Below are 142,450 nucleotides of genomic sequence, written 5' to 3'. Positions count from 1 at the left end.
GTCACTGCCACACAACCCAGAGTCAAGCAGGAGCACACCGGAAGCAGCCTGAGTGCTGGGACACCTGGGATGGAGGATGCGTCCTGGGGCAGAACCCTTGAGGGCCTGAACTCTAAGGAACTGCCTAGGTGATCTCCTGGCAGGTGGGGCTCCAACTCTCAGGAGCCATGAACAGTGTGGCATAGAAGACATGGGCCAGCAGGACCTGACCAGGACTGCATTGATTTCTGGCTGCCATGGCTAATGGTTCTCAAACCCCTAGAAGACAGGTTGGCACTAACCTCAGCGTACAGTTCCTTATAAGGAAGCCGAGGATGCTCCTTCATGTCACTTTGTAGGGCAGGTTCAGTTTGACAGAGGGAGCATGATAATATGGGGGGGCGGGGATCAGAGTTTAGAGACACTCAGATGTGAATTTGGGTCCTGGATCTGCCACTTTCAGAGACCTGGAGCAAGTTACTTAATCCCTCTGGGCCTTAGTTTTCTCACTGTGAAATGGAAATAACAATTCCCCGTGAAGTTGCTGTGGGATTAAAAGACATCACAGATGTAGTGTGAGTTGAATGAAGCAAAGGTATGTAAATTTGCTGGGGAAAATGTTAGGCACTCCCCAAACACTCTCCTTTCCTCTTACTTGCTGTGGTCTAAGATGAGCCCTTGAGTAACAGAACCACTTTGGGTGTTGGTAGGGCAAGTTACCATCACTTCTCAGTATTTAGCTGGAGCTAGTGAAGCAAGTAGCTCCCCACACCTTGCCACCAGCACTCCAGACAGAATTCTTCTTCTTGGGAAAGCTAGACTTGATGAAAGGGCATAAGACTTGGCACCTTGAATAAAGTAAAGCGGGCTTGCTGAGTTTGGGCTGTTAAATGTCTATTATTCCTCGCATGGGCAGATTGCACTGGTGAATCTTGGCGGTGGATAGAGCATACACTTCTTGCCCACCGTGCCCTGTTTCCTTCCTGCTCCAATTCCTCTCATATACTTCTGCCACAGGCATGCCACATCCTGCTCTGCAACCTTCAATGGCTCCCCCTTCACCGGGTATTAAGGAAAGTTTCTTTGCCATGGCCTTTCATGCTACTCACCATCTGATCCCAGCCCCCTTTCCAGCCTTCTCTCCTACTATTCTGCTTCTTGCTCCTAATTCTTTAGTCAAAGTGAACTATTCTTTTCCAAGCACACTCTGTGCTTTCCCACCTCTGTGCCTTTGCTCAGGCTGTGCCCACTGCCAGGTTTGCTCTTCTACCCTCTGCTGTCTGTGGAAATCCTATTCCTCCTTCACAGCACAGGGGGAATCCCATCTCCTTCATAAAGTCCTGCTTTATTACTTAACCACATGTGATTCTTTGCCCTGATTCTCATCTCAGGAACTTCTCGAAGCCAGGCCTCAATTACAGCTCCATCCCCCAAGAATTCATCTCTCCCACTCCAGGCCTGCAAATGCTGCTCTCAGTATGTGCCCAGGACAAGCTGTTTAAGTGTCCATGTTCTCTACCAGGGCACAAGGACGGGGACACCTGGCCCTTACCTATATGTCTGTGCATAGGGCACTCTGACATGCTCAGTCCGCACTTTCCAGAATGATGGCTGATGGCCCCAGAACACTGCTATTCCTCTTCTCTACATTTATCTGGCGTGCCTGAGGTTAGAGTCATGGGAGTAGCCACAAGAATAGGACCAAGTCCACCTCTCTGCCCCAGGCATCCAGGGCACTTCCTGTCTGTCTCCCCTCCTTGCTGTCAAAACTCCTCTGCCACCAAGCAGTTAACCTTGGGTAAATTCTCTCCCCACTTTGAAACTTGATTTCCTCAGGAGCCAGATGGGGAAGTTGGCCAAAGTCATCTCTATCTTCTCTGTCATCCTAAAAATTCCTCCAGCAGGCTCTCATGGACACGAACCAATAAAAGTGGTGAATATGTAGTTAATAATATTGTATTATGTACTTGAAAGTTGCTAAGAGAATAGATCTTAAATGTTCTCACCACACACAGAAATGATAATTATGTGACATAGTGTTAGCTAACCTTATGGCAGTAGTCATTTTGCAATATATAAGTGTATCAACACATGTACACCTTAAACTTGCACAATGTTATGTGTCAATTTTATCTCAAGACAGCTAGGAAAAAATATAGAATGGTGGAGAAACAATTGAATGGCGTATTCTAAGCACCCTGACAGCCAGTTGAAGCAAACAAGAGTAACCAGGTTGAAGAGGGTGTTGACAATGTTGTTAAGATTTATCACACTCATTTATTAGGTCTTGCTGTGTGCTAGGTGCTTGGTATGCACTTTGTTGAATTCTTCCAATAAACCTTTGAGGGACTATTAAAACCCATTTTATAGATGAGGAAACTGAGATTCAGAAAGGTGACATGACTTTCTCATTATCCTAGCAGCAAGTGGCCCAGGAAGAACTTGGAGCCAGGCCCACTGGGCTTCCTCCCATGCTCCTCTGGCACATTCCAGGCAGGCCCAAGTGGCCAGAGCAGGCCCCGCCCGGCTCCCCTCCTGCCTCCCCTCCTGCCCTCTGCGGCTGTTTCGCATCCTGCTGGATTCCTGAGGTGTCAGGCCTCATTAGAGCCCGCGCCCCAGCGAGCGCCGAGAGGCAGTTGACAGGTACACAATCTGACCGCGGCTCCCTTCAAATCATCAAGCTGTCTTCAGGCAGGAACGTGCCGGGAAGCCGGGCAGAGGCCCCTGGCTTGGCTGCATAATCTGATGCACATTAAAAACATCTTTCGGACGCTTTGGCCTGGCTGCACGCTCATTCTCACTCTCCTGGTTTCTCTGTTTCTCCTCCAACAAAAGCTGACTAAGTTAGCCAGCTATGTGGGCTCTCCAGCCCAGACAGGGTCCCGCTGACTGGTGGGCCACCCAGGAACGGCTGACATTCTCATTTGGCTGGTGTCTGGGTTGAGAGCGCCTGTGACATCAGGCCACGTCCAGGCACGTTTCAAAGGAACCGAGCTCTACCTCCCCCTCCGACTCTGCGGAATGGGTACAATTTCACCACGTCCACCGGTAGGAAGCCTGGACCAATAATAATCATGACTGGCATTGAGAGAGTGCTCGATTTGATTGCTGAATCCCTTTCTGTGTTCGGAGAGTTCCCCATCCCATGAGTCAGGAAGGGAAGGAGTGTGCCTTCCACCAAGGAGCTGAGAAAGCCAGATCCCAGTTTTCCCCAGGGCCCTTGCAACCAGGAAGCGCTCATGTGACCGGAACCAGCCAATCAGGTGCTCCAATCCAGCCTGATTCAGCCCAGGGGCAAGGGATTGTCTGGCCCCATCATTGCCAGATCCGGGGGTGGTGGAGCCTCAAATGGCAACAGCAGGCGTTGGGTGCACAGGGCTGGGGGTGGTACGCGGACAGCCTCATTGGGCAGGTTTCAGAACATGGCTCAGGCTTTGGGTCTGGCTGCCAATTCTGCCTTGTTCTGGCATTTTCTGACCCTGCATTTCCAGCCTCCTGATGATTTTATGAGCTGCTACTTCTCTGCTTAAAGCAGCACGAAGGCGGCTTCTGTTGTTTATAACTAAGGCTCTCTGGCTAGAGCGCATATGTAACCTTCTTTAATTCTCGTAAAAACCCTCGAGATAGCTTTATACTAGTCCCGTACTATGGATGAGGAAACTGAGGCATAGAGTGATTCACTAACACGAGGTCGCACAGTGAGAAATGGCAGGGCATGGATTCAAATCCAAGTCTGTGGACCTCGGCGCCTGGGTCTCCAACCATTTCAAAAAGGAGCATGTGGTAGACTGAATGATGCCCCCACCCCCACCCCCAATAATATCCATGGCCTAACCCCCAGAACCTATGAATATGTGACCTTATATGACAAAAGGGAATTTGCAGGTATAACTAAGTGAAGGATCTGAAGATGGGGAGGTTATTCTGCATTGTCCAGAGGGGCCTTATTATAATTACAAGAATCATTCTAAGAGAGAAAGATGTACAGACAGAAGCAGGGGTCAGAGAGGAGGAAAGAGGCTGGCTTTGAGGCTGGAGGAAGGAGGCAACCTCTGGAAGCCAGTGAACAAGGAAACAGATTCTCCCCAGAAGGAACAGCCTCCGCAACACCTAGACGTTAGCCCAGTGAAGCTGACTTTGGACTTCTTCTTCCCCCAACTGCAAGATGATACATAGATTTATGTAGTTTTAAGACACTAAGTTTGTGGTAATTTATTATGGCAGTAGTAGGAAACTCTATGGAGCCAGAAAAAGGTTTCCAGTAGCCCCTCCTTATCCAAGGGGGGTGACTTTCAAGACCCCAGTGGATGCCCGAAACTGAAGATAATAGTGAACCCTTTATATACTGTTTTTTCCTGTACATACATAATATCATGATCTTTAATTTATACATTGCACCGGAGGAGATTAACAACAACTAATAATATAAAATAGGACAATTATAACAGTATACTGTAATAAAAGTTAGGTGAATGTGGTCTCTCTCTCCCAAAATATCTTACTGTCCTGTCCTCATCTTTTCACTTCAAGGAAGCACTCTACAGCCTCTCTGGCCTGTCTGAATTGCCAGCACCACTACTCTTGCACTTTGGGGCCATCATTAAGAAAGATAAAGGTGACTTGAACAAAAAGCAGTTCTGGGGCAGTCGCTCTGATAACCGAGATGGCCACTGAGTGACTAATACGTGGTCACGGATTACAGAGTGAATGTGCTGGACAAAGGGATGATTCACATCCTCGGGGTAGGGGGTAGAGATGGAACGGGACAGTATGAGGTTTCATCACGCTACTCAGAACAATGGGCAATTTAGAACTTATGCATTTTTAATTTCTGGACTTCTCCATTTAGTATTTTTGGACCGCAGATGACTGTGGGTAACTGAAACCATGGAAAGAAAAACCTTGGATAAGGGGTGACTACTGTGTGTCCCTTGTAGTTATTGCTGAAGGTGGGCTATTTAGAGAATGGAGCTCCAGGAGAAGCCCACCACAGCACCACAGGGACTACCACAGGGCAGCTGTTCAGTATACCTGGTCTGCCAGCCAGGGAAGATGAGGCCAGCAATACACAGCTGTAACTGTAGCTTTGGCCCCAAAACCAAGATCAAGGCCCTAGAAGTCTGAGTGGCTCTCATACATGGAGACTGGGGCAGACACAGGCCCAAAACTGACAAAGCTACCTCCATTACCGTTTCCCCCCAAAACCATGGCCTCTGTGGCTTACCATCCCATGGTGAGGAATGGCCAGGATAGAATAAGTGGATCACATATGTGGAAATTGGGGATGGTGATTAGAGGAAGTGTACCTGGGAACATCTAATGTGATGGACATCTTTTGTGATCCCATTTCCTTTGTCTTATATCTGGCAAGTGTTAAAAAGTCCTGGTGGCATTCCATCTGCTCTGCCATATCCAGAAGCACCAATGTCTAGCAAACTCCTATTCATCCTTCAAAACTAAGCTGGCTAAATACAACATGCTATCCAGAATTGCACGCTGGATTGAGAAAACAGCTGAAATCCAAGCAAAGACAATAGTTTAGTTCATAGGGTTATACCAATGTTAATTTCTTGGTTTTGACAAATGTCTTATTGTATGTAAGAGGTTAACAGGGAAAGCTGTTGGAGGAGTATATAGGAACTCTCTGTACTACCTTTGCAATTTTCCTATACATGTAAAATTATTCCAAAATAAAACATTTATTTAAAATAAGACAACTAAGCTGGCTGAGGCATTGCCATGAGTGGAGTCCCCGCAGCAGGTGGGTGTCCCTGCCATGTACCTCCGTGGGCCATGTTCTTTTCCCTTCAGTGGCCTAGATCGTCCCAAGAGGCGATGATCTTTCCCATCAGACCAGAAGCTCATAAGGGAAGGGCTTGCGTCTTATTGCATTTCTGTGCCTGTCATAGAGCATTTATGATGTGTCCGTCACTATGCTAAGCTTTGTATTTTTGCCATATATTAACTCCTTTCATCTCCACAGCAACCCTTAGAGATAGGTCCTATTTTTTCCCCCATGTCACAGATGAGCAAACTGATGCACAGAGAAGTCAAAAGTCACAGAGGTAGAAGAGAGCAAGCTGGGACTAGGATTTGAAGAGCTCTGGCAGTCCGGCTCTAGAATTTATGTCTGAAACCCTTTGTCATGGGGGTCATATGGCCTGGGAGTTCGGCATACCTGTGGCATCCGGTTAGCATCCCAGCTCTGGGCACATGCCAGCTGTGTGACCCTGGGCAGGTAACTCGACCTCTCTGAGCTCACATCCTTCATCTGTGAAACAAGAAGAATAGAAACTACTTCACAAGAATGAGACACATAAAGTACATAGCAACCACCATGATGATGGTCAGTGGTAACCATGGGGATGATAATAAAAGCGGTAACTATGTGATAATACAATGAGGATGATGTTGATGATGGCGATGATGATGATGGCGATGACGATGGTGTGCTTGCTGACTGAGTGAATCATGGCTCCACAAAAGGGAACTGTTACCAGTTTCTGGAAGAATCCAACCATGATAACCTGGGTGTTGGAGGAAGAGTCAATGGCAGTATCAGGTGAGGGGCAGAGGTCAGAGAGGAAAGAGGGAGGGAGGAGCTCAGATGCAGGGGAGCACACCCAGTGGAGAGCAGGGGTAGAGAACATGACCCCACCTGCAGGCCAGACCAGACTCTTCTGCTTCTGCAGGAAGGTGGGCATTTCCACCGCGGCCTCACGCACTGCACCAAGCCTGGGAAAAACCAAGCAGATCAGGCCCTGGACAGCCCTGCCTCTCCCCTGCTAGAAAGGGCTTGGTCTGTTGTTTGTTCCACAATTAGAAATGGGCTCCTGTCCCTTCCTGAGCAGGAAGCTTTTGTTTGGGAGGAGGAGGAAGAGCCAGGCAACTCCAGAGAGGAGCCCCCCCAATGCCACATGCTCTGCATTTCTCCTACAGTGCCTGCCAGAGCCCAGGTGGGCGTGGGGGACTTGGAAGCCCTCGCCACCCAGCGAGCAAGGCTCCAGAGGCCTGGCACCACCGGCAGAGGTGGCGGCTGTCAGCAGGAGGAGAGCATTCCGAGGCACAAGAATAGCCTGACCACAAGACAGGGAGGCCCTGTCTCTGAAGCATGGCCCTCCTCCCCAGAGCAGAACAGACCACATGTTGGGAGGTCTCCTGGAACTGCGAAGAGCAGAGGCCGTACCCCAGGTAGACTGACTTCCCTTGAAGAGTCCCAAAGCCCTATACATGGGTGGGCACCTTCATGAAGGGAGCCCATGTCTATGCTTGCTCCTGTTCTACTAGAGACACCCTCCCCTGCAGCTGATGTAGGTGACAAGAAAGTGCCATTCATGCCACCACCCATCAGAAAATAGTCCACGCTTGTATTGTTTATGTGAGACCCTGGGCTATAAGAAAGGGTTGGATCCCAGTGTGAACCCCACAAGACAAGGAGACTCCAGCTCTGCCCTTGGTCACACATCCTTGTGCATTTAACAGTTCCTCATTAAACAACAAGTGAGTGCCTGTGTGTGTCAGGAGAGAGTGGAATGACAATCAGGACAGGCCCTTGCTCTCCCAGAGTTTACATCTAGGAGGGAGAAAAGAGGCAATGAACCAGGAAATAAAGAAAGACAGGAGATGCTTTCAGGGAGTGGTAAGTGGCACAGAGACCATAAACATGGTTATGGGATGAGGATAGCCAGGCCTGGGGGCATGGGGCAGCTGCTTCAGTCTGATGATCTGGGAGGCTTCTCAGAGGAGGTGACATTGGAGTGCATGCCTCAGAGGTGAGAAGCAGCCAGCCATGCAAATGCAAAGACCCTAAGGAAGCAGCAAGCAGGGAAGGGCAGGGTGGCTGGACAGAGTGTGAGCAGGGGAAAGGCACCAGATAGCTTGGCGGGAGAACTGTGGCTGGATTATGTCGATACGGAGCATGGTAAGTCAGGGAGGGAACGTGGACTAGATTGTAAATGGACTGGGAAGCCGCTAGAAAGCTGTCAAGAGGCATGAGCGATCTGGCTTTTGTTCTCAGAAGCCCACTCCAGCAGTGGGAGGAGAGCGGGTTGTAGATGGACAGTGGGAAGAAGCAGGGAGACCTGGCAGTCTATTTCAGTTCCCGCTGGAGGAGATGAAGGCTTGGACAAGGCAGGGAGAGCAGGGGGCAGATTTAGGCTGTATTCTGGAAGGCTGAGCTGCAGGGAGCAGCTGATAGACAGGATGTAAGATGTGAAGGGAAGTAGAGGATTAAGAGTTGAGGCTTGAGCAGCTGGTTGAATGATAATGTCCCTTTGCTGTAGTGGGGTTGTAGGTCAGAGAGTATCACCTTCAACTGGAAGCTGGATGTCAGGGGGAGGGGGGTGTTGGGCCAGACTCACATTCTCACAGAATGTTCAGGAAGGTGTTTCAGGTTCATGGAGCTGCTGCAGGGTGTGGGGAGATTGTGGGAGGAATCAAATCTCAATTCAAACACAACAACTCCTCCTATACCTATTTTGTAGATAAAATGTTTTTCACTGAATCAGAAAAAAGCAAAACAATAATTTAGCCTAGTGGTTAAGACTGTAGCTGCTGACACCATGTTAATAGCAACGTGATTCACAGTAGCCAAAGGTGGAAACAACCCACGTGTCCGCCCACAGACGAATGGATAAATGAAAGGTAGTTATCTCCATTCAACGAAATATTATTCACCCATAAAGAGGAATGAAATTCTGATATATGCTACAACATAGATGGACCACGGAAACAGTAGGCTAAATGAAATAAGCCAAATATTTGCCCCCAGAAGGAGAAATATGATTCCACTTATATGAGGTACCTAAAACAGGCAAACTCATAAGGACACAAAGGAGAATAGATGTTACCAGGGGCTGTGAGAAGTGAGAAGGGGAGTTATTCAATGGGTCTAGAGATTTTGTTTGGGATGATTTTTTAAAAGTTTGAATATGGATAGTGTAGTGGTGATGGTTACACCTGGTCCTCTAGGTAGTTGGCCCCAGGTCCAGGCATAGCTGCATCCTTAAGAGTGTCCCCAGGTGGAATTCCACCCAACTTCACCTGGAAGTGTCTTGTCTGAGTCAGCTCAAGCTGCCATAATAGAATACCATAGACTGGGTGACTTAAACACTAGGCATTTATTTCTCTTACAGTTCTGAAGGTTGGAAGTCCAAATCACGGTGCTGAGCAGTTCAGTTCCTGGCGAGAACTCTCTTCTTGGCTTGCAGACCTCACTGTGTCGCCCCATAGCAGAGAGAGAGGGCTTGTGGACTCCTTGGTTTCTCCTCTTACAAAGACACTAATCCTATGGAATCAGGGCTCCACCCTTATGACCTTATTTAACCTTAATTACTTCCTTACTCCAACATTGGGGGTTGGGACTTTAACATATGAATTGCGGGGCTGAGAGACACAGTTCAGTCCATAGGAGGTGGCAACCTCAGTATGGTCTAATCCAATGTGTCCTCTTGACCCCAAATCAGCATCTCCTTACTTCTCTGTTCCACTGGTGGCTGCTCTGTGCTCCCAGTCATCAGTGGTGCATCCTCCTTGTGCCTCATCCCCATGGTCCACCTGTCACCTGCAGTCAGAGAGGCCTTCCTAAAACACCAATCAGACCATACCATTTCTTTTCTATCCCAATCAGCCATGCTCCTTGGCTCCCCATTGCCAACCAAGTGACATTTAAACCTTTCACCTGGTATTCAAGGCCATCCCACGGAATAGCCCAAACCTCTTTTTCTGTCATTCTCCTGTCCTCTAGTCAATTGCTGAACTACTTTTTCCAACCCCTATCTTTGCTCAAGCCATCCCTTCTGCATGCACTGCTCTACCACCTCCTATCTAGAGGATTTACATTCTCCCAAGTCAAGTTCAAGTTTAATAGCCTCTGTAATACCTTCTCTGACTCTTCTAGCTGGAAAAGACCTCCCCTTCCTTGACCTTTCCAGTTTCTTGCATTAGTTAATGACACCTTTGGTAACGCATGGCAGAAGTTTGACTGATATTAGTGTAAGCGCCAAAGGGAAGTTGATTAACCCATGTGTCTGTAAAGTCCAGGCCTGGAGCAGGTCCCCACAATGAAGGCATCAGGACTCTCTTGTCCTTCATCAGTTGACCTTTCACTTCCCAGGGGCCTGCTTCACTCATTCCTACGACAGATGGAGTACCCCCATGCTGTGGGGGCATGAAGAGAACATGGCTCTGGTCAGCTGCAGGCTCCCGCCATCCCAATTTAATGGCTTCCCACAAGAGAGTGTCTGCCTAGAATTCTAGGAAATAATTCTGATCAGCCACGTATGGATCGCATGCCATCCCAGATCAGCCACTGAGACCAGGAGAATAGGGCACTGTGATTTCCAGGCAGGAGTCATATAACCACCTGGTGGGCCAGAAAAATGGAATACTGTTCATTGGCACCTTGCCGGCAATGCTGTCAGGGAGCGACAGGTTCCCAAAGAAAGGGGTATGCGGCAAATGAGAAACAAGTGTCCGTTATACCACTTGTCCTTCTAAGTTTTGTATTTGTGATTCCCTTTGCACGTGTCTATGCACATCTCATGCCAGACTTGAACCCCTTGGGGACGAGGGATGTGCCTTATTTTTCTCTATAGTCCCACACTCAGCTTAGGGTCTGACCCATAGTACCCCATAAATGCTACTAGCTGTACATAGAATTGCCTTCTTGCCGGTACATTGACCTTTCAAATAATCCTTGGTGGAGAGGGGAGACAGAGCAGGGGACCGTGTTCTTCATTTGGTACCACATGGTTCCCTTGGGGTTCTGAGATACCTCCCCAGGGGTCCCACTGGGAAAGACAATGAATCATTAGGCTTCTGTACTGTCCCATCTCTACTTTGGCCTGTTTCACATACACTGAGATTTCCTATAGAAAATAGTTTTAAGAAAGTGTCTGTGGCTTTTTAAACATTTGAAAACCACTCTGCTGGGGAAGGGAGTTTCACAGACCATTGGTTCTCTGAATTGTCCTTCATTAAAGGATTCCATAGTCAAATGAACTTGGGGAAACTTTGTGCACCATAGCCCACTCTTGGAGATAAATAATGTACATTAATGTAGCAAATGTTCTGAGAAGTCCTACATCTTGGATTTGTTTAACTCCCTGGTTCCCAGGATAATTTCCTCATAAAATCCTTTTGTCTAATAGTACCAATTAATACCCTGAAGAACAGTGTCCTGTAGAACCCAAATTAGAAACTCTGGGCTGGGATCTTTACAGCTGTTTCTGGCCCTGTCATTCTTGGATCCATATGCGGAGTCACTGAAGGACCTGGGGACATGGAGCCTATAAAATGAGACCCATTGTCATGGTCTCCAAATCCCTGAAAAGGTGTCATTGGCAGAGGGGGCTGTTTTATATGATGCCCCTCGCCCCCAACAACTGAGCTCTTCTAACTTAGCAGTGAAAGTATGAACTGGCTCAGCTTTTTTCTTTCCATCATTTCAGCCAAAGGGCTGACAATCTTAAAAAGGTGTGCATCCTTTGCTCCAGCAAATCCATTTCTGAAACTTTATCTGAAGGAAATAATGGCACAAACACACAAAGAGGGAATGAACAAAGACATTCATCAGCTAATGCTTATTATTTTGAAACTGAAAACCATTGCTAGGATTAAGGACTGGTGAAAAAATTGCCACACATCCATGCCATGGAAGGGAGCAGCCACTAACAGCCACTAAACACATGATATGGTAAGGGAGACACATATGAAGACGGGTAGGGAGAAGGCTATAGAATACAAGATATGAACCCACCTTTATATTAGTGCTTCTCCAACTAGCTATGCTGCAGGACCACTTGTGATTTCTAGTCTGTTACAAGTTGAGATTTTTGTAACAATAAATCAAAATGTAGGGGCCATGTCATATTGCTGTAGAAGTTTCGACATGCTTACTCTCGCTTCCCATACTTACTTCTTCATGCCCTAGGAATACACAGTTCCCAGACCACACTTTGAATTATGCTGTTTTGTATCTTATATAAAAGCCTAGGAAGAAATGCAATACAATTTCAAGAGTGTTTTCCTCTAAATACTGAGTTAGGGCTGATAATTCATTTTTGTCTTATTTGTATCTCAGCATGGCTACCATGACTGTATTTTTGAGTAATAAGATGGAGCTGCAAGTGTTTGAGGTGGGACGGATGAGCACTTAATAAGGAGGTTGTACAGGCTGTTCCGATGCAGGGTGGCAGGCTGGGAGCAGATGGCCGTGCCTGTGTAGGAGGAGACACCAGCAGGTCAGCAGTGTTCCGCAGGCAGAGCCGGCAGAGACAGAAGGATTTAGTTGTCTTCTGAATCTAGACCATGGTTCCTGCCCACTCCACCACCCCATCTCTGCTCTCCCCACCACTCCATCTCCATCCCTCAGCACTGAACTCTCTGGCCATTCTTGCCCTGGCCGCTGGGCCAGCCTCGCCCATGGAAACACGGAGCAGCGCGTGCATGCATCACCTGCAGAGCTCAGCCCGGCCACACCAGGGCCAATCCGCCAGACGTCGCGTCAGTGCATCCCCTCCAGAGGCTAAGCCGCGGAGGAGGCATCCTGAATCCAGGCCCCTGCCAAGGCCCCGGGCACCGTCTGCTGGCTCCTCAGTGCTGGCTCCTCAGCTCCGGCTCCGCGTAGTTTTCCCAGGGACCTCCACCCTGCTGGCCGCCAGCCCAAGGAGGAGGGAGGAAAGGCAGGGGCAGTACAGTTGTGGTTAGCGTGGGGGGAGGGGCGGGGAAAGCTCTCCCCCCATCATTCCTGCAGGGTGGAGGCAGCGCTGTCCCCTAGGACAAGAGTCTGGCTTTGTTGTTGTTGTTTCCTAAAGAGAAGAAAGGGCAGAGATTGGTTTCCAGACGCCAAAAATTGAGAAGAATGTAAACCCCTGCTGGGATGACAAGGCCTTCCTTCCCCTTAGTGGTACCCAAGCCCCAAGGATGCCTGAGGGCAGAGGACTTTGGCAAATAAGGCAGCTGCCCAGAGCACCACTCATTCTGGCCCCAAAAGAGAGGGCAGGGTGACCTTGGGTGACTGTTTGTCTCTTTGTTCCTCCCCACTGTTGGGCACATCATGACAGACAGGCACAGATCTGAGGATTCAGTCTGTTTTCAGAGTTTTTCCCCAACCCAATGGGACAGGTGTCAGTGTTATCTGTTTTGCAAGTGAGGAAACTGAGGCTGGACCCATTGCTTCAGCCCACACTGTCCCGGTCTGCTGCAGACCCCTCACTGTGCCACAACTCGGACCAGAGGCACGTGCCGTCCCAGGCTCTGCAGGGCTTGCCTCAGGCCTGGGTCCCTCTCTGCTAACACTCAGCTCTGTGACGCCAACCCAGTCCTCCTTCAGTGCTGCTCCCGGATGCTGTCAGGGACAAGGGTCAGATATGGGACGAGGAGCCAGGCAAGGGTGAGAGCCTGAGGCTGGGCCATCCCATCTGCTCTAAACTTGGGAAAATAAGTGGCAGCCTGGAATTCGGACTGGGTTACTGGAGTAACCTGGAATTTAGGTCAAATTATTGGGAAGACATCAACATGTCAAGCAAAGAAAAGCATTTTATAAAATAGGATTTATAGAACAAGCCCATAGTAATATATACATGCATTTCAATGTATATGTGTGAACCTATATAACCATACGGACCCAGAGTGGGCCAAACTTTGCAGTTAAGGGCATGGTCCTTCATACCACTGCTCTAACTTCAGACATCAGCCCTAAGTTTGGGGGTCTCAGGGCTACCCTCCCTTCAGACCAGCTGGCTACAAATTTCGGGTCCCCATGGATTCCCTCAGGTCTGATCATTCACTAGAAAGACTCACAGAACTTAGGAAAGTGTTGTAATCTTACTTACTGTTGTATTATGGCAAAAAATATACAAATTAGGAAAGACACATGGGGCTAAGTCTGGGGGAGTTCCAGACACAAAGTGTCTGGACATTGTCACTTTCCTGGCAGTGACATATGACAAAGAGTGCTGCCAACGAGGAACTCCACCAGAGCTTTGGTGTCCAAAGTCTTGAATGAGGCATCATTACACAGATATGATTGATTGGACTCAGTCTTCATGATCCTCTTCTTCCCAGAGGTGGGGCTGATATCTGGTGGCTCAAAGCCCCAACTCTCTAATAACAGGGCTGGTCTTTCAGGTGCCATCTTCTTAGCATAACCTATCAGGTGTGATCCCAGGGGACACCAGGAATATTAAGGGCATTCTTTTACTTAGAAAATTCCAAGGACTTAGAGGTTGCCTCCCAGGAACTGGTGACTTAGGCCACCCAAAGCTGTTATTGCACGGAATGTATATGCCATAGAAAATGAAATGGAAAGAGATCCCTCAGACTTCCGGCCAAGATGGAGACCTGGACAGACACGCTGCATCTCCCTCCACAACTAAGAAGGAACACAACTATCTCAAAACTAGAAACAGCCAGAAGTTCCAGAAAATTGAGCTGCATGGAAGTCCAACAAACAAAGATATAAAGAAATACTCATCCAGACAGGTAGGGGGGGCAGAGCCGGACAGAGAAGGACGCCATGTGGTGGTGGCAGGAGTGGCAGCAGCAGCAGGCTGGTGGAAAGCACAGTCACAGGTTTTAAAAAGTCAGAAGGGACACCCTGGGAGCATTCCCAGCTCCTGACCAGACCCCACAGATCACAGTCCCAGCACCAGGGAAAATAGAGCCCATTGCTTCTGACTGTGCAAACCAGTGGGGGTTGGGGCAGAAGAAGAAACTGCCAGCCACTCAGCAGAGTCCGCTTGTCAAAAGGGCCCCCACGGTCCTAGAATGTCCTCGGACCCACCCACTCTGGGAACGACAGGCAGGGCAACAGCTATAGAGGCGCCAGTCTCATTCGAAAGTGGGAGAAGTGCTTGGAAAAGGGGCAAGTGCTGAGCAAGCAGCATTGTTCCCTCTCTGACCCCTCCCCCGCATACAGCCCCACAACATGGTGAAACGTGTTGACCTGTACCAAGGGATCCCGAAGGCTCCGTCCCCTAAACGTAAGCGGTGCCACAGCTCTTGCCCAAATCACAGAGGCAAACACAGAGAGATGAGGAGACAGAGAAGTAGGACCCAGAATCGGGGGCAGCTCAAGGTCCCAGTGGCACAACTAAACAATGAGCAGATAGCATGCCTAATGGATGAGGAGATAGACAACTTAACAGAAGCACAGTTTAAGGCGTTGGTGATTAGGATGCTCACAACTCTAACAACAAAGATTACAAAGGACAGGGAAATAATGAAGGCTACCCTGGCTGAAATGAAGGAAAATCCATATGAAACAAGTGGTGAAGGAAAAGAGCCCAGGGTTCAAGTCAACAAATTGGAACATAATGAAGAAACAGTCACCCAGTATGGAAGGAGGAAATGAGAATTTTTTTAAAAATGAGGAGAGGCTTAGAAACCTCTGGGACAGCTATTGACTTGCCCACATCTGAATCATAGGGTTGCCAGAAGGTGAAGAGGGAGAGCAAGAAATTGAAAAATCATGTGAAAAAATAATGAAGGAAAACTTCCCTCATTTGGGGAAGGAAATGGACATACAGGTTCAGGAAGCACAGAGAGTCCCAAACAAACTAGACTCAGGGAGGATCCCACCAAGACACATCATAATCCAAATGCCAAAGGTTAAGGATAAAGAGAGAATCTCAAAAGCAGCAAGAGAGAAGAGGGAAATGACTTGCAAAGGGGTACCTATAAGACTGTCAGCTGATTTCTCAAAAGAAACTTGGCAGGCAAGAAGGGACTGGCAGGAAGTATTCAAAGCGATGAAAAGCAAGGCCCTACCACCAAGATTACTCTATCCAGCAAGGCTATCATTCAGAATGGAAGGGCAGAGAAAGTGCTTCCCAGACAAAGTAAAGCTGAAGGAGTTCATTGTCACCAAGCCATTGTTATATGAAATGTTCCAGGGACTTCTTTAAGAAAAAGGATATCAAAACTTTCAACATTAAAATGAAAACAGTGTCACAACTATCAACAACAGAAGCTAGGGAACGGAACAAAGGGAAACTGAACAGACAACTAGAGAGGGAACAGAACCATCGGTATGGGGAGCATGTGGGGGGAGGGCTGCCGGGAGGGGGAAGGGGGAGAGGGAGGGAAATGGTGCAGGACTTAAGAAGCAAGGTAGGAGGGTGGGGAATAGATAGAGGAATGAGAAGAGCTTTATGCACAAGCCATGGACATGGACTAAGGGTGGGCAACTGCTGGAGGGAGGGGGGTTGCTGGGTGGGGGGGAGCAAAGGGAAAAGAAATTGGGACAGCTGTAATAGCATAATCAATAAAACATACAAAAATAAATAAATAAGTAGATTAATCAATAGATAGATAAATAAATAAAAGTCAAAAGTGAAATGAATAAATACATAAATAAATAAAATCCTTTATTTTAAAGAAAATGTTCTATTTTGTTGGTATTATTTCTTAAGTAACTATTAACACCAGTTTTATAAATGGATATAATTAACTCACAGACTAGCAGTTTTCTTTGAAATGTTCTCCTTTCTCTCCTTTCTGAGCTTATCCTAATCTCTGACTGTAACTTGTAAACATCTGTCTATAATTGATGAAATGACCGTCCGTTGGGTCCCAGTCAGCTCCGCAACAGAGATTGTCATGCTTAGGAGCCAAGTAGCACTGATATTAGGTAAAAAGTCACAGACTGAGCTGCTGGAGAGGAAGAAGCTCACAGGCAAATGCCTCTGAAGAGTCCCTTGACCACAAAGCTGAGACTTTCGCAGAGAAGTGTTCAGGGAAAATAATTCCTAGAATAACTTATACATGTGATTAAAACACTTCGTATACTGAACGTAGGGAGGTTTCTTCAGGATCAGTCTGAATATAATGTGCCAGAGGCTCCCCCCTAAGTGTCCCCAAGCCTGCCTGCTCCCTCTGCGCCACCGTAAGAGGGTAGAATTGGAGCCAGCGCGCCGGCTCCCGCTCTGTACCCCTGCGGAAGTCCTCCCGTGCAGAGGTCTCCGAGTGTGCTTACAAACATCAATGAACCAGCCTCGTCGTCACGTCTCTCCACAGAGATGGTTCCTTTCAGTAACGCAGAATTTTACCTCAATGGCCGACTCAGGGTCACCTGAGACGTCCTTTGTATCATCTGGAAACGGATGTTCAAAGCGTAAAGATACAGTGCAGCCTCGCTGCAGATCCAAACTCATCGCACCCTTAGCAAGGCCACTGGAGGGAGGAAGGATCATCTCTTTGAATCTTTAGAGCAAGGCTCCTTCCAGGTGGCCTTTCCTTGGGCTCCCCAAGCACCCACGTGCCCGAAACCCAGACTTCAGCTCTCCTCTTTCCTATCTTATCTGTCCAAAAGCTGAGCGAAGACAGAACGTGACTTTTTAAAAAGATTGCTTTTAATGAATCACTTTGATTCAATAAGTACTTGGCCATATAATCTTCTGTTACCCCAAACTCTTCTATTTATTGAACACATTGTTGCCACTCCCGGTGCCAGACACAGGGAAGACCGCGGGCACTCTCCCGCCGTCGCGGCGAGGGCGGACCGTGAACAAGAACCAGCGGCCTGCGGTCAGTGCTGTGAGGATGACAGACGTGGTGGGCCGGGGAGGCAGGTAGGAATGGGTAGGTCAGGCAGGTCTTTCTCTCAGCAGTTGATGTTTGAACTGTGACCTGGAGCATGAGACTAAGACTTATCATTGTCTTTCCTTTTGGCAACTTACAGATGTTTATTTCTAATGAAGTAAATATCAATCTTAAATATCCCACATAAACAAGAAGCTCATTGGGCGGGAGGGGGTCCCTTTTTGAAATTCCACAGCCACAAGGCTGTGAGACCAAAAAGTGAGAAAAACCACTGCAGTTTGTTCCCAGCCCCGCCTGGGCCCCGCCCTGCTCTGACGTCACAGGCGCCAACCATTGTGACGTAACCGCAAGCCCACCCTACATATACGGGCCCCCGCGGGGCTGAGATTTTGTCCGTTAGAGCCCAGGAAGCTGATTGTGGTGACCTGTTGGACTTGGACTCACGAGCTTTGTTCTTGCCATTCCTTTGCGAGTGTTTGCTTTTTCCTACTGTATTTGTTTGTCATTTTTTTGCCTTTTGTTTCTTTTCCTTTATTATTTTCCCTTCTTTTTAAATTTCTCTTATTTGTTTTTCTTTTCGTTTTAGTTTTTATTTACTTATTTCATCTTTTTTTAATTGTTTTTCTTTTTAGTTTTTGTTTTGTTTTCGTTCTCATTTTGAAGTTACCATGGCTAGTGGCCTTGCAGCCACCGCTGGCCTTCGGGAGCGCTTGATTGGCGACTACAGGCTCCTGCACACCATTGGCAAGGGCTCCTGTGCCACGGTGTGGTTGGCCCTGCACTTGCCAACGGGCACAGAGGTGGCTGTCAAAGCCATTAGCAAGAGCAAGGTAACTGACTATTTTCAAGAAGTTGATTGCCATAAGTGTCTAAATCACCCAAACATCGCACAGATATTTGAGGTGATTGGCACTGCGCAGAAATGGTACCTCTTCATGGAGCATGTCAGCGGAGGGAGCTTACAAGACTACCTAGAGAACTGCGGCCCCAGGAGCGAGGCAGCAGCCCGACTCATGTTCCGGCAGCTCGTGTCGGCGGTTCACTACTGCCACCAGAAGAGAATCGTCCACCGGGACCTCAAGCCAGCAAACATCCTGCTAGACGGTGAGAGAAACCTCAAAATAACAGACTTTGGCCTTGCCAGGGACTTTACAAACTATAACTTGACAACCGTTTGTGGCACCCCATACTATATGGCCCCAGAGATCGTGCGGGGTCACGCCTATGACGGCCCGAAGGTCGACGTCTGGAGCCTGGGGGTAGTTTTGTATAGGATTTTGGTGGGGAGTTTGCCATTTGAGGGGCTCATGCTCGGAGAGCTGAAGAAAAAGGTCCGGAGTGGGAAGTTCTGGGTACCACCGTCCCTATCCAGAGAAGGTCAAAATCTTTTACAAAAGTTACTGACTGTCAGCCCCAGGGAAAGGCCAACGCTGCAAGACATACTACAAGACCCATGGGTGACCATGGGTCAGCAGGAGGAACTGACGCCATACAGCGAGCCGCCCTGGGGCGACCTTGACCGCCAGGTGGTAGACACCATGAATAACATGGGGTTTACCGAGCACCAGATTCGGGAGTCGTTGACCCAGAAGAAATACGACAGGGTCATGGGAACGTACCTTATTCTCAAAACAACCACGAAGATGAGGTATCGCACCATCCAGGTGAGACCCTGCCCCAACCCTGTCTCCAACATCGGGGAGAGTCCAGAAGAGCCTGCCCTTCCCTCCAGCAGTCAGGGGTCGTGGACGACCGCTCCGCCGCCACTGGAATCCATCCTGGAGTCCTGGACCAGCGCTTCCCAGTGTGACCCCGGTGGCTCCCCCACCACCCCCAGCCGCGGCAGCACCAGCGAAGCCGGAAGAGCCCCAGAAGGACCCAGCGTTGACAACGGCATCCAGGCTGCACAGCCTGAAGGTGGGACCCCAGGCTCTCCCTCTGGCCCCGGCCAGGGCTGGCGGGGTGTGGCTCGCCGCACCCTCAGGAGGTTCTTAACATGCATGTGCCGTGGGCTGTCCACTTGCAAGTGGCGTCGTAAAAGGACCAGAGTCGCGCCAACGTGACTTTTAAAGTTGTGGACGGCCTACGGCACCAGAGGTGGTCACAGACAGCTGCGGTGCCGGCGGTGCCACAAGTACACGCCGTGCGTGCAGGTGACAGGACCCGGTCCGGTGGACGACGGAATGTGTGCGAGCTGCTGCAGCGTTCTCCGCACGGGATTCATGCCAGGAGGGGATCCCGCATCTCCGTGGACTGTTTTCTCCTGGGGCCCTTCTCCCTCCCCTGCTCTCCTTTGCTCCCACATTTGTGGGGTTCTTAATAAAGTACTTGGTTTTTTCCAAACTTTGTAATAAACTTGATGATTTGATGCAGAAAAGTGTTTTGGATACTTTGTTTCTCATCCTCTCTGCACAGCATTGGGGCTGGGCATACCGTGCTTGAGAAGCGTGTCCTGACGTAGTACCTACTTGGGCTTTACTACGGGAACTCCCAAAGGTTGGGCATGTGGTTTTACAGGGAAAAGGGCCGTGGGTCAACATGGGCCAAGGGGAGGAACTGGGCATGCCGGACAGGTGCAGACACCAGGGCACAGCAAGGGGTGAAGCAGGCGGAGGTCTCGGCTGTCAGGCAGCTGAGAGCCAGGGTGCTCTGTGACACCAGCAGGGACCACCTCTCCTGACCTGTTGGCTTTATTTGACCCCCTCTGGGCGGGTGTCATTATCAGGGGGTCTCTCCCTTTATACAGTCAGATATGTAAAGCGCTGGAGGAAGAGCGCTCCAGCCCAAGGAAACAGCCCAGCTCAGGGCGGCCAAAGCTCAGTGAGCTGGACTGAGGGCAGCAGTACGTGTGGCTGCCTAGGAAGGGCAGAGCTCGTGAGCCACGGGAAGGGCGTGGGGTTTACTCTGAGAACAGTCAAACCCATGACCCAATTTACGTTTTAAAGCTAGTCAATTGTGGCATACGTTTTTTATCTATTTCTACACATTACAAGATTGTCTACATATAATATGAGTCGCCGGGCAGGGCAGCTTTTCTTAAACCGCTGAGGAAATATGAGTCGGAGACTGTGTCTATCTCACTTTGATCCTTATCACCCCACTTCCATGCACACATAGGGAGGCAAATTAATTGAATGTTTTAAGAGGAAAAGCCCTACCTACCTCATACCACCCCAGTTCCATGAGTACATAGGAACACAAAGTAATTGAATGTTTTACAAGGGAGAGCCCTGACTTCCAGCCAAGATGGAGGCATAGACAGACATGCTGCATCTCCTTCCACAACTGAGAAGGAACACAACTACCTCAAACCTAGAGACAACCAGAAGTTACAGAAAATCGAGCTGCATGGAAGTCCAACAAACAAAGATATAAAGGAGAAATACTCATCCAGACAGGTAGGAGGGGCAGAGCTGGGGAGGGGAGGACGCCATGTGGTGGCGGCAGGAGCAGCAGCGGCAGCAGCGGGCTGGCGGAAAGCACAGTCACAGGTTTTAAAAAGTCAGGAGGGACACCCTGGGAGCATTCCCAGCTCCTGACCAGACCCCACAGATCACGATCCCAACGCCAGGGAAAATCAAGCCTCATTGCTTCTGACTGTACAAACCAGTGGGGGTTGGGGCAGAAGAAGAAACTGCCAGCCTCTCAGCAGAGTCTACTTGTCCAAAGGGCCCACAGAGTCCTAGAACATCTGTGGACCAACCCAATCTGGGAACGACAGGCAGGGCAACGGCTATAGAGGCACCAGTTCCATTGGAAAGTGGGAGAAGTGCTTGGAAAAGGGCAAGTGCTGAGCAAGCGGCATTGTTCCCTCTCTGACCCCACCTCAACATCCAGCGCCACACTGTGGTGAAACGGGTTGCCCTGTACTGATAAATGCCTAAGGCTCTGCCCCTTTCAATGTAACAGGTGCAATAGCTCTACCTAAGTCACAGAGAAAAAGAAACACAAAAGCCTGTCAAGATGAGGAGACAGAGAAGTATGGCCCAAAAAAGGGAATGGATCATGGTTCCAGTGGGAGAACTAAGCGACGAGGAGATAGCTAACCTAACAGATGCCAAGTTCAAAACACTGGTGATGAAGTTGCTCACAGGATTTACATATATGCTTAAGTACAGCAAATGCATAAGGGAAGAAGTGAAGGATATGCTAAATGAAATGAAGGAAAATCCACACAAAACCAATGAGAAGGGAAGGAAACCGGGGTTCAAATCAATGATTTTGAACATAAAGAAGAAAAGAACAGTCAACCAGTACAAAATGAGGAAATGAGAGTTGAAAAAAATGAGGAGAGGCTTAGGAATCTCTGGGACTTTAAACCTTCCAACATCCAAACCATAGGGGTGCCTGAAGGAGAAGAGGAAGGGCAAGAAATTGAAAACTTATGTGAGAAAATAATAAAGGAAAACTTTTATAAGGAAAACTTCCCTAATTTGTATAAGGAAATAGACATACAAGTCCAGGAAGCACAGAGAGTCCAAACAAGCTAGACCCAAAGACAACCACACCAAGACACATCATAATTAAAATGCCAAAGGTTAAAGATAAAGAGAGAATCTTAAAAGCAGCAAGAGAAAAGCAGAGCGTTTCCTACAAAGGGGTGCCTATAAGACTCTCAGCTGATTTCTCAAAAGAAACTTTGCAGGCAGGAAGGGACTGGCAAAAAGTATTCAATGTGATGAAAAGCAAGGACCTACAACCAAGATTACTCTATCCAGCAAAGCTATCCTTTAGAATGGAAGGGCAGATAAAGTGCTTCCCCGACAAGGTAAAGCTAAAGGAGTTCATCATCACCAAGCTATTATTATATGAAATGTTAAAGGGACTTACTTAAAAAAAAAGATCAAAATTATGAACATTAAAATGACAACAAACTCACAACTATCAACAACTGAATCTAAACAATAAAAACAAAATCCAACTAAGCAAACCAGAATAGGAACAGAATCATAGGTATGGGGATCATTTGGAGGGTTGTCAGCTGGGAGGGGGAAGGGGGAGAAATGGGGAAATTATGCAGGGATTAAGAAGAATAATTGGTTGGTACAAAATAAGACAGGGGGAAGGGTGAAGCCAAAGAACTTATATGCATGACCCATGGACATGAACATAAGAGGAGTGGGATTGATGGAGGGAAGGGGAATACTTTAAAAATTAAAAAAAAAAAAAAAAAAAAAGGAAGAGATCCCTCAGAATGTAAAGAGTGGTTCTCACAGAACGCTGAGGTTCAGGTGTGGCAGACACCATGTGATAGGTTCACCAGAACCCATCCCTCTTTATTTTTTTTTAAAGTATATTTTATTTATTATATTGTTACAATAGTTCCAATTTTTTCCCCTTTGCTCTCCTCTGCCCAGGTTACCCCCTCACCCAGCAATCCCCTCCAACTGCAGCCCATGCCCATGGGTCATGCATACAAGTTCTCTGGCTTCACGCTTTCCTATATTATTCATTTATTCATTCATTTATTTATTTATCCATCCCTCTTTTCTTGATACAAAGTTAAACTACACTTGCCAGCTTCCCTTGTAGTCAGATGTGGCCATGTGACAGAATTCTGGCCAATAAAATGCAAGCGGAAATAATGCTTGCCATTTCCAAGTCTGACCCATAAAACCTGCTTCACAGTCTTTACTCTCTCTTTCGCACCCACTGGTTAGAGACAATGCACCCAGAGCACTAGCGGATGATGGAGCCACAAGATACGAGACTCCTGAGTCCCTGAATCATCAAGAGAAAGGCTACATGGCAAACATTGTCACTGGACCTTTGCATGAGCAAAAATAACCTATCACGTTAAGCAGCTGAAATTTGGAAGTTGTTTATTAACAGCAGGTTGTCTATCCTAATGAGTGCATCGGCCATTTTCTTTTTTCCCCCTTATGCTAATTTTCTTAACATTCTATAATAAGTGGTTATTATTTTTGTAAGAAGAGAAAGCAAACATCAAAGTAATTTTTTAATAACAACATACAAAAAATTAAATTAGATGGTTAGAGAGGAGGGCACCTGAATAATTTTAAAATGTTCTTGAAGAAAAATTTAACAGGAACATTAGATAGCACAGGAAAAAACGTCACTCTTCTGGATCTGTGGACCCTGAGGGGCTCCTCCTCTCTCTCCATGACCCACCCAGCAAGCAAGCCTTGAAGTAGCTCTTCTCATTGAGCCCCACCAGGGCTGGGCGCAGGCTGTCTCAGTGGACTTAGTCCCAGACTGCTGCTTGGGTTGCAGCCCCTACAGCTGTGTCTGCTCCTACCCAGTTTCATCCGCTTGGGACATTGTCCTGCCCAGCACCCCTGAGCATCCACGCTGGCAGGTACCTTAGATATTATAAAGGCGTAGTCTTCATGACACATTATGTATGTGTAGACCGAGGTCCAGGGATACAGAAGAGAACTCAAGCCAGGAACCCAGGCTTCTCTCCTTCCACAGTATTTCTCCCAAAGTGGGTCCGTGGGTGTAGAGAACAGTTTAGGCTCCCTCCGGCTTTCTCATCAACTTCATTACCTTGACATTTTCACCAAGAAAGTACTTTCTTGCCTTCTGCTGAATCTGCTGTGATTTCACAGAGTAGACAGACTCAGGTCTGGGACCATTCCCCAACCTCCACCTCTAACGCCATACAGGACTTCTCCAGGGTCTGGGGCCCTGGGGTCCATTCACTGAGGATACACTTTCAGTTCAGTTCTAAAGACACCATGCCAAGGACGCCCTATATCCCATTTTTCATCCATAAGGTGGCTCATCCTGGACATATTTTTTATTATCAATAAACATAGGATCTGTATTAGTTAGGGTTCTCCAGAGAAACAGAACCAATAGGGTGTGTGTGTGTGTGTGTGTGTGTGTGTGTGAGAGAGAGAGAGAGAGAGAGAGAGAGAGAGAGAGAGAGAGAGATTTTAAGAAAGGGACTCCTGAGATTATGGGGGTTGACAAGTTCAAAACCTGCAGGGTTGGTCAGGAAGCTAGATACCTAGAGACTAGCCATGGTTGCAATTCAGTCTGAAGGCCGCCTGCTAGTAGAATTTCCTCTTGTTTGGAGGAGGTCAGCCTTTTGTGTTATTCAAGCCTTCAACTGATTGGATAAGGCCCACCCACATTGTAGAGGGCAATCTGTTTTACTCAAAGTCCACTGATTTAAGTGTTAATCTCATCTAAAAACACCTGTCCAGAAACATCAGGAATAATATTTGACCAAATATCTATCTGGGCACCATGGCCAATCAAATTGACATATACAATTAACTATCACAGAATCCTTGAAAGCCCAGCCTTTTTAGGTCAGTTTTTCTTGACAAGTTAGACCTCATATCCCAGGAGAATCTCAGGCCATTCTAATTACATGTAACAGCAACCTGCTGAGTACTACAATTTACTCTTCACAGCATCAGCATCATCATTCCCACTTTACTGAGCAGGTGCCCAAAGTTTAGCAAAGCTTAGTGACTCATCCAAGACAGCGAGCTAGGACTGAACTCAGACAGGGGACCCAAACCCATGCATGTTCCATTATGCATCCTGTCTCTCCAAGCAAACACAAGAAACATTTCCAACAAGGCATGGCACTGCTCTGGGCATTGATAGGTATTAGCTCATTAAATTCCCCCAAGAGCCCGAGGACAGCAGTACCTCTTAATACCCCTGCATAACAAAGGAGAAAGAGAAAGCACAGTGAGATGGGGTGACTGGCACCACAGCAGAGCTGAGATTTGATCCAGGCAGTTGGACCTCAGAGCTAACAGCTAATCCCTGCGTTATCCTGCCTCTCTATACTGTGCCTCTGTCCTCTCTATCTCACACACTTTTATTTCTTAAAAAATTTTATAGAAAAGAAGAATCTAAAAATGATTAAGCTCTAGTTCTTTGCATCCCTCTAAACTCTGAGCTTGAGCCTCTGACACATGTGCTTGTTTTGTAACCGTGGCCACCAACTGCTGGGGTTCTGCCTTCTGTATTTTCACCTGCTGATTTCCTGTATCCACGGAGTCTGCGTGCTGCGCCTCCGTGGAATGGTGTCTCCCATTCTACCGATTTCTCCCAGCTCTTTGCCAGCCTCCCAGATTATTAGGGGTTGCTAAGAGTGAGCACTTCTGAGTGTCAATACTGGGCCTGGCGTGAGGATAGTTTATGCATGTGGACTTCTTGAGCCCCCAGCAATGCTGCAAGGCCAGCACTTTATCATTCCCATCACATGGATGAAGCTACTGAGACACAGAACCATGAGGTGACATGGCCAAGCCTGAGCATCTACTAAGTGTGATTTGGGTCTGACTGACCTGACAGCTGGAGCAGGTCCATGAGCCAGCCACTCTGAACTTGGCCTCAGCATGCGCTGGGAACCCACGTCTGAGCGAGATGCTGTACCTGCCCTCCTCTGGCTCACTCTCTGGCCAAGCAGTATAAAACTACCTTATCTAAGAAGCAACCAGCCTACCGGGACCCCACGGTGCAATTCCTGGGCGGCCTTCACCTAACCAGTCTGTGTCTGGCCTCCCAGCCTCGAGGCCGCTGCCCAGTGCAAAGGCCTGGCCTCCCCCAGAGGGTCTTGGTATCTGGTTCTGCTTTGCTTGGGAAAACAGCTCTGTTTACAAATATTTGGACTATGGAGATTTCCTCCACACTCTACCTCACTTGGGCCTCAAAATGAAGCCTTCCTGTAAGGGACCTGGCTGGGGCTACGGGCCACGCGAAGGGGAGGCCTCTACATCATCATTCTCCCTAATGGAAACTGCACTCCCAGCCCTGCAGCTGAACAGAGCTGCTAGGGGGCTGGCAACCCGAGGCAGGCAGTGCTTCCAGATAACAGGGCTAAGCTGGGAGGGGGCTCACTGACTGCATGACATGCTGAGACCTCTGACCCCTCCCACGACACCTCAACAAAAGCCTTCCATTCCTCTTTCCCATAGTTCCCTCCCGGGTTCTCCCTCCCCTCACCCCTGCCAGTTCTGGCAGCCATTTTGGCCCTTTCTGGGGCACTGTGGGCTGGAAAGCAAGTGATTTGGGGACTAGGTCTGGCTGTTTGGAAACCAGGATGGTTCTTCCAGAAGGAAGTGCCAGGTATTGCAAGGGCAGAAGTCTCAGTCAGGAGTCTCCTCTGAGGACCCACAGGCAAGAGGCAGAGCAGTTTGAGGTTGCCAAGAGACATGATTCATTCACTCACCAATTACTGAGTTCCTACTCAGTGCCCGCTCAGAGCTAAGACCTGGGGTACCTCAGTTCCTCCTTCCCAGCCCTTTTCTTTCTAGTGGGGAGGTAGAGAGAAATCACAATGACAGGTGGGAATTAAAAACTAAGGGAAGTGCTGAGGAGAAGAAGAGCTTGATTCTGTGAGGCCCAAAACAAAAAAACCTGATGGGAGTTCTGGGAAGACTTCCTGGAGAAGGTGATTCTTGCCTGTGTTCTGTCATATGAGTAGGAGTTTACCAAGGGAAGGGAGCAGAAGAGTGAGGATCATAGGTTTGGATGAGCATGGAGTTTGGGAGGAAAGGAACAAAGTCCCAATCAGCGGAAGGACAGAGATGAGGGAGGAGGTCATAGGGAATAGATTGGAGGAGGGATGGGGGAGGCAGACCAGGCAGGGCCTGAAAGGTATGTTAAGGATCTGGGTCCCAACCACTGAGAGGCAATCCATGCCTTCACCTGAGTCCATGTGCCTATTGGGCAACTTGCCTAATGACCAGAGGGCCTAAGGTCCATCACTCACTGGAGAATTTTGACATCCATATAGACTTCTTATTTATTTTATCTCTTCCTTAGTTTTTTGGTATTTTAAAGAAATGTTAAATAAGTTATCAAGTTACAAAAGTTGCAGAAACATAGTAAAATGTTTTCATAACAGTTTTTAAAATCCTATTATTTATAAAAGATTAATTATAGAGCTACTATTGGGTCTAAAAGTTATGAGCTAGCAGACTTGGGTTCGAATCCCAGGTCTGCTCCTCATAAACTGTCACTTCTCCTCTCCAAAAACTCTTTTCTCATCTGGAAAATGGGATAGTATCTATTTCACAGTATTATTGATAAGTTAATGAGGCTAAGAATATAAGCAAATGGTGAGCACATTGTGTTCCATTACCTATAGTAATAATTGTCACTATTATTCATGAACTTTTCATTTCCTACCACCAAAAACCTGCTCCATCCTCTGTATTTCTCATCTTGAACAATAGCCTCACTGTTTATCAAGTATTGTTCGAGCCCCAAATCCAGGAGTCATCTTTGAGACCTCATTTTTTATACCCCCCAAGGGCTGACCCATGCACAGATGCTACCACTTCCTAAATCTGTCCCTTAAGGCCTGCATGTTTGCGTTCCCCTCACCTCCCCTCCTTCCAGTTCCCCATCATCACCCCCTTGGATCACTGCACTAATTCTTACGTGTCTCCCCCCACCGCAGTGCATTCTCCACACAGAGGCCCGAGTGATCCTCACACCTTCCCAGCTCGGGCTCTTTCTTAACCTTTAGGTACAAGGTCATCTCAGCTCCTCAGGGAAGACTCCTGACTGCCTGTCTTAAGTCACTGCTCCCCACTCCTCACTTTCTCTCCCTTTATCTTCTATAGCACTTCTAGCTATTTGAAATTACTTCAGTCATTTACTTGTTTACTTGTTAGTGTCTAGAAGTAAGTATTTTGAGGGCAAGGACCCCTCTATCTGAGTTATCACTATGTCCCCAGCATATATTATAGTAAGGGCTTTGTAAATAGTTGTTCGGTGAAGGAATTAATATCAATACTGGTCAAATAAAAGTAATTTGAAAATGCCTCAAATGTTACCTCCTCTCTGAAGCCATCTCTGATTTCCCAGGGCATTTTGTGCCTATAGACATATAGAACCACGTAGCTGACCTGTGGTTTTAGGTGATTAAGTGAGTTGGTCCAGAGCTGCTTAGAGGAGCTTAGGGTGTTTCTTCTTTTTCTTCTTTCTTCTTTTTCTTCGAGAATAGCTCAGTCCTGGTGCCTAAGAGGCCTGGAAATCTGCCCAGGAACAGGCTGGTTGATGGATGAGAGAGCAAGAGGTCAGGATCAAAAAGTAGAAACAACTTTCAAAAGAGGGAGAACACTGCGATCATCAACCGCAATGTGATGAAATGAGAGAGCCACCCAGAGAAAATCTGCATTTAAAAAACTGCGATCTTCGAGAGCCTGGTCATAACATGTCAGTGTCTGGTTGCTTCCCTGTGACTCATCTCCTCATCCTGTACTTGGAACCTGCCCAAATGGCTCTGATCAGCTGGTCCAATATCCTCAGGCTGCCTAGAAAGCTGGGAGTGCATGACCTCCCGAGTGGTGGCCGGGTCAAAGGAAATGCAAAAAGATAAGGCAAACTCTGTGGTTAATCTGAACTTGTGATTCAGAGGTTATTCTGGAGCTTGGAATAAAAAGCAGATTTGTGCTGTGTTAACCCATATTGCTGTCGTCTCTATGGACAATGGACTCTGGAGCCATTGGATTCAAATTCGGATTCTACAGTGGGCAAGGCACTCAACCTTTCTGGGCCTCAGTTTCTTCATCTGTAAAATGGGGCCAATAATGGTACCTGCCTCAAAGGGATGCCTTGAAGATTAAATGAGAGAATATACAATATATAAAGTGTTCAGGACAGTGTCTAGCACATAGCACATAGCTACTGCTCAGTCAGTGTCCACTTTTATTATTATCCTTTATCCACACAGATTGACTTCCCATAATACAACATCAGAGTGCATTTTGATCAAGTTACATCTCAAGGAATTAACGGTTCATTTTTACCTCATTGCCAATTCAAAAGTCAGTCCTGCTGGGTTCTTATCAACTAACCTAAAAGTAGATTATGAGAAAGAAAACATACTTGATATCATAGGACAGCCAAGGCTAAGGTGCCACTTTGTGCCTCCAACCTGTCTCAGCCTAATCTTTTCTAGAGAATAAACTTTCTGAAGCATAAATCTGGGAGGCTAGAAGATTATGTTTATTTATTTGGAAAAAGCAAGATAATTAGAGGAAAAACGATTATAAACAGTAAGACAGCTTGGTATAGTGTCTAATTACAAAATAAATATACAAAAAAGCTTTCTTATATAGCAACAATAACCAGTATAATGGAAAAAAGAATCTATTCACAAAGGCAACAATAATAACAATGATAACAAATAAAATATTAGTAATAAATTTGATAAGAAATGTGCAGGTTCATATGAAAATATATCTATGATCCTCAAAAGCATAGAGACAAGGACTTGAATAAATAGATATGCATATTGTTCTTATTGAGAAGGACTCAAAATTATTCAATTCTCCTAAAAATGTATTGAAAAATTTAACCCTATCCCAACCAAAATTCCAGTGTGATTATTTTTGGACCTTGTCAGCATTGTTCTAAATTTTATCTGGATGAGTTATAGGACAGAATAAAAATATGGGGCAAAAAATGAGAAAATAGGGAGAAGTTATACCAGCAGATATTGAAACATAAAGATAGAATAATATAGATGCTTTGATATAGGATCAAAAATAAGCAGGTCAATATAATAGAATAGAAAGTGCAACTTAGTGTGGGAACTTAGTGCACTAAAAGAGGTACTCCCAGAGGAGAGGAATATATTATTTAAAAGATGACATGGGAAACTGACTGGCCATTTGGGGGGAAAAAACGTGGATTTATACTTCTCTCACCCAAATAAATTCCAGATGGAATAAAATTTAAATGTAAAAATCCAAACCATAAAAATATTAGGAAAAACTATGAAAAATATTTTATAAGGATAAAGCCTTTCTAAGTGGCAAATGAGACCCAGAAGTCATAATGGAAAAGATAGGCAGTTTGAGGTTTTACAGATTTTATGGTGAAATGCATTGCCAATGAAGTTGAAAGACAAAGTTTACTTGGGAAAAAGTATGACAGAGACAAGTTCACTATCCACAAGATAGAAATAGAAATAGAGGGAAAAAAGCAAGAAACATGAACAACATTAAAAATAATGACCAACCTCTCTAATAATGAAAGAACTGAAAATTAAAACAATTAAATGCATTTTCTCCCCATCTCACTGACAGTTTTCAAAGATCAACTACTCAAAGTTGGCTAAGAGGTTGGGAAATAGGCATTTTCACACATTGCTGATAGAAGTATAAACAATTCAAGCTTTTTGGAGAGAAATTTGGCAATATCAATCAACATTTTAAATGGGCAACATGTGTAGAATGCATTTCTATTTGGGAGAGGGGCTTTTACAAATCTTTTCATGTGAGCAAAACTGTGGTGTGGTAGATGTCGTGGTGTGTTACCCAGATCCCCCTTCAGCGACTAAGAGGGCTGACAGCTCAGAGCTCAGAGCTGGGTACCACACCTATGTCAAGAATTGTACCCCAGGGATTGCTCTTGGCTGAAAAGAAACATCTTTCCCAAGAGGCAGCCTGAATCCAGTGAATGGTTCATGGAGGTTTATCAAGACCTCCCCCTGTTGTCCCAGTTGGGGTAACCACAGGTTCCAGAACTCTCTGTGGGATTGACTGAGGCTCTTGTGTCTGCAGTGAAGCCCAACTCCTTTCTGTGCTCAGACATGCTTCTTGCTCTCCCTTGCAGAGGTTGATGCTGAGAGCATCTCCAATAAAGCATCTCCCACACACAAATGTCTGTCTCAGAATCTATGAGACAGCCAGGGACTCTAACCTGGGATATTTGGTGCCATGAGTGATCCAAGAAAGCAGACTTCAAAATGGGGTTTGGGAGCTGGATTATCTGCTGCCAGGCTGGCAATGTGAGCCCCATCACTGCTGGTATGCAGAGCACTGAAAATCACTAGAGCAGTGTAGCAATGACGTTTATTAGCCTTTGACTAGTGGCGAACTGGGATGGTTTGTGAGCACCAGGGAATAGATGGTCTGGACAATGTAACAAGAGTGACAAGTGTGGGGGAAGTAATTCTAAGGACAATGGAATTGAATGACTATTGCTAGGGGCAATAGATGCTTTGGAAATAGGCTAGGAAAAGCTAAAGGTGATCCATCAGCAATCCAAGGCTAATTGTGAAAGCCAGAAGATCTCATTGGCAGTTTGAAAAGAGACTAATCTCTTGAGGCCAGAAGATAAGAACTGAAGATCAGGTCCCTCGGAATGGATGAAGAAACTACTCAGACACTCACCATCTGAGGAAGGAAGGGAGGGTTTTTTTTCTGAGGAAAATTGCCCTCGGTTCTTTATTAGCCAGGGTTTTTATCCACTTTCCACATGCGGAAGTACTTAAGGAAAATATGCAGCACTTCCCCAAATGGTAGGGAGTGAAAGGGAAGTGCAGATCAGTATAGGGTTGAAACATTCAGGTATTTTACACATGTTCTAAAACATTTCCTCTGACTTAATCATTCTGTTTTTCACATTCTACTGACAAGGATTTGAGGCTATTCAGAGAAAAACAGAGCAGGTTCCCCTTTCCTTAAAAGTCACTTTGTATTTCTATTCTATCCTTAAAATCCCCCAGAGGGTGGGATTCATAGTGAGCATGAGAGACAAGAAACCTGCTGGTTAAGACCCAAGTTCCCGTTTTGGGGCGGGGCTCCACACAGCAGTTGTCAAAGTCTTTTGAACCATGCCTGCCTGTTTCCCACACAGGTCCAGGACTTTGACTCTTTAAGAAGTAGAAAAATTCCAAGAAAGGAGTTTCTATGAAAGGTCTGAGCTTTGTAAAGGAGTAGGACCCTGAGATATGAAATGGGGCTATCTGGAATGATACACTTGAAAATATTCTGTCTCCAGGTGACCTTGAATCTTCTGGCATTGCTTGAAGGCAATGGAGAGACCTCTGAGTTACAAGGCAATATATACCTCCCTTAGGATGTGCCCCTACCTTCTCTCCTGACCATCAGACCAATAACTGGGATTAATTCACAGCATAACTCAGGCAAGAATGTGCAGGATAAGTAAGGGAGAAAAAGGACTCTACTCTGAAGAAGTATAACCAACCAGAGTTGGTTAAGAGAAAATGGCATCTCTAAGTTTGGGTGGCAACCAACAAGGCTATTTCTTAAATTCAGGAATGAATAATCAGGAGTCTGAGAGAGCCACCCTTATAAAAAGCCATAATTCTTTGACCACTTTCTGATCCTGAATCTGTTTTCAGACCTAGAACCCATGGGCTAGAGAAGAGACTGGGTCTCCAGAAGAAAGAGCCTGTGACACCATGGCAGGTATGCTTGATAAGGATTTTTTTGGCCCTGTTTACTTGGGTAACTGGACACTGGGAAGAGGGATATTCCTAAACATTTTGAGGACTATTAGACACAGGGCACAAGCTGGCATTGATACTCAAAGCATCACCACAGGCCTTCTGTTAGAATGGGGGCATATGGGAGCCAGGCCAGCCTAGTGGGTCCATTTGGACTATTGTCTTAATCAGCTCACTTGCCCAAAATCCCAAATGTATCACTGGAATGCCTTTACTTAGAAGTTAGCAAAACACATTGTTTCCTTAGCAATTCAAGTGTAAATTTTTGAAAATGCTTCCCTCACCCCCATTAAGATAGTAGCTAAAAAACAATATTGCATCCCAGAGTTAGGGTGAGGGGTGGAGAATGGCAGCAATTAGTGCCACTCTTAAAGTTCTAAAGGATGCATGGACAGTGGTCTCCATCATATTTCCATTCAATTCATTAGTCTGGCTCCTATAAAAGCCACACAGACTCTGGAAGAGGACAAACTTAAGCAAGTAGTAGCCTCTCTTGTAGCTACTGTGCCAGATGTGGTTTCTTTGTTAAGACAGACTAATATGGCCTCCAGGAAATTGTATATAACCAGCCCTTTCAGCAGAGGGACCTACACTACAGCCATTTACTTGGGCAACTAAATACTGGTCAATCTCTGTGTGTGTTTTTCCCCATCTATGGGACAGGAGGGTCAAAAACAGTTTGCAGACTTCCAGCCAAGATGGAGGTGTAGACAGACATGCTGATCTCCCTCCACAACTGGGAAGGAATACAACTACCTCAAAACTAGAGACAACCAGAAGTTCCAGAAAATCAAACTGCATGGAAGTCTAACAAACAAAGATATAAGAAGAAATACTCATCCAGACAGGTAGGAGGGGCGGAGCCAGGACGGAGAGGACGCAGTGTGGTGGTGGCAGCGGTGGCAGCCGCAGGCCGGTAGAAAGCACAGTTACATGTTTTAAAAAGTCAGGAGGGACACGTGGGGAGCATTCCCAGCTCCTCACCAGACCGCTAAGCTCACCGTCTCAGTGGGAAAATCAAGCCTCATTGCTTCTGACTTTGCAAACCAGTGGGGGTTGTGGCGGAGGCAGAAACTACCAGTCTCTCAGCAGAGTCCGCTTGTTTAAAGGGCCCCCATGGTCCTAGAACGTCCGCAGACCCACCCACTCTGGGAACGATGGCCAGGGCAGCAGCTAGAGAGGCACCAGTACCATATGGAAGTGGGAGAAGTGCCTGGAAAAGAAGCAAGTGCTGGGCAATCGGCATTGTTCCCTCTCCCTCCCACACATACAGCGCCACAACGTGGTGAAATGGGTCGCCCTGTACTGACAAATCCCTAAGGCTCCGCCCCTTACAACGTAACAGGAGCAACAGCTCTACCTAAGACACAGAGGCAAACACACACAGCAGACTTCCAGCCAAGATAGAGGCCGAGACTAACACGCTCCATCTCCCTCCACAACTAAGGAGTGCATCTACCGCAAAACCAGCAATAACCAGAAGTTTCAGAAAATAAATGGAAGTCCAACATACGAAGTTATAAAGAAGTGGTGCTCGTCTGGACAGGTAGGAGGGGTGAAGCCGGGGTGGAGAGGTCAAGCTGTGCTGGCAGTGACAGCAGCAGCGACGGCGGCGGGACGGCGGTAAGCACAGACACCCATATTTAAGGGGAGGAGAGAAGCACCTGGGGAGCACCCCCGGTGGCAGACCAGACTCGTCAGCTTGTGATTCCAATGCTGAGGAAGGCAGACCCTCATTGCCTTGGACTGTGAGGCCCGGTGGGGGTGGGGATGGAGGAGGAGGCTCTCGGTCTCTCAGTGGAGAGTGAATGGCAGGAATCCATCTTGGACCCCTACCCCCACACAGAATGCCACAGTGTGGTGACAAGGGTCACCCGGTAGTGACTAGTGCAAGGGATTCCACCTCCTATAGTGTAGGAGGTGTGACAGCCCCGCCTAGGAAGCAAAGGTAAACACAAAACTGTCAGGATGGCACAGATCATGATAGAGATCCTGGTGACACAGCTGACCAGACAGCAAATATCTAATCTAATGAAGCAGCAGATAGGAAATCTTTCTGAGGCACAGTTCAGAGCTTTGGTTATACGAATGCTTACAGACCTAACAGCAGATCTTAGGCAAGATGGGGAAAGAATGAAGGCTAGTCCTGCTGAAATGAATGAAAACACATATGAAACTAGTGGTGAAGGAAAGAAAACCAGGGATCAAATCAATAAATCGGAACATAGGGAAGGAACAAACAGTCAACCAGTGCAGAAAGGGGAAATAGAAAGTGAGGAAAATGAGGAGAGGTTTAGAAACCTATGGGACAGCTATAAACAGGCCAACATTCGAATCATAGCATTGCCAGAAGGTGAAGAAGAACTAGAAATTGAAAAAATATGTGAAAATAATAATGAAGCAGAACTTCCCTAACTTGGGGAAGGAAATAGATTTACAGGTCCAGGAAGCAAGGAGAGTTCCAGAAAAACTGGACCCCGGGAGAACCACACCAAGACATTATAATCAAAATGTCAAAAATTAAGGATAAAGAGAGAATCTTAAAAGAAGCAAAAGAGAAGAAGAGAATTATGTACAAAGGGGTCCCAAAAAGACTATCAGCTGATTTTTCAAAAGGAACTCTGCGGGCAAGAAGGGACTGGCAAGAAATATTCAAAGTAATGAAAAGCAAAAACCTACAGCCACGATTACTCTATCCAGTGGATCTCTCATTCAGAATAGAAGGGCAGAGAAAGTGCTTCCAGGACAATGTAAAACTGAAGGAGTTCATCAGATCCAAACCACTGTTATATGAAATGTTAAAGGGACATGTTTAGGAGAAAGAGAATCAAAATTATGAACATTAAAGTGAAAACTGTATCACAACAACCAACAACAGAAGATAGGGAATTGAAACAAAGGCAAACTAAGTAGGCAGCGAGAGTGGAAAAAGAACTATAGGTATGGGGAACATATTGGGGGGAGGTCAGCAGTGAGGGGGAAGGGGGGAAAGGGAGGGAGATGGTACAGCAATTAAGAAGCATAGTAGGAGGGAGTGGAGTAGACAGGAAGATGATGAGAAGAACTACATGCACAACCAATGGGCATGGACTAAGGAAGGGGAACAACTGGAGGGAGGGGGGTCCCTGGGTGGGGGAAACAGAGGGAAAAGAAATCGGGACAACTGTAACAGTATAATCAATAAAGCATATTTTAAAAAAATACAGTTTGCCTTCATTTGGAAGGAACAGAAGTATCATTTACTATCTTGCCCCAGCTATGTTCACTCTTCCACCCTCTGTCATAATATAATCTGAAGGTAGGGGGGCCACCTAGACATTCTGCAGAACATTGCATTAGTCTACTCTGTTGATGACATCATGTTAATTAGACTAGATGAAGAAATAGCAAGTACTTTGGAAACCTTGGTGCAGCATGTGCTCCGGGGCCAGGGGTGGGGGTAGTTGTAGAAGATTCAGGAGCCACATTAGTGACTCCCTTGGATTTCTTCTGCGCAGGAAGGAGCAGATTTATCTTGACTGAAATTGACACATGCTCAAGGTACGAGTTTGTCTTTTCTGCCCACAGGGCTAGCCAATGCCTATTAGTATTCAAGTTCTAGCCTGTGTTCACCCGCCCACACAGGATCCTGTGCAGCATTGCACGGGACCAAGGAACACACTTTAGAGCAAAGGAGCTGCAGCCCCCTTCCTCCATCTTCAAAGTACATCATTCCAATCTCTGCTTCCATCATCACATCTCTCTGGCTCTGATCCTCCTGTCTTCCTCTCATAAGGACCCTTGAAAAAATCCAAGATCGTCTTCCCATCTTAAAGTCCTGATGTTAACCAGATCTTCAAATTCACCTTTGCCAAGCAAGATAACATATTCACAGGTTCCGGGGGATTAAGATGCAGGCAACTTTGGGGGGAAAACATCATTCTCTTTTCCACAGGTGGTAACCCTGGCAGCCACAGTGGTCAAGAGAGCTGAGCATGAACTGTAGGGTCCTATAGTTCTTTAACACACTACTTGAAATTTGGCAAGCTGGTCTGCCTGATCTTGACTAAGACAGAAGCCATGTTAATTTAGAGCCATAGAAAGGCTAATAGTTTGAGGAGAGCTGAGGGCTGGCCATGGCGGTGATGCTGGGCAGGGAGATGAGCCCTGGTCACACTGCACAGGTAGGTGCTGGATTGTATGCAAGGAAGAAACTGACAGGACAGTATTGTTATGTTGGTAAGACAGCACCAATGCTCAGCTGTCAAGCCAGAGTCCATAGTGGACCCCAGCCACCTTGCCAGCACAGTGAGAACGCAGGAGAAACTGCTGCTTCTGAGAGCCGGCACTGCAGCCAGGCGGCATCTCTCAGGGCTTCACTCCTAGACTGGAAGATGAGGTGATAATAAGGATCCTCCCTCATGGAGCTGCCATGCGCATCCATGAATGATGGGCATAAAGGACATCACATGGTGCAGGCACATAGTAGGTGCTCAGGGAGTGCTAGCCACTGAGGAAGTGAGAGCAATCTGTCCACAAGATTCATACTCTGCTTCCAGAATGCAGCCATTTCTGGCAAACAGCAGTCCACCCAGGAACTACATTTCCCAGAACTTCTTGCATCTCTGTGTGGTCATGTGACTGGTTCCAGTCAGTGGAATGTAGGCAGAAGTGATGAATGAGTTCCTTCAAGGCTGGGTCCATGGAATCCCTCCTGATGGGCCTCCACACCCTTTGTCCCTTGTCCACTGGCTGAATGTTGATGCCCAGGGTGACCTTTGATCATAGAGGATGAAGCCAGCAAAGTCTCCATCAACCTGGGTCCCTGAGCACATACAGCAAGCATCTCCCTGGTATCCTGCTGCCATGTAGACTTTACATGACTGAGAAATAAACTCTCTATGTTAAACCACTAAGATCTTGGGATTTATTCTATCTGTAACATCAACTAGCTTGACCTTAACTGATCCAGTTATCAATAGTTACTTAACCATCTGGTTGTGCTGAAAATGCACCCCAAGGAGTCATGAGAGGAGGATCAACAGATCTGAAAATAGAAGGATGGGGTGGTTCATCTATTATAAGCACCCAGTGCCAGGAATGACCCTGTTGGGACAGTTTGGGGGCATACAGGCTCAGTGTTGTACTTGGGGTAAATGGACCTATTTATCACGACAGCTCCAAATCATTAAGCACTTCCTACATGTGGACACCTTCCTTGCTTTATATCACTTATCCCTAAGAGGCAGGTACCAAGTTTATGTCCATCTTTACAGAGGAGCCTCTGTAAAAAACCTCACAGAGATGATCTATGATTTGCTTGAGGATACACAGCTGGAGAGCAGCGGGGGCTGGAAGGCAAGTCCAGGGCACCTGACGCCAAGCCATGCTCTTAACCCCTGCACTAGCCTCCCTCCACAATAGGCTGGTGGGAGCTAAGTGGATTGCCAGGCTCATGGGGAGATTCTTTTAGTTTCAACAATGAACAATTGTCCGTGGCATGGCTAAAGCCATCATATTAAGATGCTTATAATTAGATTTGTATAATCAGCAAAGAAGGTCCTAAGGAGAGGGCTCTAATTTATGATTCCGGGGCCAAGAAGTCTACAAAATGTGGGTGAGAAGACAGAAAGAGAGAGTGACCTGGACTGTTTTCCACTCTCACTTCTGTCTGGCCAACAACATAATGTTTCTGGCACTTTTATTCTTGGCTCTTTACCTCAAACAAAACAATGAGGCTTATTTACTGTATTTCAGATTTAGAGATTTATGGGTTCACTGTTAAATGACCTTATGGAGAATAGGACAAGGGTGAACTCTCATTACAAATGTCAATATCTTTGGGTCCCAGAGGCCCTAAGACCCATCTAAAAGAGTCTGTGTTTCATAAGCAAGCATCAATAATATGGCATATTAATATCTATATCCATTATCTATTGCCACAGTAATGCTGAGTTACAGCCACAAAGACTTGGATACATATAATAATAAATATGTATTTGGCTCAAGGGTCTGCAGGGTTCTGCTGACCTGGGCTGGGCTTGGCGTCATGGGCTGGACTCACTCCTACATTTACAGCCAGCCATGGGGTGTCTGGGCAGCTCTGCCTTGGCTGGCTCTATACACATGTCTGGAGCTGGCTGGCTCTCTGCTGATCCAGGATGGCTTCGTCTGCTCTGCGGCACAAATCACGTCATCCCACAGGATATCCTGGACGTAGAGTTCTGGCAGGTCAGAGGAGCAGGAGAGAAGGGGAAATATCTAAGTGCTTTTGGAAGTATGTGCTGCTGTCACATCTGCTAACATGCCATTGGTCCAAGCAAGCCATAGTCAGAGAGGAAGGAGCCTAAATAGGTAGAAGGTGAGCATGCAGGGAGGGGTAAGGAATTTGGCAGAGTGGGGAGGGAGAGGAAGCATTCATGCCATCAATCTCCCACGATCCTTATTATTTCTTGTGTACTTACCATGAGCCGCGTCTTGAGCCAGGTTCTTTACGTACGTGATCTTCAATACTGGAGTATTATCACCCTGTCCCTGATTCAGGGCCTCAGAGAGGCACAGTGACTTGCCCAGAGTCCCATAGCCAGTAAACAGCAGAGGTGAGATTAGAGTTCCAGGCCTGCTGACTACAGTAAGTGATTTTTCCACACCCACAGATGGTTTGAATATAAATATTTTAATGCTGATTTTGAGGATGTATCATACTGTAGCTGCTTAAATTTCTAACTTAAGCAGAAGATCAGTGTAAAAGTTGGAGACTTTGTTGGTGTGTTAGTGTGAACATTTTGTACAAAACATTTTAACATGACATGATTACCCTCAAATACAAAAGCAATAGTAATAGTAATAAATAACTTTACAAGAACTTATAGGACAAGAACTTTCTGTATGTGCCACCTCATTGTGGCCTAAAAATACTCTATAATATAGGTATTATTTCTCCCTACTTTTTACAGATGAGCTAGGAGAGGCAGAGCTGGGCTCTAACACAGGTGGGTTAGAGCTTATGCTTCTAACCATCTTGCTAAGTGGCTCTCTTCCTTTGTTATTAAGTGGAATTGAGCATGTTTGGGGCCCACTTTGGGGACAGTCAGCCTCGTTCCCATGAGCCTCTCCCTCTTTCTGCAGCACCCCTCTTCCTCTCAGGTGGTTGATCCCCCTGGGCAAGGATGAGGGCCTGGGTGGGGGGAAGTTTCCAAAGCTGCAACCCTGAAAGTGTGCTGGGAATGGGGGGTGGGGTTCTTCACACAGAGTGAACAGACGCTGGCCACAGGGACCTGGCTTCCTGGCAGTATAGCCTCCAAGATGGATGGTCATGGCCTTCAGGGCTGGACAACCTCTCCTCAGGCCTTTGATGCTGAAAGCAGAACAAATGCGAGCCGGCCGCCCGGCCACAGCTGCCTCTCATTAGGGCCTGCTTCCTCCAGCCCAGGACAAGGTGGACCCGCGAGGTAAGCCGGGGCAAACGCCAGATGTGTCTGCCACAGCTGGCTGCAAAACCTTGCTCTTGACTTCTCGCCCCCAGACCTACTTCCCAGCCCCCCACCCAACCTCCCCTTGGCTCTTCAAGCCAGAATCAGGAACCTAAACGGGTCTCCTATCCCTGCTACAACCACTTTCCATCACATGTCAAATCCATCAGCAAAGCCTATCAGCTCTGCTTTTAAGGTATGTTTCCTGTCAAACCGCTCCCTCCATCTCCACGGACATCTCCAGGCCACATGCTGTCTCTCCTGGACAATGCAGTAGCCTCCTGTTATGGGTTGAAATTTTCAAAAATTTTGAAATCACATGTTGAAGTCTGGAATGGGACTGAATTTGGAATGAGGGTCATTGCAGATGCAATTAGTTACAATGAAGTCAGACTGGAGTAGGAAGGGCTCCAATCCAGTAGAACCTGATGTCCTTATGGAAAAGGAAAATTTGGACACAGACATGCAGTCAAGGAGAAGGCCATGTGAAGGTCAGGGTGAAGCTCCCACAAGCCAAGGAATGCCCAAGATCACCAGCAAAGCAGCAGAAGTTATGGGAGAGGCGTGGGACTGATTCTCCCTTGCGCCTCTCCTAAGGAACCAACCCTGTTGATACCTTGTTCTTAGTTTCCCAACCTCCAAGATTGCGAGACAATACATTTCTGGGGCCTAAGCCGCCCAGCCTGTGGTTTTTTTGTTGCCGCAGTCCTGGCAAACAAATACATCCCTGAACCAGACTCTCTGTTTTCTCGCTTGCCTCTCTCCCCTCCCCACTTGCACACTCTGCGCCACAGCAAATGGATATCTTAGAAGCCCAGTCTGGCTTGTGTAACTATGCTTTGAATTACACAGTAGCCTGCCATGGCCTGTACAGCTCTGGAAGACCTGGCTCTGCTGGTTGTCCGACTTTCTCTCCCCCGCGGCCCCCCGCAGCCCGCTGTGTGTCACTCACACCAGTCCCAGTTGTCCGTCTTGGACATGCCAAGTCCTTGCAGCCAAGGGACTTTGCACATGCTACGCCCCTCACTCTTCTTCCAAATCTTTGCATGGTCACCTTGTCCAAAGAGCCAGGGAGATACGGACACCGGTAACATCACTAGGATGGGGAGGGGGACACAGTGGAGAAGGGGGAGGAGCAAGGAAGGAAGCAGATGGAAGGCTGAGGGGCCTGTGCCCAGCTCTGAGAGCGGATGTTGGTTCTCCAGGGATTTAGTTGGTTCTCCAGGGATTTCCAAGTTTTGATGTGAAGACCCAGACTCTTAGCCCAGTTCTTCTCTAGGGACGTGTGTAGCCTTGGATGAATCTCTGGTAGCATGATGTGGGCCTCAGTTTACCAGTCTGTGAAATGGATCTGTACATGAGCTCATTTAATTCTCCTGACAACAGTGTGAGGGAAGTGTTATCTCCACATGAGGTGTTATTAGTGTGCTCATTTGTTAGAGGGGGAAACTGAGGCTGAGGTTGATGAAGTAACTTGCCTAAGATCGCCCGGCATGAGGAATGGCAGAGCTGGGATTTAAACCTGGGTATCCCTAGCTCCAGAATTCATGTCTTTGGCCTTGGTGCTACAGTGCCTCCAAGAAGCTGGGCCCGTGACCATCACATCTGTAAAATGGGCAGGTGTTGGTAGAGGCAGGATTGTGAGGTGTCAGATGCATCCATCCAGTGTAATTCCGTGAGCCTTTCCTAAAGGTGAAATCCATCTGCATTTAATGCAAGGTGGCAAAGCGGCCCACAAGCACACACGCAATGGATAATGTGCACATCGAGCAAGCGGTGTGTCCTCTGCTCTGTGGCTTAAGCAGGACAGAAATCCCAAAGCCACACAAGCCACATCCTGTGGACTCTCCCCAAAGCCAGTGGTCGCTGCTTTGGGGAAGAGGGAAAAACAGCTGGGATAACCTGTTCCCACGTGGACTCCATGTTTTCCGTTTTATAGCAGGTCTGGGTTTTAGAAAAGGAATCTAAGCAAGATCACAAAGTCCATGTGCATGGAGCAAAGTTTTAATCTACTATAAATTAACGGCTTGTAAACATTGCATATTATTCATGGGCAGTCCCCCAAGACAGCTGACCTACAGCCTGAGAATGGCAGCTGTGACCAGTGGCCAGCCTGCGTGGCCACCACACTCACACCTGTGCTCCTGTTTAACCCTCAGACAGCCTTCTGAGGTAGACACGGCGCTACTGCACCCATTCTACAGGAAAGAAAATGGAGCTCCTGCAAAGGGACCAGGAGCCCACACTGTCCGTCATGCCAGGATCATGGCAGGCTGATAAGTGACATCTTCATAGGATTTTCTATAACTTTCTCAACCCTTTGACACCGCCCCACCTCTCACCTCTGAGTGCTGTGCCATTGGCTTTAAATAGTCTTTAGCTTTTGTCCCTAGGGATGTGGCACCATCAACTGCAAAAGGACAAAAATTCTGAAAGTTTATCATTCACTGTGATTTCGGTGTATTGGTTGAGCAATTTGGGAAGAGGTTTTGTTTCAGGAAAGGCAGCGTTTGGGGAGGTAGCAGGGGCCTTTGTCTCAGAACAGGGGCTCTGCCAGCTCTGGGATGGTACCTGGATGTGGGAATAACAGTCCCCTTTAGGTTGGATGATGGGTGAGCAGGAGGAAGCAGAGCCTTACCTGCCCAGGGAGAGGCCAGGCAGGTCTGCAGCTCAGCCTTTTGTCCCAGGGTACAACAATGGTCTCACAAGCACCAGCACCAGCATCCCCTGAGCAAAGGGTGTGGGGTCTCCTGGGTCCCAGAATGTGGCAGAAAGCCTCCAGATGGGTGTCTAGGGACACCTCCTAACTGCCTCTGTGGGACTCAAGTTGGCTAAATGACAGAACACAGAAAGAGACCTGCCCCAGATAGGCCTGGCTGGGAGGTGCTGCAAACCCCAAGTTATGAAGAGCTGGCAAGGAGAGGCCCTCGGATGCCAAGCTGCCTCCCCAGGCTGAGGTCTGAGAGCTACATCAAAAGGGTGGAAGGATGGGGCAGTGGCCCCAGGCTGTGTCTTCCCTGCCTCCCGCTCTGGCCAAGCAAAAGCCTGAGAAACTCATTGCTGTCAGTGTCTGCCTGGATGGGAGGAAGTTCTATTGCATCAGCCAGAATGAGGGCTCTGGATAGAAATCAAGGTTCATCACAGATAAAGAGATTACATTTCTCTACAGCCTGTCAGACTGATACCTGCTTTATTGTCCCCTCACACTATGAGTTAGTTCCTGCTAGAATGCCCAGTTCTCTGCATGTAAACACACACACATACACATGCGCTCTCTCTTTCTCTGACCCTGTGTGACAGGCAGAAAATGGCTCCCCACATGTGTCCGTGCCCTAATGTCCAGAACCTGTGATATGTTGCAAGGTGGGAGAATTAAGGTTTCTCTGCCAATGGGCAACTCCTGAATTCCAGTCCCCATGGGGCAGGGCCAGGGCAAGATGTCACTTTCTGGGCCTCCCTGGTCTTCTCCGAGGCAGGACCAGTTGCCCGACCCCCAGCCCCGAGAAGGAGTGCTCCTGTCCCTAATGGCTCAAATGCAGGCTGGAAGCAGGAAAGAGGGGCGGGAAGGGGCCCACCGAAGGTAGCAGAGTGTGTCACACCTCGTAAAACCATGCTAACTGGAGCAGGAGAGGGACTGCCCTCGGCACTTTCATCTCCTGTCAATAAAGTGTTATCAGCACTGAGCTAGCCTTTCAGCTCTTAATTCCAGATGTGGCCCACGGCCCATCCCCAGCAGGGCCCCCTTTCCCTTGCCTTCTTCCCACGCAGCAGACGGCGATGTTGGGCCGGATGGAGGACAAGGACAAAAGGCCTTCAGGACTGTGTCCTGGGGTCGCAGGAGTCAGGGCAGCACAGTCAGGCTGGCGGAAAGTCCTGGATACAGATTCCTGCCCCATGAGGCAGAGGAGGAGCTGTTGGTGCCTCCAGGAGTCTGTCTGTCCCTGATGAGATGTGGGCGGGGCACACCCCAGACTGGGTGCTGGACCCCAGGGCTGTCCTTGATCTGGACAGTGACCTTGGAGAAGTCAATTTCCTCTTCTGGCCACAGTAGTCTTGGGGAAATGAAACTTGCTTTAGTTTCTTTTGTTACTTAGTCAGTACCCATGTGGTAAGCCCATATGCCCGCTGATTTCTGTTTTGTCCGGGAGATGCAGGGTGGACAAAGAGCAGTGTTCTCCAGTCTTGTAAAGTACCCATTCTAGTGGGAAGAAGCAGTACATCCCAAGGAAACACATAAAGGAGCAAAATACCGAGATTGTGAGAAATGCTGTGCAAGACAGGAAAAGTGACATGACAGAGGATACTTTAGGGGAAGGATCTTGGTCAGAAAGGTGGTCAGGATACCCTCTTTGAAGAGGGGATGTTTAAGACATAGAGGAAGAGCATTCCAGGCAAAGGAACCAGTAGTTGCAACATCTCCAAGTGGGAACAAGCTTGGAGCATTGAGAGAACAGAAGGACCACTCTTGCGGCATCGAGTGAGTGGGGGAAGAGATGATAACAGTCCGATAATCAGGGGTCATATTTCCTGATATTAATTAGGGCCTGGTAAGGTACATGGCAAAGAAATCTAGAAGTATGTATTTAGGGGGTGGTGTGGCAGTGCACAGCATCACCTCCCCGGCTCTTCCATGTTGCTAATCTACGCTCTCAGCATGTGACTTACTCCTCATGGTCCCAAATGGCTGCTTGAGCTCCAGACATCAAGTCCACCTTCCAGTTATGCAGAAAGAGGAAGGAAAACAACAGAGGGCAGTCCTTCTCCTGTTCTGGGCACTGCCCAGTAGTCGAACACAGCATTTCTGCTTACATCTTGTTAGCAGGAATGCTGGGAAATGCACTCTTTATTTCAGGTGGTTACATGCCCCACTAAGTACTGGGGGTTATATTATTTAGGAGGAAGAGAAGAACAGGTATTGAGGTGGACAAGTGACTACTCTGCCGTCTGCCTACAAGGGAGGGAGTTCCCTTCCATCTCGTCCCATGTCTACTGCTGTAGCCTCCAAACTGGCCTTCCTGCTTCCCCACCATCAATTTTCCATAGAGCATCCATCATCCTTTGTCTAAAAGTCACTGGTTCTGCCTAAAGTCCTTCTGGGGCTTTCAGGACAAAAATAATAAAGTCCTGAATCGCCGACTGACCAGGCTCTCTCACCTCTCTCCCTCTCTCTCTTTCTCCCCCCACCCCCCTTCTCCCCTCCTGCCACATTGGACTTCTTTCAAAGTCATCAAACCCTCCACGTTCCTTCCTGTCGCAGGGCCTTTGCACATGCAGTTCCCTCTGCCAGGAGTGCTTCCCCTGCCTCCTTTCTCACAAGATGAAATCATATTTAAGAGGAAGTGCCTTCCTGCCACCCTACCCTAGATGACATTATTTGCTCCCATGCACCTGTATATCTCACACATAACATTTATCACAATTAATCAATTGTTTACCCTGGCTGGTTTGGCTCAGTGGATTGAGCGTCAGCCTGCGAGCTAAGTGTCGCTGGTTCGATCTTCCAGTTAGGGCACATCAGAGAAGGAAAACTCTGATTCGAAAGAACCTCCGCTGCCTTGCGGCATACCTCTTCAGGGAAAGGCTAAGGGAGTAAACCCCAACAGAAAATCCGGAGCCGGAGTCCCTAAGGCGGTTTGACATTGTAGTCAACACCGGCAACTCCTGCGGCGCACCTGAAGCCAAGCTGTATTGACTCCGTCTTTCCCTTGGACCCTTCAGCTGCGAAGAGAGGGGGGGTCTACTGCATGGGCAACAGCAGACCCTCCATATCACCCTGCCCAGGCTCTGTAGCTTCAGCTTCACTGGAGAGGACACTCCAGCGTCATCGCAAGATGTTGATTCAACACGGGAGGAGACAGATACCGTGTCACTCCCGAGTCGGACTGCACAGCCATTTTCGGCGGTGCAGATAGACTCTTAAGAAGCTACACCATCGTCTCTCAAGACGGACGGCTGCCGACGAATCAATTGTTTTATGTCTGCTCTCCCACCAGAACATCTGCTCCTGGGGGCAGGGAATGTGCTACATTTACAGTGAGAGAGGGGAGTTCAATAAATGTTGGTTTGATGAGTACGTTAAACTTCTTTGTCAATCCCTGTCCCCAGCCCTACACTGATGCCGCTCAGTCTTGAAAAGGGACACGCAAAGACCTGGGAGATGGGAAACTGTGTGTTAATGGTGGGGCTCCATTTGTATGGGCTACTCACTGCGTGATTAACCTCATGTCTCCTTGAAGGGGCCTTAATGGTTTCATGAAGTGCTGGGTTCTCCGCCACACACACACACACGGGGCAGAACCCAGATTGGAGCATTGGCAACAGGATTAAACCTCACTTGAGACTTCCAACAGACAGAATTTCAGAAGACAGGGGGTGGGGAAGTCAGGGGTTCTCAGCAGAGCTCCCCAAGGCAGGCAGCATCTGGGAGACCAGAAGCCCGACCCACAAACAAGATGCCTTTTTTAGACCTCTTTTAAGGAGTAAGTCTATTGATCTCTTAGAGTATTTTTCACTGAAACTCATATTTGATCAGTGGTCAAGACGGGCTTCAGATCAGAAGACCCAGCAGTGGACTCACCCGTGCACCACAAATTGTAACACTGGTCATGTTGCTTCTGCTCTCTGGGCTTTTGCCTCAGTTCCTCCACCTGTGAAAAAGCAGGTGGCTGAGTGAGAATCCTTGCAATTAGCTCTCATGTTGATAAAACTGTGAGCTCTTGACTCGCTCTGAAAAAATGCACGAGATGTATTTAGGTGTGAATCTGTTCATCAGGCTAGGCCAGGCTGTGCTGTGATCACTGATAGACCCTGATGTCTCAGCAGCTTTGCGCGATAACAATGTGTTCCTTGCTCACATAAAATCTGCTGTGTGTTAGCCAAATCATCTGTAACACATGGCCAGACAGATCTCAGGCCAGGGGAGAGAAGGACGAGGAAGGGGTGCTGACTCTAACTGCCTCTGCCTGGAAGTAACGCCCAAAGCTTCCATTCACAGTCCCCTGGCTGAAGAAGTCCCCTGGCCTCACCCCAGATGCAAGGGCCTCTGAGAGATGGAAGGAACACTTGGAATATTTGGTGGGTCCAACTGCCCCTGACACATTCCATGACATGATGTTGGGGTGGTGAGCCTCTGTTGCAATGCACAAGCATTAAGCACCTTCCTGGGTGTGCCCGGAAGTGGGGCTCCATCCCATGTGCTCTCCTTTGCTCATATTTACGTGTCAGCTGACATTCAGGGGCCGCGACCTCTTCTCCATACCTACCAGTGCTCAGCTGGGCATCCAGCTCCTCAGAAACACCTGGAATTTCTCTTTCCCAGTGGGAGACCTGGAGCTGGCCTCAGATGGTGTCTTGTCAGTTCTGGGGCATCCTTGTATGACTAAGGGAGCATCTGCTCTCCCTTTGTCTGGAACATAGTCAAAGGGAATGAAAAATGAGAGTAGTAGTTCAGCTGAAGGGAAACATGAGAAATATTTAACTTGCTATGTCTCCCATTCATTCTTCCATCACATGGTCCATCCATTCAGTTATTCAAGAATCATTTCATACCAGACACTGGCAGACACTTTGGAGTATAATGCCTCTCAAATATGCCAACTATTGTTGAGGGGGCTTTTCCTTGGGAATAAGGCCAACTGGCTTACGGAGACTAATATTAAGAAAGTAACCATAATGATGACGAAGCTGTGAAGCCAACAGTGACAACTGCCATTTCCTGAGAGGTTGTGTGCCAGGACTGGGGTACCATACTAAGTGCCTTACAGATATGATTACCTTGGAGCCTCAACACAATCCCAGCAAAGTAAGAACTACCATCCTCACTTCCTTGGTTGCTCGGTGTCCAATGCCAGCCACAGCGTCTGAGTCTGTGCAAAATCTGAGTCTGTGCAAAATCTGCTCAGGGATGGTGGCGGAGTCTCCATGGACCCGTTCTTTTGCATGATTGAGACATTGTTCTTTGTGGCATATCTTCCACGCCAGGTCCCAGCCTTTGTCTGCTTAAATTAGCCACATTAGGTTTCTGCTGCTTGTCACCAGGAGCTGTGTGGTTGGAGTCAACCAGCAGGGAAATGCCACAGCAAATATGGGGAGAGATTCAACAGTCTTCACAGGGTCCATCTTTTCCTTCCCCCTGCCTCGGCCTGAGTCCAAAGCCACATCACCTCTCCTGGGATTATTAAGACACAGCCACCAGAAGAAGGTGCTTTCTAACGTGGAAACTGACCCACCCTCACCTTCAAAGTGGGGTAACCTGTGGGACAAAGGATCCTTCCTCCACCAGGCCACCCAGGCCCCTCAGATCTGCCTATAGGCTCAGCCCCAGTTCCGCCTTCTCTTGGTCACTTCTGGACTGTAGCATTGACCCCCAGCCTCAGGGCATTTATTTATTCACACTGTCCTTCCCAGAGAATAGTTGCTGAATGTCGAGCCCTTTGTCGGTCTTGAGAGCATCCACAGTGTCTAGCACAGTGCCTGGTATATACTGAGCTCCCAATGGTTGTTGAATTAACTGAATTAAAATTAGATGGGCCCTGGTAGCCATCTCATTCAGAGGTCTCAAATGCGTGGCTCATAGGCTGGATTCTGTCAGCGTAATTTAAAATCCTATTTGAACTAGCGGTCAGCATTTTTAAAAGGCGGGGATTCCATATAGACATGAACCCCACTTTCTGAGTTCTCTTCAACCAGCAGAGGAGCAGCCCCGCCCCCTTCCCCAGCCCAACTCTGATGGTCATCCTGTTGGTTGGAGCTGAGTGGCGGCCACTCCTTACAAACAGCGAACATTCTCTATTTTTCTTTTTTTACAGATGCTACCCAGTCCCCTTCTCTCATTTATGCAAAATCGGTCCTGGGCTCCTGTAAGCATCCACGTTTTCAGCCCCTGATTGTTTGAAATCTTATTTTACTAGTGGACGTAGATGCCCTGTTAGGGGCTTGTGCAAGGCTGCATTCAGTGGCAGAGCGGGGGCAGGAACCAGGGTCACTGGGTGCTCACGCGGCTCCGGCTCCGCCATCTGCCTCACGCTCTCCTCGCCTCCTTCCCTGTATATGGAATCAGCCCTGCACACACCCGACACGTGCTTGGAATCTCCGTTTTGGATTTACCTTAAGCTCCTTTTGCTACAAGGCTGGGATGTTTTAGAGCCTCCTAAGGCTACACAGGCTCCTCCCATTATCACCCCCAACAAGGTCCCCGGTGCCCCGAGCTAGGTGTCTAGGGCCACATCCATCATGGACACTGGGCTGTCAGCACGGCCACGCACCCCCTCAAAGGCCTGAATCCAGAATGGATTTATCCCAGGGGGACCTTGTTATGCTTTTATGTCTTCAATTCATTAGATTTTCTGTCAGCAGCATAAATCAGGACTGGACCCTCTTCTTGCACACTTGAGAACCGGGAAGACACACGGGGAACAGACAGAAAATGCACAGAGGGCTAGACATGGCAGATGGTGATTTTGCCGCCCCCATATTAATCCCCTTTGTTTTTTAACCAGAAAGAGATCTCAGAGGGATCCTTTGTGGGGGTAGGGGGGGTGGTTGGAGAAAGGGGGAAGGATGGATGGGGAAACTGAGGCTGAAGTTATTGCTTCCCCTAGAATCCTACCAGATAGAGTGCACCTAATTTCCCCCAATTCCGTAGTCAAAAATTCTCCCCCTGTGTTCTGCCCTAGCACACCTAAGGAGAGTTATCTTTAAAATTTAACAACAAAAAAATCAGGTTAAACCATCAATAGCTAGCATCGCAATTATTATGAAATACAAAGTCCCCTGACAAAGTCCTGCAGGCATCCCGGGGTCTGGTCCGTTCTTTCTCTCTCATCTTGCCTTAGACAACTTCCCCCTTTGCTGTATAAATTGCAAAAATATTTTTCATTCATTTACTTATTAATTCATGCATTAGTCAAATGTTTATAAACTCTTGGAGTGCAGTAGAAAACAGACGAATTTCCTGCCCTTACAGAGGTTACATTTTAGTGCAAGAGAGGAAATATTATAAATAAACACCCATGTTCTATGTCAGATTGTAATAAATGCTATTAAAAAGAAATCAGAGTAAGGGATAGAGAGGGAAAGGGGGAGCTATTTCAGATGGGGGGGGCGTGCCTCAAGGAGACCTCTTTGCTGCCGTGTCATTTGGGCAAAGACCAGAGCGAAGTGAGGAAGTGAGTCCCTGGGATCAAAGGAGGGAGAGTGCTGCAGGGAGAGGTAAGAGTGAGTGCAAAGGCCCTGTGGTGGGAGTGTGTAAGGTGGGTTCAAGCACGGGCAAGACAGTGCGTGTGTCAGAGAAATGGTGGAATAGGAGTGAAGTTGGAAGAGGTGGTCATCCGCAACTCATGCAGGGCCTGTGGGCCATGGGAGGAGCTATGGATGTATTCTGCGTGTGGGAGAAGCTCTGAGGGTTTAAGGCGGGAGGTGACATGCTCATCTTTATGTTTTAAAAGGATTGTTCTGTGCGCTATCTTCTCATGGGAGGGCCTGGGTGGGTGCTGGGGGCTATCCGGGTGGGGCCTGGGCTGCGGCAGCAGACAGGAGAGGGAGGATTGGGTGGGAGGTTCTTGGCATTAGGAGACTCAAGACTCCAGCTTTATGCCTTAGGTGTTTGTCTGGGGCGTGCACTGTAACATTATACCCCTGCTACATTTTTATATTATTATCACCTCCATCGAGCCATTCCATTGTCTAGAAACCCCACGGCTTGGACCCTCACCTCACACTCTGACTCCACCTCCCACGTTGTTTTGTGCATCTGAAAGCGTATTCGGTTCACGCCAGCATGAAGCTGGACTAGAAGGAAGAAGTGCTTTTCCAGGGAGGGAAGTGAAAAGGGAGGAATATTGTTCCTCATAAACCCCAAACTCATTCCCATGTCAGGGCTTTTGAAGCAGCCACTGCTTCTAGAATGTCAGCCCCCCTCCCTCTAGGGCCTTCACCCAGAACCTCAGCTCCACCATCCTTTAAAGCAGGGGTGTGTCCTCCCATAGTCATATACTGAAGTCCTAGCCCCAGTGTAATTGTAAATGGAGAAACGGCTTCTAGGAAGTCATGAAGGTTAAATGAGGTCATAAGGATGGGCTCCTAACCTGAAAGGACTGTGAGGACACCGGGAGAAGGCAGCTTCCCTGTGATCCAGGCAGAGAGCTCTCACCAGGAACCACATGGCCAACACCTTGATCTGGGGCTTCCAAGCCTCTAGAACTATGAGAAATAAATATCAACTGTTTAAACCACCCAGTCTGGTATTTTGTTATGGCAACCTCAGCTAAGACCAGCGGTCTTCCAGCTCTTGATCAAGCACCTCTCCACAGCACACACACTGCATGTACAGCTATTTATAAATTTCCTACGTGTACCACACATCTACCATCAGTTTGTACATAAAACATCAGAGAAAATATTACTTTCTTACCTTTAAGACTGACAAATAAACATAAATAGAAGTTCTGCTATTTTATGTTCTGCCCTGGGTCCTCTTGCCCACTCTACATTGGAGCCATTGTTTTAGAATTCAGTCTCTGTGCTTCCAGAAAGCCTCCTCTGACCATTCATTCATTTATTTGCTCACTGAACAAATGTTTTCTAAAGGTCCTACCAGGGACTGAGTATAACTAGGCACGGTTCTGCTCTTAAAGGCAACAGCCCCGTCTTGGCAGGTCTTCCTGTAAGGCACTTTCCCCTGCAATTAGCTGTAATTGATTTAGTGTTTAATTACCTGTTTACAAAACATCTGTCCTTCCTACCGGAAGACAGGGAAGGACAGAGGCTGTGAAGACAGAGGCCATGACTGTCCTCATTTACTGTTGCACCTCCAGTGCTTGGTGTATAGTAAACACTCAGTAAATAGTGGATGGATGAATGATGAATGGTGAATGAATCAATGAATCAATGAATCAATGAACAAATGAACCAACAGTGAATGACTGAGTTTCTTCCCCATTTTCTCCCTTTTCCTCAGGTCAGTCCTGCCGTGGAGAAATGTTGAGGTAGTTCAGGGGCAGACGGACTGGCCACAGAGTGGGAGTGAGTGGGAGAGATTTGCGAGCAGGGCCAGGTTAGCAGTGGTTTTATTACATCCCATTAAGCATATGGTCATGATTATAATAAGCACATGAGTTATGGCGAGTGACATATGTTTCTTAAAAAAAAAGAGAGAGAGAAGGAGGAGGAGAAAAAGAAACACAGCAAGCCCCCCGAAACTGCCTGGCTGGCTGGGCAGGAAAGTGGGCCTGCTCTGCCCCCTGCTTTTTAACCCCTTCCCATCCTGGGTGGGTCAGGCAGGAAGAGAGGGACTCCTGGAGGCCAGTCTGGGCCTGGGTGTCCCCAAGAGGATCTTGTTTACTTGTCTAAGAGTCACCCCAAAACAGGTATGTGGTCAGCTCAGCTTGGTGGCCCCATGTGACGGGGGATGTATAAAGGAAAAGAGGACTGAGAGGGAACAGGAAGAAAGAGAAAAGAAAGAAAAAAATAAAGCAAGGAACGAAGAAAGGGGTAAGGAAGGGAAGAAGGAGAGCAAAGTTTTCAATGTCCATTCATTCATTCATTCATTCATCCAACAAGCGGGCTCTCCCCGGCACACAGCATGGTGTAGCAGGTTAGCCCCACACTGGGGTCAGGACACCTGGGTTGCTCCCTGGTCTTCACCATGCACATCCTGTGTGGCCTTGGGTGAGTCACTTGCCTTCTCTGTCTCTCATCTGCAAAAGGAGGTGGTCGCTCAAGTCTCCCCTGGATTAGAATTTATGGAGGCTGCAACTCTCAAGGTGATACATGGTGCAGGGACGCCTGCCTCCTGCCCCAGGCTCAGGAAGGTCTGCACCCAGCCCTCAGCTGGGCAGCTCCTTCCTTCTCGTCCATTGTACAGGTGTGGGGATGGGGGCCTGGGTGTCTGTGCTGCCCGGCAGTGAACTCGCCAGGTCTCCTTCACTGCCTTTCCTTCCTCCTCCTTGCCCCAAGGTCAAAGGGGATTATAGCCAGAGAATCCAAGACACGAGTATATTTATTCATTTATTATCCTTAAAAAGAGTTTACTTATTTACTTTTAGAGTGAAGGGAAGGAAGAGGGAAAGAGAGGGAGAGAAACATCAATGTGTGAGAGAAACATCGACCGGCTGCCTCTCGTGCGCCCCCGACCAGGGACCTGGTTCGCAACCCAGGCCTGTGCCCTAACGGGGAATCGAACCATTGACCTTTTGGTTTGCAGGATGACCTTTAACCCCCTGAGCCATGTCGGTCAGGGCAACACAAGTATATTTAGCCCATCTTCTGTGACAGATAAAATCTCCACATCTGGTCAGCAGCAGAAGACAAGAGCCCCTGTCCTGGGAAGCTGCATGGCTCTTGACTCCAGGGGCTGGCACTGTGGCCGCTGGTGGAGGATGTGGGCACTGGGCTGCCAGGGCCTCAGGTCTCAGAAACTGTCAGGCCCCAGCTGTGAAAATGTGCCCAAGAGCCAGATCACCTGGAGACTTGCTTCTTAACTCACCGAAGTGGTTTCTCACTCTTCCGAGGTGTGGTTTGCTCAAAATCTAGCAGCAGCTGGCAGAGCCAGGCTGAGATCCAGGTCTGCCTGACCCCTCTACCTCGGCAGATGAGGCCTGGCCCTGCCTCTGCCAGGGTGACCGTGGGCAAGTCACGTTACCTCCCTAACTCTCTACTTCCTCACCTGTAGATGAGACCACACTCAGAGGGCCAGCAGAAGGGTGATCGAAGCAGCCTCAGACCCGGAGCTGGGCCGGTGCATGGAGCTTGGGACTATACCAAATTAGAGCTTCCTAGCCTTGTCCCCAAGGAAGGTGACTTTTATCAGCCTGTGCTTTGAAAGATCTTATCTCTTGAACAAACTTTGTTTTAAACGAATAATTTATTTTCCTCTTCTCATGCCTCAAGGATGCCTGTGCCGTTCTCTGAGATGACAGTGGTGTGCACACTAAGCTGCGGGAAGTCCAATCACCTTCAAGACAGAGTGTTCTCTGTGCAGCCAGGAGTCCCCGAGAGGAGCCATAAGGGCCTCGGAACTACCCGAACTAAGGAATGATGCCCACCACTGTCACCCCTTTCTAGACCCCAGGTGGAGAGTCCCCAGGAGGGTGACTATGAGAATAAACACTGTCACTGGCCTTCAGCGCCCCATATGGTCCCAAGAAGTTTCCATGGGTCACTTCACAGGCTCTATTGCTTGTCCTTGTTCTGCAAGGAGGCACCGAGACAGAGACACAACAGTTCCCCAAGGTCATGAGCTGGGATGTGGGGGGACAGGGCTCAAGCCCCGTGTGATTCCAGAATGACCCCTCTGAGCCCGGCACTAAGTCCCCTTCCCATGCCTGAGTCTGGCATCCTGAGATGGCCCTGGGGTCCTGAGGCAGGCTGAGCCCCACCAGGAGGCCTCCTCAGACGAGCTGAAGACATGGACATGAACTCATCTGCCCAGGACCTGCAGGCCAGCCACACAAAGCCTCCACAAGGCCGCATGTGATTGGCCACGGGTTGGCCATGAGTACCCGCAGCAGAGTCGGGCCACCAGGGAGCCCCTCTGTGCTACAGACACTACTGCTTCAAAGGGCTGTTGTAAGGCTGCCAGGGGAGAGCAGAAGTGCCAACGCCTGGCCAGTGTGACCTGTGACTAAGACGCATGGCCCTCAGCAGCAGGCCTTCTCTCTGTGCTGCCAGGTGGGGACGGGAAAGGAAGCCAGAGGAGGATCGCATTCTGGAGGCCTGTCCTGAGAACCAGGCCGCCCCGCAGAGTGATGGCCACAGGGGGACAAACCTGAAGATAAATAAGAACAGTCCGCGTGAGCCGGGGCTCATCTTAATACTAAGCAGAGAGGCCTGGGGCTGGACTTGAAAGCCTCCGACCGAGATGGATGGGCTGCTGCCGAGGCGGGGGCAGCTGGGCGTGGGGGATGAGTGATGGGGTGCCGGGGCGCTCAGTCACCGCCCGCCAGAGGCCGGCCTCTGTCCAGCCGCCAGGACACATGCGGGGGCCTGCCCCTCCCACCACCCTGGCCGAGGATTTATGACTTCGTTAAGGCCGGGAGAGGGGCTGAGGCCAGGCCTGCGGTGGGAGAGTTTGATGTCAGCCTGGCTGCCCCTGCTGGATTTCCGCTCTGCACAGTGGAGGGGAAGCCAGGCCAGGCCCCACGGGGCTGTGGGAACTCGGGGTCACGCACAGAGGGGCGTGAGGCCTGGCCTCCTTCCTTACATTGTCTGGCCCCTGAGGACTTCTGGGTAGAGGGCCTCCAGGAGACTCTCTCTCTTGCCCGTCCTCAGCCCACACGTGCCTCAGGCTGCTCCAGCCCCCTTGTCTTTGCCAGTGCAGGTTCATTTGCCTGGAATGCTGGGCAGATGGGGGGAGGGGCAGGGGACCCTGTAAAAGTGCCACCCATCCTCACAGCCTGGCACCTGTACCATCTTCTGTGGGAGGCTTCCTTTGCCACCCCTGCTCCATCCAGGCAGTGCGGGCTTTCTCCTCCGGGTCCCACCCTGCTCATCGTCCTCACCAACACCTTTGCACAATCCTTTGGTGTTTGTCTCCAAGTAATCATGAGCCTGAGGGCAGGGAGACCATTTTTCTTCATCTTGACACCCCCAGAATTTACTTGGTGGCAGATGAGCGAAGTGTTTTAATATTTGACTATTATCGATGGCTTTCACCTATTCTATAGACATGGAAACTGAGGCTCGGAGGATCATTAGCCAGGACTCAAACTGAGTCTGTCTGATTCCAAAACACAAGAGTTTGGCTATTGAGCTAAGCACCCACCCAGGGAAGAAAATCAGCCATCATGGAACAAGTTTTCTCTTTTTCCTCTGAGTCCACCACCGTTCAGTGCCCACCCTTTGTATTCAAACAATAATGTGGCTTCTCACATGTTCTCCTGTGAGGTCAGTGCTATTGTGATCACCTCATTTTACATATTGAAGAAAGTGCAGTCCAGAGAGGGGACATGCCCTGTCAGGGCCACAGCCAGTGGGTGGCTGAGCCAAGGCTGTCAGATGTCCCACCCTCTGCCCACGGCCCCTCAGCTGTTCCCACCCCTCTTCCCTCTCAGCCAATCTCAGCTCAAGAGGGCCAATCTGGGGGAGACCAGGACTCTTGGCCTTTCCATTGGGCTAACACCCCCAATTCTGGGAGGAATCTTTCCCTTTGGTAGAATAAAGCTCCTGGCAGCCAGCCAGCTCAATCTCTCCGGAGCCCAGGACGTTCCCAAGTGGCCCTGACCTCCTGCCCACCTACAGCCGTCTGTGCTGGGGTTGGAGGTGCCTGCCCCATCCCCCTTCCTCTCCAGGCCTGCAGCTCCAGAGCGGGCACAGCTGTTAGGAAGCCGCCTTCTCCCACCACCTCGGTCTCCCTGGTGGGGGCTCTGCTCCAACCACGGCAAACAGGGGTGTGGATAATGGCCCATCGGGGCTGTCTGGGAGAAGCTGGAGCCCTGCAGCCTCATGCCATGCCCAGCTTCCCCGCAGCCCTCCCTTCTCCTCAGTCTTCCTACGTGCTGGCTCTCTTAGCTGTCTCTTTGGGGTCCAGACATTTAATGCATTGGGATTCTCAACACCTGTCCCAAAGGATCAGTCAAGCTCCCCCTTCACTCACTGTTTGGGAGGGAAGGGAGGCTTTGAGGAGGGAATTGTCATATCTGCAACATCTTTGGGCCTGGAGTGAGGTTAGAACTTGAGCTGGCAAAGGTTTTCTGCCTCTGTCATTCATTCATTTACTGATTGTGCACCCATTAATTCCATCATTCATTCATTTATTTACTCACCCATTCACCTACTGCATGCAAGATACTGTTTATTGAGCACATACTATGTGCAAAGCACTGTTTTAAGCATTGAGATGCCATCCATCATGAACAAAACAGGCAAGTGTTTTGTTTTCATGGAGCAAGAGTCCAGTGGGAAAGACAGACATTAAACAGATCATGAGAGAATAATTAATTCATGCAGGGATAAATCATTTCCTTCACAGCTCTGCTCTAATGTCACCTTCCCAGAGAGACTTTCCTTGACCTCCAAGTCTAAGATACCACCCTTCTCATCTCCATGCCCTGCCTTGATGTTTAGTAGCAGATGAGTATTTGGTATTGTGTTATGCCTTTCTTTATTTTCTGTCTTTCCCACGAGAATGTAAGCATCATGCAAGGGGAGGTGGTGACTACCTTGTGCTTAATCTTTAGCACCTGGCACATAGTAAATGCTCAATAAATAATGAGAAATGAATGAAGGAAGGCAGAACCCAGGATGCCAACTAGCACTGATAAGGCCCTTGGGGCAGCCTCAAGGTCATGTGAGGGGGACTGTTTTCCAGGAAGCCTTTGGTGGCACCACAGGGGGCTCTCGATCTCTGGATGAAGTCCTGGATCTGCCACCTCCTACCTGAATGACCTTGGGCATATACTCAACCTTGCTTACCCTCAGCTTCTTCATCTGTACAATGGAAATAAGTATAGCATCTACTGCATGGGGTTCCTGTAAGGACACATGGAACAACCACTGTGAGTTTTTTTAGATGGCAAGAGTTTTCAAAATGCTGACTATTATAGCCTAGGGCTGCCTCTTGACTCCCACGTAATATTAGGCTAAAGCGTTTAGGATTTTAAAGAAGTGGTTCCTGGTTAGCTTTGATCTAGGAATGATGGGGTAGGAAGTTGAAAGAAATAGTTAGTTCATTCTCAGACTCCGCCCAAACAAATCATCCGCCTCTCAGCCTCAGTGTCCCCATCTGCTCCAGGAGGCATCGGCCAGCTTCTCTCAGCAGCTGAGGGTCCCTCCCCCAGTCCTTTCCTAGCCAAGTTCTCTGTCCCCTGAGGCCTTCACTTCCCCTCAGAGACCTCAGGGCCATGCACAGCCAGGCCTTCACCTCCTGCACAAATATTTTGCACCTTCCCCCAGCCCAGATGTCCTGGAGTCTTGCCTCTCCAGCTCTCTCTGGACCTGCTATTTGTCCCCACCGGCTCTTAGCCAGAAAGCAATGACCCCATTTCATGTCCCTAGCACCTGCTGTAGGGGTTGCTGTGCTTCAAAAAGCCCCCAGGATCCCCATCACCCACAGTACCAACTCCCCCCGATCCATGCCCTCTGAGGTAGGAGATCACACCCATACTTTCAATGATTAATTTTAGGGGGATTGACTCCCAGTGCAGGTTGGTGGCTTCTCTAATCTTAGAAAGGACCCTGTTTGCCCCCCACCTCCTACTGCAGGTGGGAGACATGTCCCAGGTAAGCACACACATACACACACACACACACAGCCTCAGAAGGGCTGCAAAGCTTTCCCCTGAGACAGAGAATGAGTTTCAGAAACCTGGACAGTGGGAAGGGGGTCGCGGAGGGGACAGGCTTTGGCAGGGGGCCCAGACTGTGGTTGCAGATGCTGCCTCAGCCTTGGGGTTGGCGGGGAGAAGGGAAGGAGAGGAAATGCTGAGTCTGCAGCTGGGCAGTGACGGAACATTTCACGGGGCAGAGGCGGTCCTGGGACCCACACCAGGACGAGGTGACCTGGCTTCTACTACGGCGACTCTGGGGAAGTCGCTATCCTGCTCTGGGCCTGTTCCCTCCTCCGTGAAATGTTGGCTCCAGGCAGTAGGTGGAAGGGAGCCGTGCACAGGGCAGGCTGAGCTGGGCCCTTCGGGACTGCATGGTTTATGGATGGTAGAAGTCGACCTCTTGCTGGGCCTTCCTCTTCCCATCCACAAAATGGGGACAGTAACCTTACCTTGCAGAATTGCCACATGGTTGAGAAGCAGTATATGGAGAGCAAATAATGCAGAGCCTGGGGAATGCATCCTTCTGGGGAAGTCGGACCCCTTGGGAGGACCTTTTCTCACAGATTCTGTCCCTCACAACACTGAACTGTCTGCAAGTACAATGCACATGCATTTATGTGAGGGCTGGGTGAACACCCTTCTCCCCCACTAGATTATAAGGCTCTTGAAGGCCAGGACCTGGCACATAGTAGGGGCTTCTATTAAATCCAGTTGGGAAACCAGAACTCATGCAGGTATCTCAGCAGAGGGAATTCAATATGGGGAACTCATTCCGGTGAGGTGGAAACTGCGGCACAGCCTGAGTAAAATGGTGAGGTGACTTAGGGACAAGTAGCAGCAGGAAGCTTCAATGTCACTGGGACTAGAGGGACCAAGGAGGAAATGAGGACACCAGGGTCCAGGAGCCAAGATCGCTGGGGGACACTGGAACCAGAGTCAGGCAGGGGATTTGGATGGAGAGCCTGGAACCAAGGAGGTAGCCCAGTCAATGGCCCAGATGGCACCAAAAGAGGGGATTGGGTACAGGATCCTGGTTCCTGTCTTCTAATCTTCAACCAGCTCCTTCCATTGGCAAAGGCTGACAGGCGACTGGTTGACAAGGGAGCCTGGGAAATGCAGTTGGGCAGGGTCAGCCCTATGACAGAGTGGGACCGAGGAAGAGCAGGGGACAGGTCTGAGCCGAACAGATAAATGGCAGGCCCAAGCCTCAGCTTATTACTCACTCGCCAGTGCGTGCATGGCTAGTACTCACTTGGCACTGGGCAGTGTTCTAAGAGTTTTACAGAGATGAACTCATTGAATAAGCGTTCGTTTAAAGAATAAACAGCAGGCGCTCAATAAATGCTGCCCATCCTTAGTGATGGTGCTGCTGTTGCCTGCCTTGCTCTGAAGGACTCTGTCCTGTTGGGATTCTGGAATTTTCCTGCAGAGACTCCAGGACCCCCACCCATCTGGGCCTCCCAGGCCCCAGGGCCCCAGGCTCTCCTGGGCAGGGAGGAAGGGCAGGAGGTGCTGGCCCTGGAGCCCAAGCCCCAGCGGAGCCCCTCCACCCCGGCCCCCCACTCCATGGGGAGCCACAATCCCTTTCCCCGCCTGTCAGTCAAAGCCAGCGCTTGGAAGTTCAAGCGTGGCCAAAAGGAAGCAGATTTCAAAACACACCTCGGGCCTGCCCCTGCTTTCCTCCCACCCCTCATGGCCTCTGCTCCATGCTCCCCGGGGGAGGGGCGGGGGCGCTGCACTGCCCCTGGCCTGTCCCAGGCTGAGCTGAAATCATAAGGGTCTGGGGGCAGAGATAAGGGTGGAGGGGTGGAGGTTGGCTGTGGGGCAGGAGTGAGAGGTCCCAGCAAACGTTTCCAGGGTGAGCCTCGGTCTCCTGCCTCTCTGGGGACTGTTCCTGGTGGGCGGAGAAGAAATCTGTCAGATCAGGGCCATAGCTGCCCCTTCTCTAGGGAGGAGGGGAGGGGGCGGGGCTGGGGGTGGCAGGGGAAAGGGGCCTGACCCCTGAAAATGAAAGAAGTTTGGGGGTCTTACTGTTTTTATTACCCTATCCCTCCACTAGCACAAGCCTCAGCTTCTAGAAGATTCTCCACAGTGTCTGTTGAATAAATGAAAAGTGAATTCCCACTAAGGAGAAGTCAGCTGAACTTGGGCACTGGAGGTGAAGGGCGTATAGGGCTGAGAGGCCCCTGACTGCTCGACAAGGACCAGAGCCCTGGGCCCCTCTTCCCTCTGTCGGTTTTCTTCCACTTGGTCTCAGCGAGGGGGTTGGGTCACATTGCTTGGGACAGCAGCCTGATTCTGTCACTGTCTCACTGAGTGGCATGGGACAGGCCGGTGGCCTCCGCCAGCCTCAGCTCTCCACACCTGCGATACCGGGAGACCAGCCCCGCAGACTGTGCTTTGAGGTCTTGATTGAAGGTCTGGGAATAATTCCTAACACGGCCTCCGCTTGCCTTCGAGGGCTTCGCACATACCAGTGACCTTGGGAAGTAAGGGAACGAGCCAGAACATCTTCCTGGGCCGTTGTCAACAGAGTTAAAAGTATGGCCAAGGGCTCTAACAAATAGCTGTTGCTTCTTGTAATTCCTTTGCAAAAGCAGATGGAAATGAGGCAACGCTGAGGTCCGTTCTGGAAGGAACGCCTTGACGGCGGGAGTTTGTCCTTCCTGGTTAGTCGGTTTGCTTTTTACTGTTTTTTTCCTCCCTTAGAGCTCCCTGCCATCCCCACTGCCCCCAGAGCCCAACCGTAAAAGCGGTGACAGCCAGGACCACACTGTTCACTTTATTGTTGCATTGTTTTTCATTTGGAAAAGCTCTCTCCAGAATGTGCTTGAAATTTTGAAGAAGTGAGTTAATATATCGATGATGTCTTTATTGTCAGGACACTTCCTGAATTAGAAATAAAAGGATCTGCTGAATTCAATAAAGTGCTGTGGGGCGGGGCTGTGTGGAATGTTCCTTTCCCAGGATGAAAGCCCTCCTTTGGTGGCTCACTTACTGGGGGGAGGGGGGCAAACTTTGGGAAACGCGGAGATTTTTCTGAAAACTCAGGAGCCCAGTTTCCTGAAGGCAAAAGAGAACCCTGCCCTCCTGGGAGCAAAATGCTGGGCCCATGGAGGGCCAAGGTGTGGGCCCATCTCTGGCCCTTGCCCATCCTGTTCTGTGAACTGGAAAGAGACAAACTCAGCCCTTGGTTCCCCGTCTCTGCAGAGCGCCACTTCCCTTCTCTAGGCCGCACCAGCCTGAACCCTCATCCCTACCACCCCCATCTTGTTGATCTTCTTGAGTCTGAAATCTGTCTAAGATTCATTAGAAGAGACAGGTGGCAGGGTGTACTGGAAAGACAAAGCCTTGGACTTGTGCAGATCTGGACTTGAGTCTCCATCATCTCTTAGTTGCTGTGTGACCTTGTGAAAGTGACTTGACCTCTCTGTGCTTCAGTTTCCTCAGCAGTGATGGAAACACCCAGCACAGGTCCTGGTAGCTACTGTGGCTATTTAGTCACTTCCCTAAAGTGTTGTTACCACTGGGGATGATGCAAGCTGAGGGGAGAAGGAGCCTGTGGGATATTGGCAATGGATGCTGGGACAGCAGAAGTTTCCTCTCAAGAGGAAACAAATGAAGGGGATAGCACCTACGTGTATGGCATACAGCTACACTTATTCTGCAGCCTCAGAGAGGTCCAGTTACTTGCCCAAGGTCACACCTCTAACAAAAGAGACTCAGATTCATACCTGGGCCCCTCAGGATCCCAGTCATGCCTAGTTTACTCCACTCTTGAGAATGCCTCCCCCAAAGCCATGTAGAGAATGAGTCTTGAGGGATGGGGGCTCCAAGCATGGTTTGGGCAGAGGAAGCCCCTCAGTGAGAATCCTTCAGTGAAGGAGGTGGGGGGCTGGTTGTGGCAGAGGACATTTGCTTTCCCCTGTCACAGGCATGGTCTGGACCCTGTCCTGGGAACATCTTGTTGACTCAGACACCTGAATGGGGTCTGTTTCCCAGGGTCCCAATGTTTCTGACTCTGTTTCTTATTTCCTGTTGATGGATTTCTCCTTCCATCCCAAGCCCGTGCCACTCTGAGCATCAACATTCCACTTCTATGTGCCACCTTGGTCCTCATTAAAATGCCAAAACAGGAAGCTGGGGACAGCCAAGTCCATTGGCCCATTTCCTCTGCGCTGTAGTCAGGGACACTGAGTGGGGATCCCATGATTTGGGACTCCCAGGGGGATGGAGAGAGAAGGGAGATTGCCTGAGTGGGGAGGAAAGCCCCAGTCACCCCTGGTCTGCATAATCCTCAGAACTGGTCACAGTTTCTGGGAGCTGCGAGGGGACACCAGCCAAAGCTGCACCTTAACCGAAGACCTGAGCGGCTCAGATCTTGGCACTCAGCAGCACCTCCTCTCTCCCCAGGCAGCCTGGGAAGACGTCTAAGACATCAAGTCCATTTGCTATGAGTCCACCCAGCTGCTGTGCTCCTTGAATGAATGGCTGCCCCTCTCTGGGCCTTGTTCTCCCGACGTGACATCCTTCGCTCTCTACCTCCTCTAGTCTCATCGTCCTAACCTTGTCCCTAAAAAAGGACTGCCTCCTGATTCTTCTCCCCTCTGGCAGCCCAGCTTTGTCTGCTTTGAGACGTCCAGCTAATCGAAGGAGACACGCCACCCCTGGGTTCCTCTGTGGAGCTCCCTTCCTCCCTGAGGCCACCCTCCCCAGCTCCGCAGAGGAGGCCACATGAGCGTCATGGCAATAGGCGTGTGCGTGGCAGCGACGACCACCTCGTTTACAGGGCTGTTTGGAATATAAGCTGAGCAGCTGTGGTCTGAGTCATCCCTCTCCCCGCTCAGTGCTGACCAAGAGCCGAAAGACCAGCCTTTGGTTTCAGACCTGGTCACTAAGTTGCCATGTGGCCCCGGGGAACATCACCCTACATCTTTGTGCCTTGGTTTCCACATCTGAGCACTGAAAGTGTCCCTGCTCTCCACCCACCCATCTCTCTCATTGCCCAGACCCTCAAAAGAGCCAGCCAGGAGGGGTTCAGCAGCTGCTGCCTGGGGCAGAAGTCAGCTGGCCTGGCTTGGAAGTCTGGAGAAGGATGTGGAGGTGGGGAGGAGGCGTGGTGAGCACCGCCCGCCACTACAGGCACATGTGCAGCCCCATCTGGAACAGCTGGCCGCACTCACACACGTGGTCCTACAGCTAGACCTCCGGACGTCCCCACCCCACCTGGCTGCCTTCCCTGCCACCCCCGGATTTGTACCCGTAATCTGCATATTTAGCAGTTCACCACACTGCAGACCAAACCATAAATCCTCTGCAGCCAGGGCCCTGGGAAAGAGCTCCCCATGCTTCTGCAGAGCCTTGAGGCCTGGCTTCTGAGACCCCATTCCCCAAGCCCCCAGGTGGGCAGGGGCATCTGTTCTGTCCTCAGGTATACCCCAGTCTCCAGACGCTGAGCCAGGCTGCTGAGAAATCAGAGTAATCAAAATAACTGGAAGGAGAATAAAAGGGAAATAAGAACAATGTCATTGGACTTGTAGAAGATGGATTGGGTGGCACCTTTCTCCCCGTTGTGCAGAGGGGTAGCCTGAGGCTCAGGGTCAGTTCTGAGTCATGGAGGTCAACTCAGCAGCAATGCCAGCAGAAGCTGTCATGTCTCAAAGGCCTGGCCAAGGCCAGTGAATTTCTAATTCTTGAGCGTGGAAGCAGCTAGAAACTATGAGCGGAACATAGAGTGTGGAACCCACACATTCAGCCTCAATCCCGACTCTGTCCCTTACAGTTATGTGGCCATGGTGATGGGTTTGACCCTCAGAGACGTTCCTCTCACCCTTTGCTCCTGGTCCTCTCCAGCCTCCTGAGTCAGCCTCCCAGCCTCCCCCATTCCTGTCCCAACCCCGAATACGTAGGGCCTTCAGTGTCCCTGATTCTTTTCAATGAAATGCAGATGGACGCTCTTAGAAAGCTGTTACCAGGAAACATGCACGGCAGACATGCTGGTTCTCTGAAAGCACCCTTGAACCTGACCCCTATCCTAAAATGCACAGACATTCACATTGTCTGAGCTCTGCCTAAGGACCCCATGATACAGTGAGCACTCCATGGAGTGCCATTCAGTCCTGCCTTAGCCTTTTGGAGAGGGAGGGAGATGAAGAAAATGAAGAAGATGGTGTCGGTGAGTGGTAGAGGCTGGACTCCAAGCCAGAGCAATCACATGCAGTGCCTGAGCCTTCACCCCCACGCCATAAAGACCAGGGCAGCGGGTGTCTTCCAAAAGAAGGAGCCCTCCCACTTGCTACTTCACATGCCCCTACACCTCAGCCTACCGCTGCAGGTGTCCCAACCTCTCCCCAGTCCCAAAGGGCACGCGCCCTCCCAATGTTCAGCACCCACCACCTCCACTGCTCCTCTGTCCTGAGGTATCTACTGGCTGAAGAGATATGCCAACAGGTGACCTCTCTCCACATCCTGATCTGCAGCCATAGGCCTGGCCTCTCTCCCCAGCAGCACTGGGTGCCCATTGGGGCAGGATAGGAGATCCCAGGTCTTCTGTTCTCTCTCCTATTCATAGATCTAACAGGTGCCTCATGCCAGGCACAGTTCTGTCGATGGAGAGAAAGTCATTTTTTAAATGTCCTCAGGCCTTTAGCTCCAGCCCAGTTTGCCCCCAGAGTCCCCCTCCCCACTTATGTGTCCACTGATGGGTGAAATAAACAATTTAGAAGGAAAATGCCCTGACCGGTGTGGCTCAGTGGACTGGGTGTCATTCCGCAAACCAAAAGGTCACTGGTTCAATTCCCAGTCAGTGCACATGCCTGGGTTATGGGCCAGGTCCTGGTTCAGGGGTGTGCAAGGGTCAACTGATCAATGTTTCCCTCACACATCAATGTTTCTCTCTCTTTTTTTCTCCTTCCCTTCCTCTTTCTCTAAACATAAATAAATAAAACCTTTTTAAAAAAGAAAAGAAGAAAATTTAGAAAGAAAATGAAAATACCATACCTTGAATCAGAAGGTTTAAGTGCTCACCCTGTCATTAACTTGGGTGACCTTGAACAAGTCACTCAGCTCCTGGGCCTCAGCTTCCCCATCTGTCACATGGGAGGTCTGACCTCCAGCCATCACGCAGCCTCAGTCACTCTGGTACCGCCTTCCTAACTTTTGTGATGTTCACCTACCCCCTGTAACTTTATCAACTGAATATTATTCCTTAAATAAATGTACTTCCCCCAGTTAAATAAATTTGTTTGAAAAGGAAATTTTAAATCACTTCCACAAATGAAAAGAAACTCAGAATCATTTGCCATAAGAAATAAAAGGTAACCAGAAAAATAAATACAATGAAGACAAAATAATGTTATTAGACTCACTGGAAACTTCCCCGTCAAAGGCTGTGGTCTCAACGTCCTGCTCTCCTCCATTCATTCCTTTAACAAATGTTCCCTGAGCTCCTTTCCCATGCCAGGCATTGTTCTGGCACTGGAGATAAAGAAATTAAAAAGAAATAGACAAAGTCCCTGCTTGGTGGAGCTCATGCCTTGGTGGAGGGAGACAGAAAATAAGTAAAATAAACACCATGTGGGAGTCACATGTTATAGAAAAAAAAGAAAAGCAAATGCAGAAGGGGTCGTTACCTTATCCAAAGTGGCCAGGGAAGGTGTTGATGTGAATTTGAGCAAAATTTGGAAGGGAGCAAAGACATGAACCATGTGAATACCTAAGAAAAGAGCATTGGCTCAGAAGCAAATGCCAGTGCAAAGGCCCTGAGGCAAGAGTGTACTCATGAGTCTGAGACATCACAATTACCCCACGTTGCAGTGAGCTGGGGGATTCTTGCTTAGCCAAGTCGCCGGTGCTGGAGAATTCAAAGAAATCCAAACCTTGAGCTCTCCCTGGTGCACCCAGAAAACTAGGGAGGCAGCCCCCAAACTCCTCTTTCCTGAAGAATCCAGGATGGGGAAGGGATGAGGGAGAGGTCCACAGCTGGGACCAGGGTGAGGCAAGCCAGGCGTCCAGGGTACAGATCTGAAGGAGGTGCCCCTGGTTGGGTGGGCACTCACACAAACTACAGAGAAGCGCCTCTTACATTTTGCCTTGTGCCCTCTTTAGAGGCCCAACTAGGTGGGTGTGTAAGAAAGTAACTAAATAGAACACAGGTAATTCCTAATGTGTCCACAAGATGGCAGACTCCCAACGAGTACAAGAGAAGCCAATAGACACCTGGCTAGGACAAGGGGACTGCTGGCTGGACCAAGAGGCAGCCGGTATAGCTCCAGGGAGCACCTCTAGTGCTGCATTCCATGTGAATGATGCCTATTTGTGTGAGTTCTTTCACTGGGAGCCCCTGGAAAAAAGAATAAAATGATTTAATAATAGTATATACGGTGCCAGGTGCTTGTACATATTCTCTCACTTAATATTCCAAAGAACTATCAACAACTATTATTATCTCTGTTAGGGATGAAGAGACTGAAGGTCAGAGAGGGGAAGCGATTTTCTCAAGGTCACACAGCTGGGAGGTGGTAGAAGCAGAAGCAGAGCTTTGGCCCAGCCTCTGGGGTGCCCTTCTGCAGAAAGAAACGGCAGTGTGAAATGGAGGGTGGAGAATCGGGACAGGCCTACGTTGGGCTCCGCTTCTGCTTTGCTGTGATCCTGCTCCTTCTCTAGGAAATGACAGGGTAGCTGAAGGAGAGCAGCCAGGAGCGGGAGAGATGAGCTTGGAGGAGATGCAAGGGCTGGGTGGTGCCCCCTCCTGGATGCAGTCCAACCACCCCCCCCTGGCCCCTTTCTGCGGGGTCAGCAGTATCCGCAGGCATCACCTAACCCCTCCATAAGCTTGATGTGATGGGCCTGGAGGTGCCCAATTTTAGAGACAAGGGCGACCCCTGGTGGAAATTTATGAGCTTGGCATCCTACGAAATATGGGAGTTCCCCTGGAAAATGCCTGAGTGTATTAACTCCCTGGCTTCCTTCCTCTTTCAGTGCATATTTATTGAAGGCCTACTATGTACCAGGTATGATCTAAGGTGTTAGAAGCACAGAAATAAATGTGATTTTTTTCCCTAAAGAGACTTCCAGCATAGGAGCGGTGTTTCCCTCAAGAACCTTTCAGCATGTAATATTGTTATATCATATAACAATGATTGCAATCACCATCACCATTACCAGCCATCCTCACCAAGGTCACCACAAACACCATCACCATTCTCACCATCACTGCTACAATCTACTATCACTACCCTCATAACAACCACTGCCATATCCGTCGCCTTTATCATCATCATCTTCACTGCCACCATCATCTGTGTCACTATTAACAGCATCCATTTATTTAGTTTTTCTTCAGTTTCACTCATCAGGGTTTTGTAGTTTTCCTCATACAGCTTTTGTACATATTTTTTAGATTCATACCTACATATTTCATCTTTGGGTTTGCTAATGGAAATGGTATTGTTTTTAATTTCAAATTCCACTTATTCATTGCTGGTATACAGAAAAGCAATTGACTTTTGTATGTTAACCTTGTATCCTGCAACCTATAATTACCTAATAGTTCTAGGAGTTCTTTTTATTCTTTTGGATTTTCTACATAGATGAACAGAGTGCTATTTCTTTCTTATCTGTATACATTTTATTTCCTTTTCTTGTCTTATCGCATTAGCTAGAACTTATAATATGGTGTTGAAAAGGAGTGGTTAGAGGGGACATCCTTGCCTTGTAGCTGATCTTAGTAAGAAGTTTTCAAGTTTCTTACAATTAAGTAAAATGTCAGCTGCAGGTTTTGTTTGTTTGTTTGTTTGTAGATACTCTTTATGAAGTTGAGGAAGTTCCTCTTTATTCTTGGTTGACTGAGAGATTTTTTTTTATTATGAATGGGTATTGGTTCTTTTTCCTCAGAATTCCAGGATGGTGAATGCTTTTTCTGTCAATTGCTTTTTCTGCATCTATTGATATGATCACATGATTTTTCTTTTTTTAGTTAAGTGGCATGATGGATCACATTAATTGACTTTTGAAGGTTGAACCAGCCTTACAGACCTGAGATAAATCCCACCTGGTCATGTTGTATAATTCTTTTTATACATTATTGGATTTGACTTACTGATATTTTATTAAGGATTTTTACCTCTAGTTTCATGAGGGATATTGGTCTGTTGCTTTTTTTCTTTTTCTTTTTCTGTAATGTCTTTGGTTTTTGTATTAGGGTAATGCTGGCCTCCTTGAATGAGTCAGAAATGATTCCCTCTGCTTCTACCTTCTTTTACTTTTATTTATGGTGAAATTTAGAACACATGCAAGTGCACATGAAAATGTATATGTCTGCCATAAGGACAGTATTAAATACAAATCTCTGTCTATCCAAACCAGGTATTGTGACTTCGCGATAGTTACTCAACCTCTCTTCTCTTTCCTCGTATTCAAACCAGCATTAAACATAGCAAACATATTTAACCTACAGTCCTGTTTCAAGTATGAAATAAATTACAACATGTTAAAATAATGGCTTAACAAGTCCCAGGACATGAGAAGGACTCATTAATATTAGATATCATTGTGACCAGGTCTTTAATTTTATAGATAGAGGTAAGCCTTGGCCTAAAAATCTAATCCATGCCTGCAGTGTTAGACAGTAAATTTTGCATAATGAAAAACTACATTCTTCTTTGTCTAAGAGGCGAAAATAATATATCCCTAACCTCTCCAAATTTCCCCACCAAGGCCCCAAATACTATATAAACATATATAATAATCCTTGAAGGATGTCTGCATAACATAAAATGGCTAAAACACCAACTGCCGACTTACTCAACCCCTAATGGACTAATGGGTGTGTCTGCGGGTCCGCCTGGCACACACTCTGTGGGCACATTGGTCAGAAACGCCTTGGCAGGCGGAGGTTGTCAGTTCACCCTTCAACTGTTTCCCTCGGCTTTTCAAAGGCACGTCATGCTCAGGAAATGTGGTAATGCATTCCAGAACCAACAACACACTTATAATTGGTCTTTACTTTCTTATCCATAAAAATTGTGTGTGTGTGTGTGTGTTTGTGCAATAGATGGTGGCACTCATGGGGCCCAATGAATGGCTTTATCCACACATTTCTTTATCTCTCTTTTTTTCTAGTTAAACAATGATTTTATTGCTTGAGTATATAGATAGTTCATGCAACCAGGGAAGAGGCTATGGATGGGTGACTTTTATTTCCAGTTGGTGGGGGTGAGGGGCTTGTTCGGTCTTAAACATCAAGCCAACTGGTGAATATAACTGGGTCTTGATCAGAATCTGATGGAATTTAACATCCTTATCCTTTCAGTTCCTCTCAGGATTCTTTTGAATAACAACTTCTTTCTTAATCAAATGGTAGCGATCCTCAGGAATATCAGGCACAAGTCCTTTGAACTTAAGAATTCTCAAGATCTTATTGCCTGTCACAAAACATACTAGTTCAATGTTCTACGAGTGCCTCAGAATCACACCGATGTGTGAGGAAGTCAGGCCCTTCTCAGCCAGTTTGTACATCTGCTCCTTCTTGGCATCCGATGTCTACTTCAGCCAGGTGGGACTGTCGTGGACTCTGACCAGTGGGGTCCGTGGCATTCTGGCGTCCGTGAACAGGGACTTGAAGAGGCTACGAGCCATCACTGTGGACAACATACCAACTTGGTTGGAGTGCACGTATCAGCCCAGGTAAGGGCAGACGACACCAAGTGCTTTTTGGTAAGGTCGTAGGGTGTGTTGAATACAAGAGAAACAGGGATCCGTTCTTTCAGGCCACCTCTTGTGGTCCTTTCGGCTTGCACCTTTTCCCTCTATCCGCCCACATAAAGAAAGAGCGTAGTTAATGAGTGTTTCAGTTTTGACAGGACTCCAAAGAGCACTTTCAGGAAGCAGTTAGTGCCAGTCATAGGGTTTACATGAGATCATTTGGTGCTTGCCAAGCTCCGAAGATAAAAGGCACTTCCTCCCCTTGGCTCGAGAAATTGGGTGTTCCCACGTGAGTTGGAACCTTGTGAGGGAGTCTGGGATTAATTCCTGAGATGTGCAGGGGCCTTACAGGGACCTCCAAAACAATTTAATATAATTCCTGGCTCAACCGGGGATGCACATTATAAAGATTGATCACCTGAGTTCTCCGCGCCCCTCGAAGTTTTAGATGCTTGGGGGAGAAACCAAGACCCATAAGCAGGTTAGGGTGCCCGGAGTCTCCAGCAGCCCTCCCTGACTGTCTCACACCAACAGCACATTTTTGATCCACCACACAGTTTTCCCCAAGCAGTTAGCTAGTTAAAATTTAGCAGAAGCAGCAGAGACCAAAAAGACACAAACCAAAAGCAAAACAGACCTTCTTGCTAGACAAGAATGGGCTCCAGTTTACCCAAGGAGCAGGAAGTTTACCTGCGTGTTCATTTGTTTCCCCCTCATCCACAGCGCAGTGGACCCTGCTGGTCGGAGTCGGGGACAGGGGATGCTGCAGCAGTAGGGCAGAGCCCCCTGGGACGGACCCTCCCTGGGAACATGCGTGAGACCCATGATGGCAGCAGACAGGCAGGGAAAACAAGCTCCATTCATTTCTTTCACCACCAAATGTTTCTATTAATAGATCTGACTTTCTAGGTCTCTTGACTCACAGGGTCTTCCTCTTTTGTGGGAAACATTGACAATTAACAGTGTGGGGAAATGGTAGTGGTGGCACATAACCCATGACGCAGTGTAGACACTGGGTGTGGCTCTCTGGGAAAAACCACTGAGACGCAACTACTGCCCACATGAGTCTTCTCCCTGGGTCCACCCACAGCACAGACGTTCTTAGGCCATTTTTCTGCAGAATCATCAGGGTGGGCTTTTTGTTCATTAGTCAGAGTGACAAAAAGGTGTGTCTTCAGAAACCTTACTCTGCTGGATGGAGAGCTGCTGAAAGAAGAGGGTAGTGGAGCCTGAAGCGCCTCCCCGTTGAACCACCACGTTGGACCCCAGGCCCGTCCCAAAGATACAAAGATGTACATCACCATCAAGCCTTCTTCGGAGGACACCGAAACAGACTGTCTCCATGATTCCTGCATTGAGCTGGCTGCCAGAAAGCCCAGGACGCAGTTTTGTGCTCTCTTGTCGGAGCTTTTCTCAGCTGGGCTTTTGATGGGTATGATTCCCCTCTCCCTTTAGGTCATGGTTTCCATCTTTTCATTTGTTGGTGACATTTTTTCTGGCCTCCTCTCATTGGGATTGCTAACAATAATGGCAATCGGTACATGTATTCTGAATGCTCATTGGACCACCTTGGTCTGGGTCAACGTGTCCTACCTGGATTAGTGCAGTGGCCTCTTCACTGGTGTCCCCTCCTCTAGGATTGTCTCTCTAAGGTCTGTTCTCAAGCCAACAGACTGAGGTACCTGTTAAAACACAAGTCAGATCATGCCATTTCCCTGCTCAAATCCTTTCTTCTGAGTACAGGCCCAAGCCCATCACACCCTCTATCATTGGGCCCCTGACACCTCTCTGGCCTCATTTCCTGTTACTTCCCCTGCATGTAACCTATTCCAACCTTGCTTCGGCCTCAGGGCCTTTGCACATGCAACCCCTCTGCGTGAGATGCTCTTTCCCCAGGTATCCTCAAGGTTTTACTGCCTCACTTCATTCAGAACTTCGCTCACGTTATCTTCTCAAATGGACTCCCCTGGCATGTTATATGAAACAGCTTCCCTCTTCCAGAACCTCCCTACTCTTTGTCCTTCTTCACTACTCTCTAGTCCACTTATTGCCACCCACCATATTATATACAATATTCCCTCACTTATTGCAGGTATTACATTCCAGACACCCTCCCCCGCCCCCCGCAAAGTAGGAAACTTACATTCATTCTACACTCTTAAACCTACGTAACTTTAACAACATACGTATACAGTACTGCAAAATCCCGCGATATAGTGAAAAATCCGCGATAAATAATTAACTATAATATTTTTTAAAATCCCGTGATACAGTGAGGCCGCGATAAGTGAACCGCAATATATCGAGGGACTACTGTATTATTGTCTGTCCTTCACTGGAAGGTAAGAAGCTTCAAGAGGGCAAGGCCCTTGACTGTTTTGTTTACAGCTGTCTTCTCAGTGCTAGAATATCACCCAGTACACAGGAGGCACTCAACAAATAGCTGTGGAATGAAGAAATGAATTGCAGTCAAGTGAGAATATGAAGCCTGATTTCTTGCATGATGTTGCTTTGTAATTGGTGTAGGTGATAATTCTGCTACCTGGAATCCTGCTATCAGTGCTTGAGGGACAGGTACTGGAACGTACTTTTGTTCCCAAACTATCCCCTCCCAATTCCCTGTAAGAAGATTAGATAGTCCTGCCCATTGTCTTGTGATTGGTTAACCTGAGAGAGGACACTTTTCTGTCCACTGATGTAGAGCTCAGCTCTGTGACTTGCTTTAACAAATAAAATGTGGGCAAAAGGGGCAGATGCCACTTCTGAGCAGAAGCTCTGAGAGCCATCCAGGAGCTTGGCCATCATTTTTCATTCTCCAGTAAGAACAGCATATCCCATGTAGGGGCCAAGTTTTCACCTTTAATCTAGGAATGACGAAGACACAAGGAAGGAGCAGAGCCTCACCTGACCCATAGCAATCTTCAGTGGTTGTTTAACCTAAATGAGAAATAAAACTTCGTTGTCATAAGTCAATGAGATTGTTGGAGTTCTTTGTTACTGTAGCATAACCTCACAAAATCTGACTAATACAGGACTAAGTGGTAGCACTGGAGAAGTAGTTAAAATAGATGGCCTAGCCCTGACTGGTGTGGCTCAGTGGGTTGGGCATATCTCGAAACCAAAAGGTCACTGGTTCAGTTTTTAGTCAGGGCACAAGCCTAGGTTGTGAGCACAAGCCTGGGTTCAGGCCATGTCCCCAGTTGGGACGTGTGAGAAGCAACCAATCAATGTTTCTCTCATGCATTGAAGTTTCTCTCCCTCTCTTTCTCCCTCCCTTCCCCTTTCTCTAAAAATAAATAAATAAAATAAAATAGTTTAAAAAGTAAAATAAAATAGATGACCTCTGAAGTCCTTTCTAGGCTCTCATCCTGGACTCTATGGCTCATTCTTAGTAAATGGGACACGGGTACTGAGCAAGGAGGCATTTGAGGGAGGCAATATAGCATCTTTATTGGGTTTTGAGTCAGGCAGTCCTGGCTTGCTCCCAGCTCTGCCCCTTACCAGCTGTGAGATCTTATTCAAATTGTGTATAAACTCACTGAGCCTTCATTTCCTTCTCCATAAAATGAGGATGGTAATTGTTCCCAGGGCTGGGAGTTAGTGTGAGGATTATAGGGGACAGTGCCTGGCACCTGGCATGGAGCACGTCCCCCAGCAGCAGGAGCTGTGGTCAACATGTCCCATTCATTCTTTCGAATGGTCTTCCTAGATTTGACAGAATTCCCACATTACAAGTTCTATCTCCCCAAGTAGACATCGGAAGTCTAATTCCTAGCCTCCCCTGGGAGCCAGACTCTCAGGCAGGTGACTTAGGCTCCTCCCATCAGACACTCCCTGTGTTCTGCTGGTGTGGCAGAGGGGGCCTCTTGAGGGTGGTCTACCGCTTCTGAAGTATAGTTTGAGGCCTTATTCCTGGAAACTGAGCTAGAGTTTGACTCTCCAGCCAATGCCAATCCTCCCCCGCACCTCAACAATTTAGGGGGCTTTGCAAGTGCCTTTTAGTAAATTTTTCTGCATTAAGAAGATTACACTTCCTGCTTATAATGCCTGCTATAGTTGACCTTATTTCATCACCATTATTAAGTAAGAGTCGTTAGATCCTTGAGGCCTCCAAACACCCAGGGTTAGTTAGCCTATAAATCCCATACCCCAAGTTCCCCTGGGTGGAGAATCTGCAGTTGCAACCTGCTAAGGAGACCTAATTCCATGTCTGCCTTCACCTGGCCCTCCTGCCAGGGCTCCACCTTGCTCCTGGGGCCAGGACGGGGTGGAGGGGTTCCCTGTCTCTCTAGCTTTTCCTCTCCGTTCTCTATAGGCTTCTCTTGATTGGCTGCACTACGTGCTATGGACACCAGAGGGCGATAAATACTCATTTGGAAGGGATGAGTGTGGGGCGTTTGCTTTATTTTCTTCCCCTCCATTTCTGTTGGGGGAAGTAATAACTTGAAGACAACCAACTAGTCTGTCTTAGAGCCCTAAAGTAGCAAATGTGGTGTGTGCATAACCGGCAGCTTACAGGTGAAGAAGCAGAGGTGGAGAGGTGTGCCTAAAGTCGCGTGACTAGCCCAGAAGGGACTTGAGCCAAACCGTCTCTCACAGGAGGGCTGTGCTAACTCTGCAGCTTTCATAGGGAGGGTGGCAGAGAGTAGGGAACAAAAGAATCCAGTGTTCCTGTCTTCCTGCAAAGCTCTCTGTGGCACCACTGCTCCAGCTCAGTGTCTACTAAGACCAGGATTGAAAACTCAGTTGCCCACAGGGACCAGGCAGGTGACACAAAGGAGAAAAGCAGGTTGGGTGGGCAACAGGGAATGGTGGGGACCGTGTCCAGCTGGAGGGTGTCAGTCATGACTGAAGGGGTCACCCACACTAAGGTTCAGCCAGCTGTTGCCCCATGGGAATACACATCAGGCTATTTGGAGTTTTCCATGGTTTGACAGAAGCTATAAATCGAAACGTTAATGTGAAATTTACCCATTTTGAAGTGCTGGTGACAAATTCAAACTTTTTCAGCTCAACTCTCCGAGTCTTGGTGTTCTCACCCGTACAATGGGGAGAATGCCCACAACATGGGCTTGTTGGGCCACAGGAGTGTTCTTTTTAACACTGGCCTAATTAGGAAGGATTTCAGTCTGCTCCTGTGCAGCTCCTGCCAGGGGCAGGTGTGAGAGCTCCCATGTCTGACCCCCTTTCTGCAGCACCTCCCCGCCCATCTCAGGGGCTTGGCAGCATCTAGAGACACTGGAAAAGGGTTGTCCCGAGAAGGTTTCTCTATTTTATGCTCCAACAATTGTTCCCTGTGGGAATGGAAACCATGGTAGCTGGGTTCAAGGAGAAAATTATAGAATTTCTTTTATGTTTTAATATATTGAATGTTTTAAGTAAATTTTTAAACTTTTGTCTTTTTAAATATGGTTCAGAATATGCAAAATGGCTAGCAACTTAGTACATACATCTTAATTATAAGTAAATAAACTAACATATATTAGGGTGTGGGCTCATGACAGTGTGGGCTGCCCAACCCCTGCCAGAGTTCAGCTGATACCCAAAAGGGGAAAACAACAGGTGTAACCAGATATCATGGATGGGGAGGCATCATTTAATAGTTTCAAATAGTGACCCAAGTGCCACAGTTTTTGTCTTAAAAAGCTTCATAATATGTAAAGTGCTACACAAATGCTCAAAGACTTCTTTGAGCTCTCTGCCAGGCCATCGGAGCAGTGGCTGGCCATGTTGGGATCTTGCCTGCTGGTTTGGTTCCCTGGCCTGCTCAGGATGGCTGGCTACCTGTGGGCCCTACGCTCACTCTGCAGAGCCTCAAGCTCTGGGCGGCCTGTGCGCCGCCAGCCCTGACAGGCCCCAACATGCGGGACCAACCACAGCGCCACTATGCCGACAAGAGGATCGAGGTGGCCAAGCCGGTGGCAGAGGTGAACGTGATGAGAAGTCCCATATTATCTGGCAGTTCATCAAGGAGAAGCTCATCCCACCCCCACGCCTGTCCAGCTCACGTATTTCGACCTGGGGCTCTCAAACCATGACAAGACTGATGAATAGGTCACCATCGACTCAGCACTGGCCACCAGAAGTACAGTGTGGCTGTCAAGTGTGCCACCATCACCCCTAATGAGGTCTGTGTGGAAGAGTTTAAGCTGAAGAAGATGTGGAAGAGTCCCAAAAGAACCATCTGGAACATCCTCGGTAGGATTGTCTTCTGGGAGCCCATTATCTGCAAAAATATCCTCTACTTTGTCCCTGGCTAGACCAAGCCCATCACCACTGGCACGCATGCCCATGGCAACCGGTGCAAGGCCACAGACTTTGTGGCCAATCGGGCTGGCACCTTCAAGATGGCATTCACCCCAAAGGATGGCAGCAGTGCTAACAAGTGGGAGGTGCATGACTTCCCTGCCGGCAGTGTAGGCATGGACACATACGCCAACGAGTCTGTCTCAGTTTTTGCGCACAGCTGCTTCCCTTATGCCATCCAGAAGTGGTCACTGTATGTGAGCACCAGGAACATGATTCTGAAAGCCTGTGACAGGCACTTCAAGGTCATCATCCAGGAGATCTTTGACAAGCACTGTAAGACCGAGTTCGACAAGAATAAGATCTGGAGTGAGCACTGGCTCATTGATGAGGTAGTGGCTTGGGTCCTCAAGTCTTCGGGTGGCTGTGTGTGGGCTTGCAAGAACTATAATGGAGATGCGCAGCTGGACATCCTGGCCCAGACCTTCAGCTCCCTTGACCTGAGGACATCCGTGCTGGTCTGCGCAGATGGAAAGACCACTGAAGCTGAGGCTACTCATGGGACAGTCACTCACTACTATTGGGAGCACCAGAAGGGCCGACCTACCAGCACCAACCCCATCGCCAGCATCTTTGCCTGGATGCGTGGCCGGGACCAGATCAGGACCTCATCAGACTTGCCCAGAGCCTGGAGAAGGTGTGTGTTCAGATGGTGGAGAGCAGAGCCTGTGGTGGGCCTGAGGACCAAAGGGGGCCACATACGAAACCCGATGAGCTCAGGGGATGCCTGTGTGGCAGCTTTATCAAGTTAGAGGCCTAAAGTAACCACAAAGCATGGTCTGAAGTTAAAACCTCTTAACTAAAAGCAGTTGATGGCATGTAGTCGTGTCCTAGGCTAGAATCTTCTCTGACAAAAGTCAATCTTTACCTTAATTGATCCTGTCTATTATCTTTTTGCAGCTACAATAACATACCTTTGGAACGACAAATTTCTTTTTTCTGGGACCCTTCAAAGCACAGGCGCTAAACCAGAGGGAGACTCCAAAATCCCCTCATTGTTGTTGTTATTATGTTAATTGTTGACTGTTAACTATTCTGTACCCACCTGTGCAAAAGAAACATGTGTCTATCGTTTTACTTTTTACCCAGTCGCAGAGGTTTCCCCACTTTGCTTTCTTCCGCCTCCCTAATCTGTCATGAGTGGATTTCATGTAACCCAGATACATCTTCTCTTTTGATTCTAGTGAATAAAACACGCTGCCATTTTCCAGAGGATTTCCTCAATCCGTTGAGGTTTTGTTTCCTGGAAATTGTTGTCAGTTTGGCTCAAATAAACTCATAAAAATTCTTACCAGTTTGGACGTTTCTTATGTCAACGGGACATATCCTTGGCCTCAGCAACATGAAGTTGAACAAACACTTCCTGGGCACCTTGGACTTCCTGGACCCCATCAAGAACAACCTGGACAAAGCCCTGGGCCAGCCATGACAGGGAGGAAAGGGCTGCCCAGCCACTGCGGTGGACACTGGTTCTCAGATACATGCTGGGGGGTGAGCCACACAGCCCTCTCAGGAGGCCTTTCTAGGGGACATTTTTAACAAGAGAAATGTTTTTAGAAGTATCTGCGTTTCCCCTCATGGTGAGGTGAGGCAGGAACAGTGTGCTTTACCTCAGCCAGTCAGTATGTTTGGCATACTGTAATTTATATCGCCCCTGGAACACATGGTGCCATATTTAGGTACTAACCTCTCTTCAAAAAAATTAAAATGTCAAAGACATTTTAAAAACACTTGATGCATGGAAACAAACAGCTTACTTTAAAAATGATAACTTCTATTATTGTTGATGTCATTTTTATTGTTATTGTGACATTGCAGGGCACCTCTGCACTGGCTTATGGGTCAGCTTCCCCACTGTGCCAACAGCTCTCTGAGGCCAGAGCCAGTGGGATTAACTCTGGGACTTTCAGATGGGGGGGGGGGGGAGGTGGGATCAAAGCAGGGGTCTAAATGATCTTTGTTAAACGACTGAGACAGAAGGAATCCATGGCCCAGTCTCTTTGGTTGGAAAGTTGGGTCACTTCCCAGCTACCCAGCTATAACGGGTTTGGAGTTCATATCCTTCTTCAGTACTTTGGGGAAGAAAGTAAAAGTTGTGGTCCTGCTCAGCCCATTCAAATGAAGAAACTGGCCTGCTTAGAAATAGACCTGCTTGAGGAAGTGCTATTAACCACTTCCTGGCCAGAGACTCAGCAAGAGGACAAAACGTGGGCAGACTTTTGCCAAAGGGACTAGCACTCTTTCTGTTTCTCCAGCAGGAGCAAGGTCCCTTCAAGGCCCTGTGGGAGGGGGGTGAGGGTGACTCTTTGACCAATGCAGTCCTTTAAGGATAGACCATGTGGCTCACTGTTAGGTGCTCAAAATCTGGGTACCTGTGTCCTGCCCAGCTTGGTCCTTTTCCCTGGGGCTCAGTTTCTGCAACAGAAAACTGGGTTGCCTATCCACTTTCATTTCTCCTTCCTCCATCACTTACTAGTTGTATGACCTTGGGCCTCAGTGCCTTCATTTCCACTCCTTGAAAGCAGGCATCATAATTGTATATACCTCATACAATTGTTATGAGGGTCATTGATAGAAGAACCAAATGAATGCTATTTAAAGTTATAACTTTAATGAAAGTGCAGGTTGAGGGGAGGGAGGTGCTAACTCTATTCTGAGGACTCTAAAGAAGGAAGATCCTAAATAACCCAAATACTGAAGACTAATTGTCCACTGTGGGGCTTATTTATTCATGCACAAATGGTTATGTGAGAAATATTGCCTACTTCTTTCTTTAAATCAGCTTAATTCATATGTACCACAGCTTTTTTTATCTACTCGTCTATTAATGGGCACTGGGGTTGCTTCCATATCTTGGCTATTGTACCTAATGCTGCCATGAACATGGTGGTGCATATTTGAATTAGTGTTTTGGGTTTCTTTGGATAAATCCCCAGCTGTGGAATCACTGGGTCTAAATCAGCTTAATTCAGTCTCTTGGTTCCCATCAGAGGAATTTCTACTCCAGTCATTCTGACAAACTACTTGGGACAGGGTGATTTTTCCACATTGGGGCCCCGGCCAACAAAAATATGTGCAACAGGGGACTTCCAGCCAAGATAGAGGTGTAGGTAGATATGCTTTGCCACCCTCCACAGCAATAAGAAGAAATACAACTACCTCAAGACTAAAAACAACCTGAATCACCAGAAAATTGAACTGCATGGAAGACCAACAAACAAAGACATAAAGAAGCAATACTCATCCAGATGCGCAGGAGGGGTGGAGAGGACGCTGTGTGGCAGCAACGAGGCAGTGGCTGTGGCTGGCCAGTAGAAAGCGCAGTCACACATTATGAAAGTCAGGAGGGACACCTGGGGAGCAATCCCAGCCCCAGATCAAACTGCAGAGCTCTCAGCTGCAGATCTGGGGAAAATAAAGCCTCATTGCTTCTATCTGTGAAAACCAGTGTGGGTTGGGGCAGTGGAAGAAACTGCCAGTCTCTCAGCAGAGTCTGTTTAGGGGGCCCACACAGTCCTAGAATATCTGCAAACCCACCCACTCTGGGAATCACAACCAGGCCAACATCTAGGAGGGTGCCAGTCCCATATGGGAAATGGGAGAAGTGCCTAGAAAAGGGGTGAGTGCCTGGAAAAGGGATGAGTGCCCAGCAAGCAGCATTGTTCCCTCTCAGACCCCTCCCCAACAACGAGTGAAACAGGTCCCCCCACACTGCCAAATACCTAAGGCTATGCCCCTTACAACGTAACAGGTGCAACAGCTCTACCTAAGACACAGAGGCAAACACAGAAAGCTGTCAAGTTGTGGGTACAGAGAAGTATGGCCCAAAAGGGGAGGGGGGAGGGCAGATCAAGGATCCAGTGGGAGAACTAAGTGATAAGGAGATAGCCAACCTAACAGATGAGAGTTCAAAACACTGGTGATAATGATGTTCACAAACTTGACAGACAAGATTAAGCAATACAAATACATAAAGGAAGAAATGAAGGCTATGCTAAATGAAACAAAGGAAAACCCACATGGAACCAGTGGTGAAGAGAAGGAAACCAGGATTCAAATCAACAAACTAGAACAAAAGGAAGAAATAAACAATCGATCAGTACAGAAGGAGAAAACAAGAATTAAAAAAAAAAAAAAATGAGGCGAGGCTTAGAGACCTCTGAGACACCTTTAAATGTACCAAATCCAAATCATAGGGGTACCACAAGGAGAAGAAGAAGAGTAAAAAACCGAAAGCTTATGTGAAAAATAATGAATGAAAACTTCCCTAATTTAGCGAAGGAAATAGACATACAAGTACAGAAAGTACAGAGAGTCCCAAACAAGCTACACCCAAAGAGGACCACACCAAGACACATCATAATTAAAATGCCAAAGGTTAAAGTTAAAGAGAGAATCTTAAAATCAGCAAGAGAAAAGAAGAGCATTTTACCTACAAAGGGCTTCCTATAAGACTATCAGATGATTTCTCAAAAGAAACTTTGTAGGCAAGAAGGGACTGGCAAGAAGTATTTAAAGTGATGAAAAGCAAGGACCTACAACCAAGATTACTCTATCCAGCAAAGCTATCATTTAGAATGGAAGGGCAGATAAAGTGCTTCCCAGACAAGGTAAAGCTAGAGGAGTTCATCATCACCAAGCCCTTATTATATGAAATGTAAAAGAGACTTATTTAAGAAAAAGAAGATCAAAACTAAGAACATTAAAATGACAACAAATTCACAACTATCAACAACAGGACCTAAAAAATAAAAACAAAAACAAACTAAGCAAACAACCAGAATAGGAACAGAATCATAGGTATGGGAATCATCTGGAGGCTTATCAGCTAGGAGGGGGTGGGGGGAGAATGGGGAAATGGTGCAAAGATTAAGAAGCATAATTGATAGGGACAAAATAGACAGGGGAAGCTAAGAATAATATAGGAAGGGTGAAGCCAAAGAACATACAGGCACGACCCATGGACATGAACTAAGGGGGATAAGACTGCTGAAGGGAAGGGGGTTACTGGGAAGATGGAAGCAAAGGGAAAAAGATTGGGACAACTGTAACAGCATAACAAATAGAAAATATTTTTTTTAAATGTGTGCAACAATATCTTCTGTCCTGCAAGTTCTTCTTGAACTTCGCCACCCTCATCAAGAGAGGGAAGCTATGTTTCCTCCCCTTGAATGGGTGGATCTTTGTGATTCCCTCCACTAATAGAATACAAAAGAAGTGATATTATATGATTAAAGTCTAGGTCAGAAAATGCCATGTGCTTCAGCCTTGTTCTCTGTCTTGCAATAAGGAAGCCCATGCAGCATGCAGAGACACCTCATGGAGAGAAACTGAGGCCTTGGTGCACAGCTATGGCTGAGCACCAACTTGCTAGCCATGTGAGTGCACCATCTTGGAAATGAATCCCGTGAACCAGCTGACATTGCACAGAGTAGAGATAAGCCTTCCTCGCTGAATTCACCCAAGATCACAGATTTATGGGCTAAATGATTGAGTGGTTTGTTACAGAGCAATAGGAAACAGATGCACTACTCTCCCTCCCTCCCTGCAAAGCTGTGTAAAAAAGTCTTGGGGCCTTACATAGGCCCAAACGTCAATGAGACCCTCACACCCATGTTCTTGCCCACAACTGTCAGGTCTCCTGCTCTGCAGCTCCTGGGCGACATTCAGTGCAGGGGATCCTCTGAGAGGCTGGGAACCCCATGGCCATATCCTTCTCAGGTCTTGCCATTCCACCATCTCCCCTTTCTGCAAGTTGACTGATATAGTCTCTAAAGGCTCTTTCTAGAGTGGTTCTTGCCCCTTTTCCCGACTCCAGAACTCTTGACTTCACCTCTGGATGGACTGGAGAGTTTCACAAAAGATGGAAGTAGTCTCTCACTAGAGGTGGCTCTGCTCTCTGCCTGACAAAATGCCCAGGTGAGCCATGACAAAGCCTGACTCTTGCTGGAAAGATAGGAAATGCTGGAAGAACCAACCCGATTTGATATGTCAGTAAAGAACTCAGACACAGGTCTACTCAATGACTGTCCCTTAAGTTTCCAATGTGTGCCAGCTCTGTGCTAGGTGGTGGGGAGACAAGGGGAAATGGCAGTGCCACCCATAGACCCGGGAAAGAGAGGTCACCTGTGTCCATTCAGTCTGTATCCCACCCCCCTCCTTGATCATGCTTTAGGTGTCTAAAACCCTGGAAATCTCTGCCTAAAGGACCCAAGACCAGTTTTAGGGCTTACACAAGCACTTTCCCCAGGTCTATCCTTCTGAGGGTACAATGTCACCTTGTATGCACCCCTAGAGGGGTGACCAAGTGGTAACTATAGGCAAGACGTGTGTACAGTTTGGTCATGTGCGCTAGGGTGTTCATATGCCTAGGTCCTTGGCCACTTGTAACACAGGACAGACATGGGACTAGGAAGAGAATCAGGGTGGGTGGGCTGAGGGGTGGGGTCAGGGCTGACCCACCCCACAATGTCATGTTCCTGCATAGAATTCCAAAGAGTACAAGAATTCTAACTTGAACATGGCCTTCTTGGTCATCATAAAGAATATCTCAAGGCAGGAGAATAAATATGTTATATTTTACAGTCTGTTAAAGGTTTATGTATAAGGCATGTGGGCCTTAATTTGCACTATTAACATGTTAGGGTAGTTCTGTGGGATAGTAACAGTGGGGGCAGGGGTGGTGGTGGAGGAGTACCACCAGGCGGGGTGGTGGCAGAGATTCCAGAAGCTGCCTGTAGACCATCCTCCATGTTGCCACAGCTGCCCCTATCTCTAATCTGGAGTGACAGGGACAGGAAGGGGTAGCAGATGGGGCTAGTGTGATCAGATGTCTGTCTGGGGGAGGGAGGGAGGGGCCAAGGGACTCCAGCTGTTTTGCCAACTGCCAGTCACCATCACAAACAACCCTAGCTGGAGGAGAGGGGACATGAAGCACAGCAGAAGAGGAGGGCATTTTATACCCATTTTGCATAGTTTGGCTAGGAGCCCAGCCCAAGACAGAATAGTACAGAAGCTCTCAAAGTATGGTGCCTGAACCAGGAGCATTGGCATCAACTGGGAGTTTTTAGGCTCTTGGCCTCTTGCAAGATAGATGGTGTCCCACCATGGGAAGAACAATTTGGTGTGGAGATTCTATGAAGAAGACTTTTTACTGGAAAAAGAACATTTATCGAACATACACAGTGTCCAAGAGTGGGCTAATGCTTCATTGATAACATCAGATCTAATCTTCAACAGACACTCTGAAGATTGGTATTATTATTACCTTTTTAAGGGATTATCACAGAAAAGTGAAGTAGTGTGGATGAAAAAGGGGCTGTGTAGAAAGTAACCTCACAGGGTGATTGATCATAAATTCCTAAATGGGCAGGTTATGGTGGGTAGTCACCCCCAGGCATATGATGTTTTTAGTAAAAGGTTTATATTTGTCGTAAGCGAGCCCTGTCCATTGTTCTTGTGCATCTAGGTTAATACATCATTGAAATAATCATAATCGCCCTCATAATCTTATCTATCCTGTAATCCAATCCCCACCTTGCTTTCATCTCAGCTTCATGTCGTCTTCCTTACTTCCCTCGTAATTTCAAATGCATTAAAGAAACTGCATGTCCTCCGAAGCATTTGAGATCTTGCTTCCCAGTAATTGTCATCAGTTTTGGCTCGGATAAACTCAGAAAAATTCTTTACAGGGTTGGATGACTCTTATCCTGCTTTGGGCCACAAGGATCCCAGGAGGCTACCGGGTCTGTAATTATCAGACCACCCCAACTTCTTCTCAGACTTGAGTGGGACTCAGAATCACCTGGAAGCCTTCTTAAAACAAATTGCTAGGCTCCTTCCCTTGAGTTTCTTATTCAGTAGGTCTGGGATGGGGCCCCAAAACACACAAGTTCCCAGGTGCTGCTGCTGCAGGTCCAAGACCATGCTTTGGGGACGACCCTGCTGGTCTTGGATCCAGTTCCCATCCTACTCCACCCATGCAGAATGACGTCTTTGGGAGATGCCAATGAGATAATGGGAATGAAAGAGCTTTGTCAACTGCACAGGTAAATGGCCCTGGTCAGTAACCTGTCTGGAAACTTGCCCAAGGCCGCTCCCTGGGCCTGGGAATGCAGAGGGCTGGAATGCAGGTGGGGGCCCCTCCACCGCCATCTGGAGATCTTCTGCAGCCCATCTTAATTCTGGGCCATTTCTTCTCTAGGGAGAAAGCCAGCTTCTGAGGGCTCAGGCCAGCCATCCTTCCTGCCACCCGCCTCATAAACCCACGCCTCCCCCCTCACCTCAGGCAGCCTGCTGGGCACTGCTCCAACAGCTGGCTGGCCCAGGCCACCTCTCCAGGGGCCAGCCAGTCCGGGCAAGCTGGGACAGCATCAAGCCTGTGATTCAGGGCTTGGGACTGGGTCCCGCGCACACCTCCAGTGTGAGACTCAGAGGCCACGACTTCCCTTCTCTCAGCCTCAGGTTGCTCTTGGGTAAACTAGGCGCAACATCTGAATAGAGTTGTGCAAATTCAAGAGCCAGTAGTTTTTACAGCGCTTGGCATAGAGCCTGGCCGCTGGCGAGAGTTCAATCAGTGATAACTGTTAGTATTTTCACAAAGCGCTTGAGCCCAAGCCGCCTCCTGATAGAGGTTCGGACTTAGAACGCAAACCGCTCCCACGCCGTGCACAGGCTGGACCCGGATACACGCTCCCTGGAATGCCAGCTTGGGGGCCCTTGGCCTGCCCGCCCGCGCCAGTTTGGGTTGGCAGGGCAGGACAGAATTAGGTACGCGCTGAAGCGGGGAAGGGGCGTGATTGGGCGTGGCCTCATCATAGGAGGGCCTGGGCCTGGGTAGGCGGGGAGCATGAGATGGAGGCGGGGGCGGAGGGAGGGGCCAGCAAGGCCGAGGAGAGGCGGGACCGTTAGACAGCACTGTGAGTGGGGCTTTATACCCAGCAGAGCATGAGCGCGGAACCCCATCAGGCCGGGGGTCAGGCTTTATCCCGGAAGCGCCGGGAGTTGGAGGGACATAGAGAACAGGGCTGGGGAGGGGGACCCAGGGGCGAACCTCATCCACCGCGTGCCTAGGGGCCGGGCTGGCGGGATAGAGTGGGAGGCCGTAGCGGGGGCGGGGCAAGGGGCGTGGCCCCACCCCCTGCAGGGCCCGTGGCGGGGCTGGCGGGGCTACAGTAGGGAGGCCGTGGTGGGCGGAGCCTAGTCGGACTTGCAGCCCGGCTACATTCCTGCAGCACCCGGGGGCGGGGCTGGCGGACTCGCGTCTGGTAGCTAGGGGGCGTGTTCAGGGCGCGTTTCAAGTGGGGGCGGGGCTTGGCCGAGGCCGTTCCTTTCTCTGAGGAACGCCAGGAGGGGTCGAGTGGCAGAGCCCAGCGCTGCGCAGTCGGACGCTGACTGGGACGCGAGCGGGCGACTCCAGGCTTGCAGCACCGAGCAAAAAGCAGAACCAGCAGGTGAGAAGGGACCGGCGGGGTGTTGGGGGGCGGCCGGATGACCAGTAGCAAAGTTAGTTTTCGCCACCACTTCCAGATCGCGCTTGGGCAGCTTTCTCGGAACAAGTGACAGGCCGGGCCACGAAGGCAGCTGGTGGGTGAGGAGCTCTGAACCCCAGTTCTCCAGCTCCTCCACGCACCAGCTGTGTGACCCTGCCCTGGACTCTGGACCTCTCAAGTTCCAATAAAAGGAGGTTGACCAGGTGAACTGCGCGGTCCTCTTGCCCTTTCTCATTAAAATCCGGGAAGGTGAGGGCTGGCAGGTGAGAACCAAAGCAGTTCAGCCACAGCTATTCAGATCGTGCTGCCCAGACCGCAGGTTCTCTGAGCAAAGCAGTCTCCATGAGCGTGAAGCGAATTGCTTTAAAGGTCACGCTACTTACTTGGATGGGGCTTGAACACAAGCTCAGGAAGAGTGGAGCCCAAGTCAGGAAGATTTCAGTCTCCCCTTCCCCCAACTCTGAGAGCCCAGTATGACTTTGGGTCAGAAACTCAACGGGGCTTTTGTACCCCTCCCAGGGCTTTTCCAGGTGAGCTGGCCTGGGAGGCCCAGGGCAGGAAGCAGGGGACAAGTTCTCATCCGGTGAGTGAGGAAGAGAAGGGAAAACCCAGCCAAACTTTGGGCCCAGAGTCAAGCCCAGGCTCTGGGGTTCTTGCTGCATGCCCAGGGTTAGTTCTTGGGGTCTGGGGGTTTCTGTCCTCAGTGGTTGGGGATTTCTGTCCTCGGTGGTTGTGGGTGCTCTGTGCTAGGGTCATGGTAGTTGGGCAGCCTGACTAGATCAGTGGTCAAGGGCTTGGGCTTTGGAACCAAACTGACTTGGATTTCACTCCCCCTCTAAACTTTAGTTTCCTCATCTGTAAAATGGAATAATGTGTATACAGTGCTTAGCAAGGCCCCAGGCACCTAGGAAGGCCTCACCACATGCCAGCTGCTCTGATGTGGATGGGCAGCTGGTGGGCTGGCTTCCTGCCTGGGAATAAATAAGTCTGTTTTTGGAGGGCCAGAGGCTGGTGGCATCCCCTCTGGACCCCGTGAGAGCCAGAAATTGCCACCTGCCACCAGCATCACTTTGTCCGTTTCAAGACTGAAGTTTAGACTGTCATCTGGACCAAAGAATGGCTGAGTTTTCTGTAATATTGCTTGAGGTTGATGGGTAGCCAATTAAATAAACACAAAAGTGTGTACTGAGCACCTATTATATACTAAGTGTTGTTTCAGAGGTGAACTAGCCAGACCTGGTCTCTTCCCTCATTTGAAGTTGCTGACATTGAGAGCTCCCCATCCCTGCCATGGTCCTGCTGGAGAGGATAACTCAGGCCCAGGGCTCCAGGCCAGATGAGAGTCCATGGATCTGTACACTGCTCTGGTGGCTGCAGTCCAGCTCTTCTGTTGCACACTTGGCTTGGGGTGGGGAAGAGAGGCAGTGGGGCACCTGTTATCTGTTTGATTGGGGTTGGGCACTGGAGGAGACTGGGAATGCTGCATCTCCTGGGGAGATGAGCCCTACACTTTGGAACCAGCTGGAAGATACTATGGAACAAAGTCTGAAGGCTGCACTAAGTGGAGGAGAGAGAGAGAGAGAGAGAGAGAACGGGATGGAGGCGGTGCTTAGAAGAACTGAAACATTGGAGAAAGCAGGGTTGGGAGTGAGGGGGCTTCTTAGAGTTGGTGAGACATGAGCAGGACTTTCTGCCTAGGCTCCCAAGTCCTGGTTGGCCTTGGATCAAGCTGTGGCCACAGACCCCCATCTCCAGCATTTGAGTGACACGAGATTGGAGTTTGGTATGGTGGAGAGGGAGAGGTCAGTAGGTGGTGCCTGTGAGGAAGGTGTTTATTTCAGACAGAGTTGGGTAAGCATCTACTGGAAAGTCCTCCTCACCACTCTCTTCCCCACATGATGAATGACAAACGATGACACATTCATCCCATCCTTAGTTGCTTACAATCTGGGGAGGAACCAAGGCAAAGATACCCTTGTCTCTGATAGGAGATAAATGAAGAAAGGATTAGAAGGATCTTCAGGAAAGCTTCTGCAGGGATTCGAAGGGGGAATGGTAGGTTGGATCAACTCATCTCGGGCCTTGAATGCCAAGGTGAGATGTTTGGATTGTTTTATAGAAAGTGAGAGCTACTGAAGGTTTTTGAGCAGGGGAGTGACACAGTCAGAGTGGCACTTTATTTATTTATTTTTAAGATTCTATTTATTTTTAGAGAGAAGGGAAGGAAGGGAGAAAGAGACACATTGATGTGCAAGAGATACATCGATTGGCTGCCTCTCACATGTCCCCAACTGGGGACCTGGCCCACAACCCAGGCATGTGTCCTGACTGAGAATTGAATCAGCAACTTTTCGGTTTGCAGGTTGGCACTCAATCCACTGAGCCACACCAGCCAGGGCCTGAGTGACACTTTAGATATGCTGAAGTGGGTAACCTAGTTGGTCAGGGGATAATGAATTGATGGCAGTGATGACAGGGAAGGAGCCTGTGGGGCTTTGGGGCTATCTGCAACTGGGAGGTAGAAAAGGTACCATCAGAGGAGTGGGAGGAACCCAAGGTGACATGGGAGAGGAGAGGGTGCCCCAGTGTATCCCCTGTGTTTCTTTCTGTTCCCCACCCAGGCCAGGTCATGGTGCATAGCCGGGGCTCAGGAAGGTGCTGGATTGGGTGGGTGGGGGTGCTAGAGAGGGTGATGAGTGTTGCAGAGTGATAGAGAGGGAGCCACCCAAGGAGGCCCTGTGTGTGCCCATGATGGGAAACATCTGGGCTGGGTGGCAGAGCTTTGGCCAGTCAGTGGCAGGGTAGATGGGGAGACATACTTGTGGCTCTCCCCTTCTTGCCCCAGCCCAGGGAGGGCCCGGGTCGGAGGTTAGCCAGTGGAGTACAAATTTCCCATGTGTGGGGGTGGATTTTGGTTCCCCCCGGCTCCTCTGAAGTTTCTGCCGTGTGGGGCAGTCCCCTCTCTCTTGAGGCCTCAGACTTCTAAGCTACCGAACGGAAGCTTCTCCTTCCCATTACCCTCCACCCCAACCCTGGGACCCAACCCCTGTTTCCCCTGAGGACCAGACAGTCCCTCCTGGCACAGGGCTGAGCAGACCCAAGCCTCAAGCATTCCTGTGGATTTGGAGTTTCTGGGGCCAGCTGGCACCTCTTGCTTTTGGCTTGGCCTTGACCCCTTGCTCCAAATGGTTATACCCACTTCCTCCACCCCATGGGAAGCTCAGGGGGGCAGTTATGTTTTAATAAAGAGCATCAAACCATCAGGAGTTGTCTCTGGGAGACACAGGAGGGAGGGCTGAGTCTGGGCCCCTGTGTGGGACAAGGCGGGGCCAGGGGTGCAGGGCTGGTTTAATCTCAGCAGGAACTGCCCTGCCTACTGTTTTCCCTCCTCTACGCATGGACCAAAGGAGCAGGAGGAAAGTCCAGAGGTAAACAGGTGGCATGGTGCGTGTTGCCTCCGTCTTCCCTTCACCTGTGATACTGCCTGTGAAGAGGGGGCCAGACTCAGACCCAGTTGGTGTCTAGGGGCTGGCTGGTTCCTGACTCACTGCTGGGGTTCCCCATATACCATGGTTTTCCTGTCAGCAGCTGATGCACTCTGTGCTAACATGGTGAAGCTGCTGAGGGCAGAAAGAGGCCCGTATTCTGGTTCTTGAAGTTCCTTCCAACACCTGTGTTTCCAGGCTGTGTGACCTTCCATAAATTCCTTCTCCTCTCTAGGTTTCCCTCATCTGCTCTGTTAATGGCCCATCCTCTTCTTGGCTCTCAGGGGGTTCTAGAACCAGATCTGTTGTTTGTAAAGCAGGGTACCTGTGAGCACTCACACATGCGTGTGTATGTGTGTGTGTATGTGCAGACACACATGCACAACACAGGCTCTCAGTACAGAGTGGAAGCAGGCAACTCCTCTCAAACATGCAATAATCGGTCCCACCTCCTCATGCTTGCTTATCCTCCACCAGAAGCACCCTCGCCTACTGTCTACCTGTCTGCAGGTAGGGACATGGTATAGCATGGTGGTAACGAGTCAGACTTGGAGCCAGAATCTTGGCTGTGCTCCTTTCTAGCTATGGGACCCTTTCTGAGCCTCAGTTTATGAATCTGGAAATTGGGGATAATAATGGCAAATACTGTACCTCACAGGGGGACGTGAGGTAAAACAAAATGTGTACGTGGAGCTTAGCAATTTTATACCTAGCACACAGTGAGTGCTCCATAAATGAGAGCTGTTGTTCTTTCTGCTTCTGGCCCATCTCTCAAAGCTTGTACCAGGCTGCTTTGCAGGCCTCCAGGAACATTCCCTAGTAGGTACCTCTGCCTGGGCTCTCCGTGCCTCTCCAACATAAGTGTGTGCATGCCACGAGATGCTAGTCATTTCCGGCTGTGTGCTGCTTTTTTTGCTCTTCCTGGGGGTGACTGGGTCTCCCCATCCAGACTCTTAATTTTCCTAAGGGGAAATGGGCCTGAACATCAATGGCAGACTTTCTCCAACACCCCTCTTCTATGCTTATGTGCACCAAGTACTTTTCTTTGTAGCTGGTCTGTGGCATATGGAGTGTCTTCGTGAACTGCCCCCAGGCTGGGACTGCCCTGTCCATCTCTGTATCCTTGACTTCTGGCTCCAGGCCTGGCACACAGCAGGCACTCAGGAAATAATGGTTGAATGAATAAGTGATTCTCCTTGAGGCAGCCCAGCGGGACCCAGCTCGGTGCAAGACCCTTGGTGACTTTTTGGCAAAGGCGAAGCCTGGAAGCAGGGTCTGGGTGCCCCTGCCTTACCCTTCAGGGCTACCAGCCTTTCTCCTGGAACCCGGGTCCAGGAAGGTGGGAATGGTCAGCTGGCCTGGGATTGTTTCAGCCAGGGCTTCAGCTTCCCTTATGAGGCCTGGCCTTTCCCCTCCTGAGAGGGAACAACCCAACTTCCTCCAGCCTAGCCTGCAAAGAAGGGCCACTCTGGCTCTTAGTGAACCCTGACTCAGCCAGAAAAGGCACCTTTAAGTCAGCAGTTATTTGAGGAAGGTGCTATTGCCCTGTGAGGGCACGGATTCAGAGCTGGGGGAATCAGAGGCCATTCCTCCAGGAAGCCCACCTGGTATTTTCCCTCTAGACCACCAAGTGGGAGGCTCTCAGAAGCACCTCCATTCTCACCTGTCTTCTTTCTCTGAAGTGGGAGCTTCTGCTCCTTCTTTGGGTTCCATTCCTGACTTTCCCTTATATGTTGAAGGGTGATCTGGGATAGAAGTTGTTGAGAATTCTATATGTAAGCTCATAAAGCCAATGCAGAGTAGACAAAGTGCTGGAGGCTGGGCTTTAGGAAGCCTGTCTTTAGATCCTGGCTCTGCTGTGAAGTTGCAGTGACCTTTCTCAGAGAGGTGACCCTCTAGGCTGGTTTTCTTGCTCTTCAGGCAGCAAATGCTCCAGAAACCTGCTTGAGGTCCACCTGAACCTGCCCCAGAAGAGTGGGGAAGGAACCATAGGCAATGTCATGGACTCTGGAACCAAACTGCCCGTAAATGATTCCTACCTCTTCTGTTTACCTTCTGGGTGTGAACTTGGTCAAATGTTTTAACCTCTCTATGCATCAGTTTCAGCATTTCAAATGGAGATGATAATAGTACCGCATAGAGTTGTTTGAGAATAATATGAATTAATGTATGTGAAGCATTTATGAAGTGTCCCTGGCACAGAGTATATACGTTCACGCTGGTTTTGGTACTATTGCAACTAGTAGTAGGAAGCAGGATTTAAAGTTTTGCAAGCAGAAAAACTTGGTGAATAGGTTGAGATGGGGATCAGGAGACCTGGGTTTTGATCCCAGGCATCCTTTACTTGTCATGTGACCTCTGACAAGTTACAGCCCTTCTTGGGCTGCAAAACTATAACTGTTATCCTGCATTTGCTGCACTTGGTGTTCATAAGCAAGGCATATGCGTTGTCACAGTGGGCATCTGCAGGGTTGTATTCATCGAAAGGACAGCCACTGTAGGTGGGCAGGTCCTGGCTGCTATGGAGACACTACAGACACAGAATGGCAGAGCTGCCCCTCCCCAGATTGTACTTAACAAGGTCAGAAAGTAGATGAATCCATTTAAACCTACACATAACAGTAAGATTATATAGATCAGATCACAAACCTTTTTTTTTTTTTAACTTTCCCCGATTTTCTGAATCTTCTGTAGTAGCTCATATTATTTTTATGCTCCAGAAAGGACACCCATACAATAAAGCTATCAAAAAACTTACTGTATCTATTTAAACAAAAGTGTATTATATGAACTTGGGATCATATTGAGCTTTTTGTTGTTGTTAATAAAAGCATATTTTTTTTCAAAAGGGGGGTGGGGTGTTGGTTTGAAATGAGTAACAATTTGCCAAGCCTCAGAAGACTGAGGGAATGTCCATGGAAGGAGTGGCTTTGGCCACTGGCCTCAGATCCTGGGAGGCAAGAGCCTGATAGGGATGGGAGTGTCACCAGCTCCCATTGTGATGGACACACCCTGAGTAGTGCTGCATGCCGGTGTTCAGAAGACTTTATAACAAGCTTTTCAACAGTGGTTGGCACCGTGGGGTTATTTTCCCTCATGTCCAAGTTAGGACAAATAATAAACTTAATTTAGGGGGTTGCAGTGAGGGTTAAAGGAGCTTAAAACATGTTGAGATTAGAGACCCCCCACACACACACACATTTTTCCTCCTGAAGTTGGAAGCAAGTGAAAAGAAAACAGTTGACAAATATGGAGTGTCATTACTGAGAAGGCCAGCCAGAGAGCGTGGCTTTAGATCCGGGGTCCAGAGGGCTTGCTAACCATCTTCCCTGGCACTGGCAGAGTTACCCGTCTGGTCACAGGTGACACTGGACAGGTGCCAGCCTCTCTGTAGGAGCAGGTGGTAGCAGCAGAGAGGAGCCCAGATGGAATGCTCCTGTTAGCAGCTTGGCTCTGCCAGAGTTGGGCCCCCAGCTGAGCATGCCCAGTGTGTCTCCCAGACGAACCAATAAGATAATCCACTGTTGGTCCCCGTGTGAAGGGGGCGGAGCAAGGCCAGAGGTGTTCTCCCAGTAGAGGTCCCTCATCAAGGAAACAAGTGAAGAGGGGAATATGTGTTCCCTCTCATAAACAAGGCATTTTGAATGATGGGTATGCAAGAGGCACTCAATAAGTATTCATTTGTCCTTGCTGATAATGATAACAATGAGTTGGAAAATCACTCTCCCACTCACTGTCTTAGGAGATGGAATATTAGAACGTTGTGCAGTGGGATCTGATGAGACATCCTCCGGAGCAGAGGAAATAGGAACTCATTGGGAGTGAGGAGTTTTCATCTGTACGAGGTTCTGTGGCACGTGAGTGGTTAGGCCTTAGATTACTGTTGGTCATGTAGGCACCTGACCTCCCTGACCCCTGGCCTGTCTGACTTTGCAGCAGAGATGTAACTGGGGCAGAAGGATGTGTCATCTACTTTTTTTTCCAAAAGCCTCTCAGATTCCCTTTCTCTCTGCCCTACACTGTCCTGGCAGGATCCAGCAGAGGGTTTTGTTTTGTTTTGTTTTCCTTTTTTTGTCAGGAGACAGACTGTATAGCACGGAGTCATGCTTCTCAAACTTTGTGCATATCAAAAATACCCACCACCCCCCAAGCAGGGAAGGGGATGCTGGGGCAAGCAGCATGTAGGGGACCACTGGGGTTGTATTTACAGCCTGGGCTTCTTCCAGCTCCTTGCGACTTGATGTTGACCAGACGTAGGTATGGGCTAGCTCTTCCTCCCACTATTTGCTCACCCTTGAGCAAGTTTTGCAACCTCTCAGAGCCTTCGTTTCCTTACCTGTGAAATGGAGAATGATAATGGTAGCCCTCTGGTGGGCTTGCTTGAGGATCAAATGAGATAATTAGTGTAGGTAAAATGCTTAGTGGGGGTGGGGGGTGGGGGGCTCACTCAGAATGCATCCTCCATACAAGCCAGAGGCTGATAAGGATGATAAGGAGTGCTGCTCCTGCCACGCCTTTGGGGAAATGAGAAAGAGTGAGATCCCTGGTCTGGCGTGAAGGAAATTTCCAGGGCTGTTGGGAGCTCTGGGGGTCAGGAGGGCCTTAGGCCTCGTGAGCTTCGTCCTTGAGCAGACTGTGTGAGCCCAGCCTTGACCTGAGTGCTCTCGGCTCAGAGCTGAGGGCCAAGCTGGGTGCTGGTGACTAGATTCACAGGATCATGGTTTTGTGAGCGGCTCTACAGTTCATTCAGTCAACCTCCCTGCCCAGTTTGATCCTATGGAAAACATTCAGCTTTTGCTTACACCCCTCAAGGCTTGCAGAACTCACTATCTTTCCTCTCTGGGTAGATCTAACTCTTATTAAATATGGTATAGAATTGGATCAAACCCACCCTCACTTAGCTTCCACTTGTTGGTCCTGATCATGCTTGTTAGGGCCATGTAGAATGTGGATATTCTCTGAAAGGACCAAGTTTCCCTTGTAGCCAGGGCCGCCGCAGGCCAGTGACTTTAATGTAGGAAATAGATGTTTCTGCCAACTATTTTTAAAAAAACTTCATCTCCACCTGAGCCAAATGGGCACTTAAAGAATAACTTTCTAATTATTGAAGAAATCGTTTTTGTGGAAAAAGTTGCTGGGGAAAGAACAGATGAAAGGAGGAAATAACTGTTCGGAGATAAGTAGTGTGAACACACACACACGCATGCACACACACGATTGAGATCAGACCATATGAACCACTTCCTGTGCTGCTGCGTTTCAGTTACCATTGCAAGGGAGGATTTTTCCACGTTATTCAGTATTCTTACGGCATGTTTCTCTGCCCAAAGCATTGTGCCACATGGATCTACTGTGACCCAGTTAAGTGTTCCCCTGCTGTTGCACACTTAGGCCAGTCTGAATTTTTTATTAGTATCCATGTTACTACAGTGATCACCTTATCCAGACATACTTTGTGCTCAATTCTCCACGTAGTGAATTCTTAGAATCGGCTTTGAACTCAGGCGGTTTTTAAACTCCGAGTCTGAGGGCCAGATTCTCAGATAAAAGCCCTTTCCCTGACACCCACCATTTAGTTCCACATTTAGCTCCAGCCCCCTTGGGGGGAGAGACAGACAGTGCCCCTCAGTGCTAGTTAGTAGACCCACGGAAGCAAGGGGGCAGGCTCTTGGGGTGTGTGTGTTTGTGCACACACATGTGTGAGATACAGGAAGAGGAAGACAGACAGATACTGGGGATCTTTTTCTCTTCAACTCTAGTCTGACTTTTGACCCTCCTCTCCAGGAGCCAATGGTGTCATTAGCCAATTATGGGATCTCTTTACTGTTTAATGACCTCTCTCCATGGTGACTCCTTCTTCCCCAGCAGCCTCTGGGAGCCAGGGAATGGGGAGATGAGTCCGTGGGAGGGAGTTTCTTGCAGAGGGAGGCAGGTTGTGGGGTGCTGCAGTGCTTCTCAAACTTTGACATATGTCAGTCTCCTGGAGGGTTTGTCAAAGCATGAATTGTACCCCCAGAAGTTCTGACTGTGTTGGTTTGGTGGGGGGAGAGAGGGGACGGCCTGAGAATGCGTTTCTAACATGTTCCGCCTCTGCTACTGGGGACCACACTATGAGAACCAATGGAGCTGTGGAGTGGGGGTAAGGGGGTAGGGGCTGTGTGGTGAATTTCAGCTCCTGGTGCTGCTGACAGTTGGAACCTTGCCCCGTTGGGTAAAGCCTCATGTGAGGCCTGCACTCACCTTCCCTGCCCTCCCCTCCTGGCCCTCCTCCAGTGTGTGCTATGTATATATTTATGTGCAGAGGATAAGGTGATTATCACCATCCCAATTTCACAGAAAGGAAAACTGAGGCTCTGGCAAGTGACCTGATACGTCCCAGAGTGTGCCCTGAAAGCCAGCAGGAACACTGATACAGGAGCGTGGGCCCCGTCGCCTCTCCCTGCCCTCCCCCTTGCTCACTCGGCTTCCCCATGCAGGTCCAGTGGAGGAGCAGAGGTACCTTCCTTGACACTGTGCTGCTGCAGGGGTCCCCAAGTGAGGGGACTGGGAAGGCAGGAGCCCCCACACCCTCTCTGAGCCAGAGTCTTGCTCTACTTTTAACCTTCCCCCGCCCCCGCTAGCCATTCGGTAACGTGATCTTCCAAGATCTAGCGTCCTCCAGCCAGTTTATGTTCTCAGTTAGTGTTCTGGGCAGGTTTTCCGGGAGAAAGGAAACTTTCTTCTGCCGAGCCTGGGAGCTGCCTGGCCGGCCCAGCCCAGAGTGAGGAGAGAACCCTCATCTGTGCCAGACCCTGCCCTGGGCACTTTGCAGCCATGATGTCAGTTCACCCTCCCACCAGACCCCCACATAGGTTATTTTCAGGCCCCATTTACTGCTGAAAAAAACAGAGGGTCCTGGAACTGAAGCTACTTGCCCAAAGTCACAGCTAAAATGGGTAGGGCTGCGCTTTCAATCCCAAATTCTAAGGCTGGGTCCTCTAGTCCAGAGTGGCAATGAGTCTTGGCCTGAAGGAGCTGGGATGTGGGGGAGGCAGGCTGTGCTCCACCCACCTCTCATGCAAAGCTGGTCAGCCCCAGGGGCAGGGCTCCACTGGGATTTTAGGGTCTTCTGATGAGCAGGACCTGGCCTAGCCATCAGAAGACCCAGTTCAAATCAAGCTCTGCTGCCTCCTGGCTGTGTGACCTTGGGCAAGTCAGTCCCATGCTTGAGGCATCCAAGTCCTCATTTCTCCTAATGATACCTTGTGCGTTATCGCTTTTAGCAGTCGACATTTTGTCACGCACTTGGTCCTGCAGGCCTCCTCACAGCTTGTGAAACAGGCAGGGAATGAATTGTTACTATGCCCATTTTACAGATAATGACAGAGGCTGTGGGTGAGACACCCAGAATCCTACAGCTAAGGAGGTGCCAGAGCCAGGATTTCAACCCATGTTGTCTTTGCTCCCCATCCTGAGTTTGGACCCTCACCCCACCCTGCCTCCTGCGTAAGGAGGGAAAATTCTGGCCTCCTCTCTATTCTCAGGATCCCATGGCTTTTAGTTGGGCTGGGGGTGTGGGTCTTGGGTGCGAGGGGCCTAGGTCTCCAGGAAAGGGTGGCCTGCGATCCTTGCTCTGGATCAGGAACCTAGGGAGGCAAGATGGGGTGGTCCAAGCTGTCCCTGTTACCAGCTCCTACCCAGGCCTGGGCATTTGAGACCCCTGGTGGTGGGAGGAAAAGGGGTCCATCCCGGCTCCCAACCCCCACCCCCACCCCAGCCCCTGGCTTCCCCTGGGAACCATACCTGCCCTCCAAATGCAGAGTACAGAATTTTCCAGACTCTCAGACCTCGGTGCCCAGGCCCTGTGGTTCTGCCTGAATGTTCTCACCTCCTCCCCATCTCCTGACCTGCCTGAGTCTTCCTCATTCTTTCAGGCCCAGCTCCAGCCACCTTCTTCCCTCGGGACAGCCTTTGTTCTCTGGCTAAGCCAACTCAGCTTCCTCAGGTCTGCGCAGTGGATGAACTGGCTAACCAGGTTAGCTTACTTCCCATGAGGCCACAAGAGCAGGGGCTGGGGCTGCCGCTGTGGGTTCAAGGCCCCTGAGGGGTCTCCCAGGCTGGCGGAGCTCAGGGCACTGGGTCTGTCTGCATGGGCTTCAAGGGCCAGCCTTAGACATGTGACTCCCATACTTTGGGACCCTGAGCAAGTCACTTCTCTTCTTTGACTCCTGGCTTCCTTCTCCTGAAAATAAAAAAGCCATATTCTTCACTGACCTCTGGCGAGGTTTGCATGAGATAAAGCAAGCAAAACACCTACCACTGACATCTGGTGGATTCCAGGCACTCAGGAAATGCCGATCCCTCCCCTTCCCTGCAGTCAGCTTGGGGCTTCATTCCACCTCCATTCACCCAACCCCCTTGAGAGGGGTGTCTGGTTGAGCCTTGGTCTCAGGCCTGAACTCTTATCTGCTCCAGCTAGGGGTGTTCCAGGCCGATAATGGGGGAAAGATTGGGCAGAAGGACAGAATCAGCTACAGGCAGGCTCTGCCAGTTCCAAGCTGTGACCTTGGGCACCATACCTCCCTGAGCCTCAGTTTCCAGATCTGTGGAAGAGGACTGGATGTCTCCTGTGTTCTCAAGATCCCCCAGGGCTTGCTGGTCGAGTTGGATGAGTACAGGTGGGACTCCAGGTGACCTGAAGCTCTAAGTGCCCCCTCCCAAGAGCCTGAGTCCGGTCAGTAGTGGTTCATTTACACATTCATTTCCCTACTACAAAGCAGACTATCTTTTCCTCTGGACACCCAGAGGCTCACCAGGCTATTGTGCTCTTGGTCCTGGGCCTGGTGTGCTGGGCCCTCCCCATGGGGAAGCAGCGGCTCTCTGAGTTTTATCCTGTGCAGAAAGGAGACCTTGCCTGACTCTCTGAGACCAAGGTTTGTTACCGCAGGTCCCTGTGCTGAGAACTCTTGAAATCCCAGAAACCTCATGCTAGACCACTTCCTACAGCACCAAACACATTTCCTTTCCAGTTCTGTTTTCTGCCAGTCTGTACAGTCCCTCCTCCCAACTCTGCAGCCCAGAAACTTCTCACAGTGGTAATAATCATCTTGCTTCCTTTTATTATGCTAGAATATTTTCATTCCTCAAACCTCACACCTGCCAGTAAGGTAGGAACTAGAACTGTTGTTATTCAAGAGAGGGAGGGTCCTAGAGCTGAAACTGCTTGCCCAAGGTCACAGCTGAAAGGGTCAGAGCTGGGCTTTCCATCCCAAACTCCAAGGCTGAGTCCCCTGGTCCAGAGTGGTGGTGGTGGGGTCGTGGACCAAAGGAGCTGGGACGTTGGGGAGGCCTCCAAGGCCCACAGCTGGGACTCATGACGTCTCCACCCACCCCCGTCCCCTGACGCCCAATGGGCACTCATGTGCTTGACTCAGTGTCTCCCAGGGGCACGCCCCTCGAATCCAGAGTGGGAAGTGCGTGAGAGAAGGTGAGGTGGGCAGAGACCTAGGTCTCCAGGGTGGGGGGTCCTCAATGTTCACCCTGCTTTAGGGGCTGCACAGGGACCATCTCCATTGCACAGGGAAGAGATTGCTGGGTGTGGTCCATTCCTTCTTTCCTCCCCAGGGACCTGAGGGCTCCACCTGGGGGGAGTTTCATGGGGCTGCCTGGGACCTTGGTGCTCATTTGGGTGCAGCCTCTGCAGGTGGGGGTCAAGTCCCTCTCCCTGCTTCAGCTCCCTCAGGGGCCTTTCTGGTGCTAAAGACGCAGTCTTCTCAGGAATCTCAACAAGGGGGGCTGTGGGGAGCTCCATCTGAGTCATTGCCCAGTGCTCACAGGATCTGGGGGAGGCCAAGGCTGGGAAGAATGGGCAGGAGACTGGCTGGGCCATTGTTGATGGCTGGTGGGGGGAGGGTAGTGTGGGTAAGAACCAGAAGGTCCTGCTCCCTTAAGGAGGCCACTTCTCTTGGCTACAGAAGAGGATGAGGATCTGGACAGATCTGGGCCAACTCCCAGGGTGGGCTTTGGCCTGGGTCAGCAGGGCTGCATGACTGAGCAGGTTTTGACTCAGGCTTCCCTGGGGACTCCCCACGGAGACCAGAGAGGGCCTGTGGTCTGCAAGTTGGGGCCCTGGACACACCGCCTGGGGCTCCCTTCACCTGGGGTCTGACTCTCTGTCCCTTTCTCTGTCATTCTCTGTGTCTCTTTCCTTATCTCTTTGTCTCTGCCTCTGTTACTTGCTCCTCCCCATTCTTCCCTCTCCCTCTTTTTAGCCTCCACTAATGCCCCCCCTCCCATGAGTTTCCCTTTGAAGCTAGAGCATCTCTGGAGGGTGTAGCAGGTGCTGAGGCCCAAGGCCAATAGGCTGAGTCCAGGCTGAGGTGGATGGAGCTGCCCAGGCCCAGCTCCTCAGCAATCCCAGAGGGCAGGGAGCCCCAACAGGCTGTGCTGGCCTGTTACCCACTTCCTGCCCCAACCACCAAGCTTCTGGTTAGATGACCATCACCCAGCCTGGGACTTGGGGTTTGAGATCTACGCACCACGTGGACAGTGCAGCCCTTCACCCTATCCTCGGATGGCCTGGCACCCTGCAGTTGACTGGAAATGGAGTCCTCTGGACCACTCCTCCCTGGGGCCATTTGCCCACTATGGGAGGGCTGGAGAGGCTGGAACCGAGGCCTTTGTGCCTGGTGAGGTTGCCCTGGACACTCGGGATGTTCGTAGATGCTCAGGATGTGAGAAGGAGACTTAGCAGGTGTTCTCAGAGGGAGAGACAGGGCAGGGGGAAGGTTCAGAGGAAGCCACCAGCAGAAACAGGGAGATGCAGAAGGGAAGAGACAGGTGAGAGGGAAAAATGGAGGACAGAAACATGAGCCCTCAGAGAGCCCTGCCCTGCCCTCTCCTTATGTGGGTCTCAGCCAGAAAGAGGACCCTCCACCCAGCTTCAAGCTCTTGGAGTTAGAGTCATCCCGTCCTTCCTATGTATTTACCAAGGACCCCCCAGGAGAAAAAGTCCCTGTACCTATATGTGCACCATATACAGTGTCTTTACTGTGTCTCATTCACACCCTCTTTCTCCCTCCATCAAGTGGCTCTCAGGCCAGGGGGTTACTGAGATCTACAGTCTAGGCAAGTAGGAAGTATTAGCCCATTTTACAGATAAAGGAACCAAGGTTCTGAAAAGGTATGTGACAGGGGTGGAGAGAGCCAGGGTTTGAACCCACATCCATCTGATGCCCACCCTAACTACTCATGCCAAGGTGATTAGGGCTGTCAGATAGGGTTCTGTAAGGGTCTGTGCAGGAGAATACCCTGGGAAGGCTGCTTGGAGGAGGTGGCATCTCAGCAGCCCTCTCTCTTCCTGAACCCAATGCCTGGGGAGGGTATGTTGTGATGAACTGCCTGCCTATTGCCATGTGGGGTCACTGATTAGCATCCCCCTCCTTCTTCCTAATCACTCTGCTAAGGGCCCACACCTAGCATCTAGCCTCAGTCTCTTAGAAACCCCAGCTCTGGCCCAGATGTTAACACTTTGTTAGCCACCTGCCCCCCAGCTGGCCAGTCTCTCAGATGGGTGTGCAAGCTGGCCCCTGGTGCCTAATGCAGCCAGAGGATGTCTTCAATTGATTGCAGTGAGAGCCTGGCCCATGGGACTCAGTTAACATAGGCTGGGCCTTGGTTGGGTGATTTTAGTTACCTGTCATTTATAACTGTTTCTGCAGGCAGTATAGCATTACAGTGAAGCACATGGGCTCTGGGTTAGACTGTTGAGGTTCAACCCCCAGCTCCGTTGGCTGTGGCCTTGGGCCTTGGACCTTGAGTCTCAGTGTCTTCAACTATAAAAGGGGGTAAAAGCAGTGCTTGCTTTGTAGGCTCATTACAAGGATAAACTGAGCCACATGAATCATGTAGCACAATCTCTGGCAAGTAGTAACTGCAAAAATGTTGTTATTAAATACTTTTGTCGTTAAATACTGGACACTTTGTTCTTAAGAGCCTATCTTGTCCCTTAAAGGGCGAGCTGGAGGCTGGGTGGAACCACGTGCTGCTTTATGATCATGTTGGGATATAATTGCTCGCTTTTGCGTCTGGGCTCGTCCAGACTGGGCACTCCCTGGGGGCAGAGATGGGTCTCTTCATCCACCTCCTGTGTCCAGCTTGGGGCCCACTGGAGTGGGGATTCAATGAACTGCACTGGCAGTGGCTTGGGATGGAAATGCTGAGCAGAGGACTGCCCCTGGGAGGGCAGCCCCTTGGACCTTCTGTGGTAGGAAACATTGCAGAGTAGGGGGGACCTTAGGCTTCAATATCAGAGAATCTAGAGTGCAAAGCTCAGCTGGCAGCTGTTCTTCACGTGACCAGGGCAAGTGCCCCCATCTCCTGAGTCCCAGAGGTCCTGCTTCTAAGACGGGGAGCCATGCTCTCCACCTGGAAGGGTGGTGTGGGGTTGATTGAGAAAACAATGAGTGAAGCACACTCCCACAGGGGTGCTTTCTTATATGTTCATTTTATTCATCAGTTCTCCCTCTGCTCAACTTTTGTTTTAAGTTCCTGGGTGATGGTAACCTTTCTGGGGCAGTTTATAGGAATATGAGTGTGTCCCACATCTCAGGGGACAGCCTTTATGCATACTCTCCTCCTGACATGTGAGGAGGGGACTCTAACATGACCTCTTCCCAGAGTCTTCTGTCTTTGTCATGCTCACATTCTGGGGTTTGGCAAGCTGATTCTGCCATCTTCGTGGACAAGCCTCAATATCCCCATTTTACAAATGATGCTCAGAGAGGGTAGGCAACTTGTCAAAGGTCACACAGCTTGACAAAATGGTATTGGAATTATGCCCCTCTCAATTCCAAGTCCATACTATGACCTGGTTCATTGTTCTACTTCCCTCCATGGGGCTGTAGAGGGGTCCTTGGAAGGTGGATAGCTCTTGAGAGCCCATCTGGGAATCTAGGTCCTCTTATTAGTGTCCCTGGAATCTGGGACTACTGAACAGCCTCTCATCTTCCTAAATTTCTCTCCAAATTAGGGCCTCCCAACTGATATGCCCAAATGGGTTACAAATGTGTTAAGATATCTTCTTAGCCCTTGGGGACAGAGCCCTGGGCCACTCACCTAAGACCAGGTGCAATCCTGTTTGTCCACCCCAGTGTGCTGAACAAATATGTATCTCCTTCTCTGTGTGTATCATGATGTGAAACAGGTTGGGAAGCCCTGATGGCTCTAACCAATCCCCTCTCTACCCCAACCATATACACTGAATACACACTTTCCTCAGATGAATGGGGATTCATGGTCCCCTCTGGGCCACAGTCCCTTCATCTGAGAAATGGGACCTGCAGTAGGTGATGTCCAAGGCCTCTGGCACTGTGAATCTGAGTACGTGAGCCTTCGAACCCATGTCGGGAGGGAGCAGGGTCTGCCTGGGGCCCAAACAGGCCATAAACAGTCAAGGAAGGGAGCCATGGAGAAGGAGAGGTCAGAGGCTATGGCTCTGCCTCAACTTGAGTCTTTGGCTGCATGGGGGCCAGGTGGAGAGGCTGGCAGTCTGCAGGTGTCTGCTCTTCCCCACACTTTCTGCATTAGAGTGGCCTGCTTCTTGATGCATAAGGCTCTCCCATCTCATTGCTTGGGTTTCAGAGCAAAGCCTTCTGGGAAGGACACATCTGTTGGACTCATCAGCCACACTGAAGAAACACCCTGGTCAGGTTTGGTGGGGCTGACCTTTTCCTTCCTGACAGGAAGCCAAGAGTCACGCCTCAGAGCTGGGGGAGGTTGGAGGGTCAGGCAGGCAAACAGAGGTATGAGAGGGTGGGGTAGGCAGGCTCCACCATCTACTTCATTCCCTTAGGCAGTGAGCAGGTGAGGAAGAAGGAACTCTGGTCTCAAATCAGACCTCGGTTTTAATCAAGGCTTAGCCACTTGTGTGACCTTAGGTAAGCTGCTGAACCTCTGAGTCTCAGCTTTTTCCTTTGTTAAATAGGGCTAATATCTCAAGGGTGGAGCTTTAGAGAGATTAAGTGAGGGACAGTGGGAGTGGCATGATACAAACTAGAAAGTGCTGTCCCTCCTCTGCCAGTATGGCCAGGGGTGGCTGCTGCCGGTTTTCCTCTGATCCCCCAGCCTCCTTCCCCCAAATGTTAGGGTGTTCAGCCCTCTGGAGAATGAGGGTCTGTTACACCGGCTGGTGGAATCACACGGCAGGAGCTATTCCTCATTGGGCCTTGGGTTCCGCACCTATGAGACCAAAAGGGGGCCTTGGGGCTCTGAAACCCCATGACTCCTGGGAGGATCTGATCTGAACATGTTCCTTACAAACCTTGGTGGCGGTGGTGGTGACATTTGCTCACTTGTTTTGAGAACTGATGATGCCCCCAAATATGTACCTTACCTGGATCTTCCAATAACTGTATGAGACAGAGGTCTTGCTAGTATCCCCATGTTAGAGGTGAGATGTTGGGCACAGAGAAGTTCAGTAAGTCCCTTGTTCAAGGTCACAGCACAGCTGGTAGGAAGCAGAGCCGGGATTCAAACCTAGGTCTTGAAGGAACCTTGAGATCCTAATCATGCCTATGGCTTCATGATTTTCCTGTTGCCCAGAGTAACCACTTTTTTACTTTTGTTTTTCTTTTCTGTTTTAACAACAGCGAGAACAGAAAGGTAAGATCAAAGACTGGAAAATAAGCTAGAGGAGAGTTCAAAAAGCCAGCCCCTGGCGTCAGCCGTGTTTTCAGGAAACACATCACCTGTCACACGTGAAAACAAATACAGCCACCTGTGACCAGCCTCTTTTCATGGGCGATCCGGGCAAAGTCCAGAGGACTGGAGAGCTGGTTGACCAAGGACCAGCTTGCCGGTGGCGTGCCCTGAAGTCAGGCCAGGCTCTCCCACTCCACTCCCTGCCCAGGCAAGCAGACTGAGCTCCCATGGGATCAATGTCCAACTCACCAGACTGGCGGGACCCCCAGGCCTCAGGCAGGCCCCTTGGCACAGCCCAGAGGCTCAGAGACAGAGGCCCTTCCTACATGGATAGGGCAGAGGCCCTCCTTCCATAGGTGGCTCAACCCGGCCCTGTTTAACGCAACCCCAACCCCTTGCCCCAGAGCAGCAGTGGGCACCCTCTGGCACTGGGTGCATATCTGCAGGCTAGATCAAGCCCCTCAGAGGGCTTCGGACTGTTGGTCAGGAAACTAACAACTTCTGGATAGTAATCATCATCATCATAATTGGTAGCATTTATCTGACATTTACCTGGTGCCAGGCACTTTATAGATACTAACTCATGTAAGTCTCACCATAACCCATTATTAAGCCCATTTTATAGGTGGGAAAGCTGAGGCACAGGGGCACAGTGATTGCCCAAGGTCACACAGCTGGTAAGACGCTGCAGATTCGGCACTGCAGGCATGGTGAGTAGGAGGAATGGGCTAGGGCGCCAGCTTGGACTAAGCCTTATTGGGTGCAGGTCACCTTCACACTGGTGTGGGGTTATCAGGCCTAGCATCCCCACTCACTGCTAAGGAGGTAACTCTGCAGTGTCACCCAAGGATTTGTGGCTGATATGAGGCAGATCCTGGGGAGGAAACCAAGGGTCGCTATGTGGCTCTGAGTTCAGTTTTAGTACCTCCCTGTGCTGAAGGCCTGGTGACCTGGGACAGGGCAGTAGGTGCAAAGAGCAGAGCTCTGGACCCAGAATCCCCAAGTCCTCCACTGTGTGCCCAGCCCTGGTTTTACTGTGTAACCTGCAGGCTCTTGCTCTCTCTGGCCCCTCTGAAAAATGCACTGGTCTCAAAGGTCTTCCCCTTCAGAGTGGATGTTGCTTTGAGGTTCATGGCACAGAGGGGTGTGCCTCCAGGAAATCAAGGATGGAGCAGAGGTGCTGGGAGCTTCGTGGGAACTCTCCCTGACCAGGCCTGCTGTGCCAGGGACCCCAGGCCTGCCCCCATTCCACTCCCAGCAGAGGGACTGGGCCACATTAGAGTCCCCAGGGAAGCTTTAAGAAATCCTGATGCCCAGACTGTGCACTGGACCAATTAAATCAGCATCTCTGAGAAGAGGGCCCAGGCACCAGCAAGCTTTAGAGCTCACAGGGTAATTCCAGTGTGCAGCCAGGATCAGGGACCATTACTCCAAACAAATGGGAGATGGGGAAATAAGAGCATCCTGGCTTTCTGGGCTTAGGGACTCCCTGACCAGGTGACAGCATGTGCCTGCCCAGCTGTGTGCATCTTTCTTGGGAGACAGTTCACAGCTCCTATGGGCTTTTCTGACCCAAAGATTACCATCTTAGGGGGAAGCAACCTCCTCCCCAGCTGCAGGGTCAAAGTTGGTTTGTCTTCTCTAAGAAACCTCTTCTTGCCTCTCCAGACTACCTCCATTTTCCTTTCCTGCTTTTTGCAGAAACATGTACTAGGCACTGTTCTAGGCTCTGGGATATAGGGTGAAGGAGACAGACCCAGCCCCTCCCCTGAAAGACCCACACTGTAATGGGGGCTCCAGTGGCAGTAAGTAGTAAACCAGTTAGATAAAGCAGTGAGCAGGGCATGTGACAGGCCCAGGTGTCAAAGCTGCTACTCCTTAGAGTCACCGGGGGCGGGGTAGGGGGAGTCCCCCAAGATTCTGAGGCCTTGGTGGGTCAGGAATTGGGGGACAATGGCATATTTTTATTCTAATGGGCAGCCGGAGGTGAGGCCTGCTGAGAGGACCAGGTGTTCAGGGAATGCCCCTGGGAGGAGGGAGCTCAGCCTTCAAGGAGGGAAGGAGCCAGCTTGGGGCCTTGGGGGAGGGGTGATCTTAGAAGAAGCAGCCCAGGTCAAAGGCCTGGTGGGCAAGGGCCTGCTCTACGGGAACAACAGGAAAGAGTGGCCTTTGTGGCCTGAGGAATGAACGTGTGCATGGAAAGGGGGGACGCTGAGGACAGAGGAGGGGCAGGGTAGACTGGGCGGGGCTCCGATGGCCACAAAAGAGCGTGACTTCTATAGCAGACATCTCGGCGGTATCCCCATTGCAGGTCTGCGGGGTTGGGGGGTGGCGAGATCCCCTTTGCTTTTTTCAAAGCCCCTCCTGAGGTGTGGATAACGGACTGGCGAGGGCAGGGGTGGAACCTGTGACCAGCTGGGGAACTGAACTGGTCCAGGTGGGAGGTGAGGCCTGGAGCCCCGAGGGGTGCTGGGCTCGACTGTGGGTGGGATGAGGGGCAGGAGGCACGGAGAGGCCTGACTGGGGCTCTCAGGTGCTCGGTCAGAGCCAGCAGGTGGGCGGAAGGGCCGGCTCCTCCCCTCCGCGGAAGCCTGCAGCTCTTAGGACTCTGGAGCCCCGGCCCCCAAGGGCCCGCAGGAGCGTTTTCTAAGACGCGCTCCCGGGGTGTTAAGGACGGTGACTCTCACAAACTTGGTGACAGCAAGATTTTTTCTTCTTAACAGAGCATCTCCTAGGACTCATATTCTGAGGAACCGCCCCGGAGAGCGCTGCTCTGGTCCTGTCATTGGACAGGTGAGGAGGCGGGGGTGGGGTTGGGGGTAGGGGCAGTCACCTGTGCTGGGTTTCCCTCCAAGTGACCTATCCGCGCACGGCTCAGCGCGCACCTCCTGACTCTGGGCCTTGAGGTACAATGAATGCTGCAGTTGCGTTTCCCGGGGCTATATGGGGACATCCACGTTCTAGCGTCGGGCTGGAAGGCTCCTCCCCACCTCAGCGGAGGGACAAACCCCACCTCCTACCCTACAGGTGCAAATGCACAGAAGGGCAACACAGAAGGGGTTTCCCTGAAGACGCCAACTCCTTCCCTGTGCCCAGGGGCTCTGGGGAAGGCGAGGGAGCCCTGGCAGTGGGTCCTGGCATTCAGAGCTGGCTCTGGGTGCTAACTCTACACAGCCCCGCCCCACCCCTTAGGTGAGAACACAGGAGGCCTGAAAACAGAGTCTCAGCTGACCCAGAGGCAGTGGATCTCAGACCCCCTTTCAGGCGGCTGAGTTTAGAAAGTCCTGGTATTCTGTGGGGGAGTTCCTGCCCCTCCCTTCACCTCTCCATCCATCCCTCCATCCTTGCATCCTTCCATCCCTCTAACCACCCATGCTCCAGTTGGCAACATTTTCTGGGAGCCAACTTTGTTCTCATAAATAATACATAGTCTTTCCCCTCGAGGTCTCATAACCCATAGGGGAGATGGAAAAGTGAGTAGAAAATTACTGAACAGTATTATGAGTTGGAAGAATCACCTCCATTTATTGAAAGCCTGCCTCATGCCAGGCACTTTACCCACATTATCTGATTTAATCTCTGAGCAAATCTGCCAAAGAGATTTCATTTTCCTCTTTTCACAGATGAGTAAGGTGAGGCTCAGAGAGGTTAATTTCTTTGTCCAAAGTCACACAGCTGTTCTGGGAACTGCTCCAGCATGCAGTGCTTTTGGAAGGAAGCAGAGAAGGAGTGCCCCTAACCCACACGTGTGTCAGTGGGAAGGGGGTGGCTGGGGCGGTGGTGACAAGGCTGGCTGGAGTTGGAGGTTTCCTGGAGGAGGCGGATGTCTGAAGTGAGTACTGAAGGATGAGTAGGAGTTAATGATATATTAGTATAGTAATTTCACTGTACAAACTGATTTGGCATAAAATTATATATTTGGTCAATTTAAATTATAGATGCTAGAAATGGTCAATTTACCTGCTATGAAGCATAACAAAATCAGTACCTTCTTCCTACTGCTCATACTGCTGTCGGTGACTGTTCTGGAATTTTCTAAATAGAATGTGCTTGTTTTGTGGCTGTCAAGACTTCCTTGCAGGAAAGCAGGGGCAGACCCTCCAGGGTTTGCAGAAAGTAGGTACAAGGAAGCAGAACACTGGGAGACGTTCTCCGTTTAATTTCATCTGCAAATGAAACGCTCACCCTCACGTCTTCCAGGAGTCCTAATAAAGATGCTTATCCCAGCTCTGGCTCATTGAGTCCTAACTGTCAGGTGCTAACCTAACTTTGTCTCTATAACAGGGGGTTCAGTTGGGAGCCCCACTCTACAGGTGAGGGGAACAAGGCCCCAGAAGTCCCTTCCCTGTGGCCATGCAGTGGCAGAGTTGGGATCTGAACCCTTGCCTGGGGATCCTGTGTTACATTTGATCCCTTACACCAGGAAACTACAAACTTTTTCCATAAGGGGCCAGGCAGTAAATGTTTCAGGCTTTGTGGGCCAAACGGTCTGCTGCAACTGCCGCAGTCTGCGTGGCGATGCCACAGCAGCCGCAGACAAGACACGACTAGTGGGTGGGGCTGGGTGCCAACCCAAATTTATTTATGGACTTTGAAATTTGAATTTCATGTACTACAAAATATTCTTCTTTTTATTCTTTTCCAACTATTTAAAAATGTAAAACTTGCCCTGGCTGGTGTGGCTCAGTGGATTGAGTGCTGGCCTGTGAACTGAAAGGTCACTGGTTTGATTCCCAGTCAGATCACATGCCTGGATTGCAGGCCAAGTCCCTGGTTGGGGGCATTTGAGAGGCAACCAGTAGATGTTTCTCTCGCACAACAACGTTTCTCTCCTTTTCTTCTCCCTCCCTTCCCCTCTCTCTAAAAATAAATAAATAAAAATCTTTAAAAGTGTAAAATATTTTCCCAGTCATAAGCCATACAAACAATAGGTGGTGGGTAGGATTAGATCCCCAGGCCTAGCTGGCCACCCCCGCCCTACCCTAGCCCTTATTGCTGTCTTGTAGGCAAGGAGACTGAGGCTCACACCCTCTAACATGGGCAGGCAGAGCTAGAATGTAACCCCTTGCCCTCTGATTCCAACTTTGGGGTCTCTCTGGGTCTTGGTGGTGGTGATGGGCTCCCCAAAGTTGATGCCACACCCCATCATAGGGCAACCTGGGTGTGTTCTCAGCCTTCGCTGACCCCTTGCCCTTCGTGGAACGACCCATCTTCTGCCGAGGGTGGAGAATGTTGTGCATCCCCTGCCCCCTTTGGCTGCGGTGGGGAAATGTCTGCACTTGCAGGGCAGAAAGACTTCGTGTCCAGAATTTTGGCCCACAAGCCTGGGAGCCACCCACTCCAGGCTCTGGTTCTCAGTACCTCTTCTTCCTTTAGGCTATTCCCAGGTAGTCTCTGAACCTGCCCTGATTGGTCAAGCTGCCTGCAAGTCATGGGGCTGCCAGACTCCTGCTCCAGCATCTGAACCCACCCAGCTTCCTCCTGGAGAGAAGGGAGTGACCCAATGGGTCAGCGGCCTGGGTTCTGTCCTTGGCCTATTCATATACTGGCGACTGGATAAGCTCCTTTACCCCTCTGGGCCTTAGTTTGCTCATAGGATGTTGAAAGGCTTTGCCCAATGCCTGGTATAATTTGTGTGAGTGACCAAGAGACCAGTGAAGTGGCCCAGGGGTTGCAGTATCGGGCATGACCGCCCAGCCGCCTCTGCCTCCTTCTTGCCCACTAAACCAGAGCTCCTCAGAGCAGTCAGCTGGGTCCTCACCACCTGCTTGGGCAACAGAATCTCAGCCACTCCCAGCTACAGCCCATGGCCGGTCCCTGGCACACAGCATTTCACAATGGAAAGATCTTGGGCCCTGGACCCTGGGCTGCTAAGGAGCTGTGTGACCTGCGTGAGTTACTGCACCTGCTAGAGCCTGCCCCACACCCTCCCCAGGGTAGGAGTACCCTCCTCACCTTCGGGTCAGGTGAGAATGAAAGAGGATGACTGAGCCAATGGCGGTTCACAGGCAGCCCCTCCTCCATACTCAGAGGGCCTGGTATTCTCGTCTAAAAGCTGCCCCATTCTGAACGCCCCCAGCCCTGCGAGGCTGCCCTGGAGGCCTGGCCCAGGAGGAGGATGTGGGAGCCGGAAGTGTACTCACTGCCTTCCCAGACTCTGTGGGCCCGCTGCCCTTGCCAAAGTTTCCACACTTCTCCAGTTTCATAAGAACCAACTGGCACCACCGCTCCCTCGGCGCTGGGATGTATAGATAATGAAAAGTGCTTCTGGGGAAGTGACGACTTACCTGCAGGCTGTTGGGCTGAGCCTGTGTCAGCCCCTGGGGTGGGCATCACTGCCCGCCCCCCCCTGCCCACCCCCCCACACACCCCGTGTCGTTTACTGGGAGGAAACCCAGCCAGGCAAGCAGGTCTCTGGTAGGAAAGAAAAGCATGCCTCCCTCCATGAGCGGCTCTTTCCTCTCTGGCTGTTGGTTCCCTGCAAGTTTATGAAGTGCCCCTGGTCTGTCGGAGCCGTGCAGGGAGGGGACAGGAAAACAGTAGCTCTCCTGTACGTGGACCAGCCCCCGCGGGCCTTCCTCTCAGACCTCTGGGTCTCCTGACTGGGGGGTGGGGGTGCCTCGGGGGCTGGGGGAGGTCCCAGGCAGAGTTGCTGAGGCTCCTCTTTCAGGGTTCCTGAGTCACCGCTGTCCCTACATTTCTCAGACCTAGACCTTGGACGCTGGTGCCTTGGAAGAGCCATTTATTCTAATTTCCCTATGTAGCACTTGAGTCCTCAACCCCATAAATCTTTATTCACTTTGCTTCCATGCCACTACCAACCAGGCAGCTTTTATTTTTCCTTTGGGCAGCTTTGCTTCATGTGCCCAAATCTGACCCACAGAAAGGCAGCTAAAGAAAACTTTCTCTCTAACAGGGATATTGGAAAACTGAACTGGACCCCTTGGGGGGAAGTAAGCCCTCTCCCTAAACCCCCTTGCCCTGTTGCTGGAGGTGCATAAAGTCAAAGCCGAGCTTCCAGTTGGCAAGGATGATGGAAGATTGTTGTTATGTCTAGAGAAGGGTGAGAGACCTCCGTATGGACAGAGGAGATTCCCATGACTTAGGACTGCCTTTCACCCTGCAAGGAGGGGATGAAAGGGCCTCCATTCTCTCTGCTCTGTGGCCTCCCCCCTCCTCTCCCTCCACACAGCGGTGGGAATGTGACTGGGTCTGGTGCCTGCCACTTTCCCTCCACTCCGCCCCCTCCGGCCTGACTCTACCCTTGCAGCTGTGCCTGGCCAGCTGTCCTGGCCCTAGCTGCCTGGCACTGGTTCCCTTCACCCCACAGGGCCTGAGGGCTGGCTGCTGTCATTCCCGGGTTGTCTGGCCTCGGGGAGGGAGCAAAGGCAGCCAGCTTCCAGCTTCCCTCTTCCGCCCGAGTCCTGCCCTGGCCTGGGGTCCTCTGTGTAAAGGGACACTGCGTGCTCAAGCATGAGTGGTATTGTTTCAGAAGGATGAGTTGTGTCACCCAGGGTGGCTGAAAGATTGCCAACAACCTGTGTGTTCAGTCTTCAGTATTGATGAAACGTTTTGTGTTATATCTACCTTGGGGGCTTTAACCTGGAGTCCTTGTGGGGGGGGGTGGGTCCTGAATGGGCTTCATGGGGCCTATGAACTCCCGTAAGTTATCTTCAAAATGTTATCTATACAGGAGTTTTCTAGGAGAGCTTATGACTGCCCCCCAACAATGTTAATAAGTATTGCACAATACCATGGAATCCTGTACACCATGTAAGATTTGTTATAGAAGAACGTTTTACCTGCATAAAAAGATAATATACTGTAGAATGGAAAAAGCACTCAACAATTCACTGTCCATGAGCCCTGTTTTGTTTAAAACCATTTGTTAAACACCCACATGCTGGAGGTATAGCTACTAAAATGATGAGTTTTTATCTCTGGGGTGAGATAAAAATTTCAGTTGAGTCTGGGTTTTTCTGTATCTGCTGGATGTTTCACAACACATATCCCTTCCCTTTGTGGTAAGGTGGAGGGAGCACTCGGTCCGATTTCTGAGAAGCAGAACTCTCTCCCCCCAGCAGCCCCCACTGCCCCAGATGGACACGCTGCAGGTCTCACCTTGGGGTCTCCAGCCGTCACTTACTGACTTCCTGGTCTCCTAATTCCCATGAGCGCATCTGGGCACATTTCAAACCCTGAGGTTCTCCTACATTATTTCCCTCCAGACCTGGCCCCTGTAGAGGGGCTGGCCCAGACCCTAACTGCCAAGCATCAAGCAGCCGAGATTACTCCTAGGAGCACTTCCTAGCTGTGTGGCTATGGGCCAGTCATCTAACCTCTCTGGGCCTCAAGGTGCCACCAAACGGGACCCCATATTAATATCTACCTTATGGGGTTGTTGTGAGGGTGAGTTAGTAGGATTTGGGGTGAGCAGATGGCAAGTGCTCATCAGCATTGGTTCTCTCGCCACCCCATCCCTGCCCCGCCCCGCCCAGTCCCACCCTGCACTGACCTTGACCTACCTGCCTTCTCTCTCCACAGGGAACTCCAGGACCAGCAGGATGGGGTCAGCCTGCATCAAAGTCACCAAATACTTTCTCTTCCTCTTCAATTTGCTCTTCTTTGTAAGTATGGTCAGCTCCACTTGACTACCTCCACACAGAGACTCTTGTCCTTGGTGCATCCCAGCCTGAGAGCCTCTGGAGATGCCAGGCCTGGGGACGGCGGTGGGGTGTGGTTGGTGGGGGCTGAGGGCAGACCATTCCAGATGGAACTGGGTCAGGGTGGTGAGGACATTGTGCCGCCACAGCTGGCTCCCTGGCAGAGCACTGACCCTTGCCCGGCCTTCCACTCTCCCAGAGCACTGAGGCCAGCTGTCAGGGCTGGAGCTGGGTGCGGGGAAAGGAAATCTCCTGAACTCTTGTCGTGAGGGAATTGTTGCAGGGGAGTCTCTGGAATCTTTCTTGTCCTGTCCAGATCCCCACCTTCCTCTGCCCCTCTGAGAATGTGCCTACTACAGTTCTGGGTCTCAAATGCTGCCCCCCCACCCCACCCCCCAGCAATCTCCATTGTCGGGGATGTGTCCCAAGAAGCTCCCCAGAGGGTGGGCATGAATGAGGAGGCTGGGCTCTGGGCCAGAGTGGAGACACAGTTTCCTTTTCCCAGTCCCACCCTGGCAGGCATCACCAGGTCCCCAAGCCAGGGGCACTCTCAGATGTAAGCTCCATGCACATCTGGAGCTGGTTTTCCTGGGGCCTTGATTCTCCTCTTGGGCCTGGCACCAGCTGATTCCTCCAGGATGATGGTGTGTGTGTGTGAGTGTGTGAGAGAGAACGTGAGCGTAAGAACATGTATATGAGTGTGCATGTGTGAGAGTGCGTGTGTGACAGGGTGGGACTGAGAGTGGCCTAAAGGGACCTTCATAGCCCCAAAGTAGTGCTGGGGGGCTGTGGCTCTTCATGTTGGCTCACCTGATGCTGTTAAAAAATTGGGTTCTATAATAAGATGTTTATTATGATCCAATATTATTTTTAAAAATTATACACATACATGAATATTTTTAAGAGGAGAGGACCTCTGAAGGTTAATGTTGGGATTCTGGGAAATTTGGAGTTTGTTGTTTATGCCTCTGCATTTTTCAAATTTTTAAAAATAGATATGAATTACTTGTGGGAAAAAATTATTTTACATTACACGTTACATAGGATTACAAAAAGCTTAGAAAATAAAGTCGCCCTAAATTCCTCCTCATAACTATAACCCAGCACACAGATACTTACAAGTGAGTTCCTGGCACATGCATGCACACACATGCTCCTGGACACCCCTGGTGCTGCCTGTCCTGCTCTTTGTCCACCCCGGCTCCAGCCCCACCTCCCTCCTTGAGGATCATGCTGAGGCCCTTCTGTGGCTCTGGTCCTCTGCTGGTAGCAGCCAGGCCTGGAAGCCACCCCAGGCAGGGCCTCGGCACCCGGGCTTCCCCAGCTTGGCGGTCAGGTCCCTCCTGGCTGGCCCAGGTCTCTGGAAAGCAGCTGTCCAAGCAGCCAGAGCCAAGCCTTCCCTGGCAGGCAGTGGGATCTCAGGCTGAGCTCCGGCTACAAGGGCCAGTGGGGAACAGGGGTGGGGAGTGCTGTGGCCCCATCCCTCAGAGCTCTAGAGACGAGAGAGGGGTCTGGCTCTAACCTGAGTGTTGCCAGCGCTTGGCGTTCAGAACTGTAGACTCCCCCTCTCCACCCATGCAGTGGGAGGGAGGATGGGTAGAGACTTAGTGGAGAGAGGGAGCGGGGTTGATGGTTTTGGCCAAGGTGTCCCTTCCTGTTCTACTAAGCAGCCCAGAGACTGGAAAAGCTTCTCTCTGGCCAGAGATCTGGGGGCTGGTCTTGGGGGCTTGGCTTCCTCCCAGCTGCTCCAGAGGGCTGGTGAGAGTCAGCTGTTAACTCCCTGTGTGCTGGCCTCCCTATGTGGTGGGGGCAGGAGGCTTTTATTACAGGAGGAAGCGAGGGAAAGGAGATATTTAGAGGTGGCAGTGTGTGTTTGCTGTTCACTCACCCACCAAATGTGTGTTTGACACCTCTGTGTGTTCCGACCCTCTGGAGGTGCCAGGCGCACCCTAACCAGCCAGAGAGCCGTGGTTTCTGCACTCATGGGCCCCTGTCTGGGCGTCAGTGAGCTCCCATCAAATACTTACTCAAATGGATGATAAAATCGCAGTGTGGTAGGTGCTGGGGATGAAGGATGTGGCCAGTAGGACAGCAGATAATAAGGCCCTTGAGCTTGCCAGGGAGGTCAGCAGGAGCTTCCTGGAGTTCCATGTGGCTGGGGAGAAAGGGGTCTCAGCAGCAGGGACGTAAGTCCCTGGGAGGACGAGGGCAGAGTGTGCCTGCCCAGAGTGTCTGATCTTTGTTTGATGCCCAGTGGGAAGCAGCTCCGTGACTGGGCACGTGGTTTGGACAAATCGCTTTGGCTACTGAGTGTGCTCACACATGTGCACGTGTCCATGTATGCGTTTTTGCCTGCACACCCTCCCGACCCCAGACTCCTGACAAAATTGCCACACCAGCTTTTCTCACGTGCAGAGAAACCCTGAGGCCGTTGGTGCCCGGCTGTTCTGGAGGAAGAACGCTGGCTGTCATGATCCCAGGTCCTGGCTGAGCCCTGCAGGGAGATCCTGGCAGAGCTGGGAGTGGTTCATGTGGGGTATGTCCCAGAGCCCCAGTCTCGGTTCACAGAGAACAGGGGTACCATGGTGCCTCCCCCATTCTGGTCAGCCAGCTGTCCCATGACCTGGTGGCTGACCGAGCCACACATGAGGGTCGGGCTGCAGTCGGCAGCCCTGCAGAGAAACTGAAAGGGCTGAACCAGGGATTTACCTCTGGGTTTCTCCAGGCGGGCCAAGGAGTTTAGTGGAGCAATCCGGGGATTTTTCTGTATTTGGCATTATCTTTGCCCAGAGGGAATTTTCTGCCCTGCCTCTCATTCCCTCTCCAAGGAAGGGCAATTCTCCCCACTGCCCTGCCCTGCCCTGCCCTGCCCTGTAATGTGGGTAGGTGTGTGGGGCAGGGGCTCTGCCTCATGGGTCTGAAGTAACTGGGAAAGACTGTGGTCCTGACCACTGGTCCTTGCCCAGACATGCTGTGATGTTTGGGAGGGGGTGGGTAGGGGTTTGGGAGTCTTTGGGAACCTAACTGCCAGGTCCTGTAAAGCCCCCCTTCCTCCCAGCAAGCTGTGCAGTCTGAGACACCCCCACATTGGGGTACAACCTTCCCCTCCCCAGGGTCTCAGTAGCCTTCCTCTCCCCTGAAACTGACTTTCTGAGGCTAAAACCCAAACAGACCCCAAGTATCCCTGCAGCTGAGGTGCCACCATCTGACCCAGCTTAATAGTCAGACCTGGCTTGGAGCCCCTGAGGGATGAATTGGATGACCTTGAGCAAGGTTAGGGCCTCTGTTTCCCCAGCTGTAAAAGGAGGAGAGTAACAGGATCCATCTGCCAAGGAGGTGGGAGGGGGGTGAGCTGATGGGAGACTGGAGAACAAATAGGGGGTGGTCCTCGGGCCCTGGTATTCACGGTCCCCACTGCTGTTGCCTCTAAGGGGCCCGGACTAGGGAGGTGAATGAGGCACTCACTGCAGGGTCAGAAACAGCGCCGTGCTATGTCTGCCACCCTGGGGTCCACTCCTGGTCAAAGGCAAGAATCAGTAATACTGAGCCTATTTTCATTTAGAACTTTAAAATACTTTGTTCATCCTGGATTTTTTTCCACTAGTTTTAAAAAAAATAATTACTGTAAACTGTTATTTATCTTAGTTACTGAGTCTTTTGGTGTCCCCTTAATTTTTAACACCTGAAGCAAATGCCCCATTCACCTTCCTCAGGGTCCCAGTTCTGGTCTTTAATGACAGTAGAGTAGGGCTGATTGAGACCCTGGGCTGGGACGCTAACCCCAGGCTGAGGGCTTCACGGGCAGCTGCTGGTCTTGCACCTGAGGCCACGGGGTGATGGCTGAGGTGAGAACCCAGGGCCAATGGTCAAGGTGGGCGGTGACATGCTGGGGTCCTCAAGGTGGGTTATCCCCAGGGGGGCCTAGACCAGGCCCCAGGTAAAGGGCAGCCATGTGGGGTGATGCAGCACCTCCCACCCAGGGGAAGCTGTAGTAGTTTTGTTCACACTATAGGTCCTTCCCCCGCCTAAGTCGGTTTGGTGGGATGGTGGACCGTGGTTGGGGCTCCATCTGGGAAGGTGGGCTCAGGCTGTGGGCCTGCCCTGCTGGAGGAGAGAGGCAGGGAATGCCTGGGCCTGGGCCTACGGCAGCCAACCTCCCACTCCTTTGCCTTTCTACTCCTGCATTTATAGTTAGGGTCATGACTCATTTATTTGCCAAGCCCTCAGCCCCTGGTGCTGGTCAGGTTCTATGCAACCTTGCCCCGGTGTATGGGAGCCTAACCAGAGAGGCACACATGGTAGTTAAACCCAGTGGAATGCCTATTAAGGGGCCTACAGTGTGAAGGCCCCTTAATCTGTCTAGGGGAGCTAGGAATGTTCCTGCAGAAGGTGGCCTTGGAGCCAAGCTCTGAAGGACAAGTTGGGTTTTGATGTTCAAGTTCATGGGGGTACTCTCCAGAGCCTGGCTTGTTTGGGACAGTCTCAGCCCCAGAGCTGGGCTGGAGTGGAGGGGTGAGCGCTGAGCATGGGAAAGGGCCGAGAGATAAGCAGGAGGGTACCCCTGGCTGGAGACTGTGCCCCACAGAGCCAGTTGGCTCTGTGTGACCACACATGGTCATGGGGTGGGATGACTGGAGGCAGAAGGAACTCTACAGTGGTCCCGCTGCCTGGATTGCTGGGATTCACTGGGACTTGGAGTTTGGGGCCTGAGGCCACTTTGACATCTCTGGACTGGACAAGGATGGAGGTGGCTCCCCTGTACCCCCCTGGCCTGGACTATAGGACCCGCTGGGCAGGGTTTTCCCTCTGTACCTGTCCTCAGTGCCCCTATTAACTGCCCCCTTCTTCTTCTAGATCCTGGGCGGTGTGATCCTGGGCTTTGGGGTGTGGATCCTGGCTGACAAGAGCAGTTTCATCTTCGTCCTGCGTAAGGAGCCCTCTGCTTCCTCTGCCCTGGCTGCCTCAGGAGCGGGGAGCCAGGCAGCAGGCAGCGCTGCCCCACAAGTACTTTGGCCTCGGTGCTCCTGGTCACTTGCGCAGCGGGCCTCGGGGCCCGGCCCAGGTCCTGCTGCTGACCTCAGCAGGGGGTGCCAGAAGGAATTTTCTCTCCCTCCTAAAACAAAGCAGCTACTGTCTGGAGAACCCTGGGGGACAGGGAGGCGTGTTCTCCCATCCTGGCCCCTTCCCCCAGCCCCAACCTTGAGAAAGCCTCCTACATTCTCCATTAGCCTGTTCAGCAGAATGTGGACAACAGTCCCTCCCCTTCCCAGTTCAGAGAGATGTAGAAAAGAGCCAGGAATGACCGATTGCCAGGTGTCGATGAAGTGCCTACTGTGTGCCTGGCACTGCTCGTATACGTGGGTTGGGCATGTGTCTGAGGAGGAAGGCAACAGACACAGCTTCTATTGTTCGTGCTAACAGGGCTAAGCATTTTGCATACATCAATTGTCTTAATCCCACAACAGCCCTGCATGGTAGGAACTGTTCGATTCCTGCCTTACAAATGAAGAAATGAGGTCCAAAGGACTTTCGTTCCTTGCTCAAGCTCACACAGCTTCTGAGTGATAGGTGTGGGACTTGGACTCTGAGAGCTTTGGTCCTAAATGCTGCACATGGTGGGAAAGCTCAACACGGAAAAGTCCCTTCTCTCACTGTGTAGAAGCAGGAGGAAAGAAGCCCAAGAGGATAAGAGCCGTTCTAAGTCTACTCACAGTCTCCTCCAGGAAGCCTACCAGGCTTGCTGCACTGTCCGCTCATGGATGCCCTATTGGGGGAGGACGCCTAGCGCATGGACCCAAGTAGCACAGTGATGCCACCCCCATCATTGTGATGAGTGTCGTCCTTGGCTCACTTCCCCTTCCAGCAGCTGCCGGAGGTAGCAGGTTTGGATTCAGGCCCATGACAGCTGCTTGATTTGAATAAAACAGAACTGGCTACAGTGGGTGGCAGAGAGGTCACACCTGTCGCTGTGGTCCCGTGGGGCTAGGCCTTCTCCCCTCAGAGGGTAAGGGAAGCAAAGATGATTCACCTTCCAGTCTGGGGCTGTCAGTCTTTCCTCCTACTGGGGGGTAGCAGGCTGTACCCCCATTCTGGGGCTAGGGTCTCGGTTTCTTATCTGCCGGGTGCCCACAGCCCCCATGCCCTCCCAACATGGGACGCATCCTCCTTGACCCTGACTAGGTCCAGGCTCCTTACCTCCTGGGCCATGGCCTACACCCAGCAGGCACTGCGCCACAGGGCAAAGTCTCGAGGCCCAGCCCGCCCACCACATTTCTGCCCTCTGCACCCTGCCACAGGGCTCCAGGGACTGCCTGCTACTCCTCCTACCTCCTCCTACCTCCTCCCGCTTCCCCTCTGTTCAGGCCTGAGAATCTTGAGCTGGCCAGACTTGTGAGGCCCCTGAATGCACCCCGTGTGTTTTTATAAATAAAGGTCCGGCCCCACCCCAAGGGATCTGACTCTTGGTGTAGGTAGGGGCCAGGGGCTTTTTACAGAGCTCCCCAGGTGGTTCCCAGGCAGCCAGGGTTCAGAAACACCCATCTAATCCGCTAATCCAGTCACTAGACTGTGGGTAAACTGAGGCTTAGCAAGGACAAAAAGACTTGCTAAGAGTCACATAGCAAGTAAGGGTCAGATCTGGAAACCCAGGGCCCCTGACCGACTGTGTGCCAGGCTGCATGACACAACTCTTCTCTTAGCTGATTGAAACCTCACTGCATTACTATCCTTTTTTTTTTTTTTTCTTAAATCCTCACCCAAAGACATGCTTGTTGACTTTAGAGAGAGGGGAATGGAGGAAGAAAGAGAGGGAGAGGAACATCACTGTGAGAGAGAAACATTGATCGGTTACCTCTCTCAAGTGCCCAAGCTGGGACTGAACCTGTAACCCAGGCATGTGCCCTGACCGGGAATCGAAACTATGATCTTTTGGTTTAGAGGACAACGCTCCAACCAACAGAGCCACACTGGCCATAGCTGCATGTTTCATAGCGGAGGGGGAAGTAACTTATCTGAGGGCACACAGCTATTAGGTGGAGAGCTGGCATGTGAACCAGGTCGCATGGCTCCTGAGCCCCCACTTCCTGGACTCCTGTCCTTCAGGGTTCTGGAGCACAACGAGCAGAAGCAAGCACAGTGGTTAAGAGCATGGATTCTGGATACAGACTGTCGTGGTTTGAATCCAGCTCTGCGACCGATTAGCTCTGTGATACCGAGCAAGCTACTTCACCTCTCTATGCCTCTCTATCTGTGAAATGGAAATAATAGCATGTACCTCACAAGGTTATTGTGAGAAATTAAATGAGTTAATATCCAAAAAGAGTTTACAACAACTCCCAGTGAACAGTAAATCCTACATAAGTGATTGTTCAATAATAATGTTTATAGTAGTTGTTATATTATTTATAATAATTATTTAATTGTTAAATAATAGCATTTATAATACCATCTAATCCTTATAACATCTTTAAGAAATGGTACTGCGTTCCTTTTTACAGAGAAAGAAATAGAGGCCAGAGAACAGCTTGACCAGGCTCAGAGGCTGTCAGCAGCAGGACTGGGATTAGCACTCCCTTGTCGTGGTCCCCAGCCCCTTTCGGTTTGGGCCACTTCTTCCTCCCCTCACTGGTACCTGCCTGACCCAATGAGATCAAATGTTTCTGCCACGCCGAGTGGATGGGTCACCCTGGAATATTCTCTGGTCCCTTCCTAAGTTAGTTGCTCAGATCAGGGCTGGCCTGAGACCCTGGGTGAGGACAGGGACTGGCATCGACAAAATGTTCTGGAAAACCAAGCCCCCACCGCCTGGCTAGCCCCCCAGGGAAGGGCCTGAGTTGGGGTCTCAGCCCTGGGCCTTGCCTGCTGGCCACCTCGGTGGCCTCTTAGGCTCTCTGGGCCTTAGGGCCCTTAGAGACAAATCAGGATGTAAATCCACTCTGTTGTGGAAGTTAAGCAGGATTATTTGGATAAAGGGCCTTGTTGGGGCTACACACAGTAGGCTTCCAGGCATGCCAGTTCCTTTGTTCTAGGACCAGTCACTGGGAGGGCTTGTGGGAACTCAAAGTGGGGAAGTTCAGGAAAAGTAAAATTTAGCAGCTCCTGCTGCCCATGTTGATTGCCCAGAGCCAGGGCAGTGAGGGCCTGCAATAAAAAGGAAGCCCCACCCACACCCCGCGGGGCTCTGCCCAGGTTCCTGGGGGCTGCAGTGAGGACCTGGGCAGAGGCAGCCCTTCCTTGACACCCTGAGAGTGGGGTGGGTGGTCAAGGGCTCTTCCTGAGCTCCAGAAACATTCTGTCACCAGGAAGTGGAGCCGGGTCAGGCCCTGCTCCCACCCCCACTCCAGCTTTGTAGTTACTCCTTAAGGGTGCTAACGCCCCCTTGGTGGCCTCTCCCAGATGCCCCAGGCAGCAGGCCTGTGTTCTGCCTGCTGATGATCATTTGTGCCAGCCCTGACTGTGCCCAACTCTCTGCCGAGGCGCCCTGAAAAATACAGATTCCAGGCGGCCTTCTTGTGATGGACCCAGAAAGCTGCCCTGATCGCAGGTGTGCTCCCGGGCTGCCTCCCAGGAGTGCTGGGGCTGTCACAGAGTGAGCCCGCAGCCCCCTGCCCTGGCCCCCCCCAGTGAATCTCACAGCCTCGGTGTAGAGTGTACCCATGCCAACAGGCTGGAGGTGGGCCTGAGCTTTGCCCTGTGTGATCTCTTGGGCTTTTTGGGAAATGCTGGTCAAGTGTCCCCCAGCAGAACTGATCCCCACCTCCCCCTGCCACCAGGGTGGGCTCTGTCTGCCAGCAGCCCTGCAGAGGGTCTCTTGCCATCAGGCCCCTCCTCTGTGCCTTGAGCGTATCACCTGTCACGCTGCTCTCTCGCTCCCACTGGTCCGTCCTTCCTCGCCTTCTTTCCGTTCTTCACATGCACCAGGCTTACTCCTTCCTCATGCCTTTGCACCTGCTGGTCCCACTGCCTGGAATGCTTTTTCTTCGGGTCTTCACTTAATAGACCTCTCCTTTCTTGTCTCAGCTCCAATGTCACCTGCTCAGACCTGCCTTCCCAACACCCCAGCCCACTCCCTGCTTTGTAGTTCTCTCCATGAGCTGGCTTCAGCACCTTCAAAGCCCCTTACACACCCGGGACCTTTGGGCCCTGCCCCTTTTTGAACTTCATGAGAGTGAGACAGCCAGACCGGGTCAAACACCCTTCTTTTCCATCCTCCAGAGACCTCCTCCAGCTTGTTCAATGTGGGGGCCTACGTCTTCATCAGTGTGGGGGCCGTCACCATGCTCATGGGCTTGCTGGGCTGCATCGGTGCCGTGAACGAGATCCGCTGCCTGCTGGCCCTGGTGAGTCACCACTGTCTGCCCAGCCCCCTGGGCCCTGCCCTGGCCCAGACTGGGTGGGGAGCATCTGAGGGCAGTGGGACCCGGTGGGAGACTCCCAGCTGACTCCGCCTGCTCTGTGTCCCCAGTACTTTGTCTTCCTGCTCCTGATCCTCATCGCCCAGGTAGCTGCTAGTGTCCTTTTCTATTTCAACATGGACAAGGTAAGTACGCCTCCCTCCCTGTTCCCAACCTGCATTGGACTGGCCATGTGGGGGATTGGTCTGGGGGTGGGGGAGAGACAAGAAGCCTCAGTTGTCACAGACAAAGCCAGCAGGTGCAGGACAGCCTCTCTGTGATTAAAGGGTGGGCTGTTAGGTGGAAGGTGGTGTCTGTGGGCAGAGTCCCTCCTGGGCCTGGGTCATGGTCCACCCAAGTCTTTGCTAGCCATGTGGCCACTGTGTACAAGCTGCTTGCCTCTCTGCCTGTTTCATCTTCTGTAAACCGGGGACAATAATGAAATTGAACTCTTTGGGTCATTGCGAGGGTTCATGAGATTATGTCAGTAAAACACAGCACAGTGGCATGGTAAGGACTCAGTAAATGTTTGTTGTTTTTATTCTTGTTAAGGCACCTTAGCAAGTATTAAATCCCTGCCACTCATCCACAGATGGGGCCCAGGGAGGAAACTGTCCATAAAAACATTAGCCTTGGGTCTGAGGGAAGTTGCTCAGCTTTTAGGAATAGAAGAACATTAGACTTACTGTGGCTTAAAATCTAAGGACACTTGTGGGCGTAACCAGAAGTCATGTTTGGAGGCTCAGAGACCATGGTTCTGGCTGTCCCTTCAGGGTCCTCATACTAATGGCTTCTCTACATCATGCCACTCACCTCATCGTCCTAAGGTGGCTGCCACAGCTCCATCTTGTGCTGCTGTAGCCAGAAGAAGGGGAACGGGGCAATGCAGCCATGGCCATCTCTTTTATCAGAAGAGCAAGCCCTCCTAAAATCTCCCCCAGATTGGGTTACAGAGGCACTCCTGGCTTTATTGGTGGCTGAGGAAGCCTCTAGCTTTCAGACTCTAAAGACAGAGAGGCACAAGGAGCTGGGAGTGGCTGCTGGATGAGCCGATCAGTTGTGATTATCACAGTTATTTATGGAACACCTACTATGCGCACAGGTATCTTCTAGAAAATGTACACACATTGTCTCATCCTCACATCAGCTCTGGATAGTAGGTATTATGTTGTCAGACAGGGAAGCAGATGCTCGGAGAGCTTAACAGCAACAACAATATCAATAATAATAACTATAACCTCCACCATTCCTACATCAGATGCTGGGCACAGTGTTGGCCACTTTGCATTCATTCTTTTGCTGATCCTCACGCTCTCCCAAGATATGTGAGAATCCCAGTCCTGCAGGTGAGGGGTCAGGGCACCCAGAAGGTCAATGGCCAGGCCACGTGAGGGCTCAGGCTCCCTGACTCCAGTAGGAGCTCACCTGTGGCCCTGCTGAGCCTGGGAGCGTGCCTTCCTCCAGTGCTTCTTGTCCACCGAGCAGGTGGCAGAGCAGGAAGTCAGGGGGGCTCCTGCGTTTTATCTCATGAAGGTCAATTTGCCTCAGATCCCTCTTGGAAACTAAGAAAACATTACACCATCAATAACTAACACTTAGAACTTAGAACAAGCCTGGAACTAAATGTTGTGCACATACCTCATTTAATATTTGGTCTTCATAGAAATTCTATGAGATCATGGATATGAACACCCTCATTTTCAGATGTGGAAAGGGAGGCACAGAAAGGTTAAGCAACTTGGCCAAAGGTCACATAGCTAGTAAATGGCAGAGCTGAGATTCGAACCCCAGCAGCCTGGCTTCTGAGTTTATGCTGGTGAAATTTTCACTGGGTCCCTACCTGAATCTGCTTTACTTTTCCAAACCCAGCCTGTTTCCCAGGAGAATTGGACCTGACTTCCAACAAAGGCTTAGGGTGAGAGATCAGAATGTACACTGAGAGAGAGGAAGACCATTATTCTGAAGCCATGGGGCAAGATGCTCATGTAACTGAGGGCTAACTTGAACATTGAGCTTCCTGGCAGCTAAGGCAAAAGGGGAAATACAGTTTCAGTAGATGAAAGGAAGCTTGCTTGGCTATTGCACAGGAAGCAAATGCTTGGGGCAGGGAAACGCCTTTTCCAGAGAAACAGTTATGGGATCAGCATCTAGGACTTCTCTGGGACCCAGTCAGCTGTACATTATAATCAGGGTGGACAAGAACTGGGCTCTAATGAGCTGGTTCCTATGACTCAGCTGCTGTTCAACTCTGCAGGGGTGTCAGGAAGTATACTTTCTCACCCCCGTGAGTTCTCCCATCTCATAATAATAAAGACGGTGCTCATCTGTGGACACTAACCACATGCCAGGAGCTGACTTAGTAACTTGACACACATTTCACTTTTACAAGCATTTTCCTCTTTAAGAAACTGAGGCCCAGAAAATCAAAGTGGTTTTTGGCCACAGTCACACACAGGCCGTGGGTGTCAGAGTGGAGAGTTTCATCCTGCTCCCTCTGACTCAAGGCCCTTGCCTCCCTCTACACCCTGCTGCCTCCCCCAGGGTGGTCCAGTCTCTGCTTGGCTGCTGACCAGAGCTACACCCCAGAGGTGTCCTATAGGTTCAGAACAGGCCCGTGTGGAGGCTCACCTCTCTTGACTCCAGTCTAGACCCTGTCCCTCATACCCGCTGTCCCCTTCTGTGCCTCCCTCACCAGCCCCAGGCTCAACCCTTCGCTCTCCTTGGTCCCAGGCCCCCTCACCTTGGCCCACCTCTTCTGGAAGGCAGCAGGAAGCTTTCTGGCTTTTCTGCAGAAGTTCTGGAGCCACTCTATCGCCCAAGTTGGAATGAATTATTTATTTTTTCTTTCCCAGCACATTGTAAATCCCGGTGGAAGACTAAACATGCGCTTGATGGTGTTTATTCCTGCAGATGAGGCCCAGCTGGGGCAGTGGGGCTGTGGGAGCCTGAAGGGAAAGAAAGGCCTGCGGCAAGGCAGCGGGCCCATCCTGCCCGCCTCTCCAGGCCTCCTGGGCAGCTGGGCGGAACGAAGCCCCTGGGCTCCTCGGGGAAATGGTCTCCAGGCTGCCCTCTGTCTTTCCTGCCCTGCGCTTTCAGCAGCTGCTGTTTCCAGGGTAGCGACAGGGGCCAACTGGGGCCTTGGGCACGGCATGTGGCCTCTCCAGCCTTGGGTTCCTCGATTATAAATGGAGGAAAATAAACCTGCCTGCTGCCTACCCCCACCCAGGAGCACAGACGGCAACACATGCATAAAATGCCAAGGGATGGCCAGGGCCTGGGCTCCGGAATCAAACTCCCATGTGGGACCCCCTGCTCTGAGACCCTCACCAAGTTACTTAGCCTCCCTGGGCCTTTGCTGCCTCACTTGTCGATGCAGTAATCACACAGGTCCACTGTTTCTCGTCTGCAACTCTGAAGCCCAGAACCACTTTGAAAGCCCTCCGCACCCCACTCCAAAAAAAAAAAAAAAAAAAAATTTATAACTCATTTGGCGGCAAAACGGACCTGAACGAAGTGTGGCCATTGGGAATGTGAATGGGAGAGACTTGGGGCTGTGGCATAGACCCTGAGCCCTTTGTAAAACTGGAACATCCCTCGGTGCGGGAGCACGTGGGCCCCAAGAACCCCCTCTGGGCGCTGTGTGAAGAGCACCGACATGTGCCACGGGCACAGTGCAGAGCGGCTCAGAGCAGCTGTCTGCTGGCATCTTTGCAAATGTTCCTGTTATTGTCACCACTATTAACTTCATTAGTGCCTAGTAGGGGCGCAGCAAAGGGCAGCTGTTCCTGTTATTGTCGGTATCGATACTATTAGCAAGGACTGGGAGAACCAGGAAGTGTGGAGTTGAGATTCCCCTGGCTGCTTCCTCACTTGTTTACCCAGCCTCCATGCAGTGGGCAAAGGACAGATCTGGGATTCAGGGGCCCCGTGTTCTAGGGTGGGCTCTGCCACAGATTGTGTGTGCCCTTGGTCAAGTTACCCAGCTTCTCTGAGCCTCGGGTGACCTCTTGGGCCATTCTGAGTTCTGCCAGCCTAGGATTCTGACTTGTTCTCTGCAGGCAGTGGAGGGTAGGGGGGTCAGGAGGAAGGAGGGGGACTGACAGAGCTTCCTGTGACGTGCTGGGCACGGGGCTTGCTGCACTCACCCCATCCACACTGCTGTCCCGCCCGTCAGCCTGCACAGGTGGGGGTGCGGAGGCTCCAAGGGGCTCTGTCTGGCACTCAGCAGAAGGGGGCTAAGAGCTTGGAGGAAAATGGGCTTGCATGGCCTGGGTGGGAGCTGGGGGTTGGAGGTGATGACAGTGTCTGTGTGCCCCCCAGAGAGGGTGGTCAGGACAGCTGTGACTCCCTCCTCCTTCCCTCTCCCACCCGAGGAGCCCAAAATAGGCACTTTGCACATGTCCTAAGGTGCAGGTAGCAAAACAGGTTCCTTGAGGACAATGCAGGTCTGTGAGGTATCTGCTCACTATGATGAAAACTTCCGGATGCACTGGCTCAAAGGCCGCTGGAGTCAGGACAGGGAGAGCTGACCTTTCTGTTTCCTTCTGGAAAGGGATTGTGGAGGAAAATGGGACAAAGACTTGTGAACACCTTCTGAGTGCCAGGCTGCCCTCAGGAGCTTACCAGGTGATGGGGGGAGTGGGGCATGATGTGGCCTTCTGCTGAACTCTGGGGTGTCTGGTGGTTGGGATCACAGCAGACTTTCAGGAAACACTCAGGTAGTCACTGAGAGTAAACGTGCCACCCCTTCCAGAGTCACCATCACAAAGGATCCTCCTTCCCAAGGGGAAGCCTCAGAGCATCTGGCAACAGGCCGTGGGACCCCAGGGAGAGGACGGGAAGACATGGCCCATTGTATTGCATCTGGGGCACCTCCTTCTAAGGGGATTTGAAACATCAGAGTAAAGAGTGTGGAGAGAGAGAGGTCTGGACACCATCTCAGCAGGTGACCAAAGGAGCCTAGGAACTTCCCCAGGAAAGGAGAGGGTAAAGGGAGATGCGGTCTGGTCTCAGATATCTGAACCAGCTTTGTCCTGGGAGACAGCGTGACTTGATCTGTTCTGTGTGGTCCCAGTTGGGACTTGGGAGAGAGAGAAGGATGAGGACTAACACTAACAGTGGAAGTCATTTGCGCTCAACTTAAAATGAATTGCTCATAGCCAGAGGCCCCCAACCCTGTATGTGCTATTCTGTGAGGTACTGAGCTCCCCCACAAAGGGAGCATTTAAGCAGAACCTGGAAACCTGTGAGAAGGATTCTTATATTTAGATGATGCATTGGACTCCAAGTTCTCTTGTAATTTAACCTCTCTGTGAAAGTCACACTTCAAGGTGAAAGGAAAGCGCAGCACTGGCAGGGAAAGGCAGGAGGAGTCATCCCGGGGGACAGTGGGGTCTCCTGTCAGGTAGGGACACTGAACGGCCTGCTAAGGTTACAGTCTCAGGATTCTGGGGCTGCACGTGTCAGATTTATTCATACCTCTGCTGCCTGCTGCTGTGTGATCTTGGGAAGCTGTTCTGACTCTGTGGGCCTCCGCTTTCTTGCCTGGGAGATGGGAGGATGGTACTGGGCCAGGCCAGGGCTGGCTTCTTGGGCGAGTGACCTGAGCGGTCCCACAGAGTCCCATACTTAGAAGGGCCCTGTGCTTGGTTTGATGCTCTGCTGCTGCTGTTCTGAAATTCTTCATCATTTTAAAGCAAGGGCCCTGAGTTTTCCTTTTGCACCGAGCTGTAGATTGTGCAGTTCTTCCTAGGCCGGACGCTTGCTTCTTGCCTGCAACGGTAATCCAGCTCAGAGTAGCTGGCTGGCCCCTGGCTCAGCTGGGCCTGGGTATGTAGAGGCTGTCCCCAGGACTCTGTCCCCTCTCTATCCTCAGCCTGCGCTCCTCCGTTGGCTCCCTTCTTGGGTGGGCTGTCTCTAGTGGAGTCCACAGTGGCCGTCAGCAGCTCAGACCCTCCTATCAGATTAGTGGAAAGAGAGGGCGTCGGACCTATGTGTGTGACCCTGGGACACGTACTCATCCCTAAGCCACTCGTTCCCAGGATGTGAAAAGCATTCAGGTGGCAGCCTGGGTCTTTGCCTGCCTATAGCAGCAGGGAGTGGGGGCGGAACTGGGCGGGACTTCCAGCCACATGGGTGGATTGAGGGTGCTGACCCCTAAGGAAAGGAACTGTTATTTCAAGAAGGAGGGAGAATGGGTGCTGGACAGTCAGAAACCAGAGGCAGCCCCTGCAGGAATGAATCGAAACAGTGAGCATTCTCTCACTCTGCCTCTCTGCTCCTCCCTGTCTCTGGAAGGCCTGGTTGCCAGGGTGACCTCCCTGGGCTCCTATCACAGCCTCACAAGCACTGGGATCCCAAGACATCAGCTCCAAGCTGAACCAGCCCCTGCAGCCATGGTTCATGTGGCTCAGCTGTGGCCCTCAACTGCATTCTGGGCTGGAGGATGATCTGGTGTTTCCATGGAAACCACCCAGTCTCAGTGGAAAGCACACAGTTTCCACCCCCTTCTCATTTCAGGAGGGTTCTGAAATAGGGAAGTCCGGGCTGCTGTAGCAACCACACTGAGGTGTAAATAGAGTGTGGGCCGGTGGGGGAAGGCTGGTGCGAAGGATGTGGGAAAGGTGGCCTTCCAAGCAGATGTCTCTGGGGATCCCCGTTCTTTTCTCGCCTCAGAGACCATCCGGGCAGAGGTGAGGATGGTCGGGGCACAAAGAGCCAAGATCTGCAGGCAGACAGCCTGAGCTGTGTGACATGGGCAAACTACTTGGCTTCTCTGGGTCCTTCTTAAAAGTGCTCTGACCTACTTCAAGGTATAGCCGTGCAGTTACTACGCCAGTAGAGCTGAATGGGTAAAAATGGGGTTTAGAATTAGATAAGCCTGAGTTCAAACCTCAGCTTCTCTACTTATTGTCTGTGTGACCTTGAGCAAGTTAATGAACCTCTCTGAGCCTCGTTTTCTGCATCTTTAAAATGAGGGAATGAAGTAAATACCTAGACCATAGGTCTGCTCTGAGGATTCAAGTGAGATAATATTAAAAGTGCTCAGCATAGCACGGGTGCAGAACAAGCGTTTGATAAATGTTAGCCACTTGTATTGTTGTGATTAGTTATGGACAGGAAAGTTTTGCAAATTGTAGAGGGCTCTGGGTAAGTAAACAAAAAGCAACACACAGAGTTTTATCAAGAGGAAGAGGGCGCAGCAAGGTCCTGGGGTGGCTGGTTTCCCCAGGTGAGCGACAGGAGGGGCCAGGAGCCTCAGGTCCATCTGGAGGAAGTGGTTTCTCTGAACACAGCATTCTGGGGCTGCCTGTGGGCAGCTGGAGGAAGCCCACCCACAGGGCTCTGAGCCAGGCTCCCTAATCCTCTTTTCTCAGGAACTGAGGGGCAGGTGGGCAGCCACCCCTCAGTGTCCTGCTCCTCTCGGTTCTGCAACGACAGACAGCAGGTGGACAACCAGCTTGTGCATGCCGAGAAGGGCCTCGGGCAAGGTCTACCGGAGAGGCCAGGTGGAGCCAGGCCAGGGCTGGCTCTGGGGCCCCCTCCCACCTGCAGCCAGGAGGCCCTGTCCTCAGCTCTCTAGGCTGGTTTCAGGTTTGCCTCCCTTCATACAGCTGACTTATTCTTGAAAAGCCGCTGTCCTGAGATCCTCTGTTCAGGGCCCAGGGAAAGGCCTTTGGGGCTGAATCCTTTGGATCCCTGCACCCCTCACCTGCCTTATTTGTCAATCAGTGCTTTCTCTGTGGGATTAGTGAAAAGCAGGAGAGTTTCTCTCTTCCTCAGTGAGGGCTTCCGAATTCCTGAGCACGTGGCAACCAGCACGGTCAGGATGTGGCTTTTGTGGGTCCCAGGGGCAGGCAGGCGGGTTAATCTGGAGAGAGCACGTGAGGACTGCCTGGGTGCGTAGTGGATAGTGGTGGTCATGCACTTTTCTGGTGATGTACACCGCACGCCTGCTCTGGCCAGGCTCCGCCAGATACAATCTCTGGTACCACGGAGCAGACGCTCTAGTTGGGGGTGGAGATGATCAATCCTGGAAACAAATGAGCATGTCATGACCATGCCATGAAGAAAATGCATGCCCTAGCTGGAGCGCCATCCTGTAAACCACACAGTCATGGGTTCAATTCCTGGTCAGGGCACATACCTGGGTTGTGGGATTGGTCCCCTGTCAGGGTGCATGTGAGAGGCAACCAGTTGATGTTTTCCTCTCACATCGATGCTTCTCTCCCTCTCCTCCTCTCTCTCAAAAATCAATAAGCATGTCCTCAGGAGAGGAAAAAAAAAAAAAAAAAAGAGGGCACATGACTAGGTTACACGTCAGGTCCCCAACTGGGGGCACGAGTGAGAGACAACCACACAGTCATGTTTCTCTCCCTCTCTTTCTCCTTTCCCCTCTCTCTAAAAATAAACACACAAATTAATTAATTAATTAAAAAAAAAAGAGAAAGAAAGAAAAAATATGCAGGATATCCCTTGTAGGATAAGGAGGGCCTTGGAGGGGGTGGAGAGGGGATAGGGAAGGGATGGTATTCTGTAGTGTGATCCAGGAAGGGCTTTCCGAGGAGGTGACATTTGAGCAGGGCCGTCGAGGAAGTAAAGAAGTGAATTATATTAATATTTGAGGGGAAGAGGTTCCAGGCAGAGGAAACAGCCAGTGCAAAGGCCCTGAGGCAGGAGTGAGCCTAGCACGAAGACAGCAAGCAGACCTGTGTCATAGAAGTGAAGAAAGCAAGAACAGAAGAAATGAGATTTGGGAAGAACAGGAGCCAAGCGATTTAGGGCCTGTGAGCACCTGAGAGAGTGTCAGCGTTTTTCCTGAGAGCAGGAAGCCACTGGGAGGCTTTCAGCCATGACCTTGGAAGAGTCACCTTGAAAGGGTCATGTGGCTACTGAGTGCTACATAGACTATAGGCCAGGAGCAGTTGGCCCTGACTGCAGTGGGCTCAGCATGGAGACCAGGAGGAAGTATTAGGAACATGGTTGGAGTAGACAAGGAAATGCTTTCGCACTGTGGGCATGTCCCCAGGCTCGAGAGTCAGGGTGGGGAGAGGCTGTTTTAGTAGATGTGGTTGAGGGTGGGGCATGGGTTTCCAGAAATCTGACCTTGATCCTTGCTCTCCTCTCTGCAGGTGAAGCAGGAGATGGGCAGCATCGTGACCAAGATCATTCAGGACTACAAGGATGGCCAGGAGGACAGACTGCAGCAGGGCTGGGACTACGTGCAGGCCCAGGTAAGGTGGGGGCAGGGACAGAGCAGCATGAGCTTTCTGGCCTGTCTGTGTCTGTGTGTCTGGGTCAGGCCGTCCATGTGCCTGTATGCACCTAACAGAGAGAATGTATTAGTAAGTTGGTACGTGAGTGTGTGTCTGAGCAGCCCCCTTACCTGACATCTCAGCCACCACCACAGCTCCTTGCTCAGGGGTCCAGCTCTTGGAGGCTGTTCTATGGCCCACAGGGCTTCCACCTGTGGCCAGGGAGGGGGCTCAGCTCTCAGCCCTCTCATCTCAAGCCAGGTTGGCGAGTGTTGGGACCTGTACCCTGGGGATTAAGACACTGGGTCTGAGAGGAAGCGACCTCTAGGGTAGGGCCCGTGAAACCTCCTGGGGTGGAGGGGGAAAGGAATATTCCATTCTGATCCAGGTGGTGGTTATGCTGGGATGTATATAAAAATTCATCAGGCTGCATGTGTGCACTTTAGTGTATGTGTGTTCCACCTCAGCTGAAGGGGGGGGGGGCGGGGCGGAGACCAACCGACGGGCTGACAGAGTGAATGACTGAGTGGCAACAAGACTGGCATTCTGACTGGGTGACTGATAGAACCAGTGACTGACTGACTCACTGAATGGCCATCTGATTGGGTCCCCAGCCTGCCCTGATGGTGACCCAAGGGTCACCATCGGCCTCAGTGATCAGGTCCAGCTGCCCCTCGTTTGTGGCCCCAGAGGCTGTGTGCCGTTGGCCAGGACCCGCCTCCTCTGGGTTGTGGCCTCCCCCTGCCTCTAATGGGGACTCTGGATACAACAGTCACTTAGGACCTGCTGGCACTGACAGGCAGCAGGAGAGTTTGGAGACTGAAGAGGGACTTGGAGGATGTCATCATTGCACCTTTAGTGTGACCCGCAGTTCCTGAGATGCTTTGCTAAGATTCGAGGGAGTCAATGTCCCAGAATGAGCAAATGCCACCTTTCAAGGAGGCTGCAGGAGAAGTGGGTCCTTTGGGAGATGAGCGTCACGCCATGGGAGGTAGTTGGCCAGGTGGGGGATTCCTGCAGCTGGCAAGGCCTCTAGATGATTCTGATGCCTGTCAGATGCTGCTTGGGATGGTGGTTCAGAAAGCAGACTGGAAATCAGGCTGCCGAGGGCTGGGATATTAACACAGGCACTTTCCGGCCAGACCGCCTCTGAGCCTCCGTTTCCTCATCTATAAAATGGGGCCGTTGACCCGTACTCATGTGAGATGAACTTCTAAAGCCTGTGGCGCTTAGGCGGCACTTACCATGTGGTGATGTTTTCTTCGCCCTGCACAACCACGAGACGCAGGGTGGGTGGTGGCTGGGGACCGAGCTGGGCAGGAGCCAGCGCAGGATGCCCTTGGAGAGGGAGGCTCTGTTCAGTGCAGTAGAAGGGGCAAGTCACGCGACCTCATCTTGCTTGGGTGTGGGAGGGCCTGTGGGTGCCCCCCGCCTCCCCACAGAGGCCAACCTTCTGCCAGAGAGCAAGCAGCCAAGCAACTGCAACATAAAAAAATACAAGCGGGAGCCTGAGCACGCTGAGCATGCTTGGCACGCCCCCTGCTGGCCACTGGGCCGCCTGTCAGGGATTCGGCACTGAGACAGGAAGGCAGCAGCAGGTGGGAAACGGACCATGTGCTGGGCACCGGGGCACGCAGCTCACACATGCGGCTCATTTAACCCTCCCAGGGATCCTAGCGCCGTGGTTATCGCCACGCCATTCTCCAAACGGGGAAACGAGCACAGAGAAGGGCAGCAGCTCGCCCATGCGCAGGGCAGGGCCAGGGCTTGAAAGGAGCCTTGCCCCACTCTGCTCTGCCTCGCCGGGGAATTTCCGGCACATGCCCCGCCCCTGAGAGCCCAATCCAGGTGGGAACTCGAGCCCAAATGTGATCTGAAGCCTCTCCGAGTCCCCCGCCTAAGCCCCACGGAGGCCCCTGTCAGCACACGGAGCCCAGAAAAGCTTTTTTCCCCTCTAGAACTAGAGCATTTCCACCTCTGCAAAGACAGAATGACCATGTCCCCCTTTTCACTTGGCAACCAGGAAGCTCAGCGGCAAAGCACAGCTCTAGCACACTCTTAGCACCTAGAAGCAGGACCAGCCTTTCCTAAGCAACTACTTCGCACTCCAGACCTGCGTTGGGCGCTCTACCTGCCTCATCCCATTTAGTCTTTGTAACAGCCCTGGGAGGTAGGGTTACCTGGGAGGTAACCTTGTTACCCAATTTGCAGATAGGGAACTGAAGTCAGTACTTCGACCAAAGTTGAGCATCTGGCAGGTGGCAGAGCCAGGATTTGAACCCTGGAACCTGACTCTAGACCCGATGCTCTTAATCCAAAGCTGTCTGTCCTCCTATTATCCCCCACACCTGTATTCCGCCTTTCAACTTGAACTTCCCTCCTGCTCTGCTGGATATTTTTGCTGGTTCTGACTTTTCCTTCCTCCTTGTAGTTCATGGTATGTGTTTCCCGAGAGCCCCCTTGAAGTCCTTTGTGGCTCACAGAACCAACATGAAACCTAAACTCAGCTCCTAGTGGTGTGGCCAGGACAAGGGAGGCCCGAAGTGGCAGATCTGAGCCTTTTTCTGGGGAGGCCCCACCTCTGCCAGAAATGGCAGCCTGCCTGGGTGGGCAGTGGGCATGAGCAGCCTATCTCCCCTTTGTCCAGGGCAAGTGCTGTGGCTGGGGCAGCTTCTATAACTGGACAGAAAACGCTGAGCTCATGAATCGCACCACCGTCACCTACCCCTGCTCCTGCGGGGACAAGGTGGAAGGCAACGTGAGGAAGGGCTTCTGCGAGGCTTCCAGCAACACCACAACCCAGTATGGTGGCAACAACCCTGAGGACTGGCCTGTGTATCAGCAGGTACGTGGAGGGCTGTGGGGACAGGCACTGGGCTTGGGGACCTCTCGGCCACCCAGGCTCACCTGGGCCCCGCTCCATCCTTCCTTCTTTTCTTCACTTAGTTGTTCCTGCTTTTGATCCATTTCTTCCCTGGCCATTGGTACCTTCATTACATGTTCATTCATCCTTCTAGTCAAGAAATACACAGACACCTCTGGACGGGGTGGCAGGGGGGTTGCCCTCCCGGGGGTTCTGCACGACGTGGCTGACCTGCCTGTGCTCTCCCCTTGTAGGGCTGCGTGTACAAGGTGCAGGCGTGGCTGCGGGACAACCTAGGCATCATCCTCGGCGTGTGTGTGGGCGTCGCTGTCATTGAGGTTTGGGCCCCCTCCCCTGCAGCCCTCCATGCTCTGTACTCCTGGATTGTCCCCACTCCGTTGATGTCCCAGTAGATGCTGAGTCCCGTCAGCTTCTAGAGAGCCTGTGGCGAGCCTGGCCTGAACTCTGGCCCTCCTGGTCCCACCACCATCCGAATCACAGCCTGGTCATGAGGCTGTGGCTGAGGCTTCCCTTACTCCCTGCGTGTTGAGCTGGGCAGCAGGGTGCTGCTCTGGGACCTCCGGGAGACTGGGCAGCCCTGCCCCCTCTGACTCTCACCCTCTCCCTCAACAGCTCCTGGGGATGCTCCTGTCCATCTGCTTGTGCCGGCATGTCCATTCCGAAGACTACAGCAAGGTCCCCAAGTACTGAGGCAGCTGCTGTCCCCACCTCCCTGCCTGTCCCCCAACCTCTGGTTCCCTTCTCCAAGCCCACCTTCCACCTCACTGCCAAGGCCCCTTGCCCATCCTGTGCTGGCTGGAAGTTAGGGGCCTTTTGGGGCCCAGATCCCTCTCCCTGCCTTTCTGCCTCCAGCCTTGAGCCCAGCTGTTCTGTGGCTCCTCCGCTCATTGCCTGGCAGGGTTCTTTGAGTAACTCAGAGAGAACACTCCCTGCAGCATCACTGCACAGGTGGGCCGGGTTTCTCTCTGCCTTTGGGGATGTATATATTGTATGGGGGAAAGTGTATTAAAAATTGGGGGGGGTAGATAAGACACCCTGGTCTGTCAGGGGACTGCCCACTGCGTGGGTCAACATTTTTTCCACTATGATGCTTAGACCTTTGGCTTTTGCATTTTCATGAAAGGTTGTGGGAGAGGGTGGGCTTTACCTGATGGTAGGGGCGGCACCTCTTCCCCAGGCCTGACCCAGCCCCACCCAGGCAGCTCAGATCTGCCTGGGCCACATCATGGGAGCAAAACCTGCATGAGCTTGGCCGGATGGGGTCCGGCCTGGCCCTGGGCAGCTGAGGGAATCAGGGGGGTGCATCCTCGGGCTGTGGTACAGAGTTGGCCCTTCATTCCCCTGAGCTGTTCTGGGGAGCGGGAAGGATGCTTTCCCTTGTCCTCTGCCTCCCAGGGGGTGGGTGGGTGAGGCTGTGCTTTGTAGGGAAGTGGGGAGGGGCTCCGCGCACATCTGTAAAGCATACTCAAGACTTGAAGACTATTAAAGAGGATTTGTAACAACCTAGCCTGATGTGGGGATGCTGCTTCTCGAGCCACGGGAGGACCAGAGGGGAGAGAGAGGGTGAGAGGTGGCCACCTCACCGCTGTCCCCAGGGCAGGGACCCTTTCTCCGTATCTCTGGCCCCCTTTTCAGCCTAGTGCCTGAGGAGTCTGTGACACCCAGTTCTGGTCTGTCTGCCTGGCTACCGACGTGGCTAGAGTTTGATTTGTGCATTGAAACAGGTATAGATTATACTTCTAGGTCCTGCCTCTGAGGCCCAGGTACCGGTGCACAATGAAGCCACAGGATAAGCCTGGCCTCTTTCTAGAGCGTCTGTTTTTGACGAAGGAAACATTTGCATATTAAAGAAATGTGATGGAGTAAGGTGTGCAGAATTCATGAACTTTAAAGGTGCTTACTTGTCACAGAGGGTGAGCCCCAGCCCACCCCATGCCCAGCCTCCTGAAGCCCAGAGGAGGTGCTCTGCCTTTGCGGCTGCTTTATGAGTGGGAGGCGGGGAGAAGGCTGACCAAGCAGGGCACTTGCCCCCTCCCCCCCGCTCCTCGCCGCCGTCTCATCTTCTCTGGCTTCTTGAGTCCCTGGAGGAGAGGGAAGGGGTGGGGTGGGGGGACTTGCCTCCCTGCGGTAGGGCAGGAAGGGCTGTGTTCCAGAAGAGACCACCAGGTGGCGCTGCTGCCCCAGTCTAGGAGCCCAGAGCCCTGGTTTCTCCAGGGGCCTCACCAGCCCCAGGCCTGTGGTCTCTCATTCCAGTGGGAACACTGGTGGAAAATGCAGACTCCAGGGCTCAGGAATGCTGATGCAGCTGTTCTGAGCTGGGGACAAGGAATCTGTATTGTTAGCAGCCCTCTGAGCTGATCACTAAATTGCATTACTTTAGATTCTCACGTCCTCCCTGATTAGATGTAGCCACAGATGTACCCCAAAGAGAGAGAGTTGGGGGCTCATGCCAGACAGCCTTGTCCTCAGCAAGGATGTAGGGGGCACACCTCAGTGACTAACTCTTAATCTGACCTTAATTAATTTCTTGTGAGAAGCTTTCCATGGCCGAAATCCAGGGCCCACTCAGGGTCAGGCCTGTGGGAGCCGCCAGGCAACAGCACTGGGAGCTGAAGGAGCCTTAAGCTCCCCGGTGGCTGTTCTCTGCCCCCATCGGGGACCCTCCCTGGAGCTCTTACCGAGCAAAGAGGGCTGAGGGCTCCAAGTGAAGCCGGTCAGCTTACTTTATTTATAACCTGCCTCATTCCACAAAGGACATATAATAAAATATACAACATAACCGAGAAAATATAAATTTTATGAGGAAGCGTGGACTTGGATGAAATAAATACAGAGCTGCGTTGCCCAACCCGGTGATGACAAACCCGTGCTGTGCACAGAGTACTCTCCACTGCGGGGCTCACAGCAGACATCACTAATTGATTCTTGTTCTCGTCTTCTTAGCCCAGGTGCCCCCTGGCCATGCCTGGGGCTGATACTACTCACTGCAGCCTGGGAATGCTTCTCAAGCCAGCGCTACCCTCAGTCGGGCTGGAATGCGAAATGAAAGCAGCTGCCATCCTTGAGCTCTCATTGTTTGGTTATATGAGACAGGGGTGGGCAAAAGTAGGCCTACCATTGTTTGTACAGCAATACAATACTTAATAAGTTAAGAATGCAAGAATAAACTCTGTTCTGTGCACTCACACCGGTATACCTACTTTTGCGCCACCACCCTGTCTATAATTTTGACTCTGCGCGTCGCAGTGGTCAAAGCAAAAAAGGAAACTATTTCCAGTTATGAAACTCTCATTCCCCAGGGTGTCTTCATGCCTAGCTACTAGGACAAATGTGGCTGGCTGAGATCTAGAATTCAAGACCACCCTCAGACACACAAGCCTTGATAACTGTTAATGACTGAAGCAAAGATGTAAAAGAGCCTGCTGTGGGTCTGACCTTGTGCCGGTTATCGGTAGTGAGGACAGAAGTTTTGCCCCTGCCAAGGTGGAATGAGAAAGGCCAAGTGAATGCACATTAAACAATCGGGTGACATTTTTACATACAGTGGTGCTTAGGTAGCACTTCCTCTGTGCTAGTCCCATTGACATGTTAACTGATTTGCTCACTACAATCCTGTGAGGTGCATGTTCATTATTACCCCCATTTTGGAGGTAGAACAATGAAGAACAAGAGGTTAAATAATTTCCTCAACATGCTTCCATTGGTAAGAGGAGTAGGGAGCCACACCCTAGCCATCGGGTTGCAGAAGAGGAAAATCTGGGGCTACAGCTGGACGTGGAGCTATGTGGAGTGGGGAGGGGGTCTGACTTAGCTCAGGGGTCCCTCTCTGCACATGCAGCAATTCCACATGGCTAGGTCTTGAGTGGGGCACAGCTGCCCATCCCCTTTGCCCTGAGAAGGACTCGGGTCATGGGTTGGACAGACCTGAGTTCCAACAGAGGCCCAGTGTTTTGTAGCCACGTGGCTCCTGACAAACCTCTTCACCTCTTGGAGCCTCTCTTTCCTCATCTAAACACTGGACATTGACACGGTTGTGTGAGGCTCAGGTGAAATGGACGATGTCGAGCCCTCAGCAAGGTGCCTGGTCCCCCCGAGAGCCCTGAACCACAATGAGCAACTATTGCTCTTGGGTCAGCCCCCCTCACAGTACCCCCAGCTGAGCAGACATCTTTCTCGTCTCTGTCTGAGACCACGGCAGTGGAGGACGTGGGAGTCAAACAGGGCAAGGGTCTGCAGGAAGTGTGGACTGAGGGGCACAGGGCCTTGTGAGGCAGGAAGCAGGACAGTCTGGGCTGTCATATGGTGAAGCTTCACTGCCCTTCAGTGACACCTGTGGGTGGGAGCCCCAGCATGACACCTGGGCGGAAGTAGCCATGGGGGCACATAGCTGTTGCAGACTGGGAGTTCTGCCCGGTCCATCTCTCAGGGATCCATCAGGCCCCTAGAGTTGGGGATGATACCCAGGGTGGGGTCAGCAATCAGATAAGCCCCAGAGAAACTGGGGCTACTTCCCCCCCATGTTTGCCTCCTCCCCACCCGCTAGTCCTGGGTGGTAGGAGGAACGGGGGTGCTGGAATGGTCTGGGAAACTGAGAGCCCCCTCCCCAAAGAGCAGCAGCAGATGTTAGCAGGCCAAGAATGGAGTATGAGATCTGAGTGGGTCGAGCACCAATGTCCAGGGCTCTGGGCTTGGGCTGGGTGTCCTAGGGAGGTAGAGGGCAAAGGAGGTCTGAGAAAACCCTGTCCTGGCCCTCTGCTGGCCTCCAACTTACATGGGACAAGCTGAGAGGTATCAGCTGAAGGTCCCCTCTGTGGCCTTGGCCACCTCCCTCTCAGGAGGGATGGAGGGGAGGAGACATGGGGGAATATCAAAGGTTCTGTGTAGCCTGTCCTCACAGGCAGGGCTGTGTCATCATGGTGGGGTTCTCTCCCAGCTTCACCCTCAGAGAGGGTACAGGGAGTTTTTCAGGATGACTTTTTATAAATGCCTTGTCATTCAGAGCCAAGGAACCTAGATTGGAATCTAGCTCCACCTCTGTCTTCCTGGGCCATAAAGGGGGTGGGATCAAAACGATGTTTGCAAAATACTTCCAAGAAGACAAAAAATGCATCAGTTACTAAGGGCGTAGGCTAAGTCCCCCAGCCTGTGTCCTCTGACAGGGCCACCTTGGCTGGCAAGGCCCAGGGCCTGACCACCGGCAAGTGCCGGCGGGGAGGCTGGAACCACATGGACCTGGCTCCAAAGACTCCTCGTTCCTCCCGCTGCCGCCGACTTCCTGGACAATCCCGAGGCTGTGCTCTGTTGTGAGACTATTACTGTAGGTAGTTAGGTAATTGTTAATAAAAAGAGGAGCAAAGGGAATTAGACGCGGGGCTTCATAAACTGGGAGCATGAGCCTGTTTGCTTCACCAGGAAGCTACAGCTTCACACCCCAGGGGTTCATACCATTGCTCCACCAAGCGGGACTAACACTCCTCCCTTCCCCCTCCAGTACCGAATTGTTGGGGGGCACAGGGGGAGTGCTCAATCCTAGAAGTCTGTCAGTCTAACTAGGGGGTGGGCCTATCAAACGCCTCACAAAAGCTTGGGAAGTTGATTGGTTCTTTTGGAAAAACACCTGGTCTGTCCCAAACACAAGCTAATATTGTCCCGGGGGAAGAACGCATGCTCTCTCTCTCGCTCTCTCTCTGTCTCTCTCTGTCTTTCTTTCTCTCTCAAGACCTGCACTCACCCCATTCATTCACTTACTGTCTTGCCCAGGAGCACACAATGAGGGTCTAGCAGCCACCAGAGCCACAGCAGACTGTGAGCTGCAAAGGACTAAGCTTTAATATGAAGCAGAAACCCTGCACCTGGCTTTTGTTCTGACCCTGCTGAGGACACAGCTGGACCTTTTCCATGGCAGGACAGAGACGGGACACAGAGGAAGCCGACATTGGAAACCCACGGGGAGCTTCCATTTCCACATGAATAAACCACCTTGCCACACTGCAATCTCCCACACGTGGGTCCTTGGAATGCTTTCCTTGTGATCCCCTGGAAGAGCCTGATTTCCACCGACAATAAGACCACAGCCTCAACTTCGGTGAAATCTGGTCACAAAGCACTGACCTGCTGGGCCCCTTAGTCCTTCCTCCCAAAAAGGACTCCAACTTCAGGCTAAAGTTCCATATGGAGGGAACAAAGTCCAGCTTCTCTAATTCCTGAACTAGGCTCTAGAGCTGGCCATTCATCTGGAGCCAGCCCAGGGCTTCCATCCTTCTTGCCTCCCTCCCTGAGCTGCTGGATCAGCTGAGCTTCTATCAGGGCCCCTGTGTGGGTAGAGGCCGCCATCTCTCCCAACACCGTCCATGCCAAGGGCCATGCTGTTCAGAGGACTGGCACGCAAGCCTCACAGTGGCCTGGCTGCTGAGCCAGTAGGCAGGGGAGGCAAGAACGCCCCTGGGCAGTGCTCCCTGAGGCCAGGAAGGTGGGCGCCAGCTTGCTCTCTGGTCCTTTGGGGAGCCAATGTCAGTGCCCAGAAAGTGTCTCGGAAGCTAGGCTTGGGGGTTGCTGTCTGGCATGGACATTGACCAATGCAAATGAAAGCCAGACCTGAGCTGAAATAGGGGTCTTCTGTGTGGGTTAGTGGGAGCTGCCTAGGGGTTGACCTGCAGGGACTGTCAGTCAATCAGTAGAGAAATACTTTAATAATTGGCATGGCTGTAAGGGTCAGTAGCACTGAATGTCAGTCCATTATGTGCACACACACACTCAGGCTCTGAACCCTGCTGAGAGCTCAGCCCACTTCTAGGTGTGAGGGACCTCGGCTCTTCTCCTATCAGGTTAAGCTGCAGTGGCCAGTGGTGGGTAGGAAAGGTCAAATGTCTGCCACCTAGAATGCTCCAGGCCTGTGCTGACAGAGCACCCGGCCACCAATCACAGTCCTGCCTGTTTCCTATCAGCGCCCCCTCCAGCTCTGCCCCAGGGTCTTCCAGGTGAGCAATGGCCCCAGGCAGAGTGAAGGGGGGTCACTCATGACACTAAAGCACTCAGCCACCAGGGCATCTTCCAGGCCAGGATGGCCACCACCTCCTTTCCCTGAAGAGGGTCAGAGACCTAAGTTTTGAAGTTGCCTCAGGGCAGATACCTGGCTACCTCCTGGGGTCTTTGGAACCTGTGGGTTAAGGTTCGTGCATTCATTCATTCATTCACTCCATGAATACTTACTACTACCATGTGCCACAGTGTCCTAGGATCTTGAGAGCACAGCGGTGAAGAAGCCTACATGTCACCCGTATTCTGGTGAGTGTAGGGAGCCTTGCACACTCAGCTGCACATACCTATACAGCAGACACATGCACATACTCAGCACACGCATGCACACAAGCCAACTGCTGACAGCACTGTCCATGCCCAGTGCTGCTGTGGGACCCCTGGGGCCCATCCAAGGCCTCTGGCATCCTGTGGAAGGAAGTAGAATAATGAACATTGAGTGGAACAAACAGGATAGAGGGTGGAAGCGCTCATCACTCAGCCCCCTTCCCCTCCAGCCACACTCTGCACAATCAGCCATTCTCCTGGCAACCTCCTTCCCCAATGAAATCAGATAAAATCAAAACAACAATGGGCAGAGCGACTTCATCTCTCTTAGTCTCATCTGTGAAATGGGACAATAATTGCCACCTCCCAGTGTTATTGTGGGAATTAAATGAGGTAGCAGATATAACGAGCTGCTTCCCAATGCAACCTGTGCCCAGGGCTGCTCCTGGGCTTCAGTGAGATTCCCCAGCCCTCTGCCCGGGCCCTCCCTGGGCAGGAACAGACGGGCTCGAGAACCTTGGTGCCTCTGGGGCAGGTCCAGAGTCTGGGACTGGGGCAGGAAGGAATCGAAGCCTCCTGGCTTCTGAGAAAGGTGCAGCCAGGTAGGAGGGGCTGCTAGGGGACACCTGAATGATCAGAGCCCACCCCAGCCCCAGCTGACCCCTCTGAAGTCATTTCCCAGCACCTGCCTTCTGGGCTGGGGCAATGTCAGGCCCAAAGCCAAGCCCCTCATCCTGCCCCCTAATGTTACCTCAGATGCTTCAAGCAGCGCACCCTCTGGGGACAAAAACGGACTTCCTGCAGGATGCAGGGGTTGGGAGGGGGGGGCTGGCAGGAACAGTTGGAAGT

The 142,450-nt window shown here is 50.4% G+C and overlaps 1 protein-coding gene and 2 pseudogenes across 2 annotated transcripts; all 3 read left to right on the top strand.

Annotated features, from left to right (window-relative positions):
- Positions 1-18,191: 18,191 nt before the first annotated feature.
- LOC150017927 (MAP/microtubule affinity-regulating kinase 3 pseudogene) lies at positions 18,192-19,586 on the top strand (annotated as a pseudogene).
- A 56,331-nt stretch (positions 19,587-75,917) lies between these two features.
- Positions 75,918-77,880, top strand: LOC150017926 (isocitrate dehydrogenase [NADP], mitochondrial pseudogene; annotated as a pseudogene).
- Positions 77,881-85,768: 7,888 nt separating this feature from the next.
- Positions 85,769-135,805, top strand: CD82 (CD82 molecule). Of its 2 annotated transcripts, XM_090262384.1 has the most exons (11): positions 85,769-85,903; positions 97,341-97,441; positions 106,830-106,899; positions 112,651-112,733; positions 117,624-117,696; positions 121,983-122,107; positions 122,233-122,307; positions 131,293-131,394; positions 134,063-134,260; positions 134,533-134,616; positions 134,912-135,805. In XM_090262384.1, the coding sequence occupies exons 4-11, from the start codon at positions 112,671-112,673 to the stop codon at positions 134,987-134,989; spliced, it is 798 nt and encodes a 265-aa protein (XP_090118510.1). In that variant the 5' UTR covers positions 85,769-85,903; positions 97,341-97,441; positions 106,830-106,899; positions 112,651-112,670; the 3' UTR covers positions 134,990-135,805. The 2 variants fall into 2 exon arrangements, with proteins under 2 accessions (XP_090118510.1, XP_090118501.1); XM_090262375.1 differs by lacking the exon at positions 97,341-97,441.
- The last annotated feature ends 6,645 nt before the right edge of the window (positions 135,806-142,450 follow it).

This window comes from Furipterus horrens, unplaced genomic scaffold, assembly GCF_987537825.1.
Source record: "Furipterus horrens unplaced genomic scaffold, mFurHor1.1.pri manual_scaffold_2, whole genome shotgun sequence".
In the NCBI taxonomy this organism is placed as follows: domain Eukaryota; kingdom Metazoa; phylum Chordata; class Mammalia; order Chiroptera; family Furipteridae; genus Furipterus; species Furipterus horrens.
The sequence above is the reverse complement of the archived record's forward strand: the minus strand, read 5'-3'. Positions and strand labels throughout refer to the sequence as shown.

What these genes read in the sequence shown, in the direction of transcription:
- CD82 (XM_090262375.1), top strand. Translation starts at nt 112,671, where the DNA reads ATGGGGTCAGCCTGCATCAAAGTCACCAAATACTTTCTCTTCCTCTTC. An exon ending in TCTTCAATTTGCTCTTCTTT is followed by an intron (nt 112,734 to 117,623) that starts GTAAGTATGGTC and finishes TTCTTCTTCTAG; the next exon opens with ATCCTGGGCGGTGTGATCCT. An exon ending in TGGGCGTCGCTGTCATTGAG is followed by an intron (nt 134,617 to 134,911) that starts GTTTGGGCCCCC and finishes CTCCCTCAACAG; the next exon opens with CTCCTGGGGATGCTCCTGTC.